Genomic DNA, 138,752 nt, shown 5'->3' on the forward strand with positions numbered 1-138,752 from the left:
ATCTCTAGAAGTTAGAGTCAAAATGCTACATGGTTTAAGTGGATTGTTAATTATGAAAAGAGATAGGAATAAAAAGATTTTTATGGATATGCATAGTGAACAGGGATTAGCCCATCACATCAGGTTGTAAAAGCAGGCAGCATTTCTCTAGCTGATTTCCTACATTTCAGATTTTCAGAGATCAGGTAATTTCATCCCATGGCTCCCGTCGCAGTCTGTTGTGCACTGTGAGCATGAAAAGAGTTGTGTGAAATGCTTTTTTTCAAACCATGTTTTCCACGGAAATGTGTGTTTTCATCAAGTAGAAGTTTTCCACAGCAAATATCAATTTTCAATTAAAATTGAATTTTCATAATAAGAAGTTTGGAAACCTCTCTTATTTCTTCTCCCTCTCCCCAGTGGTTTTCAGCTTGGACAATCAAAACATTGCAGCCAAAAGATCCCCAAATAGTTTTTACTTTTCAGACATGTAGTTTTAAGAATGCCTCCAAAGGTTGTGAAGAAAAACAACTCAAAAAAGTCAAAACCTTTTTCTGTTTTCTGTTGTCAAAATCATTGCCAGGAACAGAAAATTTATAAACAGCTCTAAATATTTAGTCATGGGACTGCTAGACTTTTCAGTGCAAGGACAACATCTGCCCAGCTTCCCTGGGGCCCTTTTGTGGCTCCCTGACACGCAGTTCCTCTCTGTTTCTCTTACTAACTCAAGGTAGAGCTGAGCACGCTTACTGCTGTTACCAGAATAGCAGGAAACCTGCAAATGTCATGTTAAGTCTCACCTTTCCTGGTGAGATGCTGTATCTGAACCTCATCTTCAAAACCTCACCTCACCCATGTACCCACATAAGCAACCACAGAGTGTTCCTCCTTTGCACTCAAGACCATGGTTTTACCTCCCTTTTGGCTTCTTTGCACTCCTTCCCTGAACCCCAGCAAAAAAATCACTGCTCTGCCACCACATTTATTCCAGCTGAGCTGGGCTTTATGTTTATGGACATTTTACTGATTTCAAGAGGAATTACTTGCATGCTGGCAGCAGAGAGGGAGAGGGAGTAGAGAGTGCCACAACAGCATTTTTAGGGGATCGCTGCCTTCAGTGGTCATTCACCCCAGCTACCAAGAAGAACACACCCTGTCTACAGCTCCTCATACTGTTCTGCCAATTACTACAGGGACTTAATAACGAGACACTACACATTTTAGCCTAAATAAAAACCTTCATATAGGAGTAAGCTCTGGAACTCGCTGCCACATGAAATAAGAAAACTCAGGCAGAACCGGAGGAGGATGGATGGTGGTTTGGATTTGGACTGCAAGGGTGATAACACTTAGCTGGTTTCTCACTACTCTGGTCTCAGAGGTTTTTGGAATTGGGATGGATTTTGCTTCTATCACTGCAGTCCTGCGCTTTCGGTCCAGGATTTTGGCAGGATTCATCCCTAGGAAGCAGTTGGCCTGAGGGGCTGGAAAGCTCCTTGGTCCCTTCTGTCATGCCTGAGCCATTGTTTAAGAGCTGGCAGCAGCTTCTGGTATTAAAACACTCTGACATCTGCAGTGCCAGTGCTGGCACTACACACAGGGTGTGCCAGCATTTTACTGTTTCGTTGCTAGGCTGAAGAACGATGCTATTCAAACATCTCAAGATGAAATGGGGGCAGCACAAGAGGCATATGGCTTTCTGACTGCAGCAGGCAGCTCTTGGAGGGAGGAAGAGCAGAGGGAGGATTTTTCACTGGATTATCCATACCCACAGAACACCATTTGCCATTTCCCAGCAGAGAGGATTTTGTGGGCTTGGTGAGACAAGAGTGAAGGTGCTGCAGGAAGCTTGCAAATTACAGGGAGAGGGACTGAAGCTGCTTCACGTGGGGGCTGTGTGTCAAACCCAAGCATAATCAGAAAGATTGCGCTCTTCCTCTTCTTATTCTCTTAGGAAACTCTTAGAATCATCATAGAATCATAGAATGCTTTTCTTCCATCCTTCCTGTACCTGTCCTCACCTTCTTGGCTTTCAGAGACACAGAGCACGCTTTCTGCTCAGCAGAAATGCACTCATTACTCTAAACTCCAGTAATGACCCTAGGCCGAACTGAGAATCTACTCCTTTCATGTGCAGATGTCTACTGAGAGAGAATCACATTCTCAAAAGCCTACTTAAGGATAGTTGTTTAAAGGAACAGATACTTTAAGATCTTCTTGATGTGGGAGCTGTGGCTTGAAGTTTCATTTATGGTTCTACAATTCTCCCCTTGAAGTCAAAGCACAAAATTAGAGCATCCCATCTAAATAAATTAGCATTTCTGTGTCATTACCGAAGTTTGTACATGTGTGTGTTCATGCTGACATGGAGTAGGAATTTCATTGCATGCTTTATGGCCAGCAAAAATGAGAACTGTCAGAATGATTGCATGGAGAATGGTTAAAGATCCTGGGCAAAGGAGTTTGATGATAAACATCCAAACATCAGTACTTGTGACACTTCTTACTAGGGGCAAATTAAAGCAGGCATGCATTGTAGTAGCCATATATAGGTGGGAATAACAGCCCTTCAAAACTGCATAAATGAGAGTGAACAGAATGGGGCAGGAAAAAAACTCAGAGGAAGCAATTATTCAAGGTCACATACCAGGACTAAGAAAACTGCGGAGTAAACCCATCTTTGACTTCCTTCCCTCTCTATTAGCAAAGGATGGATTTTCAAAGGAAGCCAACTGCCAAAATGACGTACATAAACTTTTTGTTCGTGACAAACAAAACTTGTGAGTGTGGGTGCAGAGCTGTTCTGTAAACCTTTTCCCTATATTTGTGGCTGAAAGCGTTGGTGTTCTGAAAACTGGCCCCATCTGTGTAGGAGGTGATGTACAAAAAGCTGTCCCTGAGCATTTCCAATAAGACAGCTGTATGGGAGAAAGGATGCTGCTGTGGTTAAGGTATAAAATGGCAGGTAGTGATTTTGATGCATTGTGATCTAAATCAAGTAAGTTAGTCTCTGTTTGACTTGGTCTTCCTATTGTTTGACCTACCCAATTTCCCAGAATCTCTACCTGTTGTCTTGCATATTTCAATTCATAAAACTGCAATAAAAATAAAAACAGGAAGTTTATAGACAGTAAGTATATTTGTTCTATTCCTTGAGAAACACAACTCCCTTAGCCCAATGTTTGGGCATGTACACAATACAGTACTGGAGTCTATTTAAAGAATCTGGATGGATAAGAGGGGTTTTTTTAAGGTTACTTTGTGGATTTTTAAATGAAAATAGTATAAAAACTATTTCCAATGAGTGATATGTCCCCATGGTTCACTTAAATCTTTCCTGTACTTCTCGTTCAAGAATTGAAATTTTCGATTATTTTTCTACATTGCTATGATGTTAGTGCCACAACAGAGAGGCCAAATTCTGGTTCCACTTGCAGCAAAAAAGGATTAAGATTTGCTCAAGATTTTGAGCTAGCTGGAAAGTGGGGATCTGAACCTGGAGCTCTGATTGCTCTCTCAGACAGGGCTGCAGCGTAGTGAGTGACTGCATGAATATCCCCTCTGTGTGTTCACAAGTGCGTGCCAGCATCTGTCCACTTCTGAACTAGGATTAGTATTATTTAGCACTTCTTTTAAATGCTAAGCAGAGTTTACCCACTTGTATATTTTACCGCTACATCACCAATAATTGTATTTGAAATATGCTGCCTCATTCTGTGCAGTATAGCAATACAATAAACAGGAAATATAGACTTTTCGTTGCTTGCATCAGGGCAGTTTATTAATCAGTTCATGCAGCTCAATAAAGTAAACAGAGTCTTATAAAATGACTAGGTTGGGAAGGGGACAGGTGCATGTGGGGCAACAAATAGGTTTTCTCGTAACAATTAAATCACAGGCACCAAGGAGAGCCCAGGAGTTCACATCCACTGTAGTTATGACGTTGAAAGGACTAGGAGGTTTCCACTTTGGGTAGATAATAACTAGTTTATGAACAGTCCAAACAAAAGTACAGCCTTTGTTATTGTGTGCCTAAAAACACAGACCTGCACACGAGTGTCCTTGTGTTTATGTGTATCTAGGCACACACACAAAACGTTATCTACGCATGCCAGGGCATAAACACGCCTGACAATTTCTGCACATGCACAAAGTGCCACAGAGATGTTATTCTGCAGTTAGAAGGGTCAAAAACAAAGTGCAGAAAGGGAAAATTAAGATTAGACTTTTTCTGACTGTAAGTCATATTGTCCTTTGGAAACTGTTCAAAAAGGAACATTTACATCCTCCTTCCATTGACTCGCTGGGAAGAATGACCTCCACAAATTCCCATCACTTAATTCTCTTTTCATTTGAACTCTACGTATGAAACCTTATTTTCCCTTATATTGGTCTTCTAGAGTCTGCAACTGTGCTAAGGTATCCTGATCCCAGTGAGAGAGGGAGAGCTATGTATCGAAGCTGTGTCCTTCTCCATCAGCGTGAGCTCCCATTTCTATCTTGTCTAGCTGGCTTTCTCCATCCTCTTCTGGGATCTGACCCCTGCGTAGAGGAGGGCCACACAGGTGGGGTATGGGAAGCAAATGGGGCCCCTTTCAGGAGCATGGCCTTTGCTTGCTCTACTGCCAGTATACAGAGAAGCAAGGTTGAAAATCCCTTAATCATAGTGAGAAGAGCAGGAGTTCTTCATTAGGGGAAGCTACAATCAAGTAGGGTAATTGATTTAGAAAACCTAATTAAGAAACCTAGAGGGGAGATTTTTGTTCATTTCTAAAGTCACATAAACGGAGAAAAAACAGATGATTTTTCATGAAATGGAGGATTAAAGATGGCAAAGTGGAATACAATATCACCTCTAAAATGTGGTTCCTATAGTTTATACTTGCCTCAGAATATAATCTGACAGTTTCACTTCCTTACCTTCCACTTTCTGTATCTGAGCCCATGTAATTATTTCTGCTCATACTTAGTAACTTCTCTGACCCTTCTCCACCTTTGCTATATCTTTGCAGCTCGTCCCAGTGTAAGTTTATTTGTGATTTTTCCAAATATGCCAGAACAGCACTGGTGCTGTTGAAACAGGCTGCCCTAAATATCCTGTCTTAGGCTTCTGTACAGGTTCTTTGCCGATTCTTTGCTGCTTTACATTTGGGAAAAGGATGCGGTGCTAGGTGAACTACTACCATGATTCAATATCTGTCTTCCTGTGTCTGTTTTTTAACCCATTTATGGTCCATAAAACATTTTTTCATCCTTGTTTCTCTTCATCTCAATTGAAGCACAAACACACAAAACATACCACTTTCCCCTTTTCCACTGATTGTATGATACGTTTTATCTTTTATTAATCATTACAATTTTTTCCACGTAAGTACTTTTATTTTGCTTTGTTGAAGTGATTGAATATCTATCGGTTAAATTTTCTATTAAAATGGCTGGAGCAAGACAGTATATTTTGTGATTGTCTTATTTATTGCCACAAAAATCTTGAGTTCTTTTTTGAAGGTATGGCTTGCATAGGTACAAAAAAGATCACTTTATCGCTTTCACCATAGCATCTGTGTAATATAAGCACCTGCACAGAAGTGGGACTAGAATGTCCTGGTTTATGAAGTCTTTAAACAATGTAGTTGTATACACATTTGGAAGCATGCTGGTGAAAGTTGTAACGTAATCAAACGGTCGCACTGGTGCAAATACTACACTTAAACCTGGTTGTCAGAGTTGATAAAGGACCAAGTTTGTGGACCTTGCTTTAAACCATTAGTTAAGCCAGTTTTCTTATTCATCTTTCCTGTTAGAAGAGAAAGCATACTGCTGCTTCCCAGTCTGGAAATTAGAGCCTGCCCTTGCTCGCATTTCCCACATTGGTTCTTGCTGTGCTGCTTCTTTGCAAATAAAACCATTACTTTCTGTAAGATCTGCTACAGTAGAACATACTGTGTTAAAACTGCAAATGAGGAGGACATTGCCATGTAACAACAAAGTAGATTTGCAAAGGATTAGGTTAACTGTATATTTCTGGAAAGCACTGCTCTGGGGAACAAAAAAGGCAGAGAGATAGCTAAGAGGCAGAGATGGACGTCCGCATACTTCTCCATGCCTAGACAGGATTTCCTATCCACTTTAGGTCCAGGGCTTTTGACTGTCATTCCAGCCTGTTTCCCAAAATTCACTGAAGAGTGGCCAAAATCAATTGCTTAAGTTTGTCCAGGATGACACAGTACACTGATGCTGTAGTTCCGGGGAGGGAGTGGGTTCTCCATTGCCTGTTACATCACATCCCTATTTACATCATGCCAAAGGATGTGGCAACTGCTACATCTCTGACATGAACGTGTTTTACACCCACATTATACTCATTTGCCCCGGGAGTAAATGACTTGAGTTGGATGGAAATGTTCCTACAGAAGAGTTTTCCATCTGAAAATGCTGATTAGACTGAATAGAAATGTTCTGTGGAAAGGTTTTGATTCCATCAAAGCTTTCAGTGGAAACAAAGCAAGCCTTGGCCAGGCTGTCTGATGGGTGACCCTGCCTCCGCTCCTGCCAGCTCACCCATCTGCCTGCTTGTCCCAGGGCTTTCTGGCTCTGTGGCCACAAGCTTTCCCGGCTGACTGGCTCATGGAGGCCAAGGCACCAGTTAGGTACCAGCTTTCACAGCTCGCTCTCTGCAAGAGGGAAGCTCTGTGACAAGACACTCTCTGACTCCCTGAGTTGGACATTTTATTTTTAAAAATCTCTTTTGATTCCTTCATCATGATTTTTCATCCCACTGAAATTGTCCATGTTTTATTTTGCCATTCAGTTCAGAGTTATTGTTATTATAGTTGTCAGTAGTGAATGTTTCATGCAGCAGAAGGTGGCATCCATTCGTCTGTGTTGGTAACGTGATTCCCAGCTCCAGGAGCAAGCTCTGAAAATAAAGCAGGGGGAGGTGGTTTTTGCCCCATTTTATCCTGCCTGCTCACAACTGCCACCTACAGTTTGTCCCCTAACGCTTGGGTCCCTTCCGTCCTTCCTGCATGACCCCGCTCCATACTTCTGCTCCGTTGCCAGTGGGAGTTCAGACATGCACATGGAGGCTGGTGCTTCTGATCCTCAGGAGGAGAAGTATTTGAACCTCACCACAATGCTGAGAAGTCTTCCCAAGAGAGGGGCTGAGTTTCTGCGGATTAGTCAAATTCCAGCCCCAGAGAGAATAACGAAGGATTTGCCAGTCTGTGGCCTGTACATAATCGGTGAGGAGGGCAAGGTGCTGACTCCTGCCATCTTCTATGAGTGGAGGCAGCTGCCTACCCTGCATTGGACCTGTGTTCAAGACTGATGAGACTACTGACCTGCTGCGGGTCTGTCCAGGGGAGAAGGCAGCCCATAGATCTTGGCTCTGAGAGGCATCAGATTCATGGAGAAGCATCAGTCGCTGGCCACCCGCAGTGGCTACTGTCTCTCTGCTCGTACTGGTGAGCGCCAGCCTGCCTCGCTCACTCCTCCTTGCCACGGTCCATCTGCCACCTTCTGATGGTGGGATGCAGGTCCTGAGCAGAGCAGCGGAGAAGAGCAGCCATACCTGGCTCTGCCTCAGCTGGGGGGGGGACAGTCAGCAGGCTCTCAGCCAAGCTCCTCTCAGCTTCTGCAGGACTCTTAGCCCCAGCCGTAGCTCAGGGAGGTGCTGATAGCTGCTTTACAGACAGGGAGCCTTTGTGGACCTGCACTCCAATCTAAACTGGGAACCGCCACCCAGCACTTGAGAGATGGGTTGGAGTAACAGTGTCACTTGCCACTCCATCCTTCTGCATGTCAGAGGGACCGCAACTGGTGCGGCATGCTGGCTAGCCCTCCCCTGACCAAAACGGGCTCTGCAGCCAAGCTTAGGGCTTCAACAGTGAGAGCAAGGACCACAAGCCAAACCCAGCCTCAGGCCAAATGTGCTACATTGTCATGGCCTTGCCTTTCCTTCCTGCACCACACCAAGCCCACCGCTGTTTCTGAATCTGCAAAGGATATAGTCAGTCTTCGATGCAAGATGCAGGTGGGCTTCCAACAGCAAAATTCCACAGTCTTCAGACAGACTGTGAGACCACTGGCTGCCTTCTTTCGAGGACAGTTGGACTTAAAATCACTCTGCAGACAAGCACATGCATGTACAAGCTTTAGGAGGAGCACAGCCAAGCTCTGAACGACAGGAGTGTTTGGGAGGACACAAAACAACCACATTGATTAGTGTATTGGAAGAATGCTGTGAGTAATAGCAATAGTACAGCTGCTGGGCCTGCAACGGGTGGTTTCGTTCTGGAGAAGCAGTCGCTGCACAGCCCCGCATGAGCTGAGGTCCCTCGGGGAGCCTGGTGCAGAAGGACGCTGCTGGAAGGTAGGACCTTGCAGGAGAGGTGCTCAGGTTTTGATCTGCAAGGGGAAGCACATATAAAGAGCCCTCCAGACCATGAAGGCCAGAACACAAGTTCCTTCAGCCATGGCAGGCATCTCTGCAGCTACACTTTGCCGGTGGAAGGAAATGGCTCTCGTTTCTCTGCCAGCTCCATCGCCCTTCCCAGAGTCTGCTGCCCTCACTGGCCTCTGCACAGCTGGGGTGTGCTGAATGTACCTACAGAGGGTGTCCAGGCAACCCTATATTTTACCCTCTGTAAAACAGCCTTACCCTTCAACATTTCTGACAAAATCTGATGAAAAAAGGACAGAAATGGATCAAAGGCCATTTTAGTTTTTAAAGTTTCTTTCTGGAGCTGTTTTTTCTTTTGCTTCCCAGACAATGTAGGAGACAGTCTAATACCCCAGCCAGGCTACCAAAGAAGAAGAGCAGTCCCTTTACAGCAACAGCAACAACAAACTGGTTGGTTACTTAATAGATTAATTTAATAGTAAAATATATTTACTGAAGGAGTTGGTTATTTAACCTTTCAACACCCAGTTACTCTGGACCGTGATTTCTTTGCTCCGTGAGAGGCTGCTTCACCCTGTCCCAGAGCTACAAGTGGAAGCACAGGCTGGAGGTCACAGGCAGGGAGAGCCCATCAGTTGAGGAGATAGGGACGATGGTACATAAGGGGACCTCAGATCAAACGCTAAATTGCGGGGTATCCACAAGTCCTCCAGGCTTCATGAACAAGGCTCTGAAACTGCCGTCTTACCTGAGCAGAAGCCTTGAAGAGACAGTGGGAATACCAGCCACCATACACTGATTTGCCCGTGCAAATCGAACAGAGTGACATCTTACACGGACCAAAGTTGATTGCTTAAGCCACAAAAACCGACACAGAGAATTAGCTGCTGAAACCACCTGTCACTGCTTGCACTGTTTGCTGGCAGTTCGGGACAAAAATAGCCTCTCTTCATGACATGGTGAGTGTCTGAATATTCTGTGCGCCGCCTTGCTCACTGCAGGGCCTGACCCTGTGCCGTGGCTCTGGCTGGTCGGTCAGGCAGGCAGGGTCCCAGGACCTGTCCTCACACCACAAGTGTGCTCCTGTCCTCAGATGGGATCATGTGAAGTCAGAAGAGATGAGTGATGCTGAATTTCCTACCGCTCCCCAACAGCCTCTCAGCCAGTACCAGCACCTCTCTTATTTTCCAAGATTTCTGTTGCTGATCAAAAAAACCACTTGTGAAGACATGTTTACAGTTTCCTCTGCCAGCACAGAGATTTCTATCTGACAGGCAAAACCAAGGTAACATTAAAAAAAACTAGAGACAAAAGAAGAAAAGGCCTTTTGGCTCAGTCCAAGTCTTACGTGCTCTACCAGATTTCTTGGGGGCAAAATAAGTAACTTCTTCCTGCTGTGAAAAGAGTTTCTTTTCCTCAGGACTTGGATACTTGTTAATATCTAAACCAGCCCCATCACTGCACTCCTCTTGTCAGTGAAGAGCATCTAATTTTGCACTTAGGTTTGCATCTTCCAGTGCCTTGCACATTCTTTTTCCTTCCTGTGCAATGGGTTGATGGTAAAAGCCCCTAAGACTTGGCTAATTCTGGGGCAGTGCTGTGCGAGTATGTCGACGCATGTGATGGCAGTCTTTGTGCTGGGGCATCATTTGGCTTGTTCAGCTTCTCTGAGCTGTGAAGGCCTTTGAACGTAAAAAGAAGACATCATCTGGAGATGAAGGTATGAAAACAAAGGTGGATGGGAGCTTTTCTTCCAGGTCCATGTGCAACCACAGACAAGTCGTATCCTTCCCTTGTCTCACTTCCCTCTGCTGTAATTAAAAACAAGCTGATCTCCTATCGCGCAGGGAGAGAAGTGGGCAGTGTAGCATCAGTGATTCACCTGACTTTTATGAAAGAATCAGTGATTTTTGAGGTGTCTTTTATCAGGGCAGGACCAAAGCATTCTGTGACTTCACAGTTACCAGACATTTTGTGACAAGAAGGGTGACAACGGCAAGTAGGTCTGTGCCATGCCCTTGCAGTGTCTCCAAGTTGCCAACAGCTGGAGCCATCCAGCAGGACGGAGATCTTGAAAATGCAAACCTGCCCTTTCCCCAAACACGGAGCAGGTCTGAGTGCTGCAGTAGCTCATCTCAGCAAAGGCTGCGTGGAGCCAGCTGCCGTGGAGCCTGCTCTTCCCTCAGGCTGGCCCTCTCTCTCTGCCTAGTGCTTCTGGTTCTGCCTTCTTTGCTATGCAGCAATACCTAAGGCCCAGAAAGCAGCCAAACCCAAGCAGCTTAACTGCTGACCAGGCTCACGGGAGAGAGGACAGCCCAGCAGCAAAGCAGGAGTCCCCCTGGCAGCACTGAGCCATGCCCTGAGGAACCTCACAGGCAGCACTTCTTGGGGAGAGAGGAGAAAATATCCAGTGCTAGCTTTGAAAATATACTTTTGCATTGGTTCAGTAAATTACTTACGGGTATGATACAAAGGTCAGTGAGCACAGAACTGTCTTAGTCATGTAGTTGCTGTGCTGCTGAACAAAATGGAAGTGCCTAGATAGCTGAAAGAGATAGAAAGGTCAGTACACGCTTGTGATATCACAGTGCAATTGATAAATAGGCATGTACTGGTGATAAGATAGGTTGGAACAAGATAGATCTGCATTGGTGATATGATGGAGTGTTACATAGTGTTGATCAGACATGACTACTGATACTTTATCATGTCTCATGTTATCACAGCGGGTGCTTAGTTAGAAGATGAAGTTCATCTTTTCACTTGCAAGATGGAGAGTGAAAGAATCAGAAGAGCTTTAAAGATTCAGGTAAACCAGAGGAAAATAAGGCGAGTGGAGAGAAGGAGGTAAGGAGAGGTCATCAAGAAAAGAGAGGATTTGAGGAAGTTTATGGGAGAGCAGAAGCAGCCATAGAGCACTGAGCTCTGAGTCTGTGCTAACTACAGCCTGTGCCTTTATCTTATCAGTGACACAGCTCTTGCTTGAACACCCAGTGCCTCTGGGATCAGTCAGCAAAAGGACTGAAAGGTCCAGCAAAGTGTTTCAATATTTGGGCCTACAGCAGTGGGCGAGGAGAGGGGGCAGAGCTGAATATATCCGTGCTGTGGATGGGGAAGAAGAAAGGCTATTTTGGTCTGCAGGGCCACTGCACTGTGCGACCCGGAGATGTGTCTTACTGAGGGGGCTGAGCCCCTTCTGCGATTGCAGACTGGGGGTGCCCAGGAGGGATGCAGTGCCTAACGTCAAAGGAGATCCCCCTCAGGGGTGACTGTCAGACCTCGCACATGCCAAAAGCAGGAGTCACAAAGATGCAAGAGTCACAGAGCCCTGTGACTGCAGGTCCTGGTTGTCTCACTCCCTTTTTCCCCCACAGCAACTCCTGACATTTTGCGATGCTTTTGGAACAGCCAGAGCAACATCCACAGCCTAGATGGCTTTCCGGAGGAGAAGCCCCTGCCCCTTACTCTTGTGGCATGCTCTCGAGGGATTTATGTTCTGTCTGTCAGGGTGTGTACACACACACTCACTTGAAATTGTCTCCAACTAAACCAGAAGCTGCTCTGGGGATATGACTTCTCTGGTCCTTTCCTTCCCCATTTGAAAAAATACCAGCAACCAGTTAGCTGAAAATTTAATATGAGAAATCATTTCAAACCGGAAAATGGATTTGTTTTGAAAGAAAAGTCTAAACAAAATATTTTGGCAGTGGTTTTCAAGCAGTAAGCACATCAAACCTTCTCTTTTCTAGCAAAATGTCTGCTTTCTCTGGGAGGAAAACATGACACAGGAGAAATTTTTTTTTTTTCTGTCTCTGCCACTAACTGAACAAACAGGAACAAGCCACTTTCTCTTCTGACACCTCTGTTTTCCCCTCTACTGGTAGGGATAGTAGTTCTCAAGCATACAGGACAAGCTAATGGGATTGAGAGAGAAAACGCTTTGGCGCATTAATAGTTGGTATCACTGGAGGTTGTAGCCTAAGTAAGGAGAGGGGAACACTCTTGGTTTTCACCAGACCTAGGTTCTCTGAATGCTTAAACAGGCTGTACTAAGAGAGTAATTTAGGCCTCATAGCTGAACGCTCCCCAGGAACTGTTGTCTTCAGATCAAATCCACCTCCCATTAAGGTTTTAGATAAGAGCTGTGCTCTGGCCTGGGCTGTAACTGTTTATTTTACCTCCAGGACAAGGTACTCTGTGTGAGCTACTGTGTGGCTTTCAGATAGCAGAAGATGGTGAGAGATAAGCTTTTCTATTCACTGTATCTCAGGGTTCTGATCTTCTGCTTCCCACACTTCCCCAGCCTTCACAACCACTCTGCTCTCTGCGACAGTGCAGACCACAGTCCCCCCAGCACCGGTAATCCACTGCATCTGGGGGCGGGGGTAGACCAGGACAAGCCTTAATACGTGGGTTTCCACAGTGGACTTAGCTGAGCAGCTGTGTATGCCACTAGCTGCAAGAAAGCTGCAAGAAAGCTCCAGCTCTGCAGCGAAGCCAGCCCGAGGGTGACCAGGTTGGTGACTCTGCGGAGTTGTGGAGAGCATCAAGGAGGGAAACCCCAGCCTAGTGGAGGGAAATTACAATTATTTTCTTGTCAGCTTGAAGCACTTGCAAACATTTATGATAGTTCAACAGTCTGAGTAATAGGTATGTTAAAAAATATAGACTACTTTATTTACAGGGTGACCAATTTTCAGGCTTGAAAAGCAAGATGTTCACTTCAGTAGCACAGAGGGGCCAGATGGCATCCAGGAGGTGAGCAATGAGTCCTGGGAGTTTAGTTGTTTCAGGAGCCATAACCAGCTGTGACAGTGCAGTGGGCATGTACACTGTGCCCTACGCTGAACAGGCACAGGCAGTGCCCTGGGGTGTAAGAGCTGTGGCTGGCAGGGTGCGAGGAGGACAAAGCAGTGGCACCGTGCAGCCCTGCCCCACTGCTTCTCCCCGGCTCTGCTGGGAGCAAGCAGCACACCAGCTGCTTCTTGCCTTAAGCCAAGGGGAAGGGGAGTCGATGGCTCCTTGTCCTGTGTCCCACCCATGCAAACCTCACCAGAAATGTGTACTTGGGTGGTTTCCTGTGAAAGAACTATTTTTTAAAGGATCTGGAAAAATCCCGGTCTGCTGGAGCCAACACAGTTCATCCTTAGTGAGCCTGGTAGGCATTAAGCTCTGAAGTTCTGGGATAGTTTTGGAAGTGGGTAAGAAGGAACTATAATACTGTCTGTACTGTCCTGTGCTGGGTCAGGCTGCAGATGTAAATCATGGCCGGCTGTTTGGAGACACAAGGCGCAGTTGAGTGCCCTCGTCTGCTCTGACAGCATCGTCTCCCAGGTTCTTAGTTCTGGAACTACTTGAGAAACAAAACCGGCATTTGAGAGATTAAAGCAAAAATTCGCAAAGAGCCTTTCCATGTCCCATGCAGGAAGGGTGTCTGTTGAGAAGTAGAGAGGGAAACTCAAGGAGGGGTTGCTTTTGACTTGTCCTCTGTCTCTGGCCCATTTTCTGTCTTGTTAGCAATACTGTAGTAGTAGGAGCGGATTATGTTTTCCACAGCAACAAATCCTGGACGCTCTTCCCATCTGCAAGGGCAGAAAGGAACAAATAGAGTCAACAGAAAGGACAAAAGTGGACTGATGCAACGAGAAGATACCAAGCGCAGAAGAACCTGGGAAGAACAGCAGCCCAGTTGTGCCAGGGCTTAGGAGGGCAGCTGAGACTTTTCTGGGATGGAGAGGGGCAAAGGCACAGAAGCTCTGACATCTTCCAGGGTTGGTACAGGCAAATGGAGGGGTATGATAATAAAGAACTAGGTGCATCATTCATCATAGACTGTGGAATGAGACCAAGGCAGGAGACACTGTTTGCTTTGTGTTGCCACCATCCAGACAGTGTGTGCTGTTCTGATGGACCTGCTGCCCAGAAAAGAGTTGAGCTAGTGAAAGCCTTACTTGTAGGTCCAGCACTGCTGCATGAGGGTGTACATCTCTGCTGGGCAGTCCGTGGGGCAGTCCATGCGCTTCCCTTGCTCTATGAAGCTGATGACCTCTGGGCCTTTCATTTTCTAGGAAGGATCAAGTGGGAAAATGCTTTAATGTTCTTGGAGCTGGCACCAGGATTAGAATCATAGAATCATAGAATCATAGAATCATAGAATCATAGAATCATAGAATCATAGAATCATTTAGGTTGGAAAAGACCTTTAAGATCATCCAGTCCAACCATTAACCTACACTACCAAGTCTACTCTAAGGCAATCAAGGGTAGACTAGACTAAACCATGTCCCAAAGTGCCACATCTGCCCGTTTTTTGAACACTTCCAGGAACGGTGACTCCACCACCTCTCTGGGCAGCCTGTTCCAATGCTTGACCACCCTTTCCGTAAAGAAATTTTTCCTAATTTCCAACCTAAACCTCCCCTGGTGCAGCTTAAGCCCATTTCCTCTCGTCCTATCGCTAACTACATGGCAGAAGAGCCCAGCACCCACCTCAGTACAACCTCCCTTCAGGTAGTTGTAGAGAGCGCTAAGGTCTCCCCTCAGCCTCCTCTTCTCCAGGCTAAACAACCCCAGTTCCCTCAGCCTCTCCCCACCAGCCCTGTGCTCCAGACCCTTCACCAGCCTTGTTGCCCGCCTCTGAACACGCTCCAGCACCTCAAGGTCTTTCTTGTATTGAGGGGCCCAAAACTGGACACAGTATTCCAGGTGCAGCCTCACCAGCGCCCAGTACAGAAGAGACAGACTAGAGCTGGGCCTGGGTAATGTTTTCCATCCATGCACCACACACCCCGTACAGTCACTGTTTTCAACCCCGGCACCCAGCAGTGGTGTCTCGCGTTGCGGCCAGCCCAGCCTGCAGACCCCATCCCAAGCCTGAGCAGAGCAGTGGCTGAGCAACTGATTTTTCAGCTCTGCAAGTGAGCAGAAGGGTCAAAGAGAAGACCTGCTTTGATTCAAACCCAGATTAATTTGTTTTGTTTGCTGTTCCTTCTCCCTTAAATGATCACAAAGCTGCAGGGTCCAAACAATCCAATTTGTGCCTTTCGTAAAGTGGAAGTGAGCCTGTCTCCTCTCCCGTCTGTTCAACAGTGGGAAGAACACCCGCTCAAAGAAATAGTAATTGTAGTTTCAGTGTGTGTCGGCCTGTTATAGAGCGTGAGACTAGACTGTGGCATCCGTCCATGATGGGCCCAGCTCTGCCTCACCTTGTATGGTTTCTGCCCGTAGCTGAAGGCCTCCCACATGGTCACGCCGTAGCTCCATACATCACTCTTGCTGGAGAACTTGTGATAGAGGACACACTCCGGGGCATACCATTTCAAGGGCCACTTTCCTGCTGTCCTGGCCTGTAGCAAAGCAAAGAGGAACACTTCCACCCTGAGACACAGACTGCTCTGAGCTGAAACAGAATTCTGCTTCGCTAAATGTTTGTGTCAAATGCAATCCCATGCTGCTGAAAAAATTCCCTTGCCCTGGTCTGGGAGCTCAAGGCCCTGAGCCCTGAGCCCCAAACCCCGGCCCAGGCCCTGCTGTCTCACTGGCCCTGCTCAGCCATCCCTGGGTGCAGGATGCTGTCTCGTGGTGCCACCCTCCTCCCACACCCCAGCCCCAGGGCTCAGTGCAGTTGTGCACTGGTGCACGCTGCTGGGAAGATCAGCCCTGGCTCGCTCTTCATCACCTCCTCTTCCCTGCTCTCTGCTCTGGCTCCCCTCCTGTCTCCTCTCTCCTGTCACCCCACTGCACTGCACCCCCCTCGCTGCCTCTGCATCTGTCTGAATTCCCTCCTGGCCATGCGGAGCTTTGCAAAGCCCCTTTTAATGTCACAGCAGTGAGGCCAGCCAGAGCGTGATGTGGTCATGCAGCAGGGCTCCTGGGAAGAGTCCAGACCCCCTGCCTCTGGGGGTCTCAGCCCCCCAATTAGGAGGGCTCCTGCTAGCTATCTGGCTCCTTTGCTGTGCTTACACTTACCTTGTAGTAGCTGTCATCAGCGCCAAGAGCCTTGGAGAGTCCAAAGTCACTGATCTTGGCATAATGCTGGTTGACCAGCAGGACATTTCTGGCTGCCAGGTCCCTGTGGACGAAGTTTTTTTCCTCCAAGTACTTCATCCCCATGGATACTTGGTGCATTAGCTCCACAATATTGCTGACTGAAATCTCATCTCTGGGGAAGATGAAAGGACAATGCAGTAATAAAGGACCTGCCGTTACCCCGTACACCACAGCCCCCTCCAAGCATTCTAGCTGCAAGGGAGAATGAACGTGGACATCTCTGCTCCAGAAGCATCAGTCCCTATTATCTCACATGAAAAGACATTTCTTTCTGCTGTTAACAGATTCCCTCCACCTACAAAGCCAGGCTCCCCTGGCAGAAGAGAGTTTGATGAGAAGTGCAGAAAATCAGCCAGCCACATTTTATTCAGTACTCACTTCTTGGAAGACAAGAACTTGTTGAGTGGCCCTCCAGAAGCCATCTCCATCACGAGCATCAGGGACTCTGCCTCGCAGACCCCAATCATGCGGACAATGTAGGGGTTGTCCAGCTGATGCATGATCTGGGCTTCCTTCATCATTTCATCCTTCACTGTTTTCTCATTGTTGCTTTTCAGCACCTTTATGGCCACATCAATCTGCTTCCTGCACAGGGTGCAAGAAGAACACACATAAGGTGAATTAAACAGCCATGGAATCATGTATCACATGTATCACAGCCAGGAATGCAAACCACTTCTCACGTGATACTGTTTGATGTCTCAACGGCAATCTCAGTAGCCTGTTTTGGCAAAGCCCTGCACAATACTGGTATCCCAGGCCTGCTAGAAGGCCAAAGAGAAAAGGGCCACCTTACCCTTATAAGTGTAGGCCAGTATTTGCCATCTGAAGGTGCATTACTTCACACACTGAGCTCTGTATCATCATTGCCATTTTTCAAGAGGGAAACTCAGGCACAAAGTGGGCAAAGGCCATCTTTGTGGACTCATAGACAACCAGCAACAGAGCCAAGGATTGCACGTCTCCTCAGTCTTACTTCTGTGCCCTGACATGGACCAAGGTGACCTCAGAAGCATGGACTTGCTCCTCTGAGCCCAGCAAATGCCTTCAGAAGTGGCAGTCTTATGCCCGGGAGTGTGCAGTGCAGATTACACTCTCAGGGCAACAAGGCTGTCACCAAAAGTCTGGAAAGTCATCACTGACCTTCCAGAGTATCTCTTATACCTCCACCCCATTACCACTGTGGGGTCCATCTAGCTAGAAACAGCTAGAAGTGTCTGAGCTCAGCATGGAGCACCTTCCTCCCGCTTCCTCGGCATCCTTCAGGACGGCACTCACTTTCTCATTTTGTAGACTCCTTTCTTGACACAGCCAAAGTTTCCTGCCCCCAGTTCCACTTCATCGATCATCAGGTGGTCCCTCTTCAGGAAAAGCTTCTTATCCTTCAGTTCTTCAGGGTCACTGTATGGGCTCTCGTAGACGCTGGTGTCCATGGGTAGCAGGCGTGACTTTCTGGCACCTTTCCAAGATACAGTTTTTTATAGCTGTAAACAACAATATCCTTCCCCATCCCTCTCTCCCTCACTTGTTGGGAAGCTTTTCTCTAGGGAAGGTTTTCTCTAGTCTCTTGGCCAATTTTCCTTCAAGCTCCAGCATTCAAGCCTCCCTCCTGGGCATCTCCCTTCCTTTCACAACCCATGGCCTCTCCTAGTTACAGCTGCTAAAGGAGCCAGGATGGGGAGAGGTGTTTGAGCATTCCCACTCCACACCTCAGACCCTGCAGGACCTGGGCATGTGCAGACTTCACCCCACTGAAATGTAACTGAATACACTGAGTATTTAGTAGGCAGAATGGAAGACAGGGAATGGGCCAGGTCTTGATTTACTGGGTATGATGGGGAATGGGACAGGGCTTGATTCACTGGGTGCTGGGTGTGGGCAAGCAGTTTTGCCCTGAAACAGGTGGGATGCTCCTGGGTGCCTTTGTAAGCAAGGGGCTTTGTAGCACAGCTCTTTGACCAGAAGGTGATACAGACGTGTCAGGTAAACCCCATGGTTCCTGTGGCATCCCCAGGTCCTCTCTCCTCCTGTTAGGGCGAGAGGGCTTTCAAAGATGCTCACCTACAGGCTCTGGCGTGTATCCATCCGCATTGAGAGGACCAAGGTTTCTCTGGAAAAGAAATGGGGATAAAGTGGATAATGCAGCCAGGGGAAAAGTGCTTCAGTCTGAAATGGGAGAGGAGAGGGACGGGGAGCTTCTGCAGCCCACAGAGCCCCAGCTGGTGACTTCCTCTAAAAGGCCCTGAGGTGGGCACAAGAGATTGGAGCAGTATCAAGCCAACTTTTCCCTTCCAGTCCCGGCTGCCAGGTACCCCCACTGTAGGGATCAGATCCTGGGGGGATTCATTGCCACGGAGCCTGAATGCAGCATCACCCTTCAGTAACCCAGCTTGTGGGCTGTGCAGGGTGAGGTGCTGAGGGCTCTGTGTTTACCCAAGCAGTGAGGGCACACATACAGGGCTGCATTGTGTTCTCTGCCCCCTCTGCTTTCCCCATCCCAAAGTGACATGTCTCCTACAGCAGCAGGGATCATCCCAGAGAAGTCTCTGCAGCTTGTTTTGAGACAGGGAGAGAAGGGAACCCTGGAGGCAGCTCAGCTTGCAGCCAGCACACCTGCCTGCCTGAAGAGTGGCCCCCGTGAGCACACACGGACACTGTAAACAGCCACTGTCCCAAAAGCAGACAGCGACAAAGCAGTGTGGTACACATTTGTCCAGCACAGCTTTGAACACCAGTGCTGTTTGCAGCAGAGTTGCTGCAACATGAGAGCCCACAGCAGATTGTGAAAGGTCTCTGAGAAGATGGGTGAATGCTCAGGCCTTTATTTAGCCTCCTCTGGGCTCTGGGATGGGCTTCTCATATAGCCCAAACTAGCTGGTTTCAACACTGCTCAGCACTCGGAGCAGTGACTGAGCGCAGACATACCCTGAGGCCAGGGACGCAGAGGGAGCACAAAGACCTGGCCGGTGGCCAGTGGCCAGCAGCAAGGCTGAGTTCCCAGAATCCGACCACGTCTTCCTCGCTCCTGCCTGGCAAGGAGGGCAGGGGGAGAAGGCTCCCCGAGGACAGGCCCACATGTTGCAAGGAGCACAGTATGAATGGAAACCATTTTCAGCTCTAATGGTAGCTGTGCCCAGCTATTCCTCATCCCCATCCAAACTGGAAAGAGAACAACATTGCAGCTGGGCTTAATATATTCCATTTGAGTTACTGACTTTTAGAGAAGAGCAGAGTTTGATCAGCAAGCTTGAAATGCAATAACGTTAAACTACTAAGGTACCAGTAAACAGATCCTCCCCAAAACTTACGCTCACGGAGGGGTGGGTTGGTGGAACCGGTGCTGCAGATGCTGTGAATCAGGAGAGAGAAGTTGTTATTAAGAGTCTGCCTATGCCCCAAGGAGGATCAGAGCATCAGTCCTTGAAGGGCTGTGTGGATGCCTGGGTCTGATCCGCTCCCCTGCAAAGGCCAGTTTCCCCAACTTTAGCCAGAAAAGGTGTGGAAATGTGCCTGGGTGTGGGCGTTATTCCCACAGTCCTACAGTCTCCATGGGTCCCAGGGACTGGCTGAGCTGTAGCCCAGAGCCCCCTGCCCAGGAGAGCAGGGGTCCCACAGGCAGACTCTGAAGTGATGTTTGTGATACTTGGGCCAGGACCAAGTGACCCATGGTTTTGAGCGTTCAGCTCAAGAGACCCACCAGGAGCCAGACTTGCAGAACATGTTGTTTCCTGCTGCCTAAAAAGCAAGTCATTTTTCAGACGCCGTCTGCTTGGCACCAGAAGTCCCTAATCCATTTGGAGCACCAATTCCCCCATCTGCTCCTGTCTTTGGGCCACCCTAGGCCAGGCGTGGAGAGCGGCCACTTTCAGCAGACAACGTGATGTGAGACTCGCCCAGTTTGCCAGAGGAGCAGAGACCCCACCGTTCCCTCACCGCCAGGGTCTGAGCAAGGTTGGTCACAGTAAAGGAAACTTGGTTTGGTGCTGCTCAAACTGGCCTCACTCGGTGGTAAACTGAGGCCAGGGATGGCACTGAGAGATGTCGTCTCACCTGGCATGTTGGGGTTGGGGCAGGTTTCCCTCAGGTAGAAAATTAGCCCATCCGGTTTGAGTTTTAGGTACTCCACCAACTGGGAAAGGAATCGGAGGAAAAAGAGATTATTGCAAGGAGAAAACAATCTCTCTTTTTTGCAGGCAACTTGTGTGGCTTATGGTAATGATTTCTCTCAGATTTATGGCAGACAGGGACTCAACTACTTCTGTCTCTCCTCTCCTATTCCTGCACTCAGGGATCTCCTAGAGCAAGTACCTGCATACCTGGATCTCTGCCAGAGCTGGGAAGAACTTGGGAAGTTAGATAAGGACCACAGAAAGACAAAAGGAAAATCTCCAGTAGGAGAGCTGGGCAGGGCATTTTCAGTGTAATGTTATTGTTGTCCCAGCCAGAAAGGTTTTTAAGTCATGTCGTGTTTGATAAAGCCTGAGAGAAACCTTTTGCTTTCCCAGAGGAACCCCCGGGTTAGCTCTGTGGATTCTGGGCAGTTTTTCACTGCAACAGCTGCTGGTTCAAGCACAGTGGGGACTTGACTCTGGCTGGAGACAACCAGACCAGCCCCTGGCCACCAGACCAGCCCCTGGCCACCAGACCAGCCCCTGGCCACCAGACCGCAGGGGAGACGAGGTTTTCTCTTCCCCTCCTGTCTGGCTCAGATTTCATCTGCAGTTGGGAGCCTGGCATGGTTCTGTTTCCATAAAAATGCCCCAAAGTCTTTGTTTTCAATCAAATTCAGAGTGAAAACAGTCCTGGGAATTTAAAAAATTCAGCAAAACAGAGTTACCATCCCCCAGCCAGCCCTGCCCAGGAGGAAGCGCTGGTATCCGTCCCCTGGAGCAGGTCCGAGTTGTGTGCCACGGGGCAGAGCTGGGCTCCGGAGGGGCATGCAACTCCCCAGCAGTGCCAAGAGCTGCTGGGCCATGTGTCACATTCCCTAAAAGCCCTGCCCCACCCTCATGAGGACTGCTGGGGCATTACAGCCATCTCCACTTCCCAAAGCCCCTGACTCCCAGGGGTGATAGGATGTTGTCCTGGTTTCAGCTGGGATAGAGTTAATTTTCTTCCTAGTAGCTGGCATAGTGCTGTGTTTTGGATTTAGTGTGAGAATAATGCTGATAACACACTGATATTTTAGTTGTTGCTAAGTACTGCTCATGCTAGTCAAGGACTTTTCAGCTTCCCACGCTCTGCCAGGTGCACAAGGAGCTGGGAGGGGGCACAGCCAGAATAGTTGATCCAAACTGCCCCAAGGGCCATTCCATACCATACGGCGTCATGGGCAGTATAGAAACTGGGAGGGGTTGGCCGGGGAGCAGCGATCGCTGCTCGGGGACGGGCTGGGCATCGGTCGGCGGGTGGTGAGCAATTGCATTGTGCATCACTTGCTTTGTATATTATTATTACTATTATTATTATATTGTTATTATTATCATTACTATTTTACTTTATTTCAATTATTAAACTGTTCTTATCTCATCCCAGGAGTTTTCTCACTCTTACTCCTCTGATTCTCTCCCCCATCCCACCAGGGCAGGGGGAGTGAGCGAGCAGCTGTGTGGTGCTTAGTGGCTGGTTGGGGTTAAACCATGACAGATTCATCTCCTGGCACTTGGATCTTCCATCATGTAAAGATTCTGGCAGCTGGCTCAAGACTTCCGGCCTTGCCTACTCTTTGCACAGAAGTCAGTCACTTGGAAAATAAAGTGGCAATCTGCACGCAACAGTTTTGCCGGTCCAGGAGCAGCGTGGGGGACGCGCGGGAGGGACAGACTGGGATGAGCGATCTCGTCAGGGCTTGCTGCAGGCAGAGGGCCGAGGTGCGTGCTGTGGCTGAATGTGTGATGTTTGCTGATGGGGTGCAAGTGTAATTAATATAACCATGTCAAGTATCCTGGCTTAAAGCTACAAATTAAAAGCACCAATCCTCTTGTTTCCTTGGAGAGGCACCACACTGGTGTAAGGCATGAAGGCAGTGGTAAAAACAGCAGTATTTCAGAGCTGCTGTGATATCCCAGACTTAGATCTACTTAGCTAGGAGTGCACAGAAATGAATGCAATGAGGTAAGCTGACAGCCAGCCAGACCCAGGGAATGTAAGGGTTTTCTGGAAGGGGCTACAACCACCCATGTACAGTCTTAAAGCCTTTAAAGCTCCACATGGCCCTTCCTGTCCCTCAAGGCATGGGCAGCTGTAACAAGGCAAAAGTGCCTTCGCTTTATTAGGACAGCAGCAGTCAGCATCCCACGGTACGGTACCTGCCAGAGCGTGTCGAACTTGGTCCCCTCGGGGATGGAGTACTTGCCAGACTTGTCCTGGTCTATCCGATAGTGATACACTGTTTTGCCATAGATGAGGGAGAGAGCATAGGCACCGTTCTCCTTCCTTTCTCTCAGCCTGGTAGGAAGGAGAACTATTAAAAACAACTCTAGGTTTTGCCCTGCGAATTATCACAGCTGCAGCAGTGAGGGGTCACTGGGTGGGCACTCGGTAAGGTGTCCCTGCACCCCACTGTTGGAATTGCCATCTTCCTGACACCCCTCTGCGGAGGCTGAGGAGGGACCCTTCACCTTCAGTCTCTTGCCCCTCTTCTCCACCCTCTCCAGCTAATTCTTTCTTTCCCTAACTCATTCAGGAGATAATTAAATGAAGGGTTGTCTCACCTCGGCAGAGATGCAGAGGAAATGCTTTCTCCTGTATTTTATTGGCCATACATTGTCTATGTCTCAGTGTTAAATGTCTTCACCCACTGAACCCTATATCTCATATCACCTGGTGCATTAACAAACATACTTCATACAGATATCTAAATGTGAGAAACAAATAAAGCTCAAGACTGGCTCTTCATGGAGGCCAGACACTGTCTGGACAATACCCCTATTGGTCTGGGGTGTCAGACCCTGTCTTTGAAAGATCTGTAACCACAGTCTGATCATATTCAGCTAAACCTCTTCTCAAGAACTGTCACATGAAACAAATAACTACAGGGTAGTGGAGGTAGGGAAATGGTAAAAAGTACAGGGGTCACAGCATCTGCCAGGGTGTTGCGTACTTACAGGAATTTCCCATCAGGTTGTGCCCCAGAGTAGAGCCTCCGCTCAGCTTCATCCCGGGGGATGTTGCCATGGTACCAGGGCATCCTCTCATGGGCTGTGGTGGCGATGAGCTTCTCCACCTGTGGAGCCTGGCTTATGATGGCCTGTTCGAGTGCATCGCCCTGGAAGAGAGTGAGAAATGAGACCTCCTGCCACTCTGCTGCATTGTTGCATGGCTTCAGCACAGTTTATTTTGCACCCTTTTGGGCAGATGACACAGGAAACTTGGAAGGTCTCATAACTGAAGTGCCTGTGGCCTTAATCACGTCTATAGCAATAGTGGGTTGAATTCTGTTCTGCTGCAGAGCTGAATTCCTTGCTTATCTAAACTGGTCCCATCCCTCAAATCCAGCTGAAGTCCATTGACTTGGTCAATGTGAGGGAAGGGAGAAGCCATCATATTTGTATGGGGGAGCTTGATGTCAGGTTTGCAGGGTGTCTTTCAGCCTCGCATTCCTGGGAGAGCAGGACCTCTTTCTGGTGCCTCTGCCTTCCTGGCTGCTCACTGTCCCCAGGCACTACAACCTGTCAAGAGCAGTGCAGTCTGGAAATCATGTGGGAGACCCTAAATTAATTTAATTGGCCCCACACATTTTATAAACAACTGTAGCTTTTCGATTGCCAGTAGGTGGCAATGTCCTTTGTGTTATCTATCACTGTTCACAGATCAGCTTCAAGGAGAAACCCTATAGATACCTCATTCTGTCAAGCACCTTTGGTCTAAAATAGGCCACATTTAGAGATCTCTTGTAGCAAGGCTCCATAAAGAAAATGCCTGAGCCGTCTTTCTGTGAGGACTTGGAAGTGTCTGAGTAGCCACTCGAGGTGACAGCAGGTAGAAGGAAATTAATTACAGAGCTGCCAGTGTGACCATTTACAGAGTTTTGCCTTATACATATAGTAGTATATATATTCCAGTCTGCAATAAAATGCAGGAACCTGTCTGTAGCTATTTTTAAATTGAAATAACAGACAGACCTGACCCAGTACCCAGTATCTCAGCCTCATAGGCAAAACCTCCACTGACTTCAAAGAGCGAGGAAAACCTGAGCAAGAATTTAAGTCTGGTTTCATTACATCTTCAGCACAATGTTATAGAGGCAGAGGCACCTCATATGGGGAGCGATGGTCTCATTGCAGTGAGCATCCCATGTGCTGCAGAGGAGCAAAGGGCACATGGGGAAATGCTTGCAAAGTGGGCAGAGAGCTCCAATGCCCCACAGAGCAGATGTAACATGAGCTGTTCACAGGAAGAGTCTGAAGGCTTGGGAAGATGGTTAGACCTGTTTCTGAAGAAGAAGCTGGAAAAGGAAGAGCTTTAAGACTGCTCTTAGTGCCAGCAGCCTCTGAGGAGAAGGAACTTGCTTTACTATGCTGTAAGAGGGGGATGACAGCGACAGAGGACAGGGTGGCAAGTGGCAGTAAGCCCCCGGGGAGCACTCCTTGCACAGTCCCACACCACCTTTGGCAATGGCCAGTACCTCTAGCTTCCACGTCTGCCGGACATATTCGCGCACCATATTGTCCCTCATGCTGTCGAAGACACCGGGTTGGGGCTCCACACCACTGGGGCGGTTGCAGGGCTTGCGGAGGGTGCAGCAGAGCCCATCGGCATCCTTTGAGTAAAACTCACAGAGCTCCTCCGGCCCGCAGTGCGCTTTGCCTCCCGCGATGGCGTAGGTACCGTTCATCTGGCGCTCGATGGCGTAATGGTAAAACTGCAGGTTGCAGACCATGGAGAGGACGTACCCCCCCAGACTGCGCAGGCATTGCCGCAGCAGGAACAGGCCATCCGACATCCCCGCCAGCTTGAGGTACTCCTCTGCTTCTGACCTGGCAATGCTGCCGTAGTAAAAGGGCAGGTGAGCAGCAGCATCTGGCATCTCTGCGCGCTCGCTGGGACTGCTTCGGTCGACTCACACACTGCTGGTGCTCGATCTGGAATAAAGAAGCAAAGTTCTTCACCGACACATAATTTTGCAAAAAGGTTTAATTGGAATTCAGACTTGTTGGCCCTTCAGCCCTCAGCTGACTATCTGTAGTGTCATTTCAAACATCGCATGGAGAGTAGCAGTGGGTGCATTCATATCCACAGCCAGAGAATCCCACAGTGATTCCTCTATCCCACTCTGAATGCAGCTAGAAACTGTAAGTAAAAATCCATCTGATCTTGGCTTAAAGTTTTCAAGCAATAGAGAATGCACCGAATCCTACAGTGAATTGTTCCAATGGTTAATTACGTTCACTATTAAAAATGAGCTTCTTACATCCATCATGAAGTTTTTAGCTTTGACTTCCTACCATTTTCTCTCCAGCCCTGTTCACAATAAAAGGAAATTCTTTTGCCTCTCTGAATAAATTAGTTTTGCCATAAGGGTCTGTAAGACCAAAATCTTAAATGGAATAAGATTAAAACATGAGATGGATATTAAATATCTAAAAAACATTTAGATACACAATTGCACCAAACACAGCAAAAGGAGATAAAGATAAACCCAAGTGCTTCTGGGCAGACATTAACCTTCAGTTGACAGAACAGGAAGAAACCTTCCTCTAATTGTCTCTTGAAAAATTTATGGGTTTTTTCCCATGATACCTGACTCTGGCTGGTTTCTGAATTTGACCAATACTCTGATCCCATCTGGCAGTTCCTATTTCTACATCGTGCACATCCTCCAGAGAAGGCTCAGATGTGGCCAGCCATCACCACAAAGTGAGCTTAATCCCACCGTCTCTGTCGAGCTGCAATGCGCAAGTATTACTGGAGCCCCCTGTTCAGAACAGCCTAAAACCAGAAATGTACCTACCGCCGTGCTGCTGCAGCACCAGCTCGTGGTGGGAACCCAGCAAGAAATGGCACTTTGTTGACTGAGTCACTGCAGAGCCCCTTCTGCCAAAGAGCTATAGGTCTTGTATCAAATCATCTAAATTCCCACCCACAAACAGAAGCCGATTTCCAGTGATTAATGGAAACATTATCATATTTGAAGGGTCTCATTTGTTCCCCAGAGCCCAATCTTTGATTTTGTCATTGCGCAGATGCTGACCCCAAAAAGATCAGAGCGTTTGTCTTCATCCGCATTTCCCGCAAATGCGTCACTCCAGTTCAGAGTACAGAAAACACTAGCTCTTTGGCCAGCACACTGGCTATGTGCCCTGATTCTTCCAAACGTAACTCTGATTTCTGAACATGATGGGAGAAGTCGCTGCCCAATGGGTTGGGCCCACCGCGCTGTTCCCGAAGCGGCCCCTGCTCTCAGGCAGCGGCTGGCGCTGTGCCTGGGCTGTGCTCAGCCCTGCTCCATCGCACCCAGCCTGCCGCAGCCCGCCGAGCAGCACAGCGATAGGGCTGCCTCCTGCCCGGCTCTGGGACTGCTGGAGCTGGCAAGGGGTCGGTTGGATACGCGCTTTGTATGGGCAGGAACGGGATAGGGGTCAGGAGAAAACCGCACAGGAGAAAGCGTTCTGCTGTGTGCACCCTGCTCTGCTCAGCCTGCAACAGCAAAGACCCTCGGGGAGCTGGATTTATGGCAACCAGCCTCTTCTCTACCTGTTTGTCTGTTGCCTTCATTAAGCCCAGAAATGGCCCTGACGAGAACAGGAAGGGAGAGCAGGCCCTGCCGAGGAGGAGTTTTAGCCGAGGCAGGAAACCACAACAGGAAGCTGTCAGTGGCGTTTGCAGCTTGGGTGCGGGACTAGCATAAACCGTATCAGGCTCTGCACAAATAAACCTGAGTTGTGAAGCCCCTTTCATCAAATTCATCAAATGAAGCAAAGTGGGGTCTTGGCAGACCTGCCAGTCTGGACACAGAAGGAAAATGAAAACATCCTGCAGCTCAGATCCTAACTGGAGTCAGTGCTTGGAACCAAAGCAAACGTCCTAATCCCTTGATGCCTCCAGGCATCAGAGCAGCCCAGACACTGGACAGGCGTATCCCCCACATTCAGCTCCTGAGACGGGATGACTGCCAGGTCAACCCAACCTCAGCCCGGTCCCAGGGGAGGGCAGGTCCCAGGAAGGTGGGTTGAAGGATGTGAGGAGCGAGGATGGCAGCTCTTGGTTTTAACTGCAGAGTCAGGCTCATGAGTCACGTTCACGAGTCAAGGAAGAGGAAGCACTGAGTGGGCAGTGGAACGTCGGTGGCCTTCTTCATGTACTACTAATTTCCACTAGCTACCTGGGATAAACAGTGACTAGGTACAAGGACACCGCACCCAAATATGCTGATTCCTTTTTCTGGAAAGTCCAGGACCAGAACATCACAGCAAATGGAACATGTTTGACAATTGTTCAGACAGGTGAAAATGAGCCGGCAGAAGCCATTGATGACCACCGAGCTCCCACAAAGTTTCCAGCTGCCTACACAGGTGGTTCTGTTATAAACAGACTGGTTTTCCTCTCCAAGCACAGGGCTGTGAGTCAAGAAAGCCTCACAGAGTGAACCCAGGGATCAGAGGTTGGTTCAGGCTATGCCACCCATTTTATACAAGCCTTGCTGCCACAAATGAACACTGTTAGAAAATTACCCTTATTAGAAAAAACTTCTAAGTCCCCGGCCATGAGGGAAAGTCATGCCCTGAAGTCTGAGAGCAGATTTGAACAGGATGATTTATAGCCTCTCTAAAGCGCTCGCTTTTAAAAATTTTGTCCTACCATCCTGGCTCTTTCTATTGCCCATACATCAGCCCAGGGTCTTCTGGGCATAGCTAAGCTCCTCTTCCAAACTACAGCTCTGTTCCTTAGCATTACCTCTGGGTGGACCTGAACAGCCCTGATAAAACCTCAACACACCTGCATAAACCTCATAGTTTGCACAGTTTGCACAAACTTCATTGTTTTCCCACACTGTAAAATGCAGACGAAAATGAGAAACTATTTCATGGATTGCTTTTATGAACATAACAAACTAGTGCCTGGAAGAAGCTGTGCAAGGGGCACCACTATTCATTTCAAGTAACAGGACCTGATTTTTCCAGCACCTGCTTAATCTCTGTCCCTTGGGCTGCAGCGACCCAGATGCCAGGTGTTCCTGTTGGCTTTGGGCACTCCCCCCAGGTTAGAAACAGCAACTCAAGGAGAACAGCCGTAAAACCAGGGCTCCTGTGATAAATGGCCATGATTGCAAGTTGATGTTATGACGTGAAGATGCACAGAAAAAAGCAACACCCATGTGAAAAGTAGTTGGATCTGTGCACCGTAACACACAGGAAAGCCAGACAGGAAGCTATTGAGATGTCAGTCAATCAGATCTATATATAGCCAGCAACTTGCTTTTACTTAGATCAGACAAGAACCATCAGGAACTGGTTTGATTTTATAATTTCTCAGAACAGCAGAACCGCTTTGTGTGAATCCAGAGCCAGTCCCCGAGAGCAGCGGGGTGCACTGATGAAACTGGAGGAGGCACTGGCAGACCTTAGCATCCTCTTAGGACCGTATTTTCTGTATCATTGTCCTGGCAGCAATAATCCCTTGTAACACAGCCCTGGCTGGCTAGGCTGTCCCTTTAAGGTGGCTGGGTCAGCCTGGGGTAGAGGAGGGACCTTCCCCGGGGAGATGGGGGAGCCAGCAGGGAGGGCTGGAGAATGGGACCCAGGTGATGGGGAACCAGCCTGGAGGGGTATAAAAGGGGGCCAGGAGGGTGGTGTGTGCTTTGGAGGTTGTGGTAGGAGCTGCTGCTGAGGTTTGTGTTGGCAGTGTGGGGAGGGGTGTTTAACAATTTTCTAAAAGGTGTTTAACTAGGGGGGGGAGGTAACTGCAAATAAGATCTGCCATGGTAAATGTGCCTGTGGCATTGCTGAAAGGTCAGGTCAGCCTCTCTGATGGGAGCTGGGGTCTCTGAGCTCCTCTGTGGGTCACTTCTGCTGCCTTCCAGGGCTGGGGGTGTTGGGGGCAGGCTGAGCTGGGGCATGGGCAGTTGGTGGGCTGATGGGCAGGGGAGCAGCCCAGCCTTAGGGGCTTGCCTGCCCTGCAGGCAGGGGTGAAGGCAGCTGGGTGGGTGTGGGGCATCTGTTCTGCCCTCAGCTCCTAACTGTCCTGTGCTGCCTTCTTGTCTCCTCCTGATGTGAGCTGGTCTCTTTGACCACCTCATGGGAAGGAAAATGCTTCTCATGGTGCCTTGCCTAGACCCACCTGCAGTTAATATGAGAATAAATGTGCTTTCTTATGGTGCTGTTCACAGCCCCTTCTATTCAGTGCTTTAGGAAAGCACTGGGGTTACTTCAACCCTCCTGTTGTTCACTGAGCTCCGCTGGTCCCTGCGGAGGGGCAGCTGGCTGCAGGAGTGGGGCTGAGCCTGATGAGCAGAGGCTGTGGCAGAGCAAAGGTGTAGGTAGGCAGGATTAGAGGCGGAAGCAGGGTGAGGAGCAGAGAGGGATGGCAGAAAATGGAGCAAGTCTCAAGCAGCAGCTGTTTCCCTCTGTACCTGCAGAGGCAGTGGGCATGTACAGGGACCTTCTGGCTTCCCCAGAGCAACTCTCCCCCATCCCTTCCCCTGGATTCCCTTCTGTTGTTCCTGATTTGATCTGAGAGCTAGATTTACAGTGGAAAGCTTGGTTGAAGATGTGAAGGGCTGAAAAATGTCTACAGTGTACAAGTTGCCTTTCCAATTCACTCTTCCCAGGAGCAGCTGGCACCGTGCGAGAGGATGAACTGAAGAGCTGATTCCTGGAGCTCAGGCACATGGGTTTTTTAAATCTTAAATAACACAAGACTCAAAATTACTTTGATTCAACTTGAAATGCTTCTTAGTTTAAAGAAAAGCCTGAAAAACTTAACTTTGGATTGGCCTGACTAGACTCTTCTAATTGTTCTTGATTAATGTTTAATTCTTATTTATGCACTCCATGGCAGCGCTTCCCAAGATTTCCTCATGAGCACTTACATTCCTGGCTATAACTGCTTTCCTAACCTCCCTGCTGACTACTCATTAAAACCTCAGCTACCCAACCATTTATTAACACTTGAATTATGTGTGAGTGGGAGTTTATGAAAGTGTGAGCCCATTTATGTTCGTACTCATAAACAGTGTGCCTTCTGCTTGCATATGAAGATAATAATCTTTTCTACTTCTCAGTGAGTATTACTGACTCAGTCCTGCCTGAAATGGTTGTGTTTACAGAGGCACACAGAAAAACCTCCCTGATTTCCATTAAGGACCTTGTCTGCCCTTCTTGTCCTTGAAGCAAGCAGGTGAGTCCAAACTGCCTCTCTACTGTCTGTGGATCCCAGGCCAAGTGCAGAAATGCTTCATATACCTCCTCTTGCTTTGAAGTGGAACATGGGAGACATTTGGCCCCAGGGACAGTCCTTCTTGGAAGGAAAAATGTTAAATTCCACAGCAGCACTTGCAAGGCCCAAGGAGGAGGACCTGGTGCTCCTGCAATGCACATGGTGTGAAGGCTTCTAACAGTGACAGGACTGTACCAGACACAGGCTTTAAGAAAAGCTGGTACTGTGGAGATCAGTACCCTTCTTGCCCCTTCTAAATCCTTAGCCAGAGAGCTAGTGCCACCCCATCACACTATTACTGGAGATCAAAAATAGAGGGGATGGTTCTGCTCAAATGCTTGTGGCCTTATGGCACAGGTACGCTAGAAGCAGACGGTGCTGACCCAGTGGCAGGGCTAATGGGTGACTCGTTTTCTGGGCCTCCTTCCACCCACGGATCTGAGCTAGGCAGGCTGCCTTGGGTCCCCTCAGCTCTGTTAAAACATTCATTCCCATTAACAGTGCTCTTGCTTGCAGGTAGTGTTTGAGGGGTTGACGCGCAAGCACGCTGCTCACAGCCCTTCCTGCAGAGCCCGCCTGGCACTTGTATCTGTGCCCAGAGGCTCTGAAGTTGCCGTGTGTCACCTCTGCTCCCATCTTGCAGCTCTCGGATCATTCCTTCTTGCTGCTCTGTTTCGACTTGGCCACTCTGAACCTGCCCGAGCAGGTGAGGGTGCTCATCCCTCTCCAAAAGAGAGAAACGGTGCAATAGAGCATGGAAAATTGATGACATGCTTGTTTGGTGCAGTCAGATGGCAATAAAGGTCTGAGCTCATTCATATCCTGCTGGGGACTTGTTTTCCTTCTGTGGTTATTTGTCAAATGCTAATGAGCGGAAGCAATTTGCTCCTCTAGCTTTGAGAGCAGGAGGTGGGGAGGGGGCTGGGGAGGGAGAAGGCCACCTGCATGGGGCCTGGTGGGTATAACTATCTGCCTCTTTTGTTCAAGCTGTTGTTTTAACGGCTGGGATTGCCTTGTTTCCCAGAAAGCAGTTTTCTGGTAGTACCCTGCTTCCTCCGGGTTCTTCAGCAATGCTTGTGAGCCTGCAATGTAGCTGCCTCGGGGGGAGCATGAGGCAGGGCTCGGTGCCTCCCCGCAGGAGACTGGGCAGGTATTTCTGCAGTGCCATAGCAGGGGAGTGTGATGGGCAGAGTGCGGTCCCCTGAGCCAAAGCACAGTGAGGATATTGCAGTAGGAAGTACTGATGGGTCTCTGAAATGTGCAGGTGGTGGGTTACTACTTCTGGATTAACACAGGTGAATTGTTGTATGCATTAACTTGTTTCCTATTTACACGTGGTCACACCCGTGGTGCGCACTCTGCTAGAAAGAGCATGTGATACCTGTTTCTCACTAAAACCTTGATGTCTGGTTGTACACTGCTTGGGGAGTGTGGATGGAAAGACCCAACCAACCATGCGGATCTCTGTATGCTCCTCGACACCCGAGTGCAGCACAGAGCAATGCAAGTGGCTGCTCTTAGTCTGCTTTGCACTGGGTGATCACTGGCCACAGAGCTGACTCTAGTTCTGCCACTAACTATAGGAGTTTGGGCTAAATACTTACCTCTTTCCCTAAGGAAAGGGGTATTGGTTCTTTATCTAGTGCTTCTCTTCCATGAAAAGATCCCTCAGCAAGTATTTATCCTAGGTAGAAGCCTGGCAGACCCTGATAAATCAGAATGTAAAGAACCATATTTTTCCTAAAATGCTGCAGTGAGGGGCACAGAAAATTTAACTGAATGTTGTTCTTCGTTTAAACTCAAGTGACATTAATATTTCAGGAACATCCAGTGAGGTAGACAGGCATAAGTATCCTGACCCCTGCATCCTGTACAGAGAAGAGGAGAGCTTTGCCGTAGGCTTCAGTGGCTGGGTTAGTGCAGGAACAGCAACATGAGTTTTGGTGCCACACGCAGCTGCCTTTGGAGCTGCCCCTGCTGCTGGGTTGTAGTAGTATCTTCTCACAAGGCAAATGTCCCTGGTGAGCAGTTTCCCTCTCAGGGCAGCTCTGGAATAGGTGGGTACTTGGGTTTGTGAGCAGGGTAACTCTGTGATGGGGTAAAGCAAAGTCACTGTGTTGAGCACAAGCTGCCTTATGACATCTGTTGCATGTGGATTTAGTTTGGAAGGCTGTGCAAACACCCTGCTGATCCTTTGTAGAGCCACTGAAAACACTCCTGGCTCCAGACCCATTGATCCTGAACAGCTTTTAATTAGGGTCTAACGGTACAGAGCTAAACACAGTACGTGCAGTCTCCTGCCTCGTATCCCCGAGTGCTCTTGTGGTCTGGTAACTCAGCCATGGGTCATTGCATCTAAATGAATGATGGCAAGACAAGTGAGCATGGAGCTTGTCCCCACCACCAAGGTGCAGCTGGTGTTGACAACTAACCAGAGAGGAGCTGGTATTCCAGCAGGATCCTCTGGGTTTTGGGTCTAGCAGATGGATTCATGGAGCCAATGACAGAAAAGTGTGCAGTACCTTATGCATAAGTTGGAGGAGAAGGGCTCTGGTGTTTTGCTTGCTTCTGCCTGGCCTCCCTGCATTACCTTGTGATAGGCTTTTGCTGAAATAACAACTTGGCACACAACATCATGGGCCTAGAGATTGAATCCTGCCAGTACAGAGCATCTGGGGAGTGGCAAGCTGCAGAAAGATTATATGAGGTATTTACGTGAGGGACTGATGGTGAGCCTGTGGCTCGAGTCCATTCCTTGACATTATTAAGAGTAGCGCAGCCCTCAGCAGGGTGCAGTAAAGGTGACACAGAGGGCTAGCGTGAGAGCACTGGCTGTGATGAATCTTACTGGAAATACGTTTATTGTGTCCTGCGCTGGCTTGGGTCCTTCTAATGGTGCTGAGCTGGTACCTTCTCAGGAAGGACTGAAACCTGCTGAGCAGGTTCAATGCTGCTCTGAACAACATGCCTTCTCATTTCTGCCCCCCTCGCTGCTCCTGGTGGTGAAGTGGCTGACAACTCTTATTTCCAACCACAAAATGACGGTGTTTATGTAACAAAAACATCTGCATTTATGCTTTGCCACTTAAAAATAAATGTAGTAGCTGAGCTCAAAGTTTAGCAGCAGTTATTTTTTGCAATGCCTAGAGACTCCCTGAAAGATCACAGCCACTGCCTACACTGCATAGGAGTGCACAGTCTTTGTCCTGAAAAGCCCAGGAAGAAGGAAAGGCAGGGGGAGGAGGAGATAGAGGCAAACTGAGGAGAGGAAGACTGTTGTGTGTGCAGTTGTGATCAGGTCAGGTATAGAGCTCCAAAATCTTGTTCCTTGGCTCCTGATGTACAGGGCTCTGCAGCTGCTGGGCTATGATGCCTTCCTCATGGGGTGCCAACTTTTTGTACTGTACTTGGTAGGGTGCTGGGTTATCAGGTCCACTGGGGAGGGAGACGAGCTGTCTAGAGGTAGCATGGGGGTGCTCACCCACCTGCTGGCCAAGCTCCCGTTAAGAGTTCCTCTTAAATGCTTCATATGAGTTAAAACCTGATTTGGTGAAAATACATTGCGTCTGACTTGTAGACTAGTGCTTTGCTGCTGGTTGGGTTTCAGTCCTTTAATCATTCTGCCTTAATTTAGCCTTGAGAGGAAACCTGTGGCTCCGGCAGTAACATCTCCCTACTGAGCATCGGCTCTCCTCTGCTTTGGTCATTGAGCTGTTTCACATGGTAGACACTGTCAGACCTTGATTGGTCTGTCCAAAGCTACCTGGCTTCTCCTCTGTCTACTATACAAGATGTATTTTTAAGGTATTCTTATTCTGGAGAATATCTCTATGCAGATGTGGTACTTCATAAGCTTATTCTAGTTTATAATCCTCCTCTGAAGCCATCCCCAGAGCTCTCCAAGTCCCTCTTGGAGAGGAGGACGGGGACGGGGAAGCAGGCAGTTGCCTTCAAGCCAGTACTGAGCTAGGTCGTACTGGTGCTGTGTCAGTGCCATGTGTTGGTTGCCTGAGCTTTGGCCCGGACAGAGGCTTCCATGTGCCCTGAGCTGCCCCATAACTGTAGATGGCCACTGGATGGGGGTTCTGCTTGGGGGCATGTTGGGTGTATGATACAGCTCATGTGTATGGAGCCATCCTTGCTGCAGTGGCACTCTGAGCATCTCCAAAGCAGATGTTAGAGATGGTTCATCCTCATCTTCCAATGCAGCTACCCCCACTATGGGACACGGCAGCTTTTGTGCTCTGCGGTGCTGGTGCAGGAGCGCCCGAAACAGGAGGGCCCGAAACAGGGAGACAACCTTCTCTAGCACTTCTAGAGGGGATGTAGGCAGGCAGAGTATAAATAGCCAACTCAAAAGTTGGCTGAGACACCAAAGCAACTTCTCTGTGCTTGCAGTTAAGTGCTATGGGCTCTAATGGTCATGAGTCACTGGATTTCTCAATCTCGCTTTGAAAGCCCAGGTGAAGGGGGCTAGCAGCAGATCCAAACATGACAAAATGAATGTGTTCACCACCGGCGCTGCGGTTGTAGCGCTTTCTTTTATGAACAGAATATTACTGTAAGTAGAGTGGATGAAAGCTGCTGCCAGGTGGGGAAGAGGCTGGCAGAGCACTGGGTGCACTCACTGCTTCTCAGACATACAAAGATGAGTTTTGTTTACACAGAACAGACCAAAGCATAGTTCCTGCAGTTTAAAAATGAAAACATTTAAAAAAAAAAAAGAAATACCACCCATGTAGTTCAGTACTGGTGGCGAACATGATCACAGCACCCTGGTGCTATTGAGATTACTTATTTCAGTAGGTGATTTGATACTAGAAGTGTTGGAAACATTGCAAGTTCAGGAGAGAGCGATAAAAGCTATGAAGGGCCTGACTGGACTGATTAATGAGTACAGCTCTTAAGGATGGAGTGCACACATTAGTTGTTGACCAAGTGTGACAGGGGAAAATTTGAGAGCAAGGTAGAAGAGCATGATCAACTTGCAGAGAGGAAAAGCTGTTTTGGATGTGCCCATAAGATGATATGGGGATAAAGGAGACGATACTCATCAGTGGAAAGTAAGTCTGGCTATCAAGAAACAGTTCCTAACAAGAAGATCCTTCAGGATGTGGAACAGGGGGAACAGTGGAAGTCCCATTGCTAGTCACTTAACACTGGATCAGAAAATGTACTGTAGGGAACAATCCTCTACAGGCAGGAAGAAAGTGGGATGAGCTAATAGGACTTTCCCATATCTAATTTCTGCAATTCTGAGTTCCATTAGGGAAAATAATACTTTCAATTTCTTTCTCTAGCCAATGTAATTTCCAGTTCAGCCAATATTCTGTGGAAAACTGAAAAACACTGAATGCAGAAGCATTTTGCTTCCACTGTTGACATTTTTGGTGGTCTTTTGTTGAACATCAGTGTCCGAAATGAGAATGAAGTCCTCTACTTGCTTGCAGACTAGGGTTACATGCACAGCAGTCAATATTCTCCTGCACATTTTTGTGATCAGCTATGTGACGACTAAGGTGAAAAAATAGCTCATTCTCCATGGTCTGGTAAGTTCTTAGCTTTTGTCCTGTCTATGCTGTCAATGGGAGGTTGCATTAATCAATGTCTACCCATGCTCAGTCTGTTCTCAGCCTGGGAAAAATGCACCATCTCCCTTAACTTTTCCACCAAGCAAAACTAACTTTGAACTAACCTTCCAGCTGAGCATCCTGTTGCAAGCACCCATTCTCTTTTCTTTCTAGGGTGCAAGACACTAAAATGAGCAGCAGAGGGTTAATGCTGTCTTACAGAAAACCTTCTGGTCACTTAGTTTCTGCTTCACCCTCCTGCAATCTCCCCTTGTCAGCTGGATGTGCGAGATGCCAATAACCCATCAAAACAAATTCTCCAAGGAGACCATTGTGGTTCAAGGAACAGGGCTTTGTGCTGCAGAGCCCTCTAAGCTGCTGGATTGCATCCAGCCATGGTGGGACAGGCTGGATGCTCCTGCCTGACAGTTGTTTGGGCACTGCTAGCAGAATTGTTGTTGCTCTCAGAGCCTGCTTCATAGCGGGTGTGTCTCGGCAGCAATAATTAGTTGCAAATAGGCTTTTCTTCAGCACTCTCAGCAGAGACTGAGTGGAAATCCTTCCAGGTCCCAGGGAAGCCAGGGCACTGGCAGCTGCGCAGGGCATGTCCTGCCCTGTGTGGTCCCAGCTGAGTTCCCAGAAGTGCCCCGTGCAGTTTAACTCTGCCCTTGTAACATGATTTTGGAGAGGTGCAGGCAGCACTGAACACACCTGAAAATTTTGCCTGTGCCTCTGGCACCTATTGCCACATTTTGCTGTGGCTGTAGGGCTTTTCTCTAGACTATTGTTTGTTCCTGCATCAAAACTATGTTCCTCGGGGCACTATTTGCTGGCTCCTTTCCCGGCCGCTTGCCACAGCGCTGGAGTCTGTGCTGAGTACCCATCTGCTCAGTTTGACTCTGGCAGGACCCTCGCCAAGACCCCCCTGTCCTTTATCACTTGACGTGACAATGGCTACAGGACCGTGAACATCTGATGTAGGATTTGGGGAGGACGATTCTTCCACTGGTTTGTAGAAATGTGCATCGTCTCACACTCCTCCCTAGAGCTGTATTAACTTAAAAAAATAAAGCTCTAGTTGTCATATAATATTTATGCTGGGTACTCCCACCTCTGCCATCTTAGCTCTGCACATGAAAGATTATAATCTCCTCAGATAAGAAATGAGGGGCAAACCATACATGTATGTCTTCACAAATAATCTTCAGGATCTGCACAGACACCTCACAGGAAAAGGGTCATGATTTTCACTCAAAAAAAATCTTGTTAACTTTCCACCTGCCCTGCAGATCTCAACAACGCTTTAGATTCCAGTGTGATCTGCTCCAGAGCTGCACACTGGGAGTTTTCTAATGAGATGCAGAAGAGGCAGGTAGGAGCAGGATAGCAGATGGGCAAGGAAAAAAACTGAATAATCTGTTCTTCACTGGCCCAACCTATCATAACTTTGTTACTTAGTAGGGTTCTGCTGAGCGATTATTTAGAAGCTTTTCACAAATAAGTTCTTTTTTTTTTTAAGACTCTAAGGGTTTAAAATACTCAGCTGGCTTCAGTCTCCTGTTCTTTCTGGCCAAAATGAGAGAGAACCTGGGCAAAATGTGGTTGTGTTGGGCATCTTGGATGCAGAAGAACCTTCTCTGAGATTTGAGCTTGGGATTTGAGTCAATGACTGAGAGATGATGGGTCTGGTATCTCCTCCAGCTTTGTCATCTACTTTTCTGTCCAGTTAATTGTTGACAGGCAGCAACAACTCTAAGTGCTTGGCAGAGTGGCTTTTTTTGGTCAAGTCCTCATAAAATAAGGTTTGAGACTATGTTCACTAATATTAACCAGGTGCTTGAGTACTCATAGTTAGTGGATAACATAACCCCAGAAACGGCAGCTCAGTTGTTTTGCTGCTCAGTCGTTTCTGCCTTGCAGTTTTGCAGCTCATCCCAGCGCTGGCTGACCCAGGACCCTTCCAGCAGCCCCGGGCAGAATCCAGTGCATCCCTACGACTCCATCCCGCTGCAGTGCTAGTGGAGATCTGAGCAGCCCTGCCAACGCTCCCGGTGGATGAACTGGAAGGCTCAGTGTTCTGCTTCGGGCTTTTAACTCTTGCGACAGATGATTATTCTCAGTATGTGGCCAGGAAGGCTTTAAAATTGCTCTGGTCTGCTTTGTAACCTTGCTGTGCGTCAGTGCTCTCAGCTGGAAAACCTGGCAGGTAGTGAGCGATTCTCCTAAGAGCCAGGACTGTTCCCTGTCCCTTCAAAGGCTTTACCCCAGGCTTTGTCCAGGGTGAGGAGAACTTTGGTCCTTGAAAATGTGCTGATGGTGAATGTGCTCTGCACCCATGTGCCACCTTTCAATTCTTCTATATTTCTAGGCAGCTGAGGGGTGACATTGATGATCCCTCTCCCACATATGAGGAATTTGAGGGAGACAGAAGAGCTCATGCCCCAGTAATGCCATGGGCTGGACTTCTTCCAAGTAACACACTTGCTTTTGCATTATGCTCCCTATCACAAGAAGCACATTGCCTCTCTAGATGATGTAGGATGGGCCTTGGAAAAATAGTCAGTTTGTCATCTTTATGCATGCTTTATTATGGCCAATGAGGCTCAGAATTGAAGTTTCTTATGCTGTTTTAAAATCCCATGGAATTTTCAGGAAAGTACAGCATTATCTGAAGCCTCTTACCCCATTTATTATGCCAGATGCCTAAATCTGTTTGAGCTATTAACTCGCTGCAATAATTGTGTGTTGTCTCATCCCCTCAGGAGTCCCCAGAAGATGAAATTAACCTAGACTTGGTAATGTAGGTTAATGGTTGGACTGGATGATCTTAAAGGCCTTTTCCAACCTAAACGATTCTATGATTCTATGATTCTAAATTATTACTTTCTGATGTATTTTAGGATCATTCAGAACTAAAAAGAGCCATGTATATGTCCCAAGGTACAAGTGACAGGTCTTGCGTAAAGTTTCAACTTCTATAGCATCCATACTGTGTGGCTTATGCGCATCTGTGCCTGCTCAAGTAATTCTGTCATCAGCTGAGAGAAGTTTATAAACCCTCCTACCATCCCTTCAGGTCCAGATTAGCTACGCAGTTGCTAATAGCTTCAGTGCAGTGAGGGTGGTTTTTTGCATGCTCAGTAGTAGTGTCTGAGTACTGCAGAGGATTGCTGCGTTCTGATGCATCTGCAGAAGGTCCTGGGTGAATCAGCTGCTCAGCTCATGCAGGATCCAGCTAATGGCACGGAGAAGCGTGTAGTAGCTGTAGCTGTCTTTAACACTATTGCCCGCAAAGATACTGCATTAGCGTTGCACTGGGTGACCGCAGCCAGAAGTTTCCACTCCCGAAGCCGGCTCAGATATCTCTGCACGGTGAACATAGTACAGAGGCCAGCACTGATCACCAGAATGCAGAAAATTAGGCACCTTGAGCCTGTTGGAGGCCAAAGGCTGTTACGCAGGCTGGCTTAAGCGGCTTCAGCCCTCTGTGACTTACGAAACTAGGTCTTTGGCTAGGCTGCCCTGGTATGAACTGGGAGATGATGGCAGTTAGCAATCCTGTTCCTTTCAACAGTCAGAAGCAGTTTGAGGTCACGCTTCACCAGGGTCTTCTGAAAATGCTCTGTTAGGTGATGAATTTAAGGTCCCCACGCTTGCTCTTTGGCACTTGCTACTCACTGAAGTAGCCACGGGGAAGTGGGAGATGGTCCTTGTATTGCCAAGGGCATGTTTACCATCCCAGGAAGTATCTTCCCAGCTCTGCAGAAAAGGGCCAGAGCAGTGGTAAGCTACGCTGTTTCTGACTGGAGCCAAGGGCACTGCACTGGCAGACCTGGCAGTTATAAGCTAGGCAAATAATCTAGAAAGACAGCTCAGAGTCTATCTGCAACTCAACAGCAAAGTTTATTGAGCATCAGTTGTTCTGTTTGGAGTTTTAAAAGACAAAAGATGAATCTGAGCAGCTTGAAATCTAATCTGCAACAAGGAGGGGAATTCTGCAAGATCGAGCTGAGCTTCCAAAATCACAGGTGTAAAATATTGTCCTGATGGTTAGTGACAGTCTTGATAGGTCTTCATCAGAGTGGGAGTGCAAACTTTGCCTCATAGCTGTTGTTCAGGATTTCTTAGAACACTATTTCAAAGCAGAGTGAGACTATTCCTGTACTGGTGTATGTTACGAGGATTAAACATAAACTTCAGACTGTGCAGGATAACAGGGTGGTCATAGGAAATTCCTGAAGAGGAAATTCTGAAGAGGAAAATTAATACCACTGGAGGCAGGGGAAGCTAAAGACTTTGAATTCACTAGTTCTGTTCGTCTTGCAAAAGCTTATTAGCTCTGAAGGGTAAGTATGTGTTTGCATGTGACCAGCATGCCTTTGGGCAAAGCATGTGACGTGCAAGTGGTAGTGGAAGTTTGCATTCACAATCAGTCATTTCCTATGTGAAAAGGTCTGTTCTGAGTGTTGAAATGCTCCCCTAACAGACAGCTTGCTATCTCTATTTTCCAAGTATAAAACTGAGGCATAGACAAATAATGGGCTAGATCTGCACAGGGCTTTTTGTTTATTTTAAATAATAACAGCGAAGGCTTTTTTGTTCCAATTATCTGAATAGGATCTAGGGAAGTAGAGTTATCTAAGACCTTAGTTCATGCTTTATCCTTACTGCCTCTGTATGGAGTTTGTAGAAAGCTGCCCATGTTCTCCACAGCCCCTGGTATCTGCTGTGTTCTGGGCTCTCTCCAGCCTGGCCCCAGTCTCTGCTGTGCCCATTCAGTTCCATACCCAGCAGGGCCTTTCCTGGCACCTCTGGGGATATTACAAGACTAAGTAAGCACATCCAGTGATCAAAACTGTGCTTAAAAATGCATATTCCTGCACTGGTGAGGAAAGGACCAAACAAGTATTACATTTTAATTCATAACCAAGTCTGTTTGATATAGCCCATCTAACGTTACTGCATGAGTTAGCAGAGATTCCTGGGAAAGCAAGTGCTAAAAGTGTGGGGGGCTTTAAATTACTTGGTAACAGCTACCAGTACTTTTGTGTATTTGCAACCCTCCAGGTTAATTTTCTGCATTGCCCCTTGTAGTGCTTGCCCTACTAACAGCTCCTTTGTGCATCCTTCTGTTCCCAGTCATGTTACTCAACTCAGACCCACACAAGTGTTAGCTGGTGAAAAAAATTCATCTCAGTGGCTTCCTTTGCCATTGGCATCTCTGCTTTTGTGCTGCCAGTCCCACCTGCTCGGGGCTTGTATGAGTCAAAGCTTGGCTTAACTGACATATCTGTTGTCCCTTCTGACCACATTGGCACTCTCAGGCTTTTGCTGCTCAAGCCAAGTTTTACGTAGCTGGTTGAGTGGGCTTAGATCATGTACAGAGCCTGTAGGTTTCAGGTTCAAAGGTTTTCTGCTCTTCGTGAAGCCAGTTGCCTTACTGGGCAGTACAGAGACTGTGGCATAATCCTCGCTATCTGAGAGTTCTCAGGAAACCCTCTTTCTAGTTAAGGTCTTAATGGGAATTAACTTTTAAAGTCATTAAACACCCACATGCCTATATGTGTGGATTCTAAATACTGCTGTGGCATCATCCATGTTTCTTTAGGAAATCCTATTCCTGGGATCATCAGCAAGCTTTTCAGAGACTTGGGCCCCTTCTCTTCTCAAGAGGAAAAAGGATGATGAAAGGTTGAAAATCCAAAAATTGTAAATATATCAGAAAGCATAACCTTGTAGATCAGTTTGTTTATTCCCCTGCCAGTGAAGGAGCCTTCTGCCTGATCCTTTCTCCAGTCCCCTCTCTAGTTCTGCCCATGTGATGGGTTTCCCTTGTGTCCCTGTGGTGTTTATTCCACAGCCCAACAGATCTGCCCATTAGGAAATGTTTTCTGAGGTTTAATCTCAACTTTCCTTTGTTCTAGTTTATTCCGTAACACCACGGACTGTGCTTGAATTGATGGGACTTGGAACTGTGCCTGTTTTCACAGAAAAGTGCAGAGCAATAACAGATGAGATGACAAAGAAATTAAGGGAAGTAAATGTGAGTTTGCCAGACGCCTCTTGTTTTTGAGTATACTTGCTGTTATATTTGTCAGTAGGAATTCTCTGAAGTCCTTCTCAAGTATTCGGAGCATTATTCAGCAGGTGCCAAGTATCCTAAGTCTTCCCACATTGCCACCGAGGCCGTTTAAAGAGAAACTTCCAGAGACAAGTTTTGATGTCATGTCCAGAGGTAAAGGGAAGAGAACAGCTGGCCCTGAATATTGGACTACAAGCCATCATTTCATCTTTTTCTGACCTATCTAAATCCGCCCTCCCAACTTCAAAAAGTATATGATGCCCCCTAACTTACAGCAGTTTTTTTCCTGAACCACTGGAGTAATCAGTGGAAAAGCTAGAGCAGTTGCACGATGAATTAATGTGGGCCTATTAACACCAACATTTCACAGGATCTCCCCTCCTGCCTCTAAACCCCTGATGCTACCAGGGTATGCGGAAAAGTACGCGACAAGGAACAAAGCAGCCATGTCGTGTAACCGCTACCCAAGATACCGACAGCAAAAAAAGTGCCTCTTACCTGGTTTGCAGGTGGGCAGGATGTCTTGTTGGGGCTTCGTTACAGCAATTTTGAAGAAAGAAAGGAAAGAAGAGGGAAAATGTTCTTCGGCGAGTGAGAAATGTGTCGATTATGGAAGATGAGAGGGGAACGGGCCACACCATCCAGTGAGCTGTCTGTCATTCGCTAACCTCCGTTTGCTCGTTTCTTTGAAATGTGACCTATTTCCTTGTTGCACAGGAAAGGAAAGAAGAGAAAATAAAAGCTGTGTAGCTCTGAAGAGTGAAAGAGCCCTGAGACCTTCTCAGTGCCAGGGCATGGGTCTCCTATGGAAGAAAACAAATCAGAGGAAGGCAGTGAAGAGCTGTCGTTATTTAAACAAATGTGTTGGGGGAAGACATTGCCTGGAGGGCAACACTGTCATCTTGCCCATTGTCTCTTCTTGCCCATTGAACAGACCTTCATGGGGAAGTGAGCCTTTTTGCACCAGTATCTCTGCCATACCATGGTGTGTCCCTTGGAAGTCACAAGGGGGTAAGGAGAGCTTAGTTTCTTTGGATTTGCCGCATCCAGGCCAGAGGCTACTGAGAAAGGCCCTCTGTGTAGGGCTGCTTTGGAGTGATGGTTTTTGACAGTCAAGACCTAGGCTCAGTAACCCAAGAAGCCTCTCCTAGACTGTTTTTCCTGCTCTGCTTTCTGATTAGCTCTTTGTAGTGCCTAAATGGCCATAACGCGAACAGCTGGGCTGGGAACCATCCAACACCAGTCCCACCAAATGGTGCTTATTTCTGGCAGGGTTTTCACCTGCTCATCAGGGATGTGTCTCCCTTTCCAGAAAGGAAAAGTTTCCATGTTTCATCACCACCCACGGTAAACAGCTCACTGCCACTTGACAGCTCATTAGCCTGGAAGAGATGGGTAAAGAGATGGGACATGGTTTAGTAGGCATGGTGGTGTTGGGTTGATGGTTGGACTGATGATCTGAGAGGTCCTTTCCAACCTTAATGATTCCTAGTTTTACTTTCATTAAAAAACAATCCAGCCACCAAGCCAGGAAACACGAAATTAATTATTACTCTACCCTTAACTGGTTTAGTGGTGGACTTGGTAGTGTTAGGTTAATGGTTGGACTGGATGATCTTAAAGGTCTTTTCCAACCTAAACAATTCGATGATTCTAAAGGGTCAGTGTTCAGTGCTAGCTTTTGGTGATTGGGGAGAAGGGTTACAGTGCTGTGACTTCTTTGTGCTGAATGCAAAGAGGTTCCCCAAATAGATGGATGGGGAATCCTAAAGCGTCTCGCTGCTGCAGGCAGACTCTGTACTGTAGAAGTTGGGACTTGGGCCCTCATTGTGGCAGGCTGAGCTTGCTGATGTTCAAGACTGACTGGAATAAAAACATGCAGTAATAGGGTTAGATATGCAAAATGCAAGCTATCCTTAAGCATTACTCAACTGTATGGCATTTCATTGCCAAATCTCCCTTGAGGAGCCCTTTGTTTACATTTTGACATGGAGCTGTACATGATGTTTACTCAGAAATTCATATTAAAGTTTTTTCCAAGGATAAGGTGAGATCCTGAGATAGAAGGGATGAGTCACTTTTAGGCAGTCTACAATGATGAAAATGCAGCATCCCAACACACCCAACCTTGCAGTGCAAGTAGAGAGCTCTCAATCCTGAGCCCTCAGCAAGGCTCACTTGCATATTTGTACTTTGCCCCAAATCCCCACAAAGTTTAGGCAATGTACAATGATATTTAATTGCTTTCTGACGGCTCTGCTTTCAAAGCTAGTGGTGGTTTTTTCAGGCTGGAGTTACAAGTTTGGGAGATACCAACCCAATTTTATCTAACACCTGGGATAAATTAAACTGAGTTTTACTGTTGGGCAATTAGTTTGCATGTGTCTACAGAAGTGGAAAAAAACCCATTTGTTTACAGCTGGTTTCACTTGCAGGTTCTCAATCTGCAGTATTTGGGCTACAAACAAAGCAGAGTAGTTTGTTTATTACAGCAGTACCTAAAAGACTGAATGGAGCGTTTGTTGTGTTAAGTACTGTACAACCATAAAAAGGGTTAGTCAGTGGCTAAGTAGCTAGTCCCAACATGGACTTGGGGCCAGGCTGTGATGTAGAGCCAGCGCTGGGAACTTTGCCCAGGCCCTGCAGTTTAGACATAGCAAGAGAGAGTTTCTTTTATTTTTATTTTACATACAAAATGGTTATAGAAAATTACCCCATCAGGCCTCAGCATCGTTCCCTATGCATTTTAATGGCAACCAGGACAGAGTTTGCAGCCTTATAAGCCTTAAAATGAGCACTGGCCTCAGTGTTGTGCAAGCTGGTGCTGCAGCTGGGCACGCTGGATGCATCTGGGCATCAGCCAGCACCACCGAGAAGCGATGGCACCAAGTTTGCCTGGAAGCATTGCTCTTTGCGCTTCCCCAGGGCTCTGTGCATCGTCCCTGCAGGGTTTCTACCAGCCTGGTGCTGAGCCTGGACCTTGCAGGATGCGAGCACGCAGCCTCTGCCACGTGTAGCCACAGGAGGGTGCAGTGTCACCGGGATGCTGAGCTTCGGGGACTGGGTCCTGGTGCTGTGCTGAGCACAGGGCACTCTTCCATCCCAGGAGTGAGTGAGGATGCAGGGGAGCCGGAGGGAGAGCATTTCAAGTGTCTCCTGGAAATGCATCATCATCTCATCCTAGAGAGACGGGAAGCAACTGGCTGGCACTGTTTGATGTTGGAGATGAATTGTAATGGCCGTTGGTTGCCTGTGAAACCCTTTTTTCCAGGCAAAGTCCAATACCCTCTGCCTCTTTTCTGTGAGTATCTGGTCCCTTTACTTTTCTCCATTTTGTGGGCTTTTGTGTAAGTGACAGGGGCCTTGGCTTGCGAAGGTGTGTGCAGCTCCGAGGTGGCTCCATCACCCCTAGAGGCAGGTCCAGACTGGAGTAAGACCTAGTTTTTGAGCTGAGCAGTTTGCATGACCTGGTACACGTATGAGAGGGTCCTCAGAGCAGTATTGCTTTTGGGTACGGGGCTGCGGGGGGGTTGGCCCCAAGCACACAGATTGTGTGTCCTTGCACATCAGGAGTCTCTAATGCTGTATCCACCATCCAGGAGGGACTGGAGACCCTGCACACCAGGGAAAAGCAAGCTTCCCTGGGAAGGCAGAGGGACAGGCAGCACCGAGCTGCTTGCTGCTGAACCAGGAAGATGGGCATCTGCATGGGCATCTGCAGCCTCCATCCCTCTTCATTACACACTGGGCATGTTTGGAGACAAGCTTCAGCAGACAGAAAGCCCCTGGTATGGCACCAGGCCACGACTGGAGCAATTAGTTTTTCCCTGGCCAGAAGCAGCACCATTCAGTGAAACCCCAAATACTTTGTTTAGTTGATCTTTTATGTACGCGCTTTGGGGGCTCAGACAATGGCTAGCATGGCCTGGGGAGGAAGGAAACCGCTCTTTCCACCCAGCCAGGGAACCGGCCAAAAATCCAGCCCAGCAATTGCAGTCCCTTTGAACTCAGTTTTCAAACAGAGAGCCACGCCTTTCCAGCCTGAATGCCCGTAAGGAAGAGTTGTCCTCCTGCTTGCGTTGGGATGCCCCGGGGGGCTGGGGCAGCACTGGGAGTGGAGCCGGGGGCTGCGGACTCCCACCGTCAGGCATCTACTTCTGGAAGCAAAGGATCTTTTTCCTTGTTTTCTCAGGGCTGTTAGGATGAGCATGCCTACCAGGCAATACTGAATAATTCGGGACTAGCAGAGGCTCAGGAGGTCCCTCCCGGGCATCTCCTGCTCAGGTCACGCTGCTGCGCCATCCAAAGAGTGGAGTTCAGAGGGTTTCAATAATGGTTTACACAAATTCATGGAAGAAAATTAAATGTTAAATGCAAATATACAGCTTCTGGCCTAGGTTCAGCCCTGCACTTAGTTTACTGATAGCAGAGGACAGAGGAGGATATACCACAAAAAGTAGCAAAGCTTCTTGCTTTTTTCTTAATCCCTTTTCTTAGGCATCCCATGGCCAGCATCCCATTAGGACGTAGGGCTGTCCAGGCCTTTCTGGCTTTTCCTTTCTCCATTTCCATCTAACGGTCAGATGCGCTGGGTCAGCCTGGGTGGCACCCAGGACCATCGCCAAGAGCGCCGGCTGCTCAGGCCTGCCCCAGGGCCACATCCTGTGGATTTGGCAATGTTCGCACCTAGAAGGGCCGCGGCAGGACACGCAGTCGGGGGGGTCTGGCTGTCCTGCAGACTTGGCACCCACACCGCGCTTCACAGGGCTGCAAACCCTCCCAGAGCCCCCCCTTTGCAATTTGCTCCTAGGCAGGCGGGGTCTCACGTTCAGGGAGCTTGGTCTAAGACTTAGGTTACGTCGTCCCCCAGCAACTCTTCACCCCCTTACTCTTCATTCAAGCCCTCTTATACTAAAAGGCTCCTTGGGGACGATTTTGGGGTCCCTCTGTCCCCGCTGACAGGCTCAGGCTGCAGGTTGGCTGCCTGGTGCTGCCGTCCCTTCCCTCTGTCCTTCCCCAGGGCCCCTTTCTGCATCCAGAGAAAAGCAGGGCAGCGCATGGCAATTTGGAAGGGCCCGTTTTTATAATATTTGCAGAATTGCCAGGTAATTCTCTCTTTACCAAGGCTCATATATTCAGCTTTCTAATCTCAAAGACAACTTCAGAAGGAAGAAGGAAATGAGCTCCTGCCCTTTATGGTTGCTTATTGTTTTATGTGTCCTGAGAGGGCTTTGTTTTTAAACAAGCAGTATTTTATTATTTGCAATGTTTATTCTTTACTTTAGAAATGTATTGTCCTCTGTGGGCCACTCCGCGGTGGCAGCAGAACAAGAGAAATTATGGCATCACAAGAGCCAGCAGGGCGAAAATGATGTAACTCGGGAGGGAAGGGACTTCTGAAAACATTAGCAAATTCTTGAGGGCTTTTTTACATTTAAAGCCGGTATCTAACATTACCATAGAGCACAGCTGCCTTCATTAAGGCCATTTCATCAGACACGCACTGGCTTTTTAAAAGCATTTTGAAAACTACGGTTAAAATGAAGGATGGGAGTGTTGTTCATTGTTGGGGAAAAAAACAAAAATCCTGGCTTGCTTTATCTGTTTTGTCTGCTGTCTGCCACCGTCAGCATGACCTCTTTGCTTTATCGCTTTTATTGGGATGTTTTATCGGCCAGGGAGCTGCCTGCATCACCTCTGGGGCTCTGCTTGCAGCCGGGGCTGCCCGGAGAAGATCGCTGCCTGCTCCTTTGCCGAAAGGCTTAGCTGATTAGTTTTATACTGTTGCAGGCAAGACCTGCCTTCTGCACTGATGTCAGCAGTCAGGGCGGGACTTTTACAGCCTTGTGGATTTGGGGATTTTTTTTTTTTTTTTTTTTTTTTTTTTGGATAATCCTGGCAAAATTCCTGAGCAAAGGGTTTTTTTTTTCTTTTTTTTTTTTTTTGAGCAGCCCCTATACATGCTGCCTCCGAGCCGCTCTCTTATTACTGCTCACTTCCTGAAAGGAGACTTTTTAGCAAAGCCTCTAGCTCCAGCGCTGCCTGAGTCTGACAGAAGAAGGTTATTGAGGAAGGCGACATAAACCCTCAGCCTGGAAACTTTCTGACACGCGCAGGACTGAGGGGGAGAGAGAAGCTTTTGGCTGCTGCTGGGAAAAAGAAAAAAAAAAAAAAGAAGCTCAAGGAATTAAAAGGGGGAAAAGAAGAAAGAAGGGAAAACACTAGAAAAGGTAAAATACTCTTTAAAATAATTTTTCCAGAGAAGACTCTTTGAGGTTGGAGTGGGGTGGTCTGGGGTGGAGGGAACGCGAATGTTCTTTGAAATCAGAACCGTCTCCCTGGAGAAGGAATGAGCCCGAAGAGCATTGCACGCTGGAAAAACATTTATGAGAATGAAAACCATGTTCACCCTTCTCCAACATTCAGAGTTTCCATAAAAACGCAGGGTTGTGTTTCAAAGTGTCTGCAGACAGCAGGAGTCAGGCATCTGCACTCGCGCGCTGTCTCCCTCGCCTCCCCCATCCCCACACCGCTCCACTTTTTTTATTGCATTAAGCCATCTGATTGCATGTTTGCCGCTCTAAAACGTAATTCTCTTACGCAGAGCTGCTGTGGGTGAAACTCTCAATTACAGAAAGCAACAGCTATAATCCCTATTGCAGAATTATACATTCCTTGCTCTCTTCATTCCTGAGAATAAACACATACAGCGCTCCCTCTCCCTCTTTCGCTGTCTCTCTCCATCTTCAGGAGCTGCCAATGCCTCTTTCCCTCCTGTATGATGTGGTCAGAGGATTATAAACTGTCTGCCCTGAAAAAGTTGCAATGTCATTAACTTCGTGTGCATCACCAGGCATTTGACCTCGTTGCACTAGTCATCTATTTCTTTGCTTTGATTATGTTTTAAAGTTTTTTTTCTTTAAAAAAGATCAATCCCTCAGAACATGTTATTTTAAACATCAAAGTAAATATTAGTGATGGTGAAATGCCAGAAGATTATCTCATTAGAGCTGAAGGAGCTGTGCTATAAATAGAAAGGAGTTTATAAAATAACCTTGGCAAATATCTTCCAGAGGGGAAGAATCAAACCAAGAGGGAAGCGCGGAGCCGTGCTGGTCAGAGCCGCGCTCCAGGGCAGGTACCCTGCTTCGGCGCCAGCCGCGGCTGTGCGGCAAAATTTAAAATTTCAGACGGAGGCTCGTTTTGGGGGACTTTTCTGGTCAAGCGTACAGAGGGATGTAAACCTCAGGGGGCGTTTGTTTTCCTGTTTCAGTCCATGCCAATACCCATATTGGCTGGAGATAGCTCAGCCACACCAGAGATCTGTTTCTTATTCTGTTCATTAATATTCTTGTTAGCAGAGCCCACGTGGTGACAGCGTCTGATCTAGTGCATGACGGGTGATAGCAGGAAGATTTTTGAAGCCTTTGTTCATTTCTGGTCTCCCCTGTGCTGCGGATGGTAGAAGGGGAAATGCTTTGTCAGGCGCCCAGGTGATTCCCCAGCCGGTGCAGGGGTGTTCCCTGCTCACCATAGCCTTGCCCAGACTAGTCTGAAATGCCTCTGTCAGTGAGGCTTCCTCCAGTTCTCGGGAGGTTGTTCCAGTGTCACGAAGTTTCTCCATATATGGAACATGCCGAGTGCTCCGGCTGCTCCATCCTCGGCTTCCCGTTGTTCCTGCTTCGCCCCACGGCAGCACCCTCTCCTTTCCTTCTCCTTAGATCCCTAAGACCTCCAGCGCTTGTTGGTGCGTCTCCAGTCGCTTTCCCTGAGCCGCTGCCTGTTGGGTGGAATGGGAAAGGTCCTGTCATCTCCTGTAAATCATGCTTTTCCCAGATAAGACTCAGGGGCTGAGCTGTTTTGTTTGGCAGAGGAAGACCCCGATAAGCTGCGACTGAGCGAGCAGTCGATGGGTGAAGTGCAGCCCTAAGGGAAGCTATTGCCTGCTCAACAGAAACTCTGCTAGGCATGCGAGAGGCCTTTTAAGTACCAACATGCAAACCTGTAAGATGAGAGGCTCTGTTATCGCTGATGGCTCACGGCCACCCAGGGACTGTTCCGGGGAGGAATAAGCGTGCTTATCATCACGTGAAGCCCGGTCCGGAGACAGCACGGGCTCAGCTGCCCAGAGGAGCAGCTCCATGGCAGGCTTTTCAGCGCAGGTTGCATCAGGCCCACCCAGGGGATGATTCTGTTCAAGCACTTATCTAAAGCTTATCTGAAACCCCCAACTCCAAAAACCACTTTTCTTGCCAAGTTTCCAGCAATTAGTTCATTCTAAGCCAGAAACACCGCAGGATGTGTTTGTCACGTCCTGTCCTGCCTAGATCTCAAGTTAACACAAATGAACTTAAAACAAACAGAATTTGGACCAAATTTGTCAAGTTTTCAGAAACAATTCACAAGTGATTTGGATGATGTCAGCTCAGATGTGCTGAAGATATGCAAGTCAAAAAATCTTCGCGTGCCCTCTCCACCATAGGAAATGTTTGCAGGGCGAGTAGTTACAAACATTTCCTGGGAATCTGTAAGCAGGTCGGATCTCATGCAGCAACTGGGGAGTGAGAAACATGGAAAACCACCAGCCTGGATACAGACTCATTTTTCAGCACTGAAGGAGGTTTTAAAGGGATACCATCAAAGCAAGTTTTCCCATCTTGGTTACTGTGAGTGCCTTCAAAAAACTCTGCAACCAATTCAAGAATTGGGAGATTCTCCACTGAGAAACTCCGCAAACATACTTTAGCTCCATCTGACTTCAGTGGAGCAATGTCAGTGGCACATGTTAAGTGCAGGGTCTCCGTCCGGCTGCTCCACTGCTGCTACTCTCTTACTTTCTGCATTCTCCCAGGCTGGCAAGAGAGTGCTTGGGGTATGCCATGGCTGACTATTCAGCGTCTTTACGCTTCGGTTTATCATCCCAAACCATTGTTATTGCTCTTGTGTTTCCTACTCTTCCATTGTAGCTTCATTTTTAAAGGGAAAATGAGATAAAATTAATCTATTCCTGTGCCATTCTGCAAATCCTTCTGAACTCAAACATTCATAAATGTTGGTTCCAGCTGAGCTGAAGTGGTGGGTGAAATCCTGGCCTCCTGCTGTGGGAGTTGTGCCACTGACCTCAACAGGACCAAGACTTCACACCAAAGTGGCTTCGGTCAAAACCACAGTGCAAAGGATGAGTTCGGTCCTATCGGGGTTAGTGGTTCTTCATTCCCTGGCCATGAACGAAGGCAACTCCTCCACGGCTGGGCACAGAGAAATGTACTCGGTGGCCTTAGGGCTGCAGCTTCCTCGTTAGGAAGCCACACGTGCTTGTGAGTCGGCATATTTTCTGTTGCACCCTGCCATATCCCATCAAATCCAAACCATCTGGGCCATATGTTTCCCTGAACAGAGAACCTGCAGGGAGGGAAAAAGGGCCCATAAACTCTCTGCACAACAGATCTCACAGAGCTCACTTAAGGGAGCCGGAGCCTGGAAACGATCTGCAGATCTTCCAGATCTGTAAGGGCTGGATGGAGTCCATAGCCCGATGTGGTCTGCAAGAATTCATCCTGCCGCAGACCTCTCCTGGCACGTTCCTCTGTGGTAACATGTCCTGGGGTCTGTGGGTGCTCGTTGGCATGGTCACGCTGCCTTGCGTGAAGGGGGCCCCAGGGTGATTGCATGGGGGGCCCCCCGTGCTCCTGCACAGACTGCTGCTTGGCCGTCACCAAAGCACTTCTCTGCTCGCCTTGGTTTGCCCTGCTGTGAATCGAAGCCAGTAGCATTCACCTGCTTGCAGGGAGGCTTTGAAAGGCAGGGAGGCTGCGGGGACGGCAGCAGAAGCTAGGCTGTGCGTTTGCGTTACCTGCACTCAGTGCCCTGGGGGGCTGGGTGCTGCCTGCACGCCTGCAGAGGGGGAGTCTCGGTCCGGGGGCACTGGGAGCACACAGCCCAGCAGGCAGCGGGGAGGGTCCAGCAGATCAGGACGAGCCCGCTCTCTGGCCAGCCAGGGCTCCTCTCCCTTTCTCTGTGTCACCACAATGCGGCCGCTTCTCTGAAAGGACACGTTTCTGATTTCCTGGAGGGACAGCGTGGTCAAAACTGACTTTGCCGCTTTAGGTTCCCACTCCACAGCTCACTGCATTTCCTCCAAGCCACTTCTGTATGTGACCCCCCTGAGACAGCCTGGGTTTTGTGATCCAAACCTGATCTAATGCCAAAGTTAACCCTGTTCTGAGAGTGGGGTGGGACCAGAGATCCCCTTGAGTCCCTTGCAACCTCAGTTATTCTTTAATTCAGTCTGGCAGGACCAAATCAGCAACGGGTGCTGGAGACGGGCAATGCTGTGGCTCCCTTCCCCTGTCCAGGACTGTGCTATTGCTGGGTGCAGCGTTAGGCACCGCTGTGCCGTGGGGATGCGGTGCCGTGGCAGTGGTAGAAGGAGCTGCTGATCTCTGTGCTCACTGCAGGTCCTACGGTGCTTCTCACAGCCCCTCTGGGTAACAGGAGTCACCTCAGATGCAATTCCTGGGAAGCTCAGTGGGGCTTTCTCGTCTGTGCAGCTTCAGCGGATGAGACTGTGCTGTACCGTGGATGCACGTGGTGTGGCAGGCAGTGAGAAGGGCTGTAGCGGGGCTCTGCCCTCCAGCATAGCACTTCCAGTCCGATGACCAGACACGTCTTTGTCGGAGGGTCCCAGCACAGGCACAGCGCTACAGATGTGTGGGGTATGGCCCTGCCCTAAGGCCAGCTTGACGAAGCAGTCAAATTCAGGGTGCCACGCTTGGTGTGTGAGCTGTGACAGGTCTTTGTAAGGTATAACCGTATAAAAACGTGCTACTGCCTGAACTGGGACAAACTGCGCATCCCTTTCTCAGAGCAGATCCCGCCTGGAGAGACCCGGTGGCGGTTATGCAGGTGAGTGGAGCTCAGTGTTGGCACAGGAGGGTGTTTGTCTTTATGCAACCCCAGGGCTCGGTGCCTTGTGTTGCTGTGTTGTGTAAGCACAAACACTGCTGAAGGGCTGCTGCGAGAGCCAGCTCTGCTGGGATGCAGATGGCTGCACTGGGCTGTTGCAGTGGCTGCGTCTGCTTCCCTGCCTGCTCAGAGGTGTGAGTGCTCCTGGCTTTTCTGAGAGCCTGGGGCAGTTTCCTGGCATCCTGAGCACAGCAGAGCCGTGTTGCTTGCTAAATGGTGGTGCAAGGGGAGCAGGAGGAGCACGGGCAGAGAGCTGCTTGTGCAGAGGCCCAGGAGATCTGGATTCTCTCTTGGCTGCACTGAACCCCGCAGAGAGAAGGGGTAATTTTATGAAGGGGCAGTTTTATGGAGCAGAAGGCAGTCACGGAGATGCCAGATATAAAACCAGCATTCGTGCATGGCATATCCAGAGATATCGGCAGTGCACGATGGCATACAGAGGGGCGTGTGGGTACCAAACACAGACGTGCCTGCAGGTAGTGTGTATCCTCGTACAGCTAGCGTGTGTTCTCATGCACAGCCGCACACAAACAGCTGCAGTCCTGGTCTGCATGCATGCGGATGACATGTGCGTACTTACATCCATGGTGCGTGTGTGTATTTGGCAGGGGCACTGTATGGTCAGCGAGACGCACTTTCTTTTAATGACTGCTCGGTTGTCTTTTTAATTCTGCTGTTTTGTGCATGGCCAAAGCCAGCAAGGAGAGTGGTGGCAGGGGGCCAGCAAGTCTGGGTCACATGGAGTGGCTCCAAACTATTGCATAAGTCCTGTCTGAAAGTGGACCTGCTTGGTGGAGTCATCTCCTTAAAGCAAAAGAAGTCCAAGGCTGGGAGCATTGGGTTGCTCGGTAGCCACCTTATGTCTGGCTGAAGTTGACTGGTCTAGCGGCTAGATTTGGGCTCAGCTCTGGGGCTCGCACTGCCCCAAGCCGAACACCTCTCCCTGATGATGATATGAGCTGGCACTTCTCTCATGCTTTCCTGTTGAGGACCTCCAAGCATTTTGCCACACTTGGAGAAATGCAATGACCCCAGCTTTCCAGATAGGGCCAGATCCTTATGTAACAGAGAGATAGTATTTCCAGAAAGCAAAGCAGTCGGTGTCAGAGAGAGGTCGGTGCTCCCAGCTCTCCACTCACATGCCCTCGCTTTGTCATGGGTTTCTTGCCCCTTTGCTGGTGAAATTAAAGATCCTGCTGGATTTTGGAGAGGAGTAAGGGGGTAATTCAGTCATTTCCTCACTAAGATTGCACTGAATAGACTTGACCGTAAAACAATTCTCGTGTTTTTTTTAAAAAAAAAAAACTCCCACACAGTACTGGAGTGAGCCCAAACCCCTGTGAAGCTTGCTTGTACAAAGGGATAGAGGGTGTGCCCAGCTAGAGCACAGCAGGGCCCGGCGTGGAGTGCAGCAGCGAGCCTTTGGGAGGGAGCTGGTGGTCCGAAGGCAGTGAGGGTGTTCCCCTGCTCACCCAGCCTAGTACCGGGTGCTGACAGGGGGACGGAGACCCGGGCTCAGACCCGTCACCTCCCGGGTTCAGACTGGCAGCATCAGTCTGGATTCCCCACGTTCCTGGTGAGCGCCTTTTAACAGTGTGAAAGCAGCATCTCTCCTCCAGGTCTAAATTTGACCCCAGAGGCGCTGGGATGGGTGTCTGCAAAGAGCCACTCTTAGGGTGAGAGGAAGCAGCCCTTACAAGCGAGGGGGGCTGCAGCGAGTGTCGTAGGTCCCCTCTCAGCCCGGTGGATGCCAGCAAGAAAGGGAAAGGTGAAAGCCCTTGTCTTTACTCCACTGTGGGCTTGGTAACAGGAGCAACCAGAGGGATGGCAAGGGGATCCTAAAGGGTTGCTGTGGAGCAGCGCAGGCAGTAACCATCCCATGGCTGGAGGCTGCTGTTTTCTGGTGAGCAGTGATAACTACGTGTTTCTAATTCTTTGCTTGCCGTGCCCCCAGAGAGGCCAGGCTTGGAGCAGCAAAGCAGATTAAGGTTCAAGCTCTTGTTTTCGGTTCTGCAGACCTGTGACTTTAACCCATTTTTCACATTCTGCAGCCAATGCTCCTAGCAGTGAGCTGCTGATTAGTTAATGCTGACTTTTCCATTTTTAACCCATAATGCTACTCTAGAGCTGAGAAATGACTTCCCAGTGGAAGTCCTGTCATGCTGGCAGGATAACTGCAAAAAGACTTCTGCCATCTGCAACTCAGCATGTTTTCAACTTAGCAGTCCAGCCAAATATTTTGTCAGGAATATCAGGACGGTCTCTTGCTGAAAGCTGGGGAGGTCTCGGGAAGCTTTGCATCCACCCGCGTGCTCGCCGCCCGCCTGGCCTCTCACCCTCTGCCGCAGGAGGTGCAGCACGGCGCGGCGGGAGCGGTGCTGTTTACTCTGTCCTCAGGAACGTGCAGGAACCTGCCGGGAGCTGGGGTGGTGACTGCGCACACATGAAATGCCCGCCGCCCCAGGGGAGCGCGGCGGCCCAGCAGCCCCCGGCCGGCAGCAAGCACGCAGCTGCATCGGCGACCCAGCGCACGGAGGGAGGGACCTGCCCATTGCCATACCCTGGGGTGTGCAGAGGCACGGTGATGAGGGGGAGGGAGGTAGAAATAGTGAGAAGTGATTTGGGATTGATTTCAAGGACAGGAGGCAAGAGCGTCGTCGCTGGCGTTCCTCATCCCCTGTTGCCTTTGCCTTCCCCTCCTTACACTGCAAATGGCGAGGAGAGGCTGGAGGCACTGGTGGAGATGGGAGAGCTGGCGGTACGGAGAGCGGCTGTGTGCAGTGGGGGGACAGCAAGGAGAGCTCCCCTTCAGCCATGAACTGCAAACAGGCCCTGTCCGTGCCCGGCTGTAAGGGCTGAGCTCTGATTTCTTGCTACATAAGCGACTGGCTGACATTGCCCGCTCCTCCAATCTGGACCAAGAAGCCTGCTAAATAGGCATGCAGATCAGTTGCATGGAAGTTGATGTTTGATGGGCGGGGTTGAAAATGCGAGAAAACGACTGATTTTCCTTGAAGACTCTGGTTTTGGTATGTGTTTGTTTTATATCTGGCTGGAGCCATCTGACTGTGTGTTTTCTTATGCTGAAAAGGCTGGCCTGGGTCACTGCGGGTGGCTTTCTGCTAGCCGCCTTTGGATGCGTGCTGGAGACCTTGATGATGGAGGTGGCCACTGGCACGTGCAGCTCCCTGCGAGGCTGAGCACACAAAGGTACCATTGAGTTGGCCCTGGAGACCCGGGCAGGGCTGCCTTCGGCCGCTGCCTGGCAGAGCTCACCAGAGCTTTTGCTTTTAAGACATTCCAGTCCCCAATTAAACGACTTCCTCAGCCCTTACGCTCTTTGTGAGCTCCCCGCTGTGTGCTTGCTCTCGCAGGGAGGTGGAGATGGGGTTGGTGGTCTTGGTGTCTCCTTGCTCTGACCACACTTGCCTCTGCGGGTCAGGCAGCAACAGGCATGTGGCAGCTTTCTGAGTGTCCCCTGAGCAGAGCAGCGTGGGCTGAAACCGGGACAATGCCTGGAGACCCGCGGGGAGGAGTTGTCCTTCTGCCTTGCGGCAGTATTTGGGAAGTAGATTTCAGCCGAGGGTTTACAGCCAAAATTGCGGGCCTCCATGAAGCAGCGACAGCAGGTGAGAAGGGGGCTGTTTTTTCAGAAAACACGGCAATCTTGGGATCAGCATCCATGAGCTACAAGCACTGCAAGGTTTGCTGTGGGTGCAGTGGGCAGCTGTGATAACAGGCAGTAGGTAACAGCGCACTGCGTGGAGCAGGGGGTCCGTGCAGGTGGTGGGCAAGGCTGAGAAATCTGGTGATGCTGCTGCCAAGTGCCTCTCCATGGCACTGGCATGGCCCAGGAGCCACACATCCCAGCACCCTGCAGTCCCCACCGTATTTAGCTTGGTTTCCAAAGAGAAAAAGGCCTGTGGAGCAAGCTGTGTGCTTGCAGATCTTTCCCCCGATGATAACTTTTGAACTGGTAGGACAATTTCAGGTTGGAGTGGATGGAGGAGCAGAAATCTCTACAGCGCTGTGTTTGCTGGGGCTGTGCATGCTGGCCACGTAGTTGACCACCCGCGGGGTCTGAAGGCCAGCTCAGCCCCTTGGTGGGGTCAGGAGGGAGCCGGGGCCGAAGCTGGCCAAGCTGTGGGACGTGGTGTTGCAATAACCCCAGCGCGGTTGGGAAGTGCCGGTACCCGGAAGAAAGAAGAAATAACCGTGAGAGCCGGTGACTTTCATTAATTCATTAACGCTGTTGCTAATAGCACAGCCCAGAAACACTGTTCGGGGTGAAGCGGTGCGGCTGCAGGGCACGGCTCTCGCTGCTCGCGCTGCTCGCGCTGCTCGCACTGCTCGCACTGCTCGGAGGCGCTGCACGGCGGGAAGATGTCAGTGGAAGAGCCGGGGGCTGGGGGGATGCGCTGCAAGTATTTCCTCCCACCAGGGAAAGCTGGAAGCAGAAATCTGTGTTTGTATTTATTTCTCTCTCAAAAAAGGGAAAAGGACACCTGAGCTCATAATTTGCAAAACTTGGATGAGAAACCTGGAAGCTGCCAGGCCCTGCATCTTTAAAAGCAGTTAAATTCCTCTTCTCTGCACTAGGAGGCACCTTGAACCTTCCTCTTGGCCCTGAGCAGAGCCCATCTGCTTCCTATTACCTTCCCATAAAACTGCCTCCCTGGCCAAAAAGCCGGGCTTTCAGGGAATTCTGTCTGCAGCCCCGATGTTGAAATTAGTAACAGTTGTCATCTGTTTTTCTTTTTTCCCTCTCCTCTTTGCTTTATTCCAGCTTGAATTTTAACCCTGCTCCCCAGCGCTCCCCCTTCTCGCGCGTTTTTGGTGTGGGAAGAGGCAACCTCGAAGCCGGCATCGGCCCCCGCTCCCCTCGTCCCCGCCGCCGCCGCCGCCGCCTTGCGCGGGCGGCCCGGCCCACGGGTTCACGCGGCGAAAGCCACCTTGGCGCGGGGAGCGGGGAGCGTCAGCCGCTCGCGGGGCGCCTGCCAAGGACAGCGAATTCCTCGGGAAGGAGCAAACCAGAACCGGCCCAAGCGAGGGAGGCACGAGACCGGAGAGGTCACGCCGCGCCCCGGGCCTCCCCGCGGCCCCTCCGTCCCGGCCCGCGAGACCCCAGCGTCCCGCTGACCCCCGCGTGGGCCTGGGCTCCCCGGGCTTCTCCGTGCCTGCCGGTCGCTGCCGCTCGGAGAGCAAAACCTGAAAACTGAGGTTATGGAAAACTTTATACGTATTGAAGCAGCCGCGGAGCCCACGCTCCTCCGGCTCTCTCCTCGTTGTTGCGGGTCCTCCTCTTGCAGCAGACGGGCTCGTCAGGGTCTCGGAAGCGAAGCGCCGCTGGGAAGGGGCCATGTTTTCCTTGCCGCGTGTGTGTAGGAATCAAAGCCGGGCCCTTCCCCCAGCCCAGCTTACGGGAATTTTGCAGCTGTAATTCCTGACATGTGCTGCTCCAAACATGCCTCCTTCCCCCAAGGTCGGGGCTGCGGGGTCTCGGCGCCTGCAGCTCCCTCCCAGCCCCTGCTCCGGGGGATGCTGAGGAGCTGGGACTGAAGGGGAAGGGCAGAGGGATGAGGAGGGCACCCGGCCGTGACTGCCGCAGCTCAGGGTCGCGGAGGAAGGACAGGAAATAATGACAGCCTTGAGGAAGTGGGTTCAACAGCTGGAAAACAAGAAAAATTAGTAGTGTGAAGCCCAGGAGAAAATATACTTCAGCTGAGTGGCTTTCTGTCCACAGACCTTGGAGCCGTGACAGGATTTAAAAGCTGGAATCTCGAGCTTTAATAGATGCTGAAAAATGCTGACTTAGGAGAGGGCCGCAGCACGCCCGGCTTTCGTTTCTCCTTCTCCCTTTCCCAGTTCATTTCCCGCAGCCCCGCAGGGAGCAGGCACAGAGCAGCTCGCAGCAGCCGCGGTGCTTGGCCGTGCATTGCTGCAGCCCCAGCTCTGCCCTCTCTGCGCCGCAGCCTGGGGGTGATGCTACAAAGGATGCTGTCACCAGGTGGACGTGGCCTCGTGGACCCGTAGCGCTGATCTCAGCATCCTCGTGTCATGGTGGAAGAGGGCGGAAGAAGTCCTGCCAACCCTCTTGCCTCCACTGCCTGCTTCCCTTTACCTGTGGCTGGTCAGCAGAGCAGCCCGAGACGAGATTTAGACAGTTTTTCCCCAGTCAGGCAGTTTATTCTCACAGTCGCTGATCACGTGCGCGGTCTTCAAGGCTGCTGTGGCGGGTGTTGTGTCCGGGCTTTGCAGAAACCAACCTGGCAAGTGGCACCAGATGTGACGGGGAAGAACATCCCAAGGCCTCACTGATGGTCTTTGGCCATCTGCTTTAACTGTAAATAAATAGTTAAAAATCTTGGCATTTAAAATATGAAGCTCCAAATGGTGATTTAAAGATGCACGATTAATCCTTCCAATGTTTCTGCCTGGTAGGGAAAAAACATTGATTTATTTAGATTAATTATTGGGGGAATCATCTCTTTGGTTTCTTCTTGTACCTCACCAACGTAGTCTCTGGTGATGGGTGTTATTCCAAGCCCCCGCAGCACAAATAACATTAACTGCATAGTAAAGATGGGAAAACAGAAGTAGAAATAAATTGCAGACACCCCTGGGGACACAAGGTGAGGGGGAGCGTGGCAGACCTGAGGAGGAACTCGGCTCTCCTGCCCTGCGCTCTAGCCAGTGTTTGCTATTTAAAACACACAAGAGCAGAGCGAGGCAAGGGTTAATGACGTTATTCCGAGCGTTACCTTACTGGGATGAGGACCACACACATGCCATGGCTATTGACACCTTTACAAAGAACACCATCCTCCCGTCTCCATCCGAGCCTCACCTTCCCAGCAGCTCAGGAGTGTCCGTCCTGCCTTTCCCTGCGTGCTCCAGCACCGTCTGCTGCTGTGCAAGTTGTTGCTGCATCGCCGGTCCGAAGTCAGACTTCAGCATGTATTTATCTGTTGCCTTTGCAGGAACTTTTGCATTTTGCTGAGGGGCTGTTCTCGAGCAGAGCGTCGCTGTTCAGATATCTGGGATTCTCCGGGCGGTAGTTAGGTATGTGGCGTATTCGTTGCATACGTCATCTAATCGCTGGATAGAAACGAAAAACCACAGGTTTTATGCAACTCTCCAGCACTATGTGAGTTTTGTATAATTGCCTCAGACTGAGTGGAAATTATCTGCAAGCCAAAAATCTTTCACTGAAGCAATTAGCAAATCATTTTAAATAACAAATACAATTGGAATCTCACGATCCATTTGTGGATAGAGCTGAGGGTAAGGGTAAGTTCACTGAATGGGTCCTTTGTTTTCCGTCACGTTTTTAGGTTTAGCCAACACAGTCTGAGAGCAAGTGTGCTTCTCTCAGTGCAGTGATGGTCATTAAAGTGTTTTTTAAAGCCAGGGGATCTGGAGTAGAGAGGATTTCTAGGTTGCTGCTTACTAGCATGCTGCTAATGGTATTATTTCGTACTCTCCTTTAAGAGATCAGGTAGCTGTGACCAGGTCACTGTTCAGTCTGCGCTTCCTCGTGGGCATTGCTGCAGGACAAAGGGTTCCCATTTATTCTGAGCTCCTTTCTTCTGGTATAAGGTATACAGCAGACCTTTAGTGCCGCTGTCAGAGCGGTGCAGGGGCTGCGCCAGGAGCAGAGTTCACCCCTGGGAGAGCAGCCGGGTGTGCAGTGTCCCTGTAGCAGGATAACGTGGCTTTCCGATGCTGTGAACTGATGTGGTTAATTGCATTTGCGTTTGCTTCCCGTCCTTTTCTCCCCTTCCTTCTTCTTTCTTTCCATCTCACTCTTCCTTTCTCTAAGATTGGGCTTTCCTCGTTCACCCTGCACACTATTTTCTCCCTTGTGTCCTTCTCCTCTGTCCTTTGTTTCCCGTCTCTCCTGTTCACTCATCCCTACCCTCTCCTCCACAGGGGCAATGCCACCGAGAGCCTGCGGTTCGAATTAGCCCATGCTGACCCCGCTGCGCTGGCCCGGGCACAGCACGCTGCAAAGACACCGTCGGCCTTGCTGCTTTGGGGAGAGCACGGAGCGGCCGAGGATGCCTGCGGAGGGACCGAGGACTCCTGTCTCTACATAAGCGGTGGCTGAGGGAGAGACATGTTGGGACAGCGCCCTTTCAGCTGGCACAATACTCCCTGCACTGAGACAAGCATCGCTAACCATGGCAATAGCTTGGAGGCTTCTCACATGGACTGTCATCTTCACTGCGGCTGTGTGCAACTTTCCCGGTTACACGTTCCAGTCACAAGGTAGGGATCGCTGTGGGGAGGGGAGCTGGATCCACACCACCTCTCCTGGCAGAAACCCTCATGCTGGCCCCGGGGGAGGTTATCAGGGTAATGTTGTGCTGGGAAGTAGGTGGAGACACCCTGAACTCTGCTCTGCTTGCTGTACTGCAGCAGAGCTCCTCCTGCTGAATTCGCAGGTGTTTTCCATTGACCTCAGAGGAAAGGATGTGTTTTGCTCTCAGATGTTACACTCCTTGACTTTTTTGCAGGATTCAGAGCAGTAGGGTCTGTGTAAGATGGGAGCCACGCACAGGCTTAGAAAGCAAAGGCAATGTGGTAGGAATAGAGGAAGCTCCCCTTCCACTCGGGTGGAGCGGCGCATCCTCGGATGAATAGAGGCTTTGTTACGAGGCGGGCTGTGTGCGTGCGGCTAGCCGGCGCGCTTGTGAGCAGTCCTCTGCGCGTGCAGGGATGGAGGTCTCTGCTGGAGCGTTCAAATACAGCTGAGTCTGGACAGACGTGTGCTGCTGGGGGAGCAGTTTTAGTCTGTGCGCACATGTTTCTGTAAGTGCTACCATTACTAAATGCTCAAACCTGCTCAGGTGTGAGCACTTTGTACCTGTCTTGTATGTCTGTGTGTTTCTAATGGTCTTGTGTTTAAATACGGAGCCGCACATGCAAGTGATTGCAAGGAAAGCAGAATGTGGGTCTCTTGTACGTAGATTTGTGCCTTTGTACATGATTTTATTCTAGGTTGGGGAGTGAAGGGACTGGAAAGTTAGGTAGACTGCTTTGTACCCAACCTAGAGTACAAATGCAGCACCGGTATTAAGCCATGTAACTGCCCTGTGTTATCTGCCTGTGCTCTATTTGTGCAATTTCTTAAGAGGCAATAGGAACACTCCCATCAGGCACCAGAGGTAAGAAGAAAGGGCTCTGAAGTTAGACATTGATCTGTGCAAGGTGTTAAAACCTTGGCAGCATACTTACACAGCCCTAATCCTGAAATACCACGTGTGCCCAGATTAATTGTAGTGGGACCAAAGTCGGCAATGTACCCAGGTTGTCGAGTAGTGCAGTGCCGTCGGGCTGTAGTTACCATGGCTGTGGGTTGTCTTGCAAAGCAGAACTGGAAAGAGGAGCAAAGGCAACCGAAAGCCATGCGCCGTCCTGGATCTGAACACACTGTCGTTGCTAAACGTGGGGCACTGCCGTACTGCAGCTTGCGCTGGATGAAAGGAGAGGCAGTCAGACACAGAGCTGCGTGCTGTGCAGGCGCTGTGCAACGTGCAAGGTTACACAGGCAGATTTTCTTGAATCTGAAACAAACACGGTTTCTGGTCCTTTTCGCCAAAACCTCTGGCAATGCCTGGGGTGACTGTTCTGGGCTTCCCGCATCTGTCAGTTCACACCTCTCTCCATCTGCAGCACCATGTTCGCAGCGCAGCGACGCTCTGACAAGGATTTTGCTGCCAGATCGCCTCCATCCTGACTCACAGCAGCTCAGATCCTCCCTCGCTCACAAGCCCCCGCACCGTTTGCTAATACACCTTGGTCTAAACCTGAGGGCTCACCAAAATCACAGTTAATGCGTTGTGTTCTCCTAGATACTGGCTTCCCCTGAGCAGGTCTGGGGAATGAGTCTCAGCCCACGACGTTGCTGGGAGCGTGGTGCCGTGGGAGCACCAAGCCGAGGGTTGCAGCCAGTCCCCTCCCCAGTCCCGAGGGTCAGGCTGCCCCGTGGGCCCCCTTGCTGTCAGAGCCCTTTTTTAGGCTCCCTGCATCTGGAACGGTTGGCGTCAGGCTACTGATGTTACTCAACGCTTCTCTTCGCCACGCTGCTGAGATAGTAAGTACATAATCCTCACAACACCCTTTCGAGAGGGTGAAACGCTGTTATCTCCTCTTAGCAGTTGAAGGCATGGAGAATAAAGGCCAGTGTTTTCAACACGCCACTGATTTTGACCAAGTGACTTGCTCCAGTTAGCAGTGGAGCAGGATTCACGTGCCCCGTATGCACGACTCCACATCAGTGTATGTATTTTATGCAGGAAAAAGATTAAGTTATCATAGTCATAAGCTGTAATTATCTTTGTGGGAAATAGCAGCCCAGCATTGAAGGCCTCTTCAAGCCAGCAGAGATGTAACGAGAGTCAGATGTGACGTGTACACTCAGGCTGCAGTTTTTAACAATGCAGAGAACAGCAGCTGAAACAATTGACCAAGGATTCAGCACATGCCCACTATTGCTGAATGGTTTTTAAATCAAAAGGAAATTTTCTGCTAGTGCCTTAGTTTAACCATAGTGATAGATTAGATGTTCTCTGTTGTATAGAACGTTAGGTGAGGCTAATCTCGCTGCTCCCGGCTCACATGTAAACCGATGGACCCTTGGAGGATGTAGTGAAACTGGCACAATGCCAGGGCAGCCTGAAGCCGTGGGATCCTGTAGCATTTTCCATAGCCATCCCTTAGGAATCGTGTCTGGGCTGCAGCTGGGGCTCCTCTTTGCTCTGGTGACAAGACCAGAGCAAACATCTGCTTCCGTTTTGTCCTTTAAGCAGCTCTGTAACGAGAGAGGCAATGGGACGCATACAAGGAGGGGACAACATCCTCCCTCCTCCGCTTTCACCTTCCCTCTCTTCTTTTTGTTCATCTTAGCCCTCTACCTCACCTGTGCCCTTTCCCTTCCTCTGCCATCCCTGCCGCTGCAGATTTGTGCTCCCCTTCCACCAAAAATGGGACAGTGAGGTACCTTTTCCTGCACCAATCCTTCCTGCTTCCCAGCTTTCTCCCTTGTCCTGTCCTGGGAGGTCTGTGGTCCTCCAAGGGTGCTCAGTGTCCTGCGCAGCCATGGGCAGGTTTTCCTGGAGAAAGGCTTTTTATAGCATCTCTTCCAAAGCAGTTTGACAGCTCTCTGGAAACACCAGGCTGCTTATCACCAGTGCGAACCCTTCTGATACAGTGGGTGCAGTACTGCACATTTCAGGCCAAGATCTATTAATACATCATGAAGCGGCTGAGAGGGCAGAGGGAACATGATAGCTTTTCTGGAAGGAAGTAAGGAAGAGCCAAACAGTGCTGCTCTTGCTGTTGAGAGCTCCTAGTATGGTCTGTAATATGGGAAGCATGAGCAAGGCACAGATGAGCAAATGAGGGAATAAGGAACATCTGTGATGTTGGGTGGAATACACGGGGTTAGGGAGTAAAGACGTCCTCACCTCTTAGAGCCTAATCTAATCTTTTACATTTTTAGATGAGAGGAAGGAGCCAGCTGTAACACTGGAAGAGTACACTGACTTCTTCCTTGTGCTGAAACTCTCTGTTACTTTTTCCCGTTTGTGCCATCCCCACTCTAAAGCATCGCTTCCTAAAACGTTCATCTGATGCAGGGCACTGCTTTTAGATCTTTCTTCCTGTGCCTCAGTTTCCAGAGTGACACCCCCAGGCTCTGCACACTTTTTTTCCTCCTGGACATACCTGGCGCATCAGGATTAGAGACTACAGCCCAGGGTCTTAGGCCCTTTCTAGCCACTGCGTGTGCAAACCTCCTTCCGAGTCACTATTTTGCAAGCCCATGTGGACTGCATAGAGGGAAAAAGAAAAACAAGACACTTCCGATAGCAAATTTTTCCAAGCCTGAGGTCATTGCTTAAGTGCAAATAGTCACTCTTGTTTGCCTGGCTGCATTGCACGCGAGGCGGTGTGATGCAGGAGAAGCTGGAGCACAGGAAGTTAAAAAACTAATAATTATTTCTGGCTTGTTGAGACAAGGGAGAGGTGCCAGAAGTGCTTATGGTTTGGAAGGATGGGAGCTAACCCCTAAACCCAGCTGGTGGGAAGGACTGTCCCATTACCAGTGGCCAAGGAAACCACTCTGTCAGGCTCCCACACTGGAAAACACACTAGAGGAAAAGGAAACTTTCCAGTGCTGCCATGTGGTAAGAGTGTAATTTGGAGTCCAAATTTATGATGGCTAGGAAGGCTTTGAAGATGGGTGCTGTGGAGCCAGGCAAAATGCAGCCACCCTGGAGCAGCCTGGCCTCTCCCATTTGCTTAGGAAACAACTACAAATAGGATGCAGAAAGCACAGTAAGAATATTCCAGAGTGAAAAGAGGGCAGATCCTCTCCCACTCCATGAGCAAACTTCCATCCACGAGGAGTTCAGAAGAACACACTGTGATGGGGGGAGCTATCCTGTCCAGTGCGTGACTTTTTACCTCTTCCAATGAAGCCTCCGGTACTGAGGGCTGTCAGAGGCAGCTGGACCTCCAGTCAGATCCAGTCTGGCAGTCCCTGTGACATTTTGCTTGGAAAATGAGAAATTTCTGTAGATGTTGCAGAGTGCCAATTTCTTTGGCAGCCAAAAGTGTTGCATTACCATGTGAGTGCAGGCAGACGTTTTGGACAGTGACCTTGTCAGAGCACATTTCCCAAGTGGTACGAGACAGGCTCAAAAACTCAAGTGCCCCAAGAGAAGGTGCTAAGCCAGGCTGATATGATAAAGAGCACCAAGCTGGTGAGCTGGGAAGGCAGGATGGTGTCATAGATAGAGACCTGGCTGAGGAATCAGGATGTCTGACTTCTTTTCCTGCTGCCTTTTCAGCACAGCTGGGGAATTCTGGTTACCCTCTTTCTTTGATTGCAAGATTGGCATTGCAAGGACATTGTCTTTGCGCCTTTTCGGAGGACGCCCAGTATGTAATGCACAAATGGAGCTGTGATCGGGGAGGCTGGTATGATGCTGTTATTATGTGAGTTATCAAAGCAGAGTTAGCAGGTCCACGTGGCAGCTGTAGATGTTCTGAAGAACCCCGCAGTTCCTTAACAAGACTGTCTTCTCCTGAGACATTGTCGCCCCAAGGTTCATTCTGGCTCGTTTTGAAGAGACCTTATTGCTAGCTTTGTTACTGAAAGGATGCGGGTTAAAATAACCCTCCAAACCACAGAGTGTGACACTGCACAACCTGGGGTCCCTCTGCCCAGTGGAGATGGAGAGATGGGGGATAGTCCAGGTCCAGAGTCAGAATTTGGGTGTCCTGAATGGCCCCTTGGACCAGTCTGTTTCTCTCTATCACCTGCAGAGGAAGAAGATTATGCTCCGGAGGCTCGACACCTATTGATACCCCAAGGCTCTGTAGGCTGAAGGCCTTTGGGAATACCCCAAGGATCCTGCAGCCTGCACAGGGCAGACCCCCTGTGTCAGGTCGCTGTCCCTCCACCTTGCACTGGCTGCAGCTCGGTTGTGCTCGGGCACAGCCGGCTCCGCGCTGAAGTCTCTGGGCGTTTTACTCTGACTCTCTTTGCAGAAAGTCATTCCTCCTGTGTTTGCTTTCCCTCCCCAGAGGAGTTCCTCTCCAGCCTCGATCACTATGAAATTGCATTCCCCATCCAAGTGGACCAAAACGGGGACTTCCTTACCTTTGATGTGAGAAGCCAGCTGAAGCAACGTCCTCGGCGCAGTCTGGGCTCCTTGCCCTATGAGCCATCTGAGCAGCAGGTTTTCTACAAAGTCTCTGCCCACCGAACCCAGTTCCTTCTCAACCTGACACTGCACTCCAACCTGCTGGCTGAGCACTTCACTGTCGAATACTGGAAGCGAGATGGAGTGGACTGGCAACATGATTTCCATGAAGACTGCCACTACGCAGGCCACTTGCAGGATCAGTACCTGAACTCAAAGGTCGCCATCAGCAACTGCAATGGACTGGTGAGTCTCTGTATTTTGCCTGGCCAAGGGCTATACTAACAACCAGGTCTGCCCATAAAGCAGAGCTGATTGCAGCCTCTTTGATCTTTGCTGCAGAAGTGCAACCTGGTTTGGGTCCCAGCAGGTGGGTCCATGGTGGTGGGAAAGGCATGGGGTCGGTGTCAAGCTAGAATGCTGCACGCTGGCATCAAAAGTCAGCTGAGGGTGAAGAAGGCCACATCTCTTCATTACATCTGTAGGCATTCGCTTGTAGTCCAGTTTCTACCAAAGCCAGCGGGCTTTTTTCCATTGATTTTAATTGGAATGGGATAATCCAGGCTCTAGACCATTATTCTGGCTCTTGCAGAACTCTCCCCTCCACTTCCAACAGCAACAGCAAAAGACATGTTTCGCATGTGCTAATGAGGAAGAAGTGCAGGAGGGTAGGAATTTCACAGCACAACTGGGAATGTCAAAAGTGCATTCAGATCCTTACAATTCCTGGGGTTGCTGGTCACTTCTGTCCAGATTTCAGGATCTAAAAATGTGACCTCTGGGGGAAAAACTGAAATAATCAGTTTTTCAATTTGAAAAAGAGAACATCAAGAGGGGACAAGATGGCATTCCTCAAAAACAGCAAGGCTGCTGCAAAGAGGGTGGGAATGATTGATTTTGCGTGTCCTAACAGCTAGGACTAGACATCATGGTCTTAAATGTCAGCAAGAAAGCTTAGTGGTAGACATTAGTGGTAAGGATAGCTGAGCACTGGACCAGATTGCTTGGAGAGTACGTGGCCCTTACATTGTTGGAGATCTTTAAGAATAGGCCAGACAAATGCCTCTCAGAAATACTCCAGGTATGATTCATTAGCTCTTCCAGCATTGGGAATAGACTAAGGACTTCCATCCTTATTTTTCTGTGATTTTTCTGATATTTCTGGCTCACAAAGCACATTTCATGACCTGCCAGATGGAGGGATGGAGCAAACATACCCTGTTAGCGAATCCCAAGGATGATGGCTCCCTTGGAGGGGTAACATGTCAAAAAAGATTCTGTAGGCCAGATTCATGTTTATGCTACAGCCCCACCTCTTAGCAGTATTCTGGCAGTGTGGAAGAGCTTCCAAATGGGAATGAATTCACGTTTGATTTATTGCTAAATTACATTGCCAGAACAGTGCTGTGGGTTATTAACAGAAATGAGAATCTGACTCATTATATCACAGAGTCTAATGTTTCTATCTCACAGCCAAAAATCAGAGCTGCATAAACTCTTGGTTCCCTTGTTAGCCCTTTGTTTAGATACAGGAACTCTGCTGAAGTCCCAGACAATTTACTGGTGTTCACAAAGCACTGAAGGGTGAGCTGGATGCTGCTGGCTCAGAAGGGATCTGGCATTAGCCTACCTTCCTACTTCAGAGGGCAGCGAGTCCAGGGCAAGCAATGGCCCAGCAGCACTTGTACTGGGATAACACAGTCCACAGGCTGTGTTTAGCTCTGGAGAGATACCAGGGGCTGTCTGGAGGAAAATACAGCCAGGCACAAAGAGGGATGGAGGGTCATCCAACAACCTCTCCTTTTCCTGAACTCTGTCCTTCTGCCCTTGAGAGCTACGGACATCAGCAAGGAGCAGGGAGGAGGTCGTCTGGGTTAGTGAGGACGATAGGGTCAGGAATTTGGACAAGATGAGTCTGGCATCTTTTTAGCTGGCAGAGTGGGGGCTGTACTTGCCACCAGAGGAGACTTGTTGCAGAGCTCTGGTTGATCAGTAACAGCTGATCCCCTTGTGCAGTCCCTCAGCCGCAGCACGCTCCCCGCCAGGCAGGCATCAGTCCGCTTTGGGGGGCGACAGGCAGGCACAGAAGGGGGTCTCCGGTTGCTGAGGTCTCAAGGTTCAGGTTCATGCTGACACATGCTAAGGGGGGGCTGCATATGGTGACCCGTGTTTGTGCAGATCTGACTTACTGATGATGCAGAGGGGGTTGTGTGCTGTGTTGCTGAATGGGCACAAGCAGGGACCAGGTGCTGATTACAGAGTGAGCTGTGCACGAGGAGGACGGAAAGGGATGATTGCATCCACAGAAGCGTCCAACACAAAGCTGTGAAAACAGGTAACAAGCCCCAAGCCATCCTCCTGTCCTCAGACGCCCACATCCCTAAGCAATTTCTGTGTCTGCAAGGTGTACCGCTGTAAACCGCTTTGTTTTCAAACATCCACAATGTAATTTGCACCTTATGGCACACCCCAGCTTTGGACTGCCAATACCTGGGCGTGCTCCCATTGACTCGTCTTCCCAGCCCTACACACCGTCACCCGGCCTGATGGCAGGCAGGCAGCGTGGCTCATCCCATGCATCTCCCGTGGAAGGCACGCCATGCTGCACTTCAGGCTGAGCAGGGGGAAAGTCGCCCAGGCTTAAGTTGTCAGAAGCAAAGGCCAAAATGGTCCATTTTCCAAAACACGCAGAGCTGTGAGCTCCCAGCAGGGCCAAGCACGAAGCAGCTGGAGCCTGCAGGGAGCAGCCCGGGCAGCTTTGCCTCAGCCTGGCCAGGAGCTGAAATCCCTGTCTTAAGCAAAGCTGTGTTTCATCCCACTGGCTACACAAGATCCCAAGGACCCGTGTCCTACCATCAAAAAAATCACAGCGAGAAGAAAACAGCTGTAGGAGAGAAATGCCACTCTTTTACCTCTTGTATCAGAGCTCATCAAAGGACAGTTTAAAGGCCAGGTTTTCAACCCTGTGTGTCTGTGCTGAAATTGTGTTTTCACCTGAAAAGCCCTCCTGAAGTCAACATGAACATTAAATGCTTGGAGCAAGGCAGATGGCCCCGCTGCTGAGGCTAATGTTGAGCTGCTCATGTGTATGTACAAGGAGGTGGAAGAGTTGAACTGTGCTTTTCTTAAGTGTGGTTATAAGTTAATAGCATAAACCATCCTTGCTCTGCAGATGACCTGGGTGAATCAGAGACAGGATATCCAGTTTAGCTCCCCCACAAACCACAGGGATCTCTCTCAGGGCTTCTTGCCGCCCCCTTTCAAGAGGCTTGTGTCACATCCAGCGCCCGGACCTCAGAGCTTGGTCTTTGGGATCAGCGACAAGGCAGTTTTCAGACTCCTGTGATGGCTGAGCTTCATTGCCGAAGGATGCCAGGGAGGCGGTGGAGCCTCCTGCACCCCATGCAGAGGCTCTGGGTTTAAGTAAGAATGGCCCTTTTCTAGCGGTACATGGTTTTCAGGCAGGGCGTGCTCTCCCCTCCTGCTGCTCTGCCCCAAGCCAGTGGTGACCTCCTTCTCCCTGTCCCACAAAGCCGGCAGCCAGCTGGCTTCGCAGGCCGACACTCGGCTTTCCGCCGGAGCCCTCGCCAGGCTAACCTCACAGTACCTCGCTTGTGTTTGAAATGGTGGAGCTGAGCCAAGAGCAACAGAGCCTGGTGCAGGAGGAAATCCCCCGGCACTCTGGAGATGGGGACTTCGCTGTGCACACACTGCCCCGATTCAGCTTTTATGGCAGGGAGGGAGAGGGGGAGAGACTTATTGCAGAGGCAGCATCCACCCCAGAGAGGCTCTCCCCCACGAACGCCCAGCAATAATGCAGGTGGTGCCTTCCGTGCAAGGACCTCAAGATGTTTCACAGAGACCTGCTTCCCCACTCCCCATCCTGGCAGATCAGGGCTCCTGTCCTCCTTGCATAGAGGGAAGCTGGTAAAGTGGTGTGACATCCAAAGAACAACACCAGTGCAGAGCTGATGGCAGAACAGAGGTGTCTCTGCACCCACAGCTATGCTTGTGGACAGGGAGTGGGAGGACAGCTGGGTAACGTGGGTCTTAGACTTTTTGGATACTGCTTGTCCTGCTTGAGCAATGTCAGGCGTGTTTCTGTGCCTCGGTTGCTTGCTGGTAAAGTTCAGCTGATAGCACACCCACGTTTCTTGGAGTTAGGTGAGATTCAGTGCCAGGAGTTGCTACAGTGATGGAGTTTCTGCTTGTATCGTGTTGGGCTGCCAGAAACTTTTTAGGTTGCTCAGACCTTTTAGGTAGAGGGAAAGTGTGCTGCGAGGATAGGACCAGCTGCAGCGGAGAGATCTTGCAAGCGCTTGGTGGGTTTGGATGCTCATCCTGCTGGGGTCTGCTCCTGCCTGGTTGTCACTGTCTTACAAGTGGGTCCACTCACAGAGAGCAAAGTCCGGGCTCACAGCTGAGATTCATTCAGTCAAACAATAAAATAAGTGAGAACAACAAAAAACAAATAAGGGAGCAGAAACAAGATCATCTGACTGAGGTGGTCAGTCTGAGGTGTAAAAGGGGCAGAGATGCCTACAGGGCACAATGCAGGTTTCAGGCTGCAGAGAAAGGTTGAAGCTGGTTGCCTCACTGCTAATCGGACTTCAGATTTTAAAGATTCAGTGTTTCTCAAAAGCCTCTGAGCATCTACACCCCTCTGCAGCAATGTGCCCGAGCTTCCCAGCTGGTGGTAATGGTCCTGAGTTGTTTTTGAAGGTTCATCAGTGAGGCTGAAAAGTATAGGAGGTAGATCTCACTGCTGAGTTGTGCTGCTATTAGAAGGTATGGTATTTAGGATCCCACAGACAGCTCTCAATTAGACTGAGTGGGTGGAAGAGGAAACAACTTATTCATAATTTTGCAAGGAAAGACTGTGATTTCCAGAGGACTTTAGTGAACACAGATGTCCCAAGGCATCCACGACCATCTGGCTCAGTTTCCTCTGGTCTGTAGGTTCATATAGTTCAGTGTTTGTGTGTAAATGAAGGATTCCTTCACATTCTCAAAAGTACTTGTCAGTCCCCAAAAATTCAGTGGTTAATCATCAGAAAACTCGTTCCAAGAAGCCACCAGTATGTCACCCAGTTCTCTCTCTACCTCTTTTATTGTCTTCCATCTCTTTCCTTCTGCAGCATGGGGTGATCGTCGCAGATGAGGAGGAATATTTCATTGAACCGCTGAGCCCGGGAGCTAATGTCAGCGCAGGGAGCGAGGGCAAGGGCAGCCCCCACGTCGTGTACAAACGATCATCTCTCCAGTACCCACACATGGATGCAGCCTGCGGTGTGCTAGGTATCTGTACCCACCAACACATCCTCAATCCATCCCAGCGCAGGCTGGGAAAGTCCCGGTAGACCAGGCTTTGAAGCTCCACACTGCTCTATATGGCAAAGAACCAAATTTATCTCCTGCATTCAAGAAAGTTTTCTGTATTTACTTTTACCCATGTTAAGGATATCTGGTGGCCTGGTCTTTGGAAAGCTCTTGTACTCTCTTCTTCACAGCAGGGCTTTTAAATTTGTAAATAGAGCATGGAATAGAAGAGAAAAAACTGCCTCTTATTGTTCTTAAGAAAAATCCTCCCAGATTTGGCCAATTTTCAAGGTATTGAGAAATCGTAGCTTATGCATGTTCAGCAGAGGCTTGTCTTTGGGTTTTAGTCACTGAAGATTGTGTCCGTGTTGAGATACATCTGCTGCTGTTAGAGACCAGGTGGAAATATGCCTTGTATAGTGGGATGTGGGATTTGGTCACAGTGGGCTCTGGGAGATGTTTACAGAGAATGGCAACTGCACATCTACCCCATTTCTACACTTACAGGCCTTTGACTTCCTAAAGGACTCACACAGGTCTGCCCTGGCCTCTCCCCGCATTCCTGTGCCCTTCTCATCCTTGCTAGCAGTCAGTCTGTGTCCCAGAGCCTGGCTGAAATCCCCGGCCCTTGTGAATGTGCAAAGTTTCTCCATCTACCCAAAATGTTGCATGCACAGAGGATGCTGCTCCCTCAATTTACAGAGGCTTCCCCTGGCTCCGTAAGGATGAGAGGAGATGCCATCCCTGCAGAGGGGCCAGCTTGCATTTTATGGATGTTTGCGGATGCAGAAGCAGAGCTGTTCCCAGTTGCTCCTGGCAGGTTTGTGTGTCACTTCAGGATGTTCATCCAGTGCCCCAGTGGTAGCACTTGACGAGATGAGGAGTCACTGCTGGAAGGGATGGAGCCTGTGGAGACACCGGGGCACTGCCAGCCTGCTCTGAGCAGGCTCGGAGTGTCCCCAGACCTGCCAGCATCTCTGGAGACAACCTGTGCTTCCCTGGCCTGGCTCCTCCTGTCCCAGCTCCCAAAGTCACGTTCAGCGAAGTGCCAGCAGACTCCCCTTCTGCTGACTCTTTGCCACATTCCCCAGCTTCCAGACAAAAGTTAGCCTGTTCCTAATTGCTTCTTGGAAGCAAAGACCATGCAGTGGGAGCCACAGGCCAAATACAGTTCAGAACAACCACAGCGCAACTGGCCCCAGCAAAGCCACCCCGTCCCCTCACCCCGCAGGCTGGACCTGTCCTGCCCTGCCCGGCACAGCCGGGCCCCGAGCACCCCGCGAGCTCCCTTGGATCAGCTGGAGCGGCCGGAGCTGGTAGGCGGTGGAGCCACCTGTGATCTGCCCACCTGCCCAGTCTTGCTGGGTGTTTGATGATCCAGCATTGGAGCAGAGGGGGATTCAGCCGGCTCCCCTGACAGGGCAGGAGACTGGTTGTAATCTCAGTCAGCTCTCCTGCCCTGTGGTGCACTCCAGGCCGTGGGTTTGGAGCTGATGGCTCTGTTGGGGACATCTCTAGGGTCGGGTCAGTAGCACTTGAAGCCTGGAGCAAAGTCCTACAAATGTGCTGCTGCTGCTTTGGAGGCTGCAGCCATTTCTGTGGAGGAAAAGCCAAGTCCTAAATTCAGGTCCTGGCAGGAAAAGGAAAGAGGAAATGATCTGCAATGGCTGTGTAGTTTCTAAATCCACACCGCTCTTCCCCGTGACAGAAGGAGGGCAGGGCCTTGCAGCCCGGAGGCAGTGAAGTGCGTGGGGCTGCTGCAGCAGGACAGGCGCACCCCTCTGCGTGCAGCACCTGGGCAGGAGGGCAGGCAGGATGCCAGCGGGGCCGGAAGGAGCGCGGGGACAGCCCTGGGCTGCAGTAGGAAGAGCTCAGCAGATCCGGCCGATGGCAGCGGGGACGTTTGCTGGGTCCATGCATGGTGCATAAAGAGCCTTGCAATGGCCTTTCCTTCCCTGAAAGCAAGCTCATACTGCGCATCCCTCTCCTCTGTGTGCTGCTGAATTGCTGCTGGATGGCAACAGAAAAATCTCTATCCCTCCTCAGATGAGAAGCCCTGGAAAGGGAGACACTGGTGGCTGCGGACGCTGAAGCCCTCCCCTCTGAAGCCATCGGGCAACCACAGCCAGCGAGGCCAGCTGCCCCTGAAGAGGTCCGTCAGCACGGAGCGCTACGTGGAGACCCTGGTGGTGGCTGACAAAATGATGGTGGGGTACCACGGGCGGCGGGACATAGAGCAGTACATCCTGGCCATCATGAATATTGTAAGTGTTATAACCACATCATGAACCTTGGGGGACCCCAGGGGCTCACGCACCCAGCGGCAGAGAGCAAGCAGGAATAGATTTGTTTGTCACCCCGATTGTCTGGGTTTGACAGAGGGTGCCATGTGCTTTTTCTGCAAGAAGGCAAGCGGGATGGGAACGCAGTGGGGAAATCGGATCTGTTCCAGGATGGCAGTAGCTTCTCCCCATCCCCAGAGCAAGACGTTTGGGTCAAAAATCTTGACACGCTGCTGCTGCTCATGAGCAGTGATACTCTGGAGCCTGCAGGGACTCTCTGTTGAATAGGGGAGGCACAGTAGGAGAGGTGAACTCTGGCCCATCTGACCATGCTACAGGCCAGATCTGGACTGGGAGAACAAAGCCCTTTCTTTGAACAGCATCTCTCATCTCAAATTAGCATTGCAAATAGGGCCAGCCAAGCTGTGAAACACATGGGAAAGCATAAGGACAGTAAGCTCTCACGCTTGGGGGCTGATCAGTGTGAGAGGTGGGGAGAAATACCCTCGTTCTTCCATACCGCGCTGCCCACGTCTCTGGGTTACTGCAGAGGAGCTTCCTCTGCAGCATCAGATTTGGGTCATTGCTGGCGGCAGGATACCAGGCTAGATGCATTAACAGCCTGAATTGGCCATGTTGAATCCTCCTGTGAGGTGAGATAGGCTTGGAAGTTATCCATCAAACTGCTGAAAGCCCCTCTGTGATGGTTCTTTGTCCTGTCCTCTGCAGGATCTCTTTTCATGGCTTGCTCTGTTTGCATTTCTAAAGCAGATGGCAGATTTTAAAACAATACCGTTTCTAACTGTTTCATCTGCTGCAAAACACTCATCGTGTTGCGGCAGATTTCTGAGAGATGCTGTGTCGTTCCCTGCTGATGGGCAGTCAGCAAAGCTTCGTCCCGGTGGCTACGTAATGCCAGGGCCATGGGGCTTCCCCACCTGAGCTCCAGGCAAGGAGCAGGTGCTGTGGGATGTCGGCTTCACTGCTCGAATCTCCCCAGAAGGAGACACCGAGATCTGAACATGGTTTAGGAGGCTCTGCAATGCAAGTGGTAACGTAGAATCCCATACCCATTTCTGCTTTCTAAAAAGATTGTGTTCAGACCCTGCAGCCCACACAGACAAAGCAGCCCTGATGCCCTCCGCCAGGTGCCCGGCACACGCCAGCTCACATGCCGCTTGCACTGTCACCCAGCCAGAGAGCTCATTTTTAAGACTCGTCTTTTCTTGTTTCTTGGAGGTCAGGTTGCCAAACTTTTCCAGGACTCGAGTCTGGGCAATATTGTCAATATCCTGGTGACCCGGCTGATTCTCCTCACTGAGGATCAGGTAATGTGGGCTTTGCTGAGCTACTTTCATCATGTGTCTGCACTTCCGTTGCGGGTCTGTGTGTTCCTCCTGGATGTCAACCCCGGGAGGTCCCCCCAGTGCCAGCTGCTGGGTGCACCACATCCTCTCGATGGCAGCTGGGGACTGCGTTCAGGCTATGGGCTGAGGAGACCTCTGGGATGCTGAGGACTGTTTCTGTGATAAGGTGGCTTTAGGGAGGTTTAAGTAGCTTTAGTCCTCCTAAACTCTTGCTTTCCTATGGCCTCCATGAAAAGGTGGGGGCATCTGGACTGGTGTCAGTGCTCTGCTGGCATGGGAATAGGCAGTGCCTTCGTATCACAGCTTTCCTGGGAACACACTGTCATATTGCTTCCATTCCAGCCCACACTGGAGATTAACCACCACGCCGGGAAATCCCTGGACAGCTTCTGCAAGTGGCAAAAATCCATTGTGAACAGGAATGGCAATGGGAACGCTATCCCCGAGAATGGCATAGCCAACCACGACACCGCAGTGCTGATCACCAGGTAAGGCTGAGCCCGGTCCTGGCAGCGCTGTCCTCACGGGCAGTGTCCTCTGTGCAGCTGTCCTCTCTCTCTGTCCAAGTGGTTGATCCGAGGCTTCCTTCCCATGTGCTCCCAGCTCCCTCAGGCTGGCCACTTGCCAGTTCCCTTGCAGCAATGCAGATCATTGCAGTTCAGATAGTTATCGTCCTCCAGTGTCTTCCCTCAGTCTTTGTTGTGCTCTCAAGGAGCTTAGTTTGCAGCTATGGGTATTTGTGCACCGAAAGTCAATGGCACAGTGTGTACAGCAGTGTTGGGCATGTGTGGGAACCCACCCTGGAGTCATGGAGTATCGGGCATCCTACTGAAACAGAGAGCCCCATCTGCCCCTGCTGTGAAAGATGGAGGAGAGGATACAAGCGGGACCTGAGCGTCATGACAGTGACACAGTGCCTCCAGCCAGTATGGGATTTGGCTCACCTCATTTTAGGTGCCTACATGTAGAGCTGAACTCTCTCCTTGGTAGCTGATGGACACCCTTGAAGTAGTGACTTCATCCCAACTCTCTTAGGACAAGAGCAGTCCTGCCCTGCCTGTGTCTCTGCGCTCCTGTAACAACAGTCTAGGTCAGCAGCTTAACCTAGATGCTGAATTAGACCTTCAGAGCTGGGTGAAGGGGTCTGAACCTTCACACGCAGGACAAATAACCCCTGTCAGAATAGATGGTGCTTGAGCCTGGAGCAGCAGAGAGTACAAGAGGGACAGCTGGAAGGACAGATGGATGGCCAGAAGGAAAGAAGATGCAGAGAGGATGACAGGGACAGTGGAAGGAACAGAGGGCACCTGGGAGGACAGAGGATGCTGAAGGGAGAGCTGGAAGAACAGAGGGGACGAAGGGTGCTGAGAGGCAGCTCTCAGCAGTGCTGCCACCTGCACCCGGGACACTGCCTCTCCAGCGACCGCATAAACCCTGCTTGGGCAGCGGGGTGACAGGCTGGGGAGAAGCCAAAGGCAAACCCAAGGTTTGTTTGCGCCTTTTTTTTCTCTCTCTTGCGGAGTGGAAGAAAGTCCTGAAATGAAAGTGCTGGAGAGGGGAGCCTCCAAGCGGGAGCTGGTTTCGTTGGCACCATGCGCTGCTCTCCTGCTCCAGTTCCTGGGGGCGGCGGGAGCCGTGCACAGCCTGGTGCATCCCTCCTGGGGAGCTCATGAGAGCTGCCTGGTGCATCCCTCCTGGGGAGCTTGTGAGATGAGAACCCACAAGCAGCAGGGGAGGAGCGAGTGAAAGGCCCCTCAGCCCCTGCTTTTCACTCTCCTGGGGCTGCAGCATCTGCTTTTCCTTCCCTGCTGCCACACGTGTGGGATGCAAACACCGGCTCCGAGTTCTTTGGCCTCCCACCAGATGTTTGAGCTAACCCGAAGCGACTCAGCAGCCGGCCGTGCCAGGCTTGGACAGCACCAGCACATCCGGCCCCGTCTCTAATGAATTCCCCATCTCCTGATAACATCTTGCTGAGCTGCAGGCTTTTTTCTCTTGCAGGGACGTGTCAACCCAGAGCCTCCGAAGGCTTTAATGGTGTTCGCTCAAAACAAAGCAACAAATGTTTTTCACTCACTCGGTTTCCTGCTGGGGTGAGAGGTTTGGTTACTTCCAGAGAGTGCCAGGGGCCAAAGGGACAGGAACCATCACCAGGAACATGTTATGCTTAACCCATCGTGTGCTATCAGCTTGCTTCCTCCCCACTCTCATCCCCATGGAGCTGCCAGGGCAAGCGATGTCGGATGGTCCTGCTCGCCATGCAGGTGTCACCCAAACCTGCACATTGGTCAGCATCCTCGGTGCTCCGAGCCCAGCTCGCACTCAGGTTGAAAGGCACCTTGGGGCTAAGGAGCAACACCTCAACCCGGCTCTGGGGCACGCCAGCCCGGCTGTCACCAGTCCTCCCGCCTGCCTGCCCTACGCGGGTTTCAGCGTTAGCCTTGCCCCTTTCAGCCTGGGTTTTGCAAAGACCCAAATGTCTGGGGAGTCTCACCTTCTGGAGAAGGTATTTGAACAGAGGCAGGGAGGGCATGCAGTTTGTCTCCGCAATTAAATGATAATATTCACTCTCTGGCCCAAACTGGTCTCTTTTGGAGCTGCTGCCACATCCCATTGCGAGGGTGCTGCATTTCAATTTGGAGCAGATTTTACTTTGCTGTCCTCGTTTAGCTTTTCCTTGCACACGGCTAACGATGTGCAAACAGTCGATTCCTTAATGCAGTGGCTGGAAGTTGAGGCCAGGAACAGAGGGAAGAGTCATCTTGAATCAACCCATATTGAATTTGTTTGGAAAATTCTCAGTAAAGAACTAAACTGAAAAAAAAATATTAAAAAATCACTTTAGCATTTTAATGAAACCACAGTTGGTTTTGAAATGGAACGTGTTTTCAAACTGAAATGTTTTCCTTATTTTTTAAAAAAATTTTCAGAATTACATATTTGATTGATACGATTTGCTGCAAGGGACCTGAGTTTACAGACAGGAGGCTGGCCCTGTCGTCTTCCACCCTGCCCTTTTGGGACAGATCCCTGAGCCCAGTGCCTCCCAGGAGAGAAGTGGCCGGCTCCCTGGAGTGCACTGGGTGCTAGTGAGCAGAGCTGGACCACCCACCTAAACCCAAAAGGCTTCAAGGCTGGAATAGCGTTGTCCCTGCTGATTTACCACGTTTCATCAAAAACAAACCTCTGACCCTGCTCAGCACTGCCCCATAGTTAAGGGACAGGAGCTATCGTTAAAAATCCACAGCGAGTCTCAGCTGGGGGGAAAATGAGTGTTGTACAATACGGATCAGAGGCATCTTACCTGTTACCATTGGTACTTTCCATTCCAGAAGTGTCACATGAGCGATGGGGTGTTTTGAAGTGTTTTGAATGTAAACACATCAGTAAAACAGAGATGCACGATTTTGGAGCCACTGAAATTGTAAGTGTTCTTAACGCTGCCTTCTCTTCTTTGCAGATACGACATTTGCATCTACAAGAATAAACCATGCGGCACTCTGGGTAGGTAGGATTTTGCTGCCCCCTCGGCAGCACTTCTCACCAGCACAGGCATCTTCGGGAGCGTGGCAATGGCAGGCTGTGCTGTCCCCCTTTCCTAGTGAGCAGGCTGAGGGGAAGCACTCGCCCAACACTACCGCGAGCACCGGCAGCAGAGCCAGGAGCAGGCCGGTGGTTTCCAGCCTGCTTGACTGTGTAGCCTCCTTACTTCTGTAAACACTAGAAGCAGCAACCCAGAGGACAGATGGGTTCTGGAACAGTTCTCCGTTATAGCCCTGGGTCAGGTCCAGCCTGATGATTAAGAACTGCTCGCATCTAGGGCTGGTCCATAGCCTAGTGGAGTATTCCTGGCTTAGCATAGAGAAATAAGACTTTTTTGTGATGACTATAAAGGGAGTTCTTTATTTAAACTGCTAGACGCAGACAGACCCTGCAGCTCTCTCTGGCTGTAGCTCCTAATTTGTCTTGACCTGGTCTAGACTAAGCAGTCAGGGAGGGATTACTGCTCTGAATCACTGCAGTTAAAAAGGAAAAGTTGGTGGATCTCTGACCTGATGCAGCTGCAGACGAGGTGCCTGGGCTTGAGGTGCCTGAGGTTGAGGCTGGAGGTGCTATGATGGCTCGATTTGTTCCTTTAACATAGACTATTCCTTCCCTGGCCCGGTGCAGCGGGCACAGCCTGTGGTGGTGGGACAGTATATGGGCAGAGGGTTGGGGGAATCTGCTGCCACAATGCAGGGGGGATTTCTGCCTGGAGTCAGGCTGGATTCCTGACCATGGTGGGCATCAGCCAGAACCAAACACAGATGGTCAGGTTGGATCCTGGCTTACTCAGTTGTCCAGGCTGCCCTGGCCAAGTTTGGATGCCCAAGTGCTGGTGCAGCTGATCTCAGGTCCCCCCACCAGCAGTGCCAGTGTTGTGACAAGGACTGCTCCCCCTCTGCACACAGTCTGGGGTTTGGATATGAAATTCAGAGGATTTTGACCCATTCTTAGCATTTCTGAGCCTGTCATTGTTAATTTAGTTGACAGTGCTGGGTGACCATATGCCCACAACCCATAAGAGCCATGGGTCCATCCCAAAGCCCAGTACAACTGGTGGGAAGAAACTTGTTACTGACAGCAGGCTATGCTCAGTGTTAGTGAGTGTGAAGCACACCAGTTAGTCCCCAAATACCACCCATGCCCCCTATAGATGCTTTGTGCTGACCTTATGTGACAGCTCTATCTGGCTTCCCTAGGCCTGGCCCCCGTTGGCGGGATGTGCGAACGAGAACGAAGCTGCAGCATCAATGAGGACATTGGCCTGGCCACAGCCTTCACCATTGCCCACGAGATTGGCCACACGTGAGTACTGTGCCAGAAGAGTCCCTGGGAGTGGCCGTCACAGGGAAGGGCCCTTGTTGGTTTGTTCCTGCCAACAGGAGCTGAAAAATCCTGATCCAGATGTGTTGAAAATGCAGCAGCTGATCATCTCTCTGTTGCCTTGGTGATGCTTTCTAGGTTTGGCATGAACCATGATGGGGTTGGCAACAGCTGTGGCTCCCGTGGGCAAGAAACGGCCAAGCTCATGGCTGCTCACATCACCATGAAGACCAACCCGTTTGTGTGGTCCACATGCAGCAGGGATTACATCACCAGCTTCCTGGAGTAAGGAATCCATCTCACCTTGCCCTTCCTTCTACCTCGCAACCAGTACACACCTCCAACCTCTCACAGTCACTTGTGAGGAGTGGGTAAAGCCAAAGAAAAGCCCCCAAAGCACACAGCCTGTGCACCTTCTGTCTTGTCTCCCAGCACCTCATCCTATCCCAAGAGGCACGTGCTTTCCTTCCTTCCTTTAGATTTTCCCGTGTTTGCTTGCCTGCTGAAGATACTAACCCCATTTACCTTGCAGCTGTGAGACCTTTATTTAGGTTCCCCACTTCCAGAAACTTCACAGATAAGTCATAACTTCTAGAGGCATTTGGATGTTTCTGAAGTTCAGCCAGGAATTGCAGAGAAGGGTTGGTGTGGTGGGGAAGGAGGATCTGGAGACAGGACTGGGTCTGCATGGTGTAGGCAGCTTCTCCAGACACTGAGGGGGAGAGTTTTCAGGTGTGAACCAGCAATGCAGGAGAAAGGTTTTTGTGGTTTTTTTCCAAAGCACCTTTACGATTCAGGAGAAGGGATTTAGGCTCCTAAGTCACAGAGTTTCAATATTGTCTCCTTGCCTGAGTCATACCTCTGCAGCCTGAAAGAGCTTCTCATCCAGGGTTCAGGCAGTCCCCAGGGGTTCTATCACAAAACGAGCAGTCAGGATCAATTTTGGTGAGGTTTTTGGTAAGATACGGTCACTACCTAATAGAAGGACTGGGTAGGACTTGAGTCACAACTGGAAGAAGCAAAGTGTGGGGGGTCACCGTGGTGGAAAGTCCCCCAGGAGTCTGAATACCAGACCTCTACTGGAGACACTGCTGTTGTAAAGCTGCGAGAGGGGCAGCGAAGGCAAGCCTCCCTGGGGGGGTGCCGCCTGCCCCGCTGTTCCACAAAGCTTGGCCAAACCGCGCGGCTCATCACCAAATCCCACATCTGGCAGCTCACGTTTGGCCGCAGCAAAACCTGTCCCGCTTGCTCTTGACCCCTGGACGTGCACCGCAGCAAGGCACGTTGCACGGACAGCGCCGGGAAGGCGCCGCGGCAGAGGCTGCCTTGTCCTCAGGTAACCCCGAGGTCTCGGCGGGGCTGGTGGAGGACGGCGAGTTCATGTCGGCCCTCTCCACAGTTTGTGCTGGCCGCCCCCGCCTCAGCGCGGCCCCGGGAGCCTCTGCCGAGATGGGGCCATGGTGCGTGCAAGACCCTGGGACACAGGGCCGGGGGAGTGGTGACAGGGGCCTTGATTTAGGGAGAGCTCAGACAGCAGCAAGGACGGGGGAGGGAAAGGCGTGTTTCTTGCAAAATTTGGACGCTCCTACAAAGCTCTGGCATGCAGAAGGACGGGCTTGGAGAGAAGGGGCTCTCTGCGCTCAGCACCTCCTGTTGCTCTCAGCTGGGGCTCTGCAGCCGTGGGGTGGGAGGGCAGCCCCTCCGCCTACCTGCTGCCCTGGGGGTCCTGGGCACATGCCTGCCTGTGCACTGCCACATGCTGCCTGCTGGACCCAGGACCTGTCGGGACAACCAGGGGCTGGCCATAGCCTGCAAAACCCTCAGATTAAAATTGCTAGAGTTACCTAGGGACAAGCATATGCTTCCCAGCACAGACAGAAAGACTTCAGAGCACTTTCTCGGCACCAGTTTTGCCCAGAGGATGCTGGTAGAGTTATCCCCCCAAAGCAGCCAAGCTTGTGAGAGCTCAGCCCGTATGGAGCCAGGAGTGCCGGCTGCTGGTCCTTCACCGCGACGCTCTCCTACAAGCCTTTCTGAGCTCTGATTCTCATCTCTTGTTTCCAGCTCCGGGATGGGATTATGCCTGAACAACGCTCCTCCCAAGCAAGACTTTATCTACCCAACGGTGGCTCCAGGACAGGCCTACGATGCAGACGAGCAGTGCCGTTTCCAGTACGGAGTTAAATCTCGCCAGTGTAAATACGGGGTAGAGAGCCTTCCTGCTTTACTATCGGTTCCCAGGGGGTGGAGGATGGGAGCTACAAGGGCAAAGGGGCCATGGGGCCATTCCTCTGCTGCCCACATCGCTTTGCTGTCCTGCTTCAAATGAAGGGCACCGGCACATTCCCTGTGAGCTTTTTGCCTTGCTTCCCTGTGAGAGGACAGAGGAGGTCATTTCCCATCCACAAAGGTTGACCCCAGCTCAGTTTCGGTCAGGTTATTCCCATGGGAAGAGATCTCTTGCCTCTGTCTGACACTTTGGCTGCTGCTGGACCCCAAGGGTTGCAGCTGAAAGCCAAGCTGCAGTCCCCTCATCCAATTCCTCTCTCAGCGGGGGTTTGTACACAGACATATTTTTCATAATCCTTAGTAGAAGTCATTATGCTGCTCGCACAAACTTAGAAGGAGAAACTTCTTTCTTCCAGGTGAGGTGTGTCGATGAGCTGTAGGTCTGTCTGCAGGACAGCTGCCCACCTAAGCCACTCCCACCATCACACTACCATCCCCTGATCTTTGAATCCAGGAGACCACTGAAAGGAAAGGTTGTTTCAGGACAAAAGATCTCAGCCTGACGTTTTGCTGTTCTTAACATACTGGACATTGCCAACTATCTGAGCATAGTGGCGAGGGGGAAGCTTCTGCAGTAAAGGGCTAGTTGAACTCCTTAATGCATCCGCTTTCCCCTAGAGGAAACAGAGCAGCCAGCAGTGAGATACACGGGCAGCTGTGTTGTCCGATGACACACGTGTATGTGTACCCACCCCAGTCCAAGCCCTGGAAAGCTGTGAAGGAGGAAACACATCAAATCAGGGTTTAGTTTCTCTTGCAACCATGTAAATCCAAGCCCAATGCTGCCATTGAAGTGACCCCCATATGAACCAGTTTCACTCTTGAGCGTTCATCTATTTAGTATGGCTAAACACTAAACCACCTCCTGCTCACCTTGGTGAACAAAGGGCAAAGCTTGGCTCTCCCTGGTCCAGTGTTGTCTTCTGACATGGCCCAGGGGCCCAGAGCCTGCTGGACATGGGGCAGATGCAGTCTCATGAGATGCCCAGAGCCGCAGCAGAAGTCTGCGTCTGAACGCCATGGTTGTGGTATCTGATGTCAGGTGCTACCGACTGCGGTCTGTGCCCCTCCTCAGCCAACCCAGAGGCAGTGGAATGGAAATTTTCCACGTTTACATGCCTGTTTCCCAGCTAATTTTTAACTTGGGCAGATGCTTCCTGTATATATACAAGTATCACAAAAGCACAAGATGTCCTTGTGATTACCCTTCTAGCCCAGCCTGTCTTGCGTGTTGTTTGGGAGAAACCCAAAGGGCGTAAGGGCTCAAGTGTGCGCAGATAAATCTGGGTAAATGTGTAAGTCCACCCATCCTGTGCCCCATAAAAGCAGGCGCCAGGGTGATGGTGCAAACATGGCAGGATCCCTTCCTCCGTGCCAGTACAGAGCAGAAGATTAATAGGCGTGATGAGGACAGAGTGAACAGATGTCACTGGTTGAAGCTGGGAAGTCCTCTCCCTTGGTGGCACAGAGAGAAGAGACTATACAGGACCTCCTACTTCCCAATAACATTCTGTCTCTCCAAGAGCAGTATGGAGGAGTAGATGCCTTTTGAAGGTGGGAGAGACTTTCTGCTTTCACTGGTTAAAGCCAGCTGCAGCTGGGTTTTGGCAAAGGAGTTGGGAACCAAAATCCCTTTGTGTCTTGGAGCTGTGGTCCTCGGTGCAGACTCTGCAGTATTTTCCTTTGCTAGCTCACCCTGTGTCAGTCTGCTATCACAACCCCAGGAACAGGAGGGAAGCAGAGAAATCCCGGGCTCGTCTTTTCATCCCTCTTGGTACCAGCACAGAGGATTCCCAGTCGTTGAGTCAGTTCGTCCTGCGGGGGTATCAGTTACTGTTTAGAGCACAGCCCTTGGCGGGGTGGAGGAATGCCTTGCTGGAAGGCTGAACCAAGCCCGGAGGCGTGATGAACAGGCTGCTACCTGACTGGAGGCAGGCGGCCGGCGGGAGCTGTCTTGTAGGTCATGCTGCCGTAGGGGCAGGCAGGAGGCCAGGCGGTCGCTGTGCTGGCACCGGAGCATGCAGCGTAGAGTACGCGGGGTCCTTCAGCCCATGCTGCGGCATTGGTGTGCACCGAGAGTGGCACCAATGTGTGCTGGGAGCGCATTAGCAGCAGCCATGGCTGTTCGGGCTCTGCTCTCACACCTTGTGACAGTTTCCTTCATTGACAATGTGAACCTGTTTAATACTTTCAAGCATAAACTAAGTCACAGCAAGCTGCTCTCTGACAAGCAGTGACTTTTTCTGTAGGCTTGTTTCAGTAGGAATGGCAGCAGGATGGTGACCTGGCAGGAATCTCAGCTCTGGATTTTAGGTGTTGCTTTGCAGTTTGCATGTGTGGAAGTCCAGCCTGGTTGATTTAGCAGCAGACAGGTTCAAAGGACCTGGACCTTCTGCTTTAGCAGCTGTGACAACTTTGCAGAGTCTCTGTTGTAGACCTAACTTCTGGGTGGGTTCTGGAACAGCCAAAGGAAGCTTTTTGTTTGCTGGCACTCTGAGAGGTCAGGATGGGCTGAAGCTCAGGATCTGGGGCTCAGGAAACCTCTTGGAAAGCAGTCTGGAGTCCTCAGCCCAGTATCACTCAGTGGACCCAAGTGCACCTAGCAGAGATGGAGAGCGGGAGTGCCCACTTCTGGAGCTGCTTAAGGGCCAGCTCAGTATCTGGCATTATTTTGATTATTCTGAAAACGGCTCTAAATCTTAGAATCATAGAATGCTTTGGGTTGGAAGGGACCTTTAGAGATCACCCAGCCAAACCCCCTGCAATGGCTTGGACAGCTTTAACCAGAGCAGGGTGCTCAGAGCCCCGTCCAACCTGGCCTGGAATGTTCCTGGGGATGGGGCCTCCACCGCCTCTCTGGGCAGCCTGTGCCAGTGCTTCACCACCCTCAGTGTAAAACATTTCTTCCTTATGTCTAGTCTAAGTCTATTCTTCTTTAGTTTAAAACCATTACTCTTCCAGAGGAGTCTTCCCTTTAGGACTGTTAGGCTGGATGGAGATTGTCAGTACACAAGCTAGCCACAACGTGACCTGCAGTGCATTCCTGCAGCAGGAGACAACAGACATGCCCCACTGATGCTCCTGCGGAGTCCCAGCTTCCCGCAAAGGCAGATCCACATCCATGTGGCAGATCTGGACCCACGTGGCATAGGGATGTCCATGGTGGGTGCTAGGAATGGGCCCTTGTGCTCAGCCTCCACTGCACAGACCCAAAAAAGAGAACATCCCTCAGCCCTGGGGAGAGGGGTCAGGTGAAGTACAGCAGAATTAGCTGAGGACTCACTGGGATGTCCAAGGAGACGTGTCCTTTGTGGCACAAAGACCAGGTTTGGCTGTGCAGGCTGGCTGGGGAGGCGTGAGCGCAGTGGAACCTCCAAATCCAGAGAATCCCAGCCACAGGAGAAGTGCTTAGTCTTAGTCGAGAGAAGGGGGTGAGCTGTCAGTGGCCTTGAGGTGACTGCAGCTGGCAACACCTTGCAAGATTTTATCTCATCTTCCCCCCACCATGCTGAAAACACTCCTGTCCCTCTGTCCCAGCCCAGCTGGTGCTTCTCAAGCGCACAGGCGTGCTGCTGCCCCAGCCTCGCAGTCCCTAGCACAAGCGAATCCTGATCCCTGCTTTGTTTCTTTGTCTCTTTCTTCCTCCCTCCCCCTCTCTCCCCCAAAATCTCTCTCTTTCCAGGAAGTCTGCAGTGAGTTATGGTGTCTGAGTAAAAGCAACCGCTGCATAACCAACAGCATCCCTGCTGCTGAGGGGACCATATGCCAAACCAACACCATTGAAAAGGGGGTAAGGAAGCCCGGGGCACCGTAGCGAGTTGACAGTGAGTGGCTGAATCCCTCTTCCAGCAATAACCGGGATTGTTGTTTGCGTTGGTGAGCATGGAGTTGATTTAAGAGCACCCATCAGCCTGTTCTCCCCTGCCTCCCAGAGCCTGGAGCCACCCCCCCCCCCCCCCCACCAGCACGGAGGGAGACTGGGATGTGCCAAGGAGCCCAAGGGCCCGTAATCACCCTGAAGTACAGATGACCTTGCATATTGCTAGAAATGCGGAATATGAAGTCCCTGCTCCAGCAAGCTGCTTGGTCTCGCCTAAGAGGCACAGTAAGGTGACGTCAAGCTATGGCGTATGCTTTAGATGAACTTGTTCTCAGGTCTGCCGAGGTCTCCTGGCTGTCCTGAGAAAAGTGATTTTTGCCCCAGTTTCCCCAGGAGGGACAATGGGTTTGTAACATTTCAGAGGAGCTTGTGAAAAGCTGCCTCGCAAGGCTAGATATGATGAAACCTTCGTTTTTCAGACTCAGCTGAGAGAGGAGGGTAGGATTTTTTCATGACCATATATTTTGAAAGTGAATTTTGACTTGATTGTTCATATCGCTTCATTCCCTGTGCCTCCTACACCCGTTTGCGCCAATATAAAGCAAGTGTTAGCACTGTTAAAGCACTGTTAAAACAAAGTGCCTTTGCAAACCGAATAATAATTGGGACAATGGAGAATCAGGGCTGGGACATTCTCCATTAAATGGACATGTGTTTTTCCACTAGAGGAAACATAATTCTCAAGAAATTCAAGAATAATTTCAAAACCTTAAGAAGCTGGAGAAGCTGATGTGCAGGAAAGAGGATGGCTATGACAAATGCATTATTCTTTGCAAACAGTCGTCTTAGTTCTGCTGGAAATTAGGTCAAAAAGGAGTAGACAGCTCCTGGGGCTGAACATCCCTGCTGCTGGACATTCACCATATACAATGGCAATTTTTTTCTACTAGTGATCTTTTTTTACCAGCTTTTCCCACTTTTAAGTATCTCTTTTTCCCGCACTTAGTGGTGTTTTTTTTTAACCAGGGTTCTTCAAAAGTCCTAAGTGACAAGCAGTCGCAGCCCCCAGGACTTGTGGGAGCTATTCCCAGTGAAGATACTGACTCAGTTTGAACCCCAGTTGCCTTCCTGTGCTTCTGTTTATCCTTTTGTTTTAATTCATGCTTCAGAAGTGGTTTGATATCCTTGGTGAAAGAAGGTGAACCTTTGTATTAAGTTTCTACCCCTTTTCCAGCTGGTGGCCCCTGCGCTCACCGGCCAGGTGAGCCCGCAGACCTCAACCCTTGGCTGGAGCAGCTCTCTGAGGTCTACCCTGGCTTCTTCCTTTCTAGCTGGGGAGAGCAGAGGGAAGAATCAGGGCATAGAAGCTATTTGAGGTATGCAAGATTAAAGGAGAGATAGGGTGAGTTTCTGTGCTCTGCCACCCAACTAGGGAAGCAGTTGGGCAGGGGAAGGCTGAGCCAAGCTCTGTTGGACGGTGGCTGTGCCCACAACCCGGACCTCTGGTTGTTTCCTCCTCACAAATTCTCAATTTTTTTTTTCTTTTTTTTAAGCTGATCCCCCATGGTTGTTATGTCTTCACCTGTCTTACCCCAAGAACCCACAGTGGGTGACATCAGGCCCAGATCTTGTGGTAGTTTCTGCTGCCCTAGGGGTGCCCCCAGCAGCGTGGCTGCTCAGACAGTGGGTTCACTGTCTTGCTGGCTCCTTCCCTGCCTGTTTTGGTTTTCTTTTCTTTTTTTTTTTTTTTATAATTTCCATTAATCAAGCACTTGTTACACAGGTTGTGGTCAGCGCACCCCATGAGGTTGCCTTTCATTACACATCCTCCCTCCTCACGTGCCCCCAACTCAGATCTGGTCTTGCAGCTGGCACACGTCTCTGCTTGCCACAGGAGAGTGAGCGAGGGTCTGCTCCCAGCAGCCAGGGCGCAAGGGCAGAGCCCATCACGGACGCTCTCAGGAGCCCTGAGCCCGTGGAGGGGTTTTCAGGAGCTGGGCAGGCTCCTGGGTCCTTCCTGCAAAAGGAGCAGCCCCAGTACCTCCAGTCTGGAGCATCAGCAGGGACACCAGAAAGGCTGTGCCTGCAGAGCATCTCTTCTGCATGGGATCGCACGTTTGAGAAGCACTGGCCTGCAAGGAGGTCACTAGCTGAGTGTCCTGGGAGGCCATGGTTCATTTTTCCCTTCCGGCTGTGCTGCCCATGGAGAGCCTGGTTCAGGAGCCAGGAGAGGCTGTGCCAGCAGCTCTGGGGTGGGTTATCAGCCCCTGGAAGGAGTGCACAGCAGTTTCTTCCTTCCTGGGATTATCTCAGCCCCCGAGGCATGGTGTCCGGCATTGTGCCCGGAGAACAGCAGCGGGTCTGGCAGTGTCCCGCTCTGCGTCACTGTTGACTCCAGGGGGTGCAGGATGCTTTCCAGGTCCGAGGGAAGTATTTCATAGGCAAGTTTGCATGAGCATCTGTCACCAACAGGACAGAGGAGGGCCGATTCTTTAGGGATCCTCGGCAGACCAATGACACAACATTGTTGTTACAATCAAAACTTTATTTTAACCTGGACCTTCTGCAGATTGGGTCATTTTAAAACACTAACCACAACTTGAGCTCCCAGTATGCATACAAAATTCACTCCATCCTGGAAGGAAGCAGCTGGTGGTGGAGGTGTCCGTACCCCCCCAGGTATCCTGGCACTGCCACCCAACAGCAGCAGCTCCCACCCAAGTCCCACCTGGGACTCACTGCCGCATGCTTTTATAGGCAGTGAGGTGTGTGCTCTGACATGTCCCTGTTGCAATGTGTGTCCCTGATTGACCCGGGTGCCCAGGACCCCTTTAGAGGAGAGGTGGGGATGTGACCAACTTGCCCGTGGCCACCTGCCCCACAGGATGGTGCACCAAGGGCTGGGAGTGGGGGCACCGGTCCCAGCATCCCTGCGAACCCCGAATACACAGTGTGCACAAAGGGTGACACTGTCTCGGAGGAGAGGGTGCCCAGGGGGAGGCGCATGCCCTCTGGAGAGGGTGTGGAGAACTTGACTCCAAGGCCAGCGCAGCTCTGAGTTCAGATTTCGCAGGATCAAACCAGATCCCAGCTCTGAACAGGCTGCCACATCTGACAGAGGCTGGGGAGCGCCCCGGGAGGAGGAGACTGTGTGCTCAGGGTGTTTGAAGCTCTGTCTTTCCCCAGTGGTGCTACAAGAGGGAGTGTGTGCCTTTCGGCACCCGACCGGAGGGCGTGGATGGTGCCTGGGGAGCGTGGTCATCCTGGGGGGAGTGCAGCAGGACATGCGGCGGAGGCGTGTCGTCATCCATTCGCCACTGTGACAGCCCGCGGTAGGTGTATGTGTGCTTGGCTGTGTCAGTGTGGCCCTGCCTTGTCCTGGCTGCACAGCTTCACTGTTCGGGTTAGGGGGGAAGGCAGCAGCCAGGTGCCTGTGCAGCTCTGCGCTTAGTTCCCAGGAGGGTCTCGGCTCCTGCACGCAAATCCTATGTCCTGCCTTCACAGCAGCTCGGTGCTTTTGCCTTTGGTGTTGGGTCTGCAGCCACATACCCAAAGCCACTTCGACAAGTCCGCTGCATGCTTGCAGCTGAGCATGTGAAGTCTGCTGGGGGGCTGCGCTTCTGCAATAGCCCCTCCAGGCAGGATCCTTGCAGCGGTGTAGGGATGGGAAAAGCCATGGTGCTCCTGCAAGCTTGGGGCAGCCACCTGCCACAAACGTGGCTCGCTGCCCTGAGCTGGTTCTCCCATCTCATTCCCGGTTTGGCAGGCCCACGATTGGAGGGAAGTACTGCCTGGGAGAGCGGAAGCGGTACCGGTCCTGCAACACCGATGTGAGTACTGGTGGGCTTGGGGAGAGGAGCGGTGGTGGGCTTTGCTGGTGGGGTGTAGGCAGTGCTGTGTTGCAGCGCAGCTGCGGGGCGTTATGTGCAGCTGTGGGACCCGTGGGAGGAGGTGGCAGCGCTTGGTGGGGGTGAGCCGTGCTGTGCCGGCAGCAATCCTGCAGTGGGGAAAGCCAAGCAGGACGATGCACGCCTGCACCGGCTGCGAGCTGGCTCAGAGGGTGGGTGGGAGGTATGTACCTGCAGGGCTTCCGCATCAGGACGGGGCCTGAAAAGATAATGAGGAAAAGAGCGAGGGATCGGAGGCTTTCAGTGCTGCCATGACAGCCGTTGCCTCTCATACGCTGCAAGTGCAGGCCTGGTCAGGTGAGAGCGGCTCATGAAACACGCCATAGCACCCCGCTTCCCAGGGCTGGGGGTTAAACCTCAAGGGGAGCAAAGAGAAATAACTGTGCTGCAGGGAAGCTCAGTGAAGTTTTAGACCTGGGAAATGTTAGCTTTAACATCCACAGGCTGGTAGTGAGAAAAACAGATGGCTCCCCATTGCTTCCCCTGGGCTTTGCACCTAGCTTTTAAAGGATTGCTCGCCAGAGCGAGTGTTGCATCTGCAGACAGACCAGCTGGGGCCCAATGGCTCATGCCATTAGTCTTCAAATAGTGCTCAGCTTTGCAGGAAGGGTGCTCCTGCCGTACTGTAACAGTGTCCAGTTGTCAGGGCTGGTGTCCATCTCCTAGAAGGGCTGGTGTTAGTCGCAGCTGGGAGCCCTGTAGCAGCTCCTGCCCTCCTAGCAGATAAGGCAGGCTGCTCCCACCAACGTGCTGATCGCTGGCTGTGTGGCTGCAGGACTGCCCACCGGGCTCCCAGGACTTCCGAGAGCTACAGTGTGCCGAATTCGATAACGTCCCCTTCCGAGGGAAGTACTACACCTGGAAGACGTACCGTGGAGGTGAGTGCTGGGGCTGGGCTGAGCATCCCTTGGCTCAGGCAGAACTGGAACAGGGCCGCGCAGGGCTTTGCTCTCCCCCGTTCTCTGCAGGGCTGGGTCTCGTGGTTCAAGTGGTCTGGTGGGCAGTCAGTCACCATCTCCATTAGGTCAGGTCCCGCAGGCTGCCTGTGCTGTGTCCCTGGGGTGTGCTTCCTCCTCCTTGCACGGCTGTGGATCAGGGTGCATCCCTCCAGGCAGCTGCCCCTGATGCTGGCCCTCGACCGTCCTGCTGTGCCCTCGGTCATTTACCCCTGTGCAATTGCTCCTTAACTTCATTGCTTTGCTAGAAACAATTCCAGCAGCATCAGAGCTGTTTAACCTCTTTCCTCAAGTCTCTTTTCTTAATTGCTGAGTAAGCAAAGAGGAAGGCTGACAAGAGAAGGGAGTTGCTAGTGTCTGGTACCTGACGGGGATTAAACAGGACAGCCCTTCCTGCGCAGGCAGGTAAAGCTTCCCGTTCCTTCACGGGCAGAAGGGAGGCAAACCGGTGGATCCTCCAAAGAGCAGTGCTCCCCTCTTCCCAAGGTCAGTCCTCCTGTGTCCTGCAGAAGTGTCTAGGAGGGGGGTGGGAGGAGGCCTCTGTGGCAGAAATCTCTTAATAATGAGAAGGAACAGCGCGTCTCCTTCATGTAGTTAATGAACTTGACTGGGGAAATCCTTCGCAGCTGTGTAAATAAGCACACCTCCCAGCGGGGCTGCTGCAGCTGGAGCAGATGTGCTGAGGCTGCAGGGGATGGATCAATAAAAATGTAATAAAATTGCAAAGCAGTAAGTCACACAAAGACCCCAATGGATGCCAAAGTGGAAGACAGCCCCGCAGGCTGGATCTGCCCTTGCTTGGACCTCTCTCTTCCCCAGGCATGGCCCAGTGGTGTGAGTCCAGCGGATGGTTGGCCAGTTGAACATCGGCCCTTGAATTGTAATCTGGCTCTGACAGATTTTTGCTTTGGCTTTCAGAAAAAGCCCCTTCCTCTCTCTCTCTGCTTCAGCTTCCTCTTCCATAAAATAAGGTGATGAAACCTTGTCCCTTTCCCAGGAAGCTGTGAGCATTGGCACGATTGTGTCCTGAAGGGATCTGGGAGCTCCCTGTCTCAGCTCTCCAGGTCGGCTGTGGGTAATGGTCACGAGGAGCCGTGTTGTTTAGCAGTTATGTTTTGTTTATTCAGTGTCAAAGGGTATCACTGTCTTCCTCTGCAGTGGCCCAGGTAGGAAAACTGAGGCACGTTCACATGAGTAGAGAGGTGCTGGAAGCAGCAGTCTGTTCTGGGAGCCAAGCCCCTGGCTGGGAGAGTGCCCATCTCCCAGCTCTTGAGAAATCGTGCGTGCTGACACGCACCTGCCTGGGAGATGTCAGCCAGGGTTAGCAGGATCAGCTCTTCATGGCATGGGCTGTCCGCACGGGACCCTCAGCTCAGCTGGGACCGTGGAGGTGGTAAGGTGTCATCACTGTTCCCCTCCAACCATGAACTTCCTTGCCTGAGTCTGGATGCTCTGTCAGGATTAGGGAGACCTGATTGCAGCCGTTCAACACGTAAAGGGGGCTTATAAGAAAGACAGAGAGAGACTTTTTACCAAGGCCTGTAGTGCCAGGACAAGGGGCAACAGTCTTAAACGGAAAGAGGGTAGGTTTAGAGTGGGCATAAGGAAGAAACGGTGTATGATGAGGGTAGCGAGACATGGGAACAGGTTGCCCAGAGAGGTTGTGGATGCCCCATTCCTGGGAGTGTTCAAGGTCAGGCTGGATGGGGCTTTGGGCAACCTGACCTGGTAGAAGATGTCCCTGCCCATGGCAAGGGGGGGCTGGTCTTTGAAAGTCCCTTCCAACCCAAACCCCTCTGTGATTCTATGACTATGACTTCAGCAGCATGAGTACTTGCATCTTCACTTGCCTGCAGGATTTTGTGATACCTGGTGTCCTTTAGGTGTCAGGGGTAGATCTCTGGGGGAGGCGGGGAGTTGCCTTGCCCCTCCACCTCCTCCATGTCATAGATCAGACCCCTGGGGAATGGCCCCCTCTTGTCTTCCCCTTGCTGCAGGTGTTCTGCTCTCAGGACCCGTGTTTTGCTCCTGCAGCCCCTCTGCTTGGAGGCATCCCTACCCCAGCATTGGGGAGGCAATGAGGGCTGGCCATCATTTCCGTCACTCCCTCCTGGGCTCTTCCAGTGGTGTCCAGAGAGCTCTGGGGTGGCAGGTGTCAGTCTCTCCCTCCCCACTGGCACAAGCAGCCCCCCCCGAATCCATCCTTGTTGGCAGCTTCGTCCCTGGGCATTCTGCCCTCCAGCTGGTAGCATATCTGCTCTTCAGGTTGCTTTTGGGCACGTGTCCCCACTCTGGGAGCTGTTCACCACGCTGGCCCTCTGCTGAGCCTCTTCCCCTGCTCAGCTCAGCCGCTGCCTTCGGCACTGCACCCTTGAGCCACCCCCTTGCCAAAAGGTGCAGTGGTGCAGGGGGGCTTGTGCCGTCTGCCTGTCAGACACTGGCCCCATGGCAGTTTGGGGAAATGTCCTGGGCACGGAGCACCCTGAAGACAAGGAGTACCCCACTGGCTTGGATGGGGGAGGGCACTGATCGCACAGGGAATTCGGGAAGGGAAAGAGCCACCCGCTGAAAGCCTGACGCCAGCCGTGGGGTCACTGGCAAGTTGAGGTCGGGTTTTGCGCAGGGCTGGTACAGTGTGTTTTTCTGGCAGTGATTTATAATGGTCCTGGAGCCCAGACCCCAGGATCGCAAGACACATCCCCAGCAAGAAGCGCTGAGCTCAGCCTTTCGGAGCTCAACAGTCAGCAGATACCTCGTGGAATGCGGCTTTAATTGTTTGTTTATTTTGCTTTATTCGCTTAGTTATTCATTTTGCTCTTGGCGGATGCAAGAGTCAAGGGAGAGTGGAGCAACTCACAGGGCTGGGAGAGGGATGGGGAGGAGCAGGCACTTGCAGAAAACAGGAGATTGCTCATCATAAATTGTAATGCGCTTTAATTCCTCTATGGGACAGGGCAGGCAGGAGGAACAAAACATCCTCTGAGGCACCGCACAGCCAACTGAAACTATTCTATTCTATTTTAATAGTTGTATTAAAGATAAAAAGGAGTACCCGTGGCAGGCCTGGCTGTTGCTGACCTTGGACTACTCAGCCCAAAGCAAAGGGCGGGCAGCTCTCTGGGGGCTGATGCATGGCCGGGGGGGTTGCCTCTCTGGGGGCAGGGGGCTGGGGACCTGCACAGTGTTTAGGGCAGACCCTGTGCTCTTCGGGGTTGTACGGTCTTGTCTGCTGCTCGTTTCCCGGTCAACTGGTAACATTCGCGGGGCAGTGGGCAGGCTGAGGGGGTCCCACTCATTCTGTGGAAGTGGGCTCTCCCCCCGTGGTGGTGGCCCCAGCTTGCCCAGGTGACAATGGGCACTGCAGAGCCTCTCCTGCCCCTCTGTTGCCAAATGCCTTATGGGGCTTGCGCTGGGGATCCCGCTCGTGCCCTGCAGATGCGGGTATCACTGGGCAGCAGTGAGCCGGCCTGGGAGGATGCAGAGCACTGCCTTGCTCTGCCAGGCCCAAGGCTCCCGCCCCAAAAAGCGCAGCTCCCACCAAACGGTTCACGTGCTGGGAGAGGAGGGGCTGGATCCTGGTTGCTGGTGAAAATACAGTCCTTAATTCCCATCTCCAGGAATGTCAGGGCATGTTGTGTTGTTTCAAAGGATCTTTCTGAGGTCCAGAACTCACCCTGGCTGTGTTGCTATTGTGGGGACACACAGTTGTCACTGGTCTAGGGCTTTAGAAAGGTGCCTTTTTAAGGAACCACCTGAACCACCTTAACAAGGAGAAGGTGATGCCCAGACCACCTGAGTACCTCTTGGCTGGCTGAGTGCTGAGGAAAGTCCAGTTCCCGACAGACGCTGGGCAGTGATACCAGCCCCGCTTTCCTCTGATCAGTGGGAAGATGAGCTGGCTGCCAAGGGCAAATCCTGCCTGGAAGCTGTCACCAGGGAGGGTGTGCTGGGGACTGGTCCTGAGCTCAGGTGGCCCAGCTGGCTCGCTGGAGCAGCCGCAGTCAGGATGCAGATACCAATGCAGGGTCGTCCCTCTCTCTCCCCCTCCCTCCTTCATTCTCCCTCTCCCCATTTCTCTTCCATAAGACTTTTTCTGTTAAGGGCAGAAATCCCCCATCTGCAGGCCTTTCCTAAGTGGCTAGAGGAGGAGAGAAACAGGCTGTGGCAGGGGTTAGCTGCCCACCAGGGAACTGCAGCAAGGTCTCTGCAGTGGGTCTCGCTTTTCCTTGTAGCTGCAGCCAAGGAAGGGAATAGGGAGTGCATGTGAATAGCTTAGAAAACCCATCTGAGCGCCCTGAAACAAAGGCCCAAGTTTCTGGCTGTTTCTCAGCTCTGCTTCACTGCATAGTCTGCCCTGCACTCCAGTGATGGCAGGAGAGAGCACGGCCTTAGAGAGCTGCACGCAGACAGGGACGAAGGGTCCCATGCAGGGAACGGAGCGCACCGCTGCACTGGCAGGGGCACGGCCACCGGTAGGAGAGACGCTCCTGAGCCAACAAGCACTGGCTAAATCACAAATACGTCTCAGGAAGGGCCCACACAAGGCCCTCTCCCAGGCTGGTGGGACAGTTGCATGCACGGGGTGTGCAGTTGCCAGTGGGGCTTGGCGGCAAAGCCTCTCCGAGCTGGGACATCCCGCAGCCAGCATAGGTCCCTCGTGACTCATGTTTGCTTACCTTGCTGGTGATGTTTTGCACCTGAGATCGGGCTGGACAGACCTGGGGTCCAGGCATGCTGTGGTCAGATGGCTGTGGGTTTTCGGGGTCATGCCTGCGTTGTCCCCCTCAGTGGCCCTGGAGCTCCCTCGCCTGGTGGGGGAGAGCCCAGGGTGCTGCGGCGGGCGGGGTTGGCTCTGCAGGGGGGTTGGCTCTGCAGAAGGTGGGTTGGTTGAGCACTTTCTCTAGGGGCTTGCCCAGGCATCCTGCTCGACAGCATGCCTCCAAGCTGCTGAATTCCCCTCTCGTGTCTCTTCCTGTTCCTCACCCTCCCAGCTTTGCTCTTTCTTCCCCCCAGCTGCGCTCAGGTGCTCCCAGGCACAGCTGGGCCACCCCTCCCCTCCATCCGCCCGTTTGATGTGCTGTATCAAGTTGCAAGTTCTGCATATTTAGTTGCTCCTGACATAGGTGCTTCCCAGCTCTGGCACACGGCTCACGACTGTTTCCGATGCCTGCAGGAGCGAACTGCCACAGCTCGGGCATGCATCTCTCTGCCAGGGTCGCTGTTGAGTCTCCTTGGGATGCTCAGTAAAGGTAGCAAATGCTGCAATCTGCACCAAAATGCAATGACAGGAGGCAGGAAACTGCTCTGCTCAGGTGTCTCCTTCCATAATAGGCCCCACATCCTGCTCCCAGGCACCATAAGCCAATATCCGGATATCCAGCCTCGGTTCCTTAGCCAGTGCTTTGGCAAGGGGTGTTGGGAAGCAGGTATTTCAGCTATAACTTGAGCATCCTTCCTCTTCATCCTCACGCTGCTGTCGTCGTCTTTGCTGTGAAGGACTCAGTATCCACCAGTCTTGAACAGAAAGAAGTGGTTGCTCTGGCCTAGTATCTGGTCTAGAAGCTGAAAAACTTGGTTGCTCTGGTCTAATAGCTGAAAAACCTTGTACAAGTCACTTAAGAGCTGCTACCTCAGTTTCCCTGTCTGTAGAATGGGCACAAGGGTGTTGACAGCCCTTGTAAAGTGCCAGGAGTCCCAGGAGTGACCAACACCAGATAAGAACAATTTAGTTTGTTTCCTTCCCCATCACATACAGCCTATGTTTCCCAGGCTGTGCAGAAGGGACAGTGCCTCACCATGTGTCAGTGTCCGGTTCAAGGGTCTTGACTCGGTGCTGATCAATAAGAAGCGTGCCTGGGTCCCTCCATGGGTCTGTCCACTCATCAGGGACATCATCCTGGGCACCTGGAGCTGTGCAGTGGGCCAGGCACAGGATGGAGGCGTGGGGAGGCTAAGGCAGCCGTTATCCAGGTCTGGCTCTCCACATCTTTCCTCGGCGGTGTCATTTGAACCTCTGCTTCTTTCCCAGGGGGTGTGAAAGCCTGTTCCCTCAACTGCCTGGCCGAGGGTTTCAACTTCTACACAGAACGAGCCGCAGCCGTGGTGGACGGGACACCGTGCCGGCAGGACTCCAACGACATCTGCGTCAATGGGGAGTGCAAGGTGCTGCCGGGGTCTGGGACAGGCTAGGGATGGGGAGGCAAGGGCAGAGCCCCGGGCAGGGGAGCGCTCCCCTCCACGTGCCCGCTCAGACATGGGCACCCCTCTGCCCAGGCACCCGGTTCACCAGCAGGAGCAGGAGCACATCTACCTCGGGCTTGTGCCCGTCCGCTCTCCATGCACCGGGTGCCACATTGGCCTGCGTTAGCAACGGGTCTCTGCACTTACAGCCCATGTAGTCCCAGGCAGTTGATATTTCCCTTGAAATGGGATCTGGAGGGCTATAAAAGTTTAGTTATAAGATAGCACTGTGGGAGTGGTGAATGTCCCCCGGCAGGCAGGCAGACAGGCTCCCTCTGTCTGTCTCCCTTCCTGTGTCTCTGGGATCTCTTTGTCTCTGTGGGGCTGAATATACTGTGGAACAAAAGGGGGATTGCACCATAGGTAGCCACAGCCGTGCTGCTAACCTGCTTGCTAGCCCATGTGCTGTGGCAGTGGGGCAGAGCCGGAGGCTTCGCATGGGCTTGCTACTGCAATGCTGGTGCTGCGGGGACACAGCTCTTCTTGGGCTGCTGCAGCTCTACCAGCTCAATGCAGGCACCCTAACCTCTGCCTTGTCCCACAGCCACGGGATTTCTGCCTGCGCCCCCAGCCTTGGAGGGAGACCCGACCCCCCCCAGGGCTGTCCCTGGAGAGGGGTGACAGAAAGGTGGGGCTGGGCAGAGCAGATGTTACTGAGCACTGCCTGGTGTCTGGTGCAATGGAGGGGTGTAAGGTGGAGCCCAGGGGGATTCCCTGCTCTCTGGGATGCTGCAGATCAGGCGTGGGGAGGACGAAGCCCCACCAGGATGGCTAATTCCCTGCTGCTCCTTCCTCCAGCATGTGGGCTGCGACCGTGTCCTGGGCTCTGACTCAAAGGAGGACAAGTGTCGCGTCTGTGGGGGAGACGGCAGCTCCTGTGAGACCGTTGAGGGCGTCTTCAACCAGTCCCTGCCGGAGGGAGGTAGGGAGCAAGCGGCCTGGCCAGCACTGCCGGCATCACCCACCCTCGAGTCCCTCCTCGGCTTCACCTGCTCCTGGGGATGCGCAGGACAGGCAGGGATGTATTGCAGGGAAACACCCCAAAGGGTAGGGCCAGGCTGCAAGCAGGGAGCAAATCGCTCCTGTTCACTGACCAAGCCATGATCTAGTCACTGCTCGCACCCAAGTCCCTGGCGCAGAGTCCCAAGCTCCTTCCCTGCTCCCCAGCTCACGCTGCCCACAAGCCAGGCTGTGGAGATGCCCGTGGAGATCCCAGCTCCACAGCACCTCCCCAGCACAGCCAGTCCCATCACAAGAGCCTGCACTGCAAAGCAAGCAAGCTACTGTCCTGGTGGGCCGTAGTTCTTTTTCCGTTTAATTGCAGTGGGTTGCTGAACGAACACCTCTGCACTGCCAGCATCTCATTTAGTGTTTAACCGAGGGGTGACAGGGTGGCACACACTCCCATCCAGCTCAGGGCAGGGTTGGCTCCGGGCTCGGAGGCTGAGCATCACTGCTCACCGGCCCCGGGTTGTCTCACAGGTTATGAGGAGGTGATCCAGATTCCCAAGGGCTCCGTCCACATCGACATCCGGGAGCTGAACCTCTCCATCAACTACCTAGGTGAGATGGGGCTGGGGGACACTGAAATCCCAGCCAGACACCCCTTGGTCTGACATTTCCCTGTGGTTAATAGGACGTGGTAAAGGCCCAGCATGGAGCACCTCCCACTGCAGCAGAGGATGGGGTTGGGGGTCCCAGCCTGGGGTTGGGGGCAGAGGAAGGCAGCAGGTCCAGCTGGCAGGGCAGCGTGTCCCCAGCCAGCGTGGGCCATGTCAGCGTGGCACACACAGCCCTGCCTCGCTGCGGCGCTGCCTCCGTCCTGCATTCACTGTTCAGCAGCGTAACCCTGAGCAAACCCCACACCCCGCCGTTCCTGGCGCTGTCTGTGGCTCCTTGGCATTCCCCCCTCCGCCAGCATGTTGGGCTGGGGATTAAAAATAGACCTGCTCACATTTTCCTTGGGCTTAATTTTCCAGCTAGACTCTGGCTGGTTTTTACAACGGGCTTCTTTCTTTCCCCTTGTCTTCTCTTTCTGTCTTCCAAGCAATGGACAGTGATCGCGGAGAGGTGGGCAGGGGTGCTCACTGCTGGCTTGCTGCCTGGTGCCTCTGCAGTGGCTCTCCAGGAGCAGGAGCCTGCCCAGATGCCAGCACCAGTGGGAGGTCGCAGCGGGGCTCTCCTGGCAGCATCCCTCCAGGCCAGCTCCCTTTGCTGGGTTCGGGGATTGCCAACATCCCTCCCTGCCTGGCCCAGGTTTACCGGGGACTTCTCATGTCCGTCCAAACTGGATTTCTGTGCACTGGAGCCACAGTCCAAGCTCGTATCTCTCTCAACTGCTGCCACCAGTCTCTCCCACTCCAGGATCTGTGCATGCACCCCAGTGGGAGGGGAGGGAGCATCCTCCATCCTCATCAGTATGAAGCATCCTCCCTGCTGTAGGGCATCATGGCAATGAGGTCGTTACCAGCAGCGAGGGCAGGAGTGATGCAGAGCTGGGCGCCAGCGCGGTGTTGGTGGCAGAGAGCGAGCAGGGAGAGCGTGGGAATGCGAGCAGGAGCGAGCAAGCGAGCCGATCCCCCTCTAGTGACTCGCTTGGGCAAGCACAGCCAGGATCCTGGGGACCAGCCTCCTCCAGTAGCCCCAGCAGCCAAGACCCAGTTTGCACAGCTGGATTTGAGCCTGGCTTCATGGCCACAGCTTGTCACACTGCCAAGTGTCCCCATCACCATGCCGGGCAGCTGGCTGAGCTCTCCGCAGCAGCATCCTTCCACAGTGAGGTGGCGGGCAGGCTGAGACAAGATGATGGGTACATTAGTCCCACCTCTGCTAGCAACTTTCTGTGTGACTCTGACCCAGGCACCTACTTTATTTGCCCCACCTGTAAAATGAGGCTGATGATATTTACCCTCTATTGCAGCAGTGCTCTGAGCCTGGCAGATGAGAAGCGCCCAGCTGACGCTGGATACAGGTGCGTTCAGCCTTTCTGCTAACCCTTGCTCCCCTGTCCTCGCAGCGCTGAGAGGGGAGAGCGGCGAGTATTACATCAACGGGAAGCTCTCCATCGACCCCCCGCGGCGCTTTGACATCGCAGGCACAACGTTCCACTACAGGAGATCCCCAGAGGAGCCTGAGTCCCTGGAGGCCTTGGGACCCACCAACGTCACCCTCTTTGTCATGGTTGGTAACATGGTTCCTTCAAACCCCCACCTGGTATGGGCCTGGTCTGGGCTAACGAGACCTTGCCATGACTACATGGGAATTGGAGCTAATCAGCCTCTGTCCTCCCTGTCTGGAGTAAAGGGGCACAGAGATCAGAGGAAAATTGGGCTAAATGCTCAGGTCTCTCTCCCTAATCTGCCAGGCTTTGGAATGATTCGATCTGTAAGTGCATGGGAGCTTGTTCTTTGATTGTGTCGCTTTCATGGCTGCACCACTGTCATCACTGGTGACTGGCCATGTCAATGCTGGAAGGGACTGGAAAGGGAAGGGGGGGAATCCAGCTGCCCTGGATTTTAGAGAGCATGATGAGGTCATGGGACGCCATACAAGCAGTCATGACCGTGCTGGACTTCAGTGGCACTGATGCCTCGGTGATGCCTTTCTCTGCAGGTCCTTGTGCGGACAGAGCTGCAGGGGATCCGGTACAAGTTCAATGCACCCATCGGCAGGGATGCCTCGAACCAGTACTCCTGGCACTACACCCCGTGGACCAAATGCTCAGTGCTGTGTGCAGGGGGTGAGGTTTGACCCCATGTCGGCTGGGGGGGGACATGTGTCTGCACTCCTGTGACCCCCACGCACTGTGTCTGGGCCACGTGAGACAGCGCACAGGCGTTAGCATCTGCTTTGCTCTAAAGGAGCTCTTGGGTTTCTACATATTCCCACCCTGCACACAGCTACGTGTGAGCTGGTGTCAGTCAGCATGATCTTGTGGGCAGAGTGTCAGGGCTTGAAATTCATTTATTTGTGCGATGCAGGACAGGTTAGCTGATCGCAACAGCCCCTCTGGCCTTCAGATCTACATGTCTGTGAACTGAAGCACCACTGATGCTTCCCTGAATCCCTTGGGCTGGTTCCCGTGGCGATTGACACAAAGGTTTGCTCCATGTCTCCTGGCTCTGGAGAACCTGGCTGCGAGTGACTGAGCTGGTATTCAGAAGAAGAGAGAGGCAGTTTCAAAAGCAAGGCTTAATCATGTTCCCTGTTTCAGTCTAAGGCCCCGGACCTGGTCTTGCGTGCTAGGCCTCAACAAAGTGTTGCCCCCTCTTGTTGCAGCTATTCCCCCCAGTGCTGCCCAGAAAGTCTCGCAAGGCCAAGGTTAGAACAGTTTTATTTGAGGATGAGATCCTTGGAACAATTCGATCCTCCATTCTCTAAAAGCTCTGCTGGGTCCTGCCCTGGCTGGTGAGCCTTCACCCCATCCATTCTTTTCTGGAGATGTTAGAGGCAAAAGAGGCCTTGGTTATGAACAGAGAAGTAGGTTCAGGCTTGACGAGATGCAGTGACAAGTGGCTTCCCCGTCGCATTGCCCACATGGGAGCAGAGCTCTGGGGCTCGTACCTGCAGCCTGGCTCAGCGCTAGCCTCCTCTGTTTCTCCTTTGCCTCTTTTTCTCGGCAGGCAGCCAGATCCAGTCTGTAGTATGCAAGAAACTTTCCGATGGCTCAACTGTCTTCAACCATTTCTGTAGCCCCGAAACCAAAATGCCAGAGCGACAGAGGCCGTGCAATACCGAACCATGCCCCCCAGCGTGAGTACCATGGCTTGGAGCAGATCAAGGGAGTGTGGGTGGAAAAGCCAGTGTGGAGGAGGGTGAAATTCCCCCCTCTCTGCCATTGCCAAGTCAGAGTCCCCTGCCACAGTACCCAGGGGTGACACTACCTGGCTGGAGCAGCTCTGCTGGGGAGCGAGGGGGGCAGTTTTCTCCTCTGTGCCCCATCACGAGCACAATAACAGTGCGCAACCTGCACAGCCCATCGTTGCAGGAAGGGACAGTGGTGAGGCAGGGAGCAGAAGAAACCTGCTTCCACCACGGTGCTCAGTGCATGAGGCTACACCGTGCCTGGCTGGGTGAGAGATGTGCTGAGCACGTGGTGTGTTGGCCAAGGATGGTCTCTGTAGCGTGACCTCCTCCTGCGCTGCTGTGCTACTTGCAGAAAGGAGCCCTCCCCATCTGGTCCTTTGGTGCAGAGCAGATACTCAGTGCAGTCCCTCAGAAATTGTCCCAGCCCCTCCCTGGCTGGCCCTTGCCCCTCTCTTGGAGGGGAAAGGGAGATGTGGAGGAACTCTGTGGTTCAAACATTGCTGCCCAGGAGGCTGTGGCCAGAGTAGGAATAGGGCTGTGTACAGGAGTATGGGGGCAAGTGTGGACCACCGTGCCCCTCACAAGCTTTGCTGGTTTACTTGTCTCCAGCTGGGTGATTGGGAACTGGTCTGAATGCAGCCGAAGTTGCAACGAAGGTGTCCGCACACGCAGCGTCTTCTGCAAGCGTAAGATCTCTGCCACTGAGGAGAAGACCTTGGATGATGCTTCTTGCACCCATCCACGGCCAAAGATGCTTGAGCCTTGCAATAATCAGACATGCCCTCCAGAGTGGGTCGCCCTGGACTGGTCTGAGGTAAGTGCCTAACATCGGCCCTCACCTCTCTGATGGCACTGGTCCTTAGGATGACAGTGTCAATCACTAGGCCAGAGCATCAATGATGGCTGCTGGCCATGGAGAGCGTAATGTGGGAAATGGTCTTGTAGCTCAGGAGACAGGCAAGGTGGGAGCAGTGGTGGGAAGAGCCAGTGCTGCCTCTCTCTGCTCTTTGCTGTACATCTTGACCACGTGTGTCCTCTCTTTGCAGTGCACCCCAAGCTGCGGGCCAGGTTTCCGCCACCGCATTGTCCTCTGCAAGAGCGGTGACCACAGTGCAACACTACCCACCTCCCAGTGCTACGAAGGCTCCAAGCCCCCGACCAGCATGAGGTGCAACCTGCGGCGCTGCCCACCACCACGCTGGGTGACTGGCGAGTGGGGAGAGGTAGGGACCATCCTTCCCATGGAGTTATTGAAGGAGCAGACTCTGCCTCCCCAGCCCCTCAAATCCCAGTGCACATGAGGCTTTTACCTGCCAGCAGAACCTGATGTGGCCACCACAACTGTTTGGGGGGGCAGCAAGACTCCGTGGCGGTGTTCTTTGCCCTCCCCTTGGCTCAGGAAGCAATTGTGATGGTGTCCCAAGCACACAGCTGACCCAGGGAGTCTCCCGGGCCCCACAGAAGTCATTAGAGGGCCCCCACGGGTATCTGGGGGGCAGTAGGGCAGTGAGGATGGGGAGCAGTGCAGTGCAGTGGGAGCACTGGGATGCAGAGGTGAGCTGGGCCGTCTGCAAGTGGGGCCACCACTGGTCCCCCTGCCACAGCCCAGCCTGGTGCCTGCAGTGGGGTGACGCTGGCAGTCCTCCCTTCCCTCTAACACCCCTTGAGCTGCAGGGTGACATCGGGGTGCAGGAGGCCGGGGAAAGGCCATTGATTTAGGGCTGGATAGAGAGACCCTTGCTGAGTCCTGGAGGTTCAGACCAAGCTTTTCAGGAAGCGGGGCCACAGTGCTCAACTGTGCCTGTGAGGTCCCCACAGCTTCTGGAGAGGGAAGGGATGACTGAATCCAGCACCCTTTGCACCTCTTAAGTTCCCAATCACCTCTTCAGACCTGGCCCTCTTCCTCCGGGTTATTAAAAGCCTTAGCAGCCACCACAGCTCTGTGCTATGCTGTTTCCTGGCAGTGCTCTGCGCAGTGTGGCCTTGGCCAGCAAAGAAGATCCGTCCAGTGCCTGGCTCACACCGGGCAGCCGTCCAGCGACTGCATGGAGACCCTGCAGCCACCCGGCATGCAGCAGTGCGAGACCAAGTGTGAATCGGGACCTACAGACAACCCTGAAGGTGAGGGAGACAGGGGCACTGGGGAAGGAATTGCGGAGCACTGCCAGCCTCGGACACCACATGGTACAGGGACACCAGAGCCAGCACAGCCCCATTTGAGCTCTAGGTGCTGTGGTGTGGGGTGAGGCTCTTGTGGGGAGACCTGATGCTGTCCCCTCTGGTCCCAGGCCAAACTGGCATGCCGTGACCCTGATAAATGAAGTAACTGCACCTTGGCAAAGAGAGGCTTTCAGTAATGAGGTTCTCGGTAGCTTCCTCAGCACGGCTGCATCTTGCTGCTTCCTGGCAAACAGCCTCCAGGAGCTGGGCATCAGGGTGCAAAAGGAGCTTGCAGAGGGTTGGGTAGAAGTCCCCCTGGGGCTCCTTGCCCCCAAGGCAGCTGTAACCCTGCTTCCCTCTGTCGCCCATCCAGAGTGCAAGGATGTGAACAAGGTGGCCTACTGCCCGCTTGTCCTGAAGTTCAAGTTCTGCAGCCGGACCTACTTCCGACAGATGTGCTGTAAAACATGCCAGGGGCACTAGGGACACAGCGTGACCCCCGTGGGAAAACTGGAAGGCAAAAGCTGCAACGGAGGGCCGCCGAACTGCGCCCTTCCTCTCCGCACCGGGAATCTCCCCTGGGTCCAACACAGACACTGGTCGTGCTTCCTGTGGGAGCCGGCGTCATCCAAACCTGTCCCCCAAAGACATGCACCCTTCGCCCTCGAGCTTCACAATGGCAGTTCCCAGTTAAACCACTGCCACCCGCTGCAGACACCATCAAGGCCCAGTGCGACAGGAGCCAGTCGATGAGCGGTGGGAGAGGGAGAAACTGGGCAGAGCGCGGCAGCAAGGACGTTACTTGAAATTCTGACATTGTTATTTATTAGTAGCAGGCCCAGGTCCTGCAGGCGCTGAGATGGCCACCGAAGCAGCAGCACTCGCCGCGCTCCTGCCTCGTCCTGTTCCGCGCCCGTTTCCTGAGGGCATGGCGGGGCATCGTGGTCCACAGTGGGGCGTCCCCAGGGAGGCTGAGCGCACCTGGGGCTGCTGCCTTTCCCTCGGGGATGCCAGGGGAGACGGGGAGGAGGCTTCAGGTGCCACGGGTGACAAGCGTGGCTCGTGGCTGCTGGGCGATGGACGAAGATGGGCTACTGTGGGGACTGGGGTTGGTGTAGCAATTTTGCTCTCTTGGTTTGCATCCTGTCACCTTGGGACATGCAGCAGGGGACGGAGAGCAGGTCACTCAGTGAGCAGAGCAGTGACACCAGTTTAACTGGGAGAGGGGGTTATCCAGACTCTCTTAACAGCCTACTTTGATTGGGGTGCCCCCTGGTTTTCCTTACAGCCCTTGCAACTATTATGACCATTTCTTATTCCAGAAACACCTCGAAGCACAAGCTGAGCTCAGGGCCGAGGCGTGCTCGGGGTTGCAGTCGCTTAACGGGCGTCAAGGGCGTGCCGGGCTGTAGGAAGCAAAGCAAAGGAGGATGCAGGATGAGAACTGTCTTGGCCACAGTGTCTCCACTGCCGAGCCAGGACTCGGGACCAGTCTGCCTGATCCTGGCAGGGCCCTCCCCAGGGAAAGCCACGGCCTCCGCAGCTGCGTTGCCTCCAAAGGTGCTTTACTTCCAAAGGTGCTTAGCCTCTGAAAGGTGCTTTGCCTCCAAAGGCAGCCTTGCCCCTGCCACATGCTGCTGTGGCCTCGGGGTGCCGGTCCCAGTGCCACCTGCTCCTCTGCCCGCAGGAGACCTCCAGTGATGGGAAAAGAGCAGGCTTGAAATTCCTCCAGGTCACCTCCTGGCCAAGTGCGGGCCAACACAAGTCTTCTCCATGGTCCACCACAGCCTTGAGGAGGAGACCTGAATTTCAGATCTACAAAGCATGTGCTTTTTGTTATCATTATTGTTAGTATTGCTATTTCCAGGCCCTTCTGCGTCACAAGGATGGGAAATCTTGTCCCAAGCCATGTTCTGCTCCCCTTGGGGGTCAGCCGTTACGGTGCAGGGAGGCGGACGGCCCTCTTTCCCCAGAGCAAACCTCTCCGCCCTGCCAGCCCTCCTGTGTTACTCTACCATCTGTATTTTCACCCGCTCATCAGCCGATCGCAGCTTCTCTGGTGCTCAGCAAATCCCGTTTAGCGGTCGAGCGGGCCTTCATTTGTCTTCCTTCCTGGTGCCATGCTCCGTTCTGACATTTTGGTGAGGGGAGGGGGGTGTTTTCACCTTTTTATTTAGATATATATAAAACGGAAAATGTTTAACATACTAACTCTGAGGAGGAGCGACGTGTCGGCATGATTTATAATAAAGGAGTAGCTACGATCCCGGGCGCAGCTTCTGGTCCCAGTCTTGTTTCTCAAGTGGCAAGCCTGGGCTCTGGGCACCACGGCTCCTTGTGCCTCCGCCGAAGCAGGGGTTTGGGCAGCAGGGGAGGATTTTCCCTCGGGCTGCAGCCCCACTGACTGGAGCAGGTCGGAGAGGTGGGGATTCGCCCAGAGCTGCTGCGTGGCACGTAGGAAGAGGCTTCCCCTTGGCAGAGCCCGCACGGGCCGGCTGTGCACCCCAGGGGCACGCAGCCCCTGTTGGTAATGCTGGTTTGGGGTTTTAGGCGGGGGGTGTTGTCTGAAGAACTACATGTCGGAAACACCGCTGGCGCTTCCCTGAATCCCTTGGGCTGATGCCCGTGGGGATTGACACAAAGGTTTGCGCCATGTCTCGTGGCTCTGGAGAACCAGAGGACAGACTCTTTAGTAGGGCCTAAACCAGGGACAGGACAAGGAGGAATGGTTTTGAACTAAAAGAGGGGAGATTCAGATTAGATCTAAGGCAGAAATGTTTTATGATGAGTGCAGCGAAACACTGGCACAGGTTGCCCAGAGCGGTGGTGGATGCCCCATCCCTGGAAACATTCCAGGCCAGGTTGGACGGGGCTCTGAGCAACCTGCTCTAGTGGAAGATGTCCCTGCTCACAGGGGTTGGACTAGGTGACCTGTGGAGGTCCCTTCCAACCCACAGCGTTCCATGAGCCTACGAGGCTACGATTCTAACGTGGCTATGCATGACCGAGCTGGTATTCAGAAGAGGAGAGAGGCAGTTTCAAAAGCTGAGGCCCCTGACCTGTTCTTGCATGCTAGGCCTCGACAAAGTGTGGCCCCCGCTTGTTGCAGCTGTTCCCCCCAGTGCTGCCCAGAAAGTCTCACAAGGCAAAGGTTAGGAGAAGTTTATTTGAGGGAGAGAGATCTCAGGAATGCCTTGATCCTGTGTCTTCTGCAAACTCTGCTGGTGAGGAACGTGCCCAGCACAGGGTGTCTATTTGCCACGGATTGTCTCTGCAGCGTGACCTCCCCCCGGCACTGCCGTGCGAGGTGCACTCTGGAAAGGGCAGGGGAGATACCCTATGAATATCTGGGGGCAGCAGGGCAGTGCAGGATGGGGAGGAAGAGCCCAAGCAGCACTTGAAGCTCCGCCATGTTTCAAGGGAGAACGATGGATGGCTGGGAGGCACGCGCAGGCCGGCTGCGCTGAGGCCTCGGCTTCCCGCCCGCAGCATACCTGTCCGCTGCCGAGGACGGGTGACCAGACCCCCTCGGCGTGATGGGCTCCCTTCGTCGAGCATAGCCTGGGAGCAGCGTGGCAGTACCCGGCTAGGTCTGCTGGAACTGGATCGACCTCCATGGGCTCCTCCAGATACTCCAGGGGGTCAACTTCCATGGGCTCCTCCCGATCCTCCAGCAGGTCGACCGCCATGGGCTCCTCCTGATCCTCCAGCGGGTCGACCTCCATTGGCTCTGTGCCATCATCTGCCATTTTGGATCGCCAACCAAAGAGTTTCCACGTGTCCTCTTTGATTTGGCAGCTCTTGGAGTTGCCCTGAGACAGCGTTTGGCAGCTTCGTTGGGCGTTGGGCTGCAGCACCCTGAAGCTGGCAATCGTTGCCTAAGGCTTCCCCACTCCTGTCCTTCTCTGCTTGCTGGTGCTGCAGGCGCAAGCAGCTCAGCGAGTGGTGGCCAGCGGGTAGGGCTGCCTTTTTATGGGGCAGGGGACAATGGGCAGTGAGGAGGTGGTCTGTGACATCACGCGGCCATTGTGACGGCGGCCCAAGCGCACGGCTGACCGTGGGTCCCTTGGCTGTCAGGTGCCTGGCCTGAAAGAGGACCTGCCTGGCAAGAGTGGGGTGCCCAGGGCTGAGGTGCTCTGCCCCTTCCCAGTCCCACCCTGGTGGCACCCACTCTCCACACCTCCCGCCGCCCCGCGCGTGCTTGGGGAGCAACAGCTGCCCCGGTCAGCACAAGGCGAAGCAGCCCCCGGCTCTGACGCGGCCAATTTCCTTCTGCGGCCATGGCTGCCTGGGATCAGAGCAAACCCTGACAGCCCTTGTGGCTCTCAGCCTGCTGGTGGGCTGCCCCAAGCCTGGCATTTGCAGAATTGGCCAGAAATTCCAGATCAGACCCCGCTGGCTGGCAATATCCTCTCTCATCCAGCCCCGGCAATGGTGGGAGGCAAACAAGCAAAACCAGAAGTGGTTATGGTCTCTCTGTGTGTAAAGCAGCCAAGTCAGACATTTCCTTTCCCTGGAAACATCCCTGCTTTCCCCACACTCGCGTACATCTTGGACTCCAGACCTCTCTGATACCCAAGAAGGAGGGGTGTCCTGCCAGGGCCATGGGGCTGGATGGCTGCCCACCCTCTCGCTCACTGCGCACCCGACCGGGCCGCCGGCAGGACGGCTAGAGGGGAGCGCAGACCCGGGGTGGGCTGTGCAGCAGCTGAGCGCTCCCGGGCACGGACAGCCCTTGCTCCGCGCGCATGTGGGGCCGGCACGGACTTGCTGCAGCAGTGGCAGGCTGAGCCCCACGGGGGCCGGCTCCCAAGTCCGTGGGCTCTGCCACCGCCATGCTGGGGCAGCGGAGGGGCCATCTCAGGACGGCAGGTCTGCAGGGGACAGTCAGGCCGCGGCGGTGCACAACCCTGCTCAGGCCTCGGCTTCCTGCCGCAGCCTGCTCTCAGGGACTGGAAGACTTAATGCCTCCAACATTGTGGAGAGGCAAGTTAAGGCCTGCAAAGAGACAAGTGAAGGTCTCCGTAGTGACTGGGGACTGCACAGCACCACGGGTGAGCAGCCGATTGGTGCGGAGCTGGCACCAGCCCAGAGGCTGTGGGAGGACTCGTAGTTCCACCCTCTGATGGCCAAAGGCGGAGTTCACTTGAGGAAGGGGCTCACTACCACCCGAAAGACCCCCGAAAGATCCCCCCAGGCGGCGCCTGCGCAGAAGATGGAGAACATTCTGGAGCAAGCCTCAAGAGGGGCGGGACTAGAGGCTTGGCCTATCAAAGACACAACCCCGAGGAGCCACGTGTGCACCCCCACCATGGGAGGACCCCGCGCTGCCACCACCCCTGCTCCCGGCCGGCCTCCCCATCCGCTGCCGGCACAGCCGGAGGCCCTGCGCTCCGGGAGCAGCGCGCCCACTGCCGGGGGGCTGCCGCGTTTATCGTCGACATCGCGGCATACAAGGGTGGTGATATCTCTCTCTCTCTCTCCCCTCTTTTGACCTTTCCCTTTCCTTTTGTAAGCATGTGGATTGGAACCCATGGTGCTTTCCTGGTCTGGCTTGCCTCCTTATTCACATAAACCGTTGACCAAGTCTGAGACTAAGATTAGACCTAGCCGCAGCTAGACCCTTCCCTGGAGAGGCGTTTAGAAAGCAAGGGGTTCTATTCTGAACCTCGTGACTCAACAGGAGGGTGCCCCTTATCCCCGGCATATTGTGGTGCTTTCCAAGTTCAGGTTGGTGTTTACTGTCAATAAAGCGTTCAATTGGTCGTTTGGTGTCGTTGTACCTTAATTTAGCGCAAGGGAATCAGAGAACCTCCACGGTCCTCTCTGGACAGTCCTGTTTGGGTTGTGACACCTACCTGTTCTCTTTGCCCCTCTTGGCTGCTTTCTGCTGGGGGCTGACCGCTGCCAAGGAGCTGGGCCTATGCTGACAGAGTCTCGGGGGGGGCCGGGACCGCTCAGCGCGACGGGCTCTCTTCTTCACACATAGCCTGGGATCAGCGTTGCGGTACCGTCGCAAGGAGCGGTGGGAGAGGGAGAAGCTGGGCAGAGCGCGGCAGCAAGGACGTTACTTGAAATTCTGACATTGTTATTTATTAGTAGCAGGCCCAGGTCCTGCAGGCGCCGAGACGGCCACCGAAGCAGCAGCACTCGCCGCGCTCCTGCCTCGTCCTGTTCCGCGCCCATTTCCTGAGAGCATGGCGCGGCATCGTGGTCCGCAGTGGGGCGTCCCCAGGGAGGCTGAGCGCACCTGGGGCTGCTGCCTTTCCCTCGGGGATGCCAGGGGAGATGGGGAGGAGGCTTCAGGTGCCACGGGTGACAAGCGTGGCTCGTGGCTGCTGGGCGATGGACGAAGATGGGCTACTGTGGGGACTGGGGTTGGTGTAGCAATTTTGCTCTCTTGGTTTGCATCCTGTCACCTTGGGACATGCAGCAGGGGACGGAGAGCAGGTCACCTGCTTACCCAGGTCAGTGACCCCTGGCACCAGCAGCATCTGTCCTCAGGAGATGTGGGGTCACCCTGGCAAGGCCACCCCGAGGTCCCCCTGTGGCAGCAGAGAGCCGCCCTCATCCTCCCCACCCCCGGCAAACAGGCCCAAAATGAGGAAGTGGGAGGAGGAAAAAAAATTTAGTTGCTGTTCATAGTTGCGTCAGAAACAGAAAAGCAAAGGACTTCGAGATGGACCTGTGCCCTCGGTGACAGGAGCCCCTAGTGCCCCATCCCCGGGGGCAAGACGCAGGGATACCATGGTGAGTGCAAGAGGGGCCCTCGCTGGGCTCCCCCCCTGCCCCGTCTCCCTTGGGCACCCTGGGGATGTCACTCTTTCTTCCTGCTGCCTCAGGGCTATCTCAACCCTGTCCTCTCCTGCAACCATCATGGTCCCTTGCTGCTTTCTGGGAGGTGCCAGGAGCCCACCCAACGTCCCTGCTGCAGATGCGATGGTGCTGCCCAGGCTTGGGGACAGGGAGCAGAGCTGGGGCTGGGTGAGGCACTGGTGCAGGGCACAGTGGTGGGGAGCAGCCAAGGATGGGTGCTGGATGCTGGATGCTGGATGTAGGGTCGGTGCCCCAGAAGCACTGACCCAAGCAGGATGGAGGGCACAGGGCAGTGAGGCTGGGCCAACACAAAGTGGTTTTGGTTTTGCCATCGATGGTGTGGTACCTGCAGGAGAAGTCTTGTGTTCCTCTTGGCCCAGCTTCCCACCAGCGCTTCTGGTTTCTGCGCTCATGGTGCTGGCAGGATGTGGGCAAAGCATGCTACAGGCAGAGCACAGTGGGGTGGCAGGGGCTGCCAGGGGTGGCTGTATCCCCCAGGCTGGCTCAAGCCAGGCAGGACCTCTGGGTGCCGGTGCCCAGGGTCAGACCTTGCACCTTGGCACATGTGGGGAACAGGAGCCACAGGCAGGGCATGAGGCTGCTGGCAGCAGCCAGAACTGGAAGTTGATCTGGAGGCAGAAGAGGAAGATGAAAGCTCTTAAAATTAGGGATGTGCTCAGGCATGGGGTAAGGGTCTGCACAGTGTGGCTGCAGCCATGTCCTTCAGCCCACAGCTCTGCTCTGTCTCTCAGAGTGATGCTGCTGCCAGACATTTCCACCCAGCCAGGAAGTGGACAGTGGCCAGACTGAACTGGAGTGTTGCGGTTGCCACCTCTGAGAGGCTGCTCAGATGCTGTCCCCCACAAGACAAAAACACTGTCCCCTCCCCACTGCCACCCAAGTCCTGAAAAGGCTTTGTGGCTTCAGGAAGGGCTGTGGAGCTGCGCAGCCACAACGCCAACCCCTGCCAGGGCTCAGCCCAGCTCCAGGGCCAGTCCCCATCCCCAAAACGCTGGGCAAAACACCCCATCACCAAATGCTGCCTGTGCCTGGGAGCTGCCTGGGTTGTGATAGCGATGCAACACCCCGTGTTGCTCTTCTGAAGCCTTCCGGTGGTTTTAAGGTGTTGGCTGCATCTGGGCTTGCCCTGTCTCAAGACAAAAGGTGCCACCTTGGGCTGCGTCTGCTCCCCACTTGGGGCTTGTAGGTTTTTTTTGGTGGCTCAGACTTGAGCTTTGAAGAAAAACAGATGACGTTTTTCAATCTGCAGGGCCGCTCCCCTCCCTGCCTCAGCGATCCTATCATGAGCTCTGGCTGAATCCGCAGCCCTGGGCACAGGTGGTGGCTGCAGTGGTGTCAGTCCCCATCCTGCAGCTCTCTGCTGGGGGGCTCGTGGAGGTCCGGGGGGGGGGGGGGGGGTCCCCATGTATGCACCCATCATGCATGGGGCCACCGGCAGAGCAAAGTCACTTGTGTAAAGTGGCTGCAAACTGTGCCTAGAAGCCTAGGCCAAGGGCTGCTGAAAGCTGCTTCCTGCTCGGTTTGAGGATGAAATGGCCTCACAGAGGCATTTGGTCCAGACCGCCCATCAGTCCCCTTCCCTGGGAACCCCGTGGCAGCAGCTGTCAAGATGCTGCTCTCTGGCTCATCCCTTGCTTTGGCCTGGAACAGAGGATGGGACTGAGGAACTGCCGCCCCAAACCCCTGAAAGCAAATTCAGTTTGTGCCCCTGCTCCCTGCAAGGATGCTGCCTGCAGCCCCCATCCCGCAAGGGCTTGCTGGGTGCTAAGCTCAGGCAATGCTGTGGTTTCAAGGAGCATCACTCCTCTTCATCCTCCCCACAAGGTTTTTACCCAGCTTAGTGAGTCCTGGCCCTGTGAACACCCTGGGATGTGCTGAGGAAAGCCAGGCAGAGTTTGTGCTCCCAGAAACAGGGCAGAAACAACCATGGCCCTACAGATACCCAGGACCAAACCTTCATTTAAAGCGAGCCGGTGTTTTCCCTGCAGCTGTGCTGCATCAGGTGCCTCAGCTTAGCTAGGAAAGCACCTAACCTGAGCCTGGAGGAAGAGGAGGTGTCATGAAGGCATGTTCTTGCCGCTGACAGCTTTGAGCAGTCATTTGACTAAAGAAGAAACTCCAGGTGTCAGCTCAAAAGTGCCGAGCTTGCAATACAGGAAACGCTTGTATTTGCCTTAATTTGGTGCCATAACCAGCCATGTGAGCCCAGGGTGCCTGCGCCTGAGGGCTCAGGGCAATGGAGGCAGGGGAGGGGGAACCAAGGTGTCGGGCTCCCCACGGGTCCCTACCCACTCCTCTCCACCTGAAGCACAAGGTTTTGGCCAGGTTGGGTTGAAGCTGAACAGCTCCTGGGGTCACTGACAGCTCCCTGGGTGACAGCATGGTGACCTGGGGTGGATGGCTGAGCCCGCCTGCATTTTTTCTGGGTGGCTTTTCTAGGGGCTTATTAGGATGGAGGGGAGGAAAGGAGGGGAAGGCAAGAAAAAGGCCCATAAGCAACAAACAGGAGGAAGAGGAGAAGCTCCCACATGGTTTCAGGCTGTGTGAGCCACCCCGATCCCCTCTGGACCTCCTGAGCTGACCCAGGTCCGTGCATCCCAAGGGAAGGGACAGCGAAGCCCCTCCAACCAGCTATGGGGCTTGAGTTGCACTTGGGGATTGAGGGGGCATGGATGGTATTTTGGGTTGCAAAGCCCAGCAGGGATGGAAGCAGCCAGGGGGAGCAGCATGATGCTGCTGAGCTCCTCCACACTCCATGACGGTCCCTCTGTCCCCCATCGCGATGGTGCCAGGTTGTGACGAGCATCCAAGGGTGGGTGCAGGGTCTGCGGGCAGCCTGCAAAAATCAGGGGCAGACAGGAGGGTGCAAAGGTGTTGGGGTCTGGAGGCCTGAAATCTTGAGAGCCAAGAGGAAAATGAAGCAAAAGGGGAAGAGAAGAAAAGGGAAATGGAAAGAGTAAGAGGCTGGGGATGACGCGGGGGAGAAGTGAAATCGGTGCCAGGAGCTCTGGAGTGAAAGCAGAACTGCAGGGGCTGTGGGACAGGCACAGAGGAGCTGTGGGCAGGTCCAGATGGGGTGTCCCCTCCCGGGCACCACACCAGGGGCCGCACGGGCACCGTGGCTGCATTCAGCAGGTTTCCTCTGCAGCATCGAGGACAAGGGGCCTTTGAGTAGTTTTCTTTTTGCACAGTTGAATCCTACCCTCCCCTCCCAGCCCAGGGCTGTGTTTAGCCCTTCAAGGGCTTAAATCACATCCCACAGTTTTCCTGCTGTCCTACAGCCCCCAGAGGACAGAGCCGGGCGAGTTGGGTGGCAGCTGGAAAGCAGGTGCTGGCATCTCCCTGGGCAGGGAGGAGAGGGTGATGGGTGCACAGGTTGCACCTCTGCCCTGGTGCAAAGGAGACGCGGGGGCGCAGAGGATGTGCAGCGCCGGGGATGCCCCCACCAGCTGCAATTTTTGCCCTTCCCCTGGGTTATTTTTGCTGTCTCTTTGACTCAAACAGAGCCAGTGCAGCAGTTGCTTCCTTAGTTCGTAGTTACCTCCGGAAGGAGCAGGGGTGATGTTACAAACATGCCCACAGGCTGTCAGTGCCCCATCTGCTTCTCTCTGGGGTACCAGACCTGCGGTGAGGCAGGATCCAGCCACAGGAATGGGGCAAGCCCAGGTGTAGCAGCTCTGGGATTTTGAGCTTTGCAAGTTCCCAGCGTGGCCAAAACACCCCTTTTTGCACCACCCGAAGGTGCCTATTTTGGAGCCACAGCTGGGGTGGGGGCCAGTTATAGCTACCAGCAGGTCAGGGGGAGCTAGGGCCAGACCCAGGCCCGGAGCCCCTCTCCCGCCGGTGGTGGCCCTGGTGCAGTTGCTGTGGCCCTCTCCCCGCAGGGCAGCAAGGAGCGCTTCCACTGGCAGAGCCACAATGTCAAGCAGAGTGGCGTGGACGACATGGTCCTGCTCTCCAAGATATCTGAGGAGGCCATCGTGGAGAACCTCAAGAAGCGTTTTATGGATGATTACATCTTTGTATCCTTCCCAGGGCAGCGGGACAGGGCCAGGAAGAGGCAGGGCTACGCTCCAAGGTTTTCCAGGGTGTGGGCCAAACTGGGGCTGCCCCAAAGCTTGCAGAGTGTCCCATCCCCACACTGTGGTGGGACAAGATTAGAATTGGCTGGGGGAATGCTGCCATTCCCAAGCTGAGTTGGACTCGGCAGAGACACTGTAACCATGATCCCATCCTGTCTTGCCCCAGGACCCACTTTGGTCCTTGCACCTGAGCACGGTGCTGAGCTGCCTGCTTACACTACCGTGAGTGGCTGTGGTTTCCCTAAAGATGCTGCTCTGTCCTTACAAGGCGATGCTCTGTCCCAGACCAGCGGTGACGCAGCCATCCTCCCCACTTTTTTGGCAGCCCTGGGGCTTTAAATGTGTTTAGGGGTTGGGTTTGGCTTTTTTTTTTTTTTTTTTTCCGGAGGAAAAAAATGCCCCACAAAGCCTCTTTCTTCCTTTTTTTGTGCTGCTGTGTGCAGGGCCCCTGTCTAGCCGTGACTCAATGCTTCTGCATTTCCCAGAAAAGTCCCTCTCTTCTTGCCCGTCGGCTGTTCTTCTGTCACCCCTGCTGTCAGGTGGGCTGAAAATAGGACATCAAGGGCTCGGGGTAACCCTGCTGGCACCGCTCTGTCCCTGACCTCCACTTCCCCAGCACCTGCCCTGGGGTTCCAGGGGCTCATCCCCATCCTGCTGCTGCATCATTTCCAGGCGCAGTTCCCTGCTTTTCCATTCCTGTGCCCACACCTGGGTGACTCGGGAATGCTGCAGGCAGGGGCCGAGGGAGGTGGAGTGTCTGGTTGGCTGGGGAAAGGCAGGAGCTGGCGCTTTCTCCCCTCTCTGTGCCTCAGTTTCCCTGGCTGTAAAATGGAGATGGCCTCCTGCTGCAAAAGCTGCAGATAGAGCATGAGCAGCTGAGCAGAAGGCGAATGTCGGGAGGCTGCGGGATGCTGGAAATGCTGCTTTTGGAGCCAATCCTCAGCCAGAGGCTGGGGAGCTGAGGGGATGCTCCTGCTGTACCCTGTGCCCGTGACTCTGGAGGGATGCCCTGGGGCTGAAGGAGCGAAGCACTGAGACCCTCTGGCCAGGAGAGCACGAAGTCGTGGTAGCAGCTCTGTCTGCATGTGAGCTAGAAACCCTCATGGTATTCCTGGTGCAGCTTCCAGGAGGAGGCAGGGATCCCCCCCAACCACCTTCCTGCCATTGCTTGCACTGACGCTGCCTCCCAACACAGCGAGTGGGGCAAGGAAGGGGGCACATGGGAAAGGACACACAGACCTTAACCTGCCGCTCAGACCTACATCGGGCCGGTGCTCATCTCTGTCAACCCCTTCAAGCAGATGCCATACTTCACCGACCGGGAGATCGAGCTGTACCAGGGAGCGGTGAGGCTGCTGCGTGCCGGCCGGCAGGGTTGGCCAGGGGTTCATTGGCTTTAATTTGGTGCAAAACACCTGGGGAGTGTCCCATGAGTGTCCCCACCCTCCCTAGCCCTTTGGGTGCTGCAGGGTTCAGTGCTCCCAGACACATTGATGGAGAGTCAGTAACAAGACTCAGGAGCAGATCCACATTCCTGGGAAATTCAGCTCATAAATACACACCAAAGCAACCCAAACATGGTAAAATCCAGCCCAAGCAACCAGCTCTGCCACAATGAACTTCCCAAGGAGGAGGGGAGAGCCAAAAAAACATCTGACATACTGCTGATTAGCTCACGTTTGTGGCAAGAGATTAATTCCTCATCCCTGCTATGTGCTACTGCCTTGTGCAACACATGGGCAGACTTAAGGGGGTTTGGGGAGGGGGCTCAGTGCAGGGGGCTGATGGCTGCTCTGTGCTCAGCGCTCTGGTCCTTGTCCCCCGTTTAGGCTCAGTATGAAAATCCCCCCCATATCTACGCCCTGACCGACAACATGTACCGCAACATGCTGATCGACGGGGAGAACCAGTGCGTCATCATCAGGTAGGGGGTACGCGGGGCACAGCTGGGGACCCCATGCCACCAGTCTGGGGCCAGCTGCCCCCATCACCCCTTCTCCCCACACCGCAGGGGTGTCCCGGCTAAACACAGCGGCCAGGCAGCAGCGAGAGGCGGCTGAAGCCCAGTGGTGGGTCCTGGGGGACCCGGCAGGTGGGGGTGCCTGGAGGGACCCCAGCATCCTGGGCCATGAGAACCAGCCGGGGCTGCAACCAGGTTGTGCCAGGCAGGGACCGAGCCTTGTGCAATGTGTTTTTCCGGCTCAGTGTTGCAAGGGAAATGGTCAGGATGTGGGGCAAGGCCAGAGACTTCCCCTTGAGGCTCCCAAGTCACCCTCCTCCCCTCCAAAATCCAGCAACGAGAAATCCAGCACCTCTTCCCAGAGCAGCTCCGTGCCCAGCCTTGCTCTGGCCCCAGTTATATCTGAGAGCACCCCCAGAGCACCCAGGCAGCCCCATCCCCTGCATTAGCTCTGCCACACACTCAGAGTGCGCAGCCCCCATCACCCGCCATCACCCCCCAGCCCTGCTCCAGCACCCCACCCTGAAGCACCCCAGGACGGGCAACTCTGGTAGGGCCATTTCATGTCTCCTCTGCTTTGACTTTTGCACAGCGGAGAAAGCGGGGCCGGGAAAACAGTGGCAGCAAAATACATCATGGGCTACATCTCCAAAGTGTCCGGGGGTGGCGAGAAAGTGCAGGTATGGCTGCCCTGCCATGCACCACCACGCGTTGCTTTACCTCCCAACCGCTCCCTGCCGCCCCGGCCCCCGGCAACCCCCAGCCGATGGTGGCACACAGAGCAGCCCCGGCTCCAGGGCTAGGGACACGCAAAGTCCCGGGTCTGTCCCCAGCCCCAAGGCAGGGCTGCTGCAGTGGGGCACAGGCATGCAGCCCCCCAGCTCAGCCCTCTCCCTCCTCTGCCCCCAGCATGTGAAGGACATCATCCTGCAGTCCAACCCACTGCTGGAAGCCTTTGGAAATGCCAAAACCATCCGGAACAACAACTCCAGCCGCTTCGTAAGTCGCCAGGGCAGGTGCAGAGGGTCAGCACCGCGGCCAGGATCCGTCCCAGCAATGCTCCTGGTGTGGTGGGAGAAGGGGGAGAGAAGCCAGGGCAGGGGGGAGTGAGGAGTCCTGATGGCCGGGGCTGCGGCTCTGAGCAAGAGGTGTGCCGGGGCAGGGGAAGTACTTCGAGATCCAGTTCAGCCGGGGTGGCGAACCCGACGGAGGGAAGATCTCCAACTTTCTGCTGGAGAAGTCGCGGGTGGTGAGCCAGAACGAGTGCGAGAGGAATTTCCACATCTACTATCAGGTACGGGGGGCACGGAGCTGGCCGGGCTGCCGCGGGGGCCAGGGGCCAGGTAACCGCAGCTCCCATTTCTCTCCCAGCTCCTCGAAGGGGCATCCCAAGAGCAGCGGCAGAACCTGGGCATCATGAGCCCGGATTATTACTACTACCTGAACCAGTCGGACACATACCGGGTGGAGGGCACAGATGACCGCAGTGAATTCCATGAGACCATGGTGAGTGCCTAGGAGGGGAAGTCCCCAAAGCCAGCTGTGGCCAGGCAGGGGTTGACAGGCTCCCCACGCCCCCAGAACGCCATGCAGGTCATCGGCATCCGGGGCGAGGACCAGCAGCTGGTGCTGCAGATCGTGGCGGGGATCCTCCACCTGGGAAACATCAGCTTTCGGGAGGAAGGCAACTACGCTCATGTGGAAAATGCTGACTGTGAGTAGCTGACTCCCCCTGCTTCAGGGGGGCAAGTGGGGACACTCACAGAGACCCTTGGCAATGAATTGCAAACTCTCCATAGCACAAATCCCCTGGTAGAGGAGAGAGGCAGCATCAGCATCTTCCCCACGTTAGACACAGGGAAAGTGAGGCAGTGAGCAAATGGCACAACCAGAGCTTAATTAACAAGGGGACAGATGCCAGGAGTCACTTGCTGTGATTTAGCAGAGGGAGGACTGTGACCCACATCCCCGGTTGCTCCAACACTGCTGTCCTTTGCACTCAGAGGGGCTGGGGGGTCCAGCAGCGGCTGCGGGCAGCATGCCGGGGGCATACGGGGAGCAGGCAGCCCTGACCACCCCCCCGGCTCTGCCCAGCCCTGGCCTTCCCTGCCTACCTGCTGGGGATCGACCAGGACCGCCTCAACGAGAAAGTCACCAGCAGGAAAATGGACAGCAAGTGGGGCGGCCGCTCCGAGTCCATCACCGTCACCCTCAATGTGGAGCAGGCGGCTTACACCCGGGACGCCCTGGCCAAGGGGCTCTACGCGCGCGTCTTCGACTTTCTCGTGGAGGTGTGTGGTCCCAGCAGGCTGGGCCAAGCGTGGCCACAGCACGGAGGGGATGCTCGTCATCCGCTCCCGTGTGCAGCCGGTCCCATCACCCTACGCCCCTGATGAAGGTGGCTCGTCCCATCTCTCCCTGCAGTCTATCAACCGGGCTATGCAGAAGCCGTATGAGGAGTACAGCATTGGGGTCCTGGACATCTACGGCTTTGAAATATTCCAGGTAAGTGTTGCTTTGCTGTAGGAGCCCAGATGGGGAATGTCCTTCCCTGCTTCCACAGCAAAGAGAGCGGCTGGAGGAGGGAGCTGTTAGCAGTCGATGGCCTCCAGAAGTGTCCCTGGAGCAGCACCCAAAGGCTCTGCTGTTTGGGGTCCCCCCAATGTGGTGAGAGGAGCAGAAGCCAGCTCAGCCCCATCTTCTTTTTCATCTTTTGTCCTTTTGCAGAAAAATGGCTTTGAGCAATTCTGCATTAACTTTGTGAACGAGAAGCTGCAGCAGATCTTCATAGAGCTGACCCTGAAGGCAGAGCAGGTATGGGGGGGCTGGGCTGGGGGGCTGCAGGCTGCGCCAGCGCCCTGATTCCTGCACCCTGCACTCCCACTGCCGGCCTGTTCCAGCACCACGGCCAGAGCAGGGGGGCTGCAGCGTATCCCACGGGTTGGGGGGCCCACCCAGCTCTCCGTCCACTTCCCCAGGAGGAATACGTGCAGGAGGGGATCAAGTGGACCCAGATCCAGTACTTCAACAACAAGGTGGTGTGTGACCTGATAGAGAGCAAACTGGTGAGTGGGGTCTCCTCCTCCAGGGGAGGCTTCCTCGGGGAGCCTTTCCTGGGGAGCCAAGGCACCCAGGGAGGAGGGTGCCAGATGGGCTGGCTGCTGTCAAGGAAGGGTGGCAGAAGCCGGTCCTGTCGGGGAGCATCCTTGGGAGAGCAGCAGCTCTGCATCCTTAACCTAAGCTGCGGTTCAGCATGAAGCACCTTTGACCAGTACGAGGCACTTGAGCGCAGCCAGATGCAGGATTGGGCCCTGCCTGCAGCCTTTGGATACCCATGGCTTCACTCTCCCTCTCCCAGAACCCCCCCGGCATCATGAGCGTCCTGGACGACGTCTGTGCCACCATGCATGCCACTGGTGAGGGGGCTGACCAGACCTTGCTGCAGAAGCTGCAGGCGGCTGTGGGCACCCATGAGCACTTCAACAGCTGGAGCTCGGGCTTCATCATCCACCACTATGCAGGCAAGGTATGGTACCCCACACCCAGCACCCAGCACCCCATGGCCCTGGCCATGGTGGCAGAGAGCTGAGCTCCCCTCCTGTCCCCAGGTCTCCTATGATGTGAACGGCTTCTGCGAGCGCAACCGGGATGTGCTCTTCACCGACTTGATTGAGCTCATGCAGAGCAGTGAATAGTGAGTCGTGGCGGTGCTGCGGTCATGAGGGCCACCCCAAAAGGGCTGGGGCAGAGGGCAGCATCCCCAACACCCAGACCATAAAGTTTTGCTGGTCCTGCCTCCACCAGAGCCACAGCTCGGGGTGCTCAGCATCCTGCATCACCCCACAGGCACCAGTGGCATCCCCCCATCAAGTGCAGCAGCACCCAGGGACTGCAGGGCTGGGCGGAGGGGTGCTTACCCACCAGCACCAATCCTGCTCACCCTGGGGGCAGTTGGGGGGGACGGGCTGAGCCACGGTGCAGGATTTCCCAACAGCAGAAAGCAGAGCTGGAGCTGGTTCCAGCCCAGCGTGTGCTGAGCTTGGGGAGCCTGGCAGCTCTCACCCGGGGACTGTCACCTGCCTTTCAGCGGTTTCATCCAGATGCTTTTCCCAGAAAAGCTTGATTCTGACAAAAAGGGACGACCAACCACCGCGGGCTCCAAAATTAAGGTACATCCCAGAGGCTGCAGGACAGTAGCTGCCTCTGGGGCAGGAGCAGGGTGATGGGCTCCCACCACCTTAATGCTACAGAGGTCAATCCTTGCAACAGAAACAGGCTAACGACCTGGTGAACACGCTAATGAAGTGCACGCCACACTACATCCGCTGCATCAAGCCCAACGAGACCAAGAAACCCCGGGACTGGGAGGAAAGCAGGTAACAGACGCCCCTCACGATGTATCAGTGAGCCCACAGAGCCTGGGAAATGGGACCTGGCCATGGAGATGTGGCCAGGACCGACTTTCCTCCAAAGACTACACCCCGGGGCCGGTCCCTCTGTGCTGCCCACAGACCCAGGAGAGCACAAGGTGGGTGCTGAGGAGCGTGTGGGGACACAGACGCCTCTCTACATGTGTCACCCAGATGCTCCATCTGAGCCCCAAGAAACTCTCATGCATGCACAGCTGAGGGCATCCCCATGCAAAGCGGTGGCCAAGGGGTCTGGGCAGGACCCCCACCAACCTACCATCCCACGCCAAGCGTGTTCCTCCCGGCTCCGCAGGGTGAAGCACCAAGTTGAGTACCTGGGGCTGAAGGAGAACATCCGGGTGCGCCGGGCAGGTTTCGCCTACCGCCGCCTCTTCCACAAATTCCTGCAACGGTGAGCGACCACCGGGACAGGGGATGGTGGGTCCCCACAGCCTGGCTGCAACTCACGTCCCCTGTCCCAGCAGCTACGCCATCCTCACTCCCGAGACATGGCCGTCCTGGCGCGGGGATGAGCGGCAAGGGGTGCAGCACTTGCTGCGCTCCGTCAACATGGACCCGGACCAGTACCAGATGGGTCGGAGCAAGGTGTTTGTCAAGAACCCTGAATCGGTAGGTGGCCCGGCTCTGCCCCTAGCCCCACAATCCGGCATTCCTGGGGGACGCCGCAGGCAGCCAAGCATCACTTCAGGCAATGCTGGGGAGGGTTTGGGGTGCCAATGTGAGGGAGAAGCGATGCAGCACAGGGGATGGGGTGCCCCTGGCCAGCCAGGCTCATCACCCCATGTCCCCCCCAGCTCTTCCTCCTCGAAGAGATGCGGGAGCGGAAATTCGATGGCTTTGCCCGGGTGATCCAGAAGGCCTGGCGCCGGCACATCGCCATCCGGAAGTATGAGCAGATGCGAGAGGAGGGTAAGGCCGGGCGAGGACAGGGACGCTGGCACCCCAGCACCCCTTTTAGGGTGCCCTTCGCTGCTTCCTGCCAGAGCAGCAGGAGAGCGGCAGCCCAGCTCCTAATTGTGGCACTAACAAGGAGGGGGCTGAGGAGGGACCGGACCATGAGATGCCCGGGGTCTTTTCCTACATCTTAAAGAAGGGCACGGATTTCTTGCTCCTATATCCAGACCTGGGAGGGGCTGTAGGACAGAAACTGGAGCCTCTCGCTGTCTCACTCTGCATTTCATTGCCCACACCGAGATGGAGTAGCTGAGAGTCAGCATTTGCAGAGGGATGGGAAAGGCCAGTGGTCACCGCCTGACCCCATCACAGGTGTTTTCCCACCTTCCCAAGTGTGCAGTGAAAAATCAAGGGGGAAAACCCAGGAAGCAGAGGGACCTCCCCTCCCTCCCGCAGCACAAGTTTTTTTGAGGGCAATTAATGGGTTTTGAAGCCAGCCAAGCTCAAGAAACTCAGGTTCCTCCTTTGGTGTAAAATGAGACCCACTTCTTGCTGCCACAATCCATGCGATGGCTCCCACGGCTCCTGCAGCTGGTTTGGGAGAGCAGGCGGGCAGGGGCCGAGGGCTGAGGCACCGGTGCAGAGCCCTGTCCCACCGTCATCGCTCTGGGGTCCTGCGCAGCCTCCAACATCCTCTACAACTTCAAAGAGCGGAGGAGGAACAGCATTAACAGGAATTTCGTGGGGGATTACCTGGGCATGGAGGAGCGGCCGGAGCTGCGCCAGTTCCTGGGCAAGCGGGAACGGATAGACTTTGCCGACTCCATCACTAAGTACGACCGGAGGTTCAAGGTATGTGGAACCACTCGGGCCTTGGGACAGGCCAAGCCATGGCTTGTGGAAGATGGCCTTGGGTGGAATGTGTGCGGGGCTCATCCCCCCCCAAAAACACCCCCTCACCTCCTGCTCCTGCCCTTTCCCAGCCCATCAAGCGGGACTTCATCCTCACCCCCAAGTACTTCTACCTGATCGGGCGGGAGAAGGTGAAGAAAGGTCCTGAGAAGGGGCAGATCAAGGAGGTGCTCAAGAAGAAGGTGGAGCTGCAGGCGGTGATCAGAGTCTCGCTGAGGTGCGTCCCTTAGCCTGGGCTCCGCGGGGGGTGGTCCGTGCGGTCGGGCTTCACCCATCAGCTCCACCAGCCTCCCCGTGCTCCCGTGTCCACTGCCAGGCCCCCGGAGGCAGCAGGGCGTTGGGCTGGGGGGAGAAGGCTCCCCGCAGAGTGCTTTGCAGATGGGGCTTTGGAGGCCAGGGCGGTTTCCAGCTAAATCACCCTCCAAATTTGCTCGGGGTGGACCTAGACCCAGTGGTGTCTCCTGGCTCCCCCCCAGCACCAGCTGGCACCAGCCTTGCCCCTCCTGACTCCCCCGCACTGGGGTTGCTCCCCCAGCACCAGGCAGGATGATTTCTTCATCCTCCACGAGAACAATGCCGACAATTTCTTGGAGTCCATCTTCAAGACGGAGCTGATCAGCCTGCTGTGCAAACGTTATGAGGAGCTCACCCACACGAAGCTGTGCCTCTCCTTCAAGGACACGTAAGGATGGAGGCCGGGAGAGGTGACAAAGCAGGACAGAGTCCTACCCCCATGGCCTCACGGCCCCTCTCTCTCCCCCAGACTACAGTTTCAGGTGAAGAAGGAGGGTTGGGGCGGTGGTGGCACCCGCAACGTCACCTTCGTTAGAGGACAGGGCGACGTGGCTGCCCTCAAAGCCGGAGGCAAAACCCTTACAGTCAGCATTGGGGATGGGCTCCCCAGGAATGCCAGTGAGTGCCAGCGTGCCCGGCATGCAGTGGCGGGGGGGCACAGGAGTGTTGGGGCTGCAGGGCACTGCTTGGGGCTTGGGGACATCAGGGCAAGCCGGCGTGTACCCCGGCCCTGCGGGGTTTGCATTTCACCCAGGAGGCACCCACTTTTGCTTGGGTGATGGGGCAGCACGGGGTATTTTGGGGAAAAGGGTAGCTGGGGGTAGATTGCAGGGACAGCCCCCCCCAGCTGGCTCCAGGGGCCATCACCTTAACTGGTTTAGTGGCAGACTTGGTAACCATTAGGTTAATGGTTGGACTGGATGTTCTTAAAGGTCTTTTCCAACCTAAACGATTCTATGATTCTAATGGGGTCTCGTGTCCCCCCAGAGCCCACGAGGAAGGGGGCAATGCAGAGCAGAGGTGGCAGCAGGTGTCCGGCACCCTCCCGAAGTGCCCCGCCGGCACCCAGAGGTGAGAAGGGCAGCGCTGAAGGGGAGGTGCCAGGGAGGGGGGACCCCAGCCTGGATCCAGCCAACGCTGAGCTCCCCGATGGGTGCAGGCTGAGCTTGGGTTCCCTGTAATGCACCTTCCCCGGGGGCTGTCTTCCAGGCACCTGCAGGAATGGGGCACCCCAGTTCCCATGCAGCGATAGCCGGGCTCAGCGGGACACCTACATGACGCCCCAGAAGCAGGCACGGGGGCCGCCGGCTGCGGTGCTGCCCCACCGAAACACCACCCGCCAGCCGAAGACACGGCTCCCGTCCGAGCAGAACAAGGATTTCCTCAACGTGCCTGACCAGGGGGTGGCCGGGTAGGTCCCGTACCGGCACCCATGTCCCCCCACCCCATCCTCCCCTCCCACTGCTGCCGACCCCAGGAGATGCTCTTTCCCCTCTGAGCAGCTCGGCTGCCCGACCGAGAGACAGCCTGGCCAGGTCCAGGCAATCGGGCACCTCCCAGGCCTTTACACACCCCAGTTCTCCCAGTCCCTGCACTGGAAGGGCCCACCTGAGCCGCAGGCACAGATCACATCAGTGGGGGAGAGCAGGGTGGGCAGGTGGGTGCAGCACATCCCACGCCCTCCCGCTCTCCCCGGTGTGAACGCTGTTTCTCCCGGTCCTGCAGCATGCAGCGCCGGCGAAGCCTGAGCCAGCGGCCGCCCCCGGCCGGGCGTCCCAAGCCGCAGCCGAAGGTAGCCGTGCCGCGCTGCCAGGCGCTCTACCAGTACATCGGGCAGGACGTGGACGAGCTCAGCTTCAACGTGGGGGACATCATTGACATCCTGCTGGAAGGTACCACCGGGCTCCCGCCCTGCCCAGCTCCTCCCTGCTGTGCCCCATGGCAGCGCCACGCCTGACCTGGCTCTTTTTTTTCTCCCCAGATATCTCCGGCTGGTGGAAAGGCCGGCTGCACGGCAAGGAAGGGCTTTTCCCTGGGAACTATGTGCAGAAGATCTGAGCCGGGCGCAGCAGCCGCATGGCCGGAGGCAAGGAGCAGGTCGCCGTCCTCCCACCCTACCTCTGCTGAGACTGTGCCGAAGGGGCCGGTGGTGGCTCCGCGGCGTTTCCCCACCGACGCTGGCGCTGAGCGAGCGCTTGCTCGCGAGCCCCCCGGCCTGTGCTGGCTGCCGCGCTGTGCCGGTGCCAACCACTGAATCCCACAGCTGCTTCTGACGGTGGCATCCCTGCAGCAAGGACCGGCTCTTTGCTGCTTGTTTGTGTGCTGGAACTGCTGCAGTTGTTCCATGGAATAACTAGAATAATTGTCATAATTATAACAAAGTTAGAATTTTGTTAAAATTGTTAAATACAACAAAGGTACTTGTTAAATAAAAAAATATAAAAGAATATAAAAGAATATAATTGCTGATAATTATTGTAAATAATCACTCAGCAAATATGAGTCTGACTCAGAAATTGAGCCCAGAGTTTGTGTTTCACCCTGATGCTGGCCTGTGGCTCCCGCTGGCCCCGTGACAAGAGCCCTACACCCACGTGTCCCCACGTGGGGATGTGGGCAGACACATGTCAGAGGCAGCCCTGTCCCCCCCATGTGGAACCCTCCAGAAGATGCCGAATACAGAAACCAACTCCCCCAGGAACCCGGCTCAGGCATCTCCGCATCCCAGCGTGACTCTGGACCGCCTGGAAGGGCCAGCCGGGAGCTGCCGGGGCAGCGGCGAGGCAAAGCAGGGCAACGCGGCGCAGCAGGACCGGGGCGCCATCACCATTCCCTGATTTCTTACGGGAAAAGCTGCGAGGACCGCTTAGCCAAAACCCACCGAGCTGTAGCAGCTTTTCCTGGTGGTGGTCAGAGGGCTGCTGGGGCCCCCCTGGTTTGCAGGGCGGGGGTCTCGTCCGTGGGGGGCCAGGGTCGATGCGTGGGGTGGAAATTGCCGTCCTCAGCTGCAGCGGCCCTGGGATCCAGGGGACCCTCTCTGCCCCGACGCCCCCAGGACAGCGGGACAGCCGGGGCTGGGAGGGGGGGTCTTGGGTGGGGGCTGAGTCCAGCCTGGGGTTGTTCCAGGCGTTTTGCAGCAGGGAGAGGGACCAACAGTGCCGACATGTCGGGGATCGTCCCTGCCTGCCCCCCGCTCCCGCTCCCGTCGGCAGGCCCTGCGCAGGGGACGGAGGAAGTGACGACAGCCCGCTCCCGCGCCGCCCTGCCTCAGCCTCACCTCCCAGCCCTCCTCTTCCTCCCTCCTGCAGCCCCCAGCGGGGCTGCCCCCCCGGCAGGCAGGCCCGCTGCCCCAGAGACGGGGGGCTCTAGAGGGGACCCTCTTTCCTCCAGGTGGGGATGGCACCGGGCAGGAGGCTGCTGGGACGTGAAGTCCTCCATGGCCCCACGCTGCAAAAGGCGGTGGGGCCTCCCCATTAGGGGTGTTCACAACCCCCGCGGTGTGATCAACCCCTCGGCATGATTTTTCCTGTAAATCACAGGTTTTTAGGAGGGTTTGCACTGCAGAGCTTGGCGGGGAGAAGCAGGCAGAGCCTCTGTTTTTATTTGAATGAAACAAATTGGCTTTGGAAACTCTGGGGATTTAGGAAACTCCTTCCTGCTCCTTCCAGCCCTTCCTTGGGGCTGGGGTGTGGGGGGCAGCACCCCGGCAGTGGGTGCTGTGCAGGTGGGATGCTCCCACTCAGCCCTGCCGGCAGGCGGGAGCTGGGCCAGCTCAGGCACTCACTGGGGTGCTCCGAGGGGCTCCGGGTGCTCTGAGGGGCTCCGAGGGGCTCCAGGGGCTCCGAGGGGCTTGGGAGTCTCCGAGGGCCTCCAGTTGCTCTGAGGGTCCTGGGAGGCTCCAAGGGGCTTGGGCTGCTCTTAGGGACCACGCGTGATCTGATGGGCTCAGGATGCTCCAAGGAATCCAGAGCCCTCCAAGGAACTTGGGGTGCTCAGAGGGCTCTGGGGTGCTCTAAGGGGTCCAGGGTGCTCTGAGGGGCTTGGGGAGCTCCAAAAGGCTTGGGGTGCCCTGGGATGCTCTAAGGGGTCCAGGGCTTCCCAAGGGGCTCAGGGTGCTGCGAGGGCCCAGGATGCTCCGAGGCCCCTGGGATGTTCCAAGGCCCCTGGGATGCTCTGAGGGCTCAGGATGCTCCAAGGGCCTGGGATGCTCCGAGGCCCCTGGGATGCTCCGAGGCCCCTGGGATGCTCTGAGGGCCCGGGATGCTCCGAGGGCCTGGGATGCTCTGAGGCCCCTGGGATGCTCTGAGGCCCCTGGGATGCTCCGAGGGCCCGGGATGCTCCGAGGGCCCGGGATGCTCCGAGGGCCCTGGGATGTTCTGAGGCCCCTGGGATGCTCCAAGGGCCCGGGATGCTCCAAGGCCCCCAGGATGCTCTGAGGCCCCTGGGATGCTCTGAGGGCCTGGGATGCTCCAAGGGCCCGGGATGTACCAAGGCCCCCAGGATGCTCCGAGGGCCCAGGATGCTCCGAGGCCCCTGCAATGCTCCAAGCCCCCAGGATGTACCAAGGCCCCCGGGATGGTCCAAGCCCCCCGGGATGCTCCGAGGCCCCGGGATGCTCCAAGCCCCCAGGATGCTCCCAGCCCCCCGGGATGCTCCAAGGCCCCCGGGATGCTCCAAACCCCCCGGGATGCTCCAAGCCCCCCGGGATGCTCCAAACCCCCCGGGATGCTCCAAGCCCCCCGGGATGCTCCGAGGCCCCGGGATGCTCCAGCCGCCCGTAGGCGCTGGGCGCGGGGCGCTCCCGCTGCCGGCAGCGGCGGGGGGGACGGGGACGGGGGACGGGGCTGCCGAAACCCCCGGGAAAACCAGCCGGGGGGCACCGGGGCGGGGCCGGACCCCCCCCGCGGCCCCCGCCCCCCCTTCCGCACGGCTCCTTCCTCCCCCCGCCCCGTCCTCCTCCTCCTCCCCCCCGCTCTCGCGACAGCTCCGCGCAGAAAATGGCCCCGCGGCCGCGCCGCCGCTGATGCGCGCTCCGGGCGGCGCCGGCCCCGCCGCAGCCCCGGTACGTGCGGGGACGGGGCGGGGGGCAGCGGGGGGAGCCCCGGCAGCGGGGGGCAGCGGGGGGAGCCCGGGCAGCGGGGGTGCCCCGGCAGCGGGGAGGGAGCCCCGGCAGCGGGGCGGGGGGCAGCGGCGGTACCGGAGCGGTACCGGGCCCGGGGTCCCGGGGCTCTGCAGGAGCTGGGGCGCGCGCCGGGGGGGTGCTCCGGGCAAAACCGCCCAGCCCGGGGGGCGGGGGGGGGGGGGGCACCGGCCGTGGGGCTGCTGCTCACGGGGGGCTCCAGGTTACGGGGGCCACTACCCGTGGGGTGACTAGCCGTGGGGGGTGCTAGCCATGGCTGTGTTACTGCCCCCAGGGGCGAGCAGCCATGGGTGTGTTGCCCATGGGGGGCTACTAGCCACAGAAACCACTAGCCATGGGGGTGCTGCCCACGGGGGGCTGCAAGCTATGGGGATTATACCCGTGGGGCTAACAGCACAGGGGCAGCTAGCCGCGGGAGCCGGGAGCCCCCGGGCTTTGCAGGCGTGTGGCCCATGGGAGCAGCGGGACCCGCTTCGCCACCCCGAGCATCACGGGGCTGCGCCCACCGGGGTCTCCCGTGATTTCTCCATCTTCCCACACACGTGGGCGACGCTTTGTTGCTGTCAGGGGCTGGGGGGTGCGGCTGCTCGTCCGCTGCTGGAGCGAGGGGGGTCCCGCACCTCGGCCACGGCGTGAACTTGACCGTGGCCAGGGCCGCCTGCTCGGGGGGCATCTTTGTCCGGGCTGAGGGAGGAAGGTCCGTCCTCCCCAGATGGCTCCTGAAAGGAAAGAGGGGTTTTTTCCAGCTGAAGAGCTGAGGTAGCCCAGTGGCTCGGCCAGCCACGGGCAGACAGGTCACGCTGGGCACCGGGATGGTGCAGGGATTTGGGGAAATGGCAGCACAGCTCTTCCCCATTCGCACGCCACCCGGGTCACGGATGGCTTGGAGCAAGCCGGGGGGATAGTGGGGACCCCCGGACTGCCCAGAGCGGCTCTGCGGGAAAGGCTGAAAGATGTTTCCCAAGGAACCACTGCAGGCCCTCGGCCAAGCTGCCGGCGCGCCCGGCGCGGGACGTGGCACCGTGGCTGTGCGCAAGGCTCAGCGCTCGCCCCCTTGGATGCCCGCGCTGCCGCTGGCAGCAGCTCTGGCGGGGTGCAGGGTGGGCTCCGCAGGGCTCTTCAGGCAGATTTTCTGAGTTGGAAAGCAAGGAGCCTGCCCTTGGAGCGAGGTGGAGGGGTAAAACATCGAGGCAGCAGCTTTGCTCCAGCCCAAGTTGGGATTAGGGCACCCAAGTTGCAGCGGGCATCACGAAGCCCGTGGCTGCGAGGCAGGGGCTGCAGCAGAGATGCCCAGAGCACCTTCCCCCCCTGCACCAACTCTGGCAGGGCTCCCTGTGATGCCTGAAGGCAACAGGAGAATTTACGACGCGCATTTTGATTTACGACATGCATTTTAACCCTGGGACCGGTGGCCGGAGCGCGTGCCGGGGCGGGCGGGGGGCTCGCCGCGCCGGCAGTAGCTGTGCTGCTGTCACAGCCTGTGCTTCCTCCCTCCGCGCCGCTCGCCGCTCGCCGGCTGAGCGATCACATGAGCCCCTTGTTCAGAGCCTTTGTCTCTCATCTCCTACGCCAAGGAGCTGCGTTTCGGGAAAGCCTCTGCAACCTCTGGCCATAGAGCATGTGGAGATGCTCAAATAGGATTATTTGTCCCATTTATCCTCCCAGGGTGGGTTTGTAAAAGTCTTCTGTGCTTGGCGATACGTGTAAACCCGCTGGTTCGTTTGAGGGAGCTGAGCTGTATTAATTATTAACTGAATCAGCAGCGGCGGCTGCTCTGGGTGAGCGGTAGCTGCAAGCCCTCCTGTTCATCCCGTCGCCGTCAGCACCCTGAAAGGATTTTTCCAGGGTCCCCGTTCACCACAGAGGCTGGAGCGAGGGAGTTTGGTGCCAGCAGGTTTTCAGGGAGACTGAACCTGTGGCCAGACAACCCTTCAAAAAGCGACACCAAATTTGCGGTGGCTCTGGATTTGGGTTTCCAGGGCAGGGTTTGCACCGGCGCTGGGGGAGTCACATCTCTGGTGGCCACGGGGGTCACTGGGGAGGGGGACAGTGACAGGTCAGCAGCACCTGAAGCGCAGCATCGTGCTCAGGGTTGCAGAACGAAGGGTCCTGGAGAATGAAAAGTGTTGGATGCCATCCCATGGGAGGTGACAAATGACAGCAAAACGATACAGGTGCCACCGACTCCCCGAAAACCAGGGCCTGGGCCGAGCATATGGCGATGCTACAGTGCTGCCGTCACGTCCGCTGCCAACAGCGCACCCGCGTTGAACAGCTTTGCTCCGGCGGGATGCTGGCGGGGCCGCGAGCCGGGCGCAGGCATGCTCAGGCGTGCTGGCTACACCGAGGTGCGCCGGCGTCCGTCTGCCTGCCCTCACCGGACCTGTCCGTTAGTATCCACTCAAGAGGCATTTTCCCAGCTTTTCCGGAGAAAAATCAGCTTAAAACGCATCTCTGGGGTACAGCCTGCAAGCGGGAAATGGAGAGCGGCATCAGACAGCACATGCGAGAGGGAGAGGAGGGAGGTTCCAGCACAAGCTGTAACATCCGAAGGTGCCGCTGGGTTTGACCCTGGAGCACCGGGAGCCAACAGCCCTGCTGCGATGCTGCCGAGGAAGAATTTCCTCGTTTCTTGAAAAACAGACTTGAAAAAAATTGCCTGTGCTCCTGCTGAGCTCTTGGTGCAACGGGCGCAGGCGTCCTGCTCCCTGTGGCCTCATCCGGAGGCCGTCGGAGACCATCGGTCCCCGGGGGACCGTCAGCAGGCGCTGGGGACAGGCGGTGGCATGGAGGATTGATCCGGAGCCGGCATCTCCAGCGGGATGGCAGGGGCCCGGGGGCGGTTCGCCGCAGCCTCGAGGACTCGCGCTACCAGGACATGCTCCGGCAGCACCAAAGCTCCCCGGCTTCGGGGATGGGCACCGAAACGTGGCGGTGCCACACGGACGCTGCACAAGGGGCTGAGCAGGAGGACGCAGCCCTGCCTCGACCCTTTTAATGCTTTCTCCCTCAAGAGAAGATTCCTGACTGGGTTTTCCCAGCAAAACTGCATTTCCCCCTCCTGATAAAACAAAGCTCCATCAAAGCTGCCGTGAACTTTCTGCACGGTGTTTACCCTGCCCCAGCCATGCTGCTTTGTGCAGACCGAGCAAACCAACCCCTCCAGCCAGGGCTGAATTTCCCCTCCCGGGACACGATCAGCCCCTGGCACTGCCAAAACCCCCCCGCTCCCCCCGCTCTGGGGTCAAACCCCCTCCAGCCAGCCCTGGCCTCGGTGCAGGTTGCATCCCGCAGCGCCGGCAGAGTCTGCCAAGCTGAGAAAACAACAACAAAAAAAGCAATGCATCCTCCAAACAAAGCCGCAAGCCTGGGGGCAGCCGGAGAAATAATCCCACATGGATTTCCCCCCCCCCCAGCTCTGATTTATTGCCCACTGGGTTGCAATCCCAGCGCCACCGATTGCTGCAGTAACAGCCGCTGAGCCCGCCTTCACCCGGCTAAAGCCCTGCTGTGCACGGCCGGCCGGGAGCCGGGCTGGATCTGAAAAACTGGGAAAATGCCTCTGGAGCAGATGCTAACGGGCAGGTCCGGTGAGGCCAGGCGGGATGGATGTGGCCGATCCCCAGGGACATTTGGGTTGGGAGTCACTGAGCTCTTGGGGAAACATTAGGACGAGAGGAAATGGGCTCAAGCTGCGCCAGGGGAGGTTTAGGTTGGATATTAGGAAAAATTTCTTCACGGAAAGAGTGGTCAAGCATTGGAACAGGCTGCCCAGAGAGGTGGGGGAGTCCCCATCCCTGGAAGTGTTCAAAAAACGGGCAGAGGTGGCACTTGGGGACATGGCTTAGTCTGGTCTACCCTTGATTGGTTTAGTGTGGACTTGGTAGTGTAGGTTACTGGCTGGACTGGATGATCTTAAAGGTCTTTTCCAACTAAATGATTCTATGATTCTATGATTAACCCTCTCACCAACTGCAGATGTACGTGTTGCAGCCACTCTGCAGCCCCAGCGCTGATAATAATAATAATAATAATAATAATAATGTTTTCTTTTCAACTTTGATGTTAAGACACTCTTGAGAAATCTCCCAAAGTGAGGGACTCTTCAGATGCTTTTTACTGGGAGTTCGCGTTTGGCTTTTGCTTGTCAAAGCCTCGCACCGAGGCTCCATGAGGCCAAACCGATTTAATTTTGGGGACCGTCTGATGTAGCTTGTGTGAAGGAACCGTCCCCGCACGCCCATCACTGGGCATCAGGCCCTGCTGCCGACGCTCCCGGTCATGCGATGGGACCTGCTGCTCCTCTTGGCTGGGAAACCCTTCGAAACTGCGGGTGGGGGGAGCATCCAGCGAGACCCCCCCGGCCTGGCTGGGAGCAAGAGAGGCCAGAGCAGCTCCTACAATCCCTGCTTCGGCAGCGCCGGGGCTGCGGCACCTTGGCGGGGAGAGGGGTCCTGTGGTTTGGGGGGAATTTTTGACTATAGATGCTGTGGGCTGGAGTCTGGCGATGCATGGGGCAGGCTATGCCGGACGGCAGCGGGGGGGTCTTTTGGGGGGGGTTGTGGACCACCCCTGGTCCAGGATGGCGAGAAGCAGGAGGGGATGGCGACGGCCGTGGCTTCAAGGCGCAGCCCAGGGCGAAGTGCTACATTTGCAGCTCGTCCCCTCTGCAGAGGTGCTGCAAAGCCCCTGTGAAGCCATGCCCTCCTGCCAGCCTGGCCCAGGAGGTCCCCGGGCAGCAGGGTCGGTCCCACAGCCACGGGCACCGAGGAGGAGGAGGAGGAGGAGGAGGAGGCAGTCAACATTGCTCCATGCTGGGCTTTAACCTCTCGCCCTTGTGCTCGGTGTAGCATCAACGGGAGCAGACACTGTCGGCGGCGCGTGCCTCGCCCCACGCCCACCACTGGCCAGGTCATGAAGATGGAGAAGGATGAGGCGGTGCCCACCTTCTCGCTGGGGGGTAAATACGCCGGAGAGGGGGCAGGTGAGTCCCTCGCGCCACGGCGGGGTTGGCGAGAGGAGTCGGGGCAGGACGGGGGGGGAGCCTGCACTCCTGTTGCTGTGAGGTCCCTTTGGCCGAATCCCACCCCAGAGGGGTGGCTGGGAGCACCCTGAGGGTGCGCGTGGTTGTACATGGCTGTGCATGGGCACGCACGTGGCGTCACCCAGCGCGTTCACGACGCCAGCAGGCTTTGCCTTCGTACCAGCCGCTTTTTCTAGAGCGCAGACCCTCCCGTCTCTAACCACCCCGGAGGGCTCCTGCCTCTCCGGCCCCTTGCAAGCCAGACCCCCCCCAGCTGCCTGCACCCCTGTTTGCAAAGGGTGGGACGGAGGGCAAAGAGGGACGTGGTTTAGGCAGGGGCTGAGGCTTGGGGCTGCCCGCGGCAGCCGGCGCCCGCTGCCTAACGGCCTCTCCCCGGCAGGATGCAGCGAAGCAGCTCTGCCCGGCGGCCCGATGCCGGTGGCGGGGAGCGGAGGGACCCCAGCCCAGGACCTGCGGCCGCTGAAGCGCAGACCTGTCCCAGGTGAGCCGAGCCTCAGCCTTGCCCCGGGGAGGTGACGGCGACGGCCAGGGCAGGGACAAGGCCAACGGATCTGTCTCCTTCCAGGGAAACACTACCAGTGCTCAAGCTACGGCTGCAAACTGGCCTTCCCCAGCATGCAGGAGCTGATGGACCACCTGAAAGTCCACTACAGACCCACGCAGTCCCTCGAGGGTAAGGCCGGGATGCCCTGTGTCGCTCCACGGTGCCCTTTTTCGGCTGGGAGGTGGCATAGCAGGGCTTGAAGCTGAGGCAGCACTGGTGGCGGTGCTTGTGCCGCCGGGAGATGCTACACAGCACCGGACGGGCGTGGGGAGAGCGTGGGAGGTGCTGGAGACCCACTGGTGGGGCTGAACCTCTGCCCTGTTCCTTTGCTCAGGCAAAACCTTCCAGTGCCCGACGCTGGGCTGCACAGAGACCTTCCCCAGCATGCAGGACCTCATGGCCCACATGAAGGTGCACTACAAGCCAAACCGCTACTTCAAGTGAGTCCTGCAGGTCCCCATCCCCATCCCGTGCCACCCTGCCATCTCCCTGCAGACACCTCCCACAGCGTGTCCTATCCGGGGGCACCCGGCAGCTCCCAAACATCCCAAAGCACGCGGGCTCCCACGGCGTGTCCTATCCGGGGGCACCCAGCAGCTCCCAAACATCCCAAAGCACGCGGGCTCCCACGGCGTGTCCTATCCGGGGGCACCCAGCAGCTCCCAAACATCCCAAAGCACGCGGGCTCCCATCTTTGCAGACCCCCCCCCATCTCGGCGGCAGACCCCGGGGCCGGGGGGGCAGTGGCAGGGGGGTGCAGAGGGGATCCCCGCCGCTGACGCCGCCTCCCCGGCCCCGCAGGTGTGAGAACTGCATGCTGCGCTTCCGGACGCACCGCTCCCTCTTCAAGCACCTGCACGTCTGCTCTGACAGCGCCAGCAGCCCCGCGCCGCCCCCCAAAACCGACAAGCCCGTCCCGCCTGCTACCTCTGCCCTGGAGAAGGAGCCCCCGGCCAAGCAACCCGAGGGGCTGCCTAAGCTCCCAAGCGTTATCCGGCCCCCGGAGAAAGAAGCCATCCTCCCCGGCACGGACATTGCCCCGGCGGCCCCCGCCGCGCTCCCCACCAGCCTCCCTGAGCTGCCCGGCTCGCTGGAGGCGCTGCCGCTGGTCTCGCCGGCCCCCCACCCCTTCCCGCTGCTGGAGCCCAGTCTTTTCGGGCCGTCGTCCTTGACTCGGTTCTCGGGGCCACCCCCCTCCTCGGTGCCGGGGCCGTTCCTGTCCTACGTGCACCCTTCGCCCTACAGCTTGCCCCAGCCCCCGGCGCAGCATCGCCTCCGGCCCTACGTGCCGGGCCACGGCCCCCCCGTCTCCAACGCCGTCTGGAAGAAAAGCCAAGGTGAGCGCGCGGGGCCGTTCGGGCAAACCTTCTTCTGCTCCCGCCTTCGCCAGCAGCTCCCGGAGGAGGACCCGCCGTTGGCCAGCCGAGGATCCCCCTCCTCCCGGCCCCTCGCGGGGCTGCCCTGGCCCCCCCCAGCCCCATCCCACCTCAGCCCCCACCCCTTCCATCCCTCCCGCAAGGGACGCTCGATTGGAGAAAGCACCGGCAACCACCAAAAAAAACCAACAAGCCTCCAAATTCTCCCGGCCCTGCTGCTCCCCGGCGTGCTGGGGGTGCGAGGCGGGGGGCCGGGCCAGGCCTGCCCCCTCACGTCCCCCCCCCCAGGGAGGGGAAGACCTAATGCTTGTCTTGCCCCTCGATTCCCTCCGCAGGTGTGAGTGTCAGCCCACTCCTCCCATGCTTTGGCTCAGGAGTGACTCCAGGTTAGTTTGGCACCTACTGGTTGGGGGCTGCTTTCTGTCACTGGGGGGGCGGCGGGCGGCGGGGGGGGCCGCAGGGGATGGGAGAGGCCCCACGGGGTGCCGCGATGCTCCCCGGAGAGCAGAGGGGGAGGGCGGGCTCCCTCGTTTGCAGGAGCTGCGCGGAGAGGGGATGCTGCCCAGGTAGGCTCGGAGGTGTGGAGGGGGGGGGGTCACCAGCTGCACCCCCCCACCCCGGGGAACCACCAGCCTGGTTCCTCCAGCGCCCACGGGCAGAAGCAGCAGGAGAAGGAGCTGCAGCAGCAGCAGTTGGGCTCCAGCCCCCCGATTGCCCCGACCCCGAGGCCGGGCTGGAAGCCGCTGCCCTTTGCTCCATGGGGTGCAGAGAGCCGACGGGCAAAGAGAGGTCGGGGCCAGGGAGCGCAGCCTTGCTCCCTGCTCCCACATTTGGGGTTCCCCCTGTGCATGTGGGGCTTGGAGCAGGGGGGCTCCTGCCCCCCACAGCACCTGCCGATCTGAGCCCCATGGCACCCAGCACGATGCAGCCAGCGCCCGGGGCCACCTGCCCTGCACCCTACGCTGCCGCTTCGCATGGCTCCCGCTGGCGGGGGGGGCTCCCAGGCACAGCCCCCGTCCCCCGGCCGTGGCGGGGGGCCGGCGGGCGAGCACTGTGCTTCCCTCCTCGCCCGTCCTTGCAGGGCACTCCACCAACAGCCGCATCGTGTGGGAGCACACGCGGGGCCGCTACACCTGCATGCAGTGCCCCTACTCCACCGCCTCGCGGGAGGAGATGACCCTGCACATCGAGGACCACCGCAAGAACCCCCCGCCGCCCGGGCGCCTGGACGCAGAGATGGGTATGGCTGGGGAGGGGGCAGTGGGGGGGACCCCGACTGCCGGGATACTCGTGGGGAGCGAGCCTGCCCTGCCCCGCATGGCAACGCGTACCCCGCTCCCTCTGTCCCACAGCAGGGTGACCGGCCATTGGGGTGGGCGCCAGCTCCTGGGTCCCCAGCCTGCAGCCATGCCCCCCGTTGGGGGGGGTGTCCCTTTGCCGTCCCCATCCACCCCCGCCGGGCGCCAGCCCCCAAGCAGCCTCCCACGGGAGTGTGGGATCCGGGGTGCGAGGGGCTCGGCCACAGAGCTGACAACTCTCTTCCCTCTCCCTCCAGATTTCGGGGTGGGCATCACCTCCTTCCACGCCAAGCTGACGCCGGAGATGGAGAACTCCCTGTACTCCCAGCTCTGATGCCCCTGGCTCCCACGGGACCGCTCCTGCGCCTCCCCATCCTCCCCCCCGCCCGGCCGGGGGGCACCGCACAGCCCCGTGCCACCGCGCTGCGACGGGGCCCCCTCCCTGGGTACCGGGAGCATCCCCCAGCACAGGGTGGCAGAGTGAGGGGTGGGGCTTTTTCCCTCTTGACTTTCTACTCTCCCTTTTATTTTCGGAAACTCTAAGCCCCCGGAACCCCGCGTCTCCCTCCCCTAAAGGTTTTGTTGCTTCAGCTCCAGGGTCTCTGGGGGGGGGCCCAGTAGGTTGCTCAGGAGTTAGCGGACTTCTCTGGATTGAGGTCTTGAAATAATAAATGGGAATTGTACAGGAGCGGTGGCCGGGAGAGCCTCTGTCGGTCCCCACGGCAGCTGGGGGCGATGGGGGAGAGTCTGCCCCTAAGGGTGCCCCCCACCCAAAGGAGGGGCAGCTGAGG

The 138,752-nt window shown here is 53.8% G+C and overlaps 4 protein-coding genes across 4 annotated transcripts; 3 read left to right on the forward strand and 1 right to left on the reverse strand.

Annotated features, from left to right (window-relative positions):
* Window positions 1-13,838: 13,838 nt before the first annotated feature.
* On the reverse strand, window positions 13,839-25,457 carry ZAP70 (zeta chain of T cell receptor associated protein kinase 70). The gene is made up of 12 exons (XM_075723618.1): window positions 25,056-25,457; window positions 23,536-23,696; window positions 22,738-22,876; window positions 20,480-20,558; window positions 19,738-19,778; window positions 18,491-18,539; window positions 17,708-17,888; window positions 16,808-17,014; window positions 16,349-16,541; window positions 15,586-15,726; window positions 14,332-14,444; window positions 13,839-13,962 (listed from the first exon to the last, which is right to left on the reverse strand). The coding sequence occupies exons 1-12, from the start codon at window positions 25,455-25,457 to the stop codon at window positions 13,839-13,841; spliced, it is 1,830 nt and encodes a 609-aa protein (XP_075579733.1).
* A 36,148-nt stretch (window positions 25,458-61,605) lies between these two features.
* On the forward strand, window positions 61,606-105,633 carry ADAMTS10 (ADAM metallopeptidase with thrombospondin type 1 motif 10). Its single transcript, XM_009485262.2, has 24 exons — window positions 61,606-61,693; window positions 67,019-67,383; window positions 72,276-72,435; window positions 74,503-74,720; window positions 75,983-76,066; window positions 76,448-76,593; window positions 79,566-79,609; window positions 80,848-80,953; window positions 81,110-81,256; window positions 83,036-83,177; window positions 86,943-87,050; window positions 90,267-90,412; window positions 90,847-90,910; window positions 91,764-91,866; window positions 97,973-98,106; window positions 98,983-99,106; window positions 99,667-99,747; window positions 101,201-101,364; window positions 101,797-101,923; window positions 102,807-102,936; window positions 103,600-103,804; window positions 104,037-104,213; window positions 104,955-105,111; window positions 105,524-105,633. Exons 1-24 carry the CDS (start codon window positions 61,606-61,608, stop codon window positions 105,631-105,633), a joined length of 3,330 nt encoding a protein of 1,109 aa, XP_009483537.1.
* A 6,176-nt stretch (window positions 105,634-111,809) lies between these two features.
* On the forward strand, window positions 111,810-126,678 carry MYO1F (myosin IF). The gene is made up of 28 exons (XM_075723909.1): window positions 111,810-111,900; window positions 115,872-116,009; window positions 117,326-117,415; window positions 117,899-117,993; window positions 118,622-118,709; window positions 118,939-119,028; window positions 119,192-119,323; window positions 119,401-119,535; window positions 119,611-119,743; window positions 120,124-120,320; window positions 120,454-120,534; window positions 120,757-120,843; window positions 121,008-121,094; window positions 121,388-121,555; window positions 121,638-121,723; window positions 122,117-122,198; window positions 122,299-122,405; window positions 122,752-122,850; window positions 122,924-123,068; window positions 123,254-123,368; window positions 124,036-124,205; window positions 124,337-124,482; window positions 124,801-124,947; window positions 125,029-125,177; window positions 125,547-125,630; window positions 125,769-125,970; window positions 126,285-126,451; window positions 126,541-126,678. The coding sequence occupies exons 1-28, from the start codon at window positions 111,898-111,900 to the stop codon at window positions 126,615-126,617; spliced, it is 3,300 nt and encodes a 1,099-aa protein (XP_075580024.1). The 5' UTR covers window positions 111,810-111,897; the 3' UTR covers window positions 126,618-126,678.
* A 7,920-nt stretch (window positions 126,679-134,598) lies between these two features.
* Window positions 134,599-138,295, forward strand: ZNF414 (zinc finger protein 414). The gene is made up of 8 exons (XM_075723820.1): window positions 134,599-134,683; window positions 135,123-135,224; window positions 135,309-135,416; window positions 135,622-135,727; window positions 136,089-136,624; window positions 136,999-137,049; window positions 137,745-137,903; window positions 138,219-138,295. The coding sequence occupies exons 1-8, from the start codon at window positions 134,614-134,616 to the stop codon at window positions 138,293-138,295; spliced, it is 1,209 nt and encodes a 402-aa protein (XP_075579935.1). The 5' UTR covers window positions 134,599-134,613.
* The last annotated feature ends 457 nt before the right edge of the window (window positions 138,296-138,752 follow it).

The sequence above is a fragment of the Pelecanus crispus genome, chromosome 20 (assembly GCF_030463565.1).
Source record: "Pelecanus crispus isolate bPelCri1 chromosome 20, bPelCri1.pri, whole genome shotgun sequence".
Classification (NCBI taxonomy): Eukaryota; Metazoa; Chordata; class Aves; order Pelecaniformes; family Pelecanidae; genus Pelecanus; species Pelecanus crispus.

Bases quoted from the DNA above. Each gene is read 5' to 3' on its own strand.
- ADAMTS10 (XM_009485262.2), top strand. From the start codon at position 61,606: ATGGCAATAGCTTGGAGGCTTCTCACATGGACTGTCATCTTCACTGCG. The intron at 101,924-102,806 runs GTGAGGTTTGAC...TTTTCTCGGCAG, and splicing joins CTCAGTGCTGTGTGCAGGGG to GCAGCCAGATCCAGTCTGTA. The intron at 102,937-103,599 runs GTGAGTACCATG...ACTTGTCTCCAG, and splicing joins ACCGAACCATGCCCCCCAGC to CTGGGTGATTGGGAACTGGT.
- ZNF414 (XM_075723820.1), top strand. From the start codon at position 134,614: ATGAAGATGGAGAAGGATGAGGCGGTGCCCACCTTCTCGCTGGGGGGT. The intron at 135,417-135,621 runs GTAAGGCCGGGA...TCCTTTGCTCAG, and splicing joins ACCCACGCAGTCCCTCGAGG to GCAAAACCTTCCAGTGCCCG. The intron at 136,625-136,998 runs GTGAGCGCGCGG...TTCCCTCCGCAG, and splicing joins CGTCTGGAAGAAAAGCCAAG to GTGTGAGTGTCAGCCCACTC.
- MYO1F (XM_075723909.1), top strand. The intron at 119,744-120,123 runs GTGAGTAGCTGA...GGCTCTGCCCAG, and splicing joins TCATGTGGAAAATGCTGACT to CCCTGGCCTTCCCTGCCTAC. The intron at 123,369-124,035 runs GTAAGGCCGGGC...GGTCCTGCGCAG, and splicing joins TGAGCAGATGCGAGAGGAGG to CCTCCAACATCCTCTACAAC.
- ZAP70 (XM_075723618.1), bottom strand. From the start codon at position 25,457: ATGCCAGATGCTGCTGCTCACCTGCCCTTTTACTACGGCAGCATTGCC. The intron at 22,877-23,535 runs GTAAGTACGCAA...CCTTCCTACCAG, and splicing joins CAACCTGATGGGAAATTCCT to GCTGAGAGAAAGGAAGGAGA. The intron at 20,559-22,737 runs GTACCGTACCGT...TTCCTTTCCCAG, and splicing joins AGTTCGACACGCTCTGGCAG to TTGGTGGAGTACCTAAAACT.